Below are 144,179 nucleotides of genomic sequence, written 5' to 3'. Positions count from 1 at the left end.
GGAGAGCAGAGTGCCACCTGGACGCCCAATGAGAAGAGACGTGACATCTGAGACGGAGGGCTTGAGGTGAAGCTGAGCAAAGAGATGAAATGGGAGACACTTGAGGGTGGGATCGCCTCCATCGGGAACTTCCGCACCGATGTGGCCCTGCCACAAGCCCTCCTTGTGCCTTAAAGCAATTGGAGAGTGTATGAAGATTGTGCATCACGTGTAAATGCACGCTATGGAGAATCTTGTTGCAGCTCTTATTCTTGCCTGAGAATGACTAGGCCCAGAAAGACGCAAGAGACTCTTCGAATGTACATACGTGCAAGGTCTGTTTGTTAAGACTGAGTTTGGCTCCGGTAACTGATCTTCAGAGACGAACTACAAAACCATTTGCAGAGCATGAAAACACTTCTTTTGGTCAGAAGGCACCTTATGTTTGAGGTATCCAGCCTCCGTGAGTGTTGACTGAATTGTAAATCATGCCAAGTTCCATTTTCCAACAACTATTAATTATAAGAGAATTATGTCTGATAAGGCGCTGTCTTGTCATTTCTGTTTGGGTCGGTTTTTTTGTTTTGTTTTGTTTTGTTTTTTGTTTTTTACTTCTGGCCAGAGTGCATTTGTGAAAGTCTCTTGCAACTAGTTATGTTTTGTGAAAGCACACAACGACTTAAGCACGGGACCATTAGTCTACGTTTTTAATAAAGGTATGAATTTTTTGTACACTTGATTCATCAATTACTGACAAATATGACTAAGTGTCCCATCGTGCTTTGGGACGTTTGTCAATTTCTGTTGCGGATTGCCAGTCCCCAGGACCCTGGGATCATGAACAGAGCCAAAATCACCGGTCGGACCCTTAACCACTAAGCCACCCAGGCACCCCTTGTTTATCTTTAATCATGTTTTGGTTTTTTTGTTTTGTTTTGTTTTGTTTTGTTTTGTTTTGTTTTGCCTTACAGCTTTCTCTGTATGTTAATGTGAGTATGCTAATTTTCATTTTATTGGGAATATCTTTTTCTGCTCTTTGACCTTTAAATTTTCTTTGTATTGTACTAGTATAAGTACACCAGCTGTTGCTCGGTTAAGAATATCTTTTCCTATTTTATGCTTTTCAGAACTTCTGGATCATTATGTTTTAGATGTGCTTCTGACTGATAAGATGGAAAAAATTAACTGGTTCAATCTGCCAATTTTTCAACCAAAGCATTTATCTTTTTCTATCCATGATATTTATTGATAGCTTTGTATTTATTTCTGTGGTCTTATTTTTGCTTTTATTTTACTTTTTTTTTAATTTTTTTTTTATTTATTTATGATAGTCACAGAGAGAGAGAGAGAGAGGCAGAGACACAGGCAGAGGGAGAAGCAGGCTCCATGCACCGGGACCCCGACGTGGGATTCGACCCCGGGTCTCCAGGATCACGCCCTGGGCCAAAGGCAGGCGTCAAACCACTGCGCCACCCAGGGATCCCTTATTTTTGCTTTTAATGTTGCTTTCTTTTTTCTCCTTTCTTGCTTTTCCCCCACTTTGGATTATGGTATTTTATTCCTCCTCTTTCAACTACAAATTTGGAGAACATATACCACAATCCAATTTTGTTGGTAAGTTAAACTTTCTATGATGAGCTATTAGCTTCTTCAAGTCTGAAATCAATAAATTTCTTTATCATCCTCTCAAACAATGTAAAGACCTTAGAACTCCAAACCTGTCTGACCTGTGTGATTTTGTTATCGAGTATTTCAGTTTTCTGTGGCTTTCCTTTTATCCCACAGTATAGTATTATGGTTGTTGTTCCTGGCTTATATTAGGTGTTTGGTGATCATTTGGTAAATTAATGAGTAACAATGAAATGTGTGGTACACTTAGAGCAGCATAATGTCCATTGAATATGTTATAAATCTTGATATGAGTCCGCTTCTGGGTCACCCATGTCTGCTCATCTCCTCTGTTTCCCCGCTTTATTTTTTCTGGTTCTTTCTTTTATTATCTCTTCAATAACCATCCTGGTGTCTTCCCCCATCTTTTTCTATTCTCTGTCTCTCAGACAAAATCAATAAAACTTGGCAACATTTATGTAGCAATGCTGGAAAAAGGCAGGGCTGATTGATCCAGTTTGGCCCTGGAGCACCAGTGTTGTGCTGGCCTCTACGTCAGCACTGGGACTATTATACTTGGTTATTATTGCCTGTTGAAATCTTAATTTACAACCTTAATTTCAGCTCTTCAGAATGCTGTTACTTAAATGAAGTTCAGTACTTATAAAGTATTTAATAAAATTGCTCAATTCAAATGATACACACTGGTGACTCTATTTTAAAGGTAATACCCCTTGACAGTAGTAATGAAGCTTAATGTCTACATCTATCCATATTAAAGTATCTTTGAAGAGCATTTTGTCATACTTATATATACCATAACTGTGTCTGAAAGAAATCAAGTTCAAGACCAGGTAAATGAGATTGGAAACATTTAGAGTGGTTTGGTGGTAGAGCAATTTGCAAGGCCTAGAGTTAAAAATGATTTAAGGTCTATTATTCATTTTTTTTTTAAATTGCTTGCTGGCTAGAGCCAGTGTATTTTGTTTTAGGTATAACTGGATTTTATAAACACCCAAAGATGGGAATTTGTAATGTCAACCCTGACAGAACAATAGCTCTATTGGACCCAACTATTCAATCTTCCAACTGAATTTCTTGTTGTCCCTCTTATTTTATTGTACCTTGCAACAGTATAACTTACTAAATAAATAAATGCTCTCTTTTTTTTCCTTTACTGGACTTAGAAATATTATTTTATGTCATTTCTCTTTTTTCTAAAGAACAAAACCAAGAGCCCCGTGCCCTTCATCTTGTCAGAGTCCTAGATTCTTCAGGCAAGGTCTATCTTCACCCAAGCACAGCCAGCAGAAAGTAATCTGCATTTCTTATGGCAACTATCTTGCCCTGGTGGATTTGATATTGACTGTGGCAGATTTGACAGATTTAGAGTCGCTTCACTGAAAACACATCATACCTCATCAGTGTTTTAAAACAACGGAACTGCGTGAAATATTGAAGAGGGGCTTGAAGTATAGAGTAGCTATAGGGTGCAGATCAAGCAGAAACAAAAACATAGCGGCCAATGGTTAATTATGCTTGCTAACAATTTACGTTCATGGAGGCAGACCGAAGAGTTGACTGCATGAAGCCAATCTTAGATTCCCATGGTGCCTTTCCTGTCCCCAAAAATATTGCCCTCACATATTGCCATTTTACCAACACTCCTGTCTCCTACATAGCCTAAAATTCCTACTTTCTCTTTGGGGTTTATACAACTAACTAGTTCTTTTCCTAGAAGTATATGGAAGTTTATCAAAGAGTTGAATGAGATGGAAGAAAAGTTCTCCTCATTTATTAGCATGAATTATTATGTGAAATTACTTTATATCACCTTGAATACATCAGAGGCCTTGGGAAAAACGAGGGAATTAGGGTACTTGCACATTAACAAAAGATGGGGATTTGATAACCCCAAGAGCTGAAATTGCTAAAGACCTTTACTAGTATCTTATGTTTGTTTTTTTTTTCTATTAGTCATTTGTTCTTATTTCCTATAGGTTGGTAAATTCACAAATGAATGCTGCACATAGGGTATGAACAATTCTATTTTTTTTGGGGGGGTGGGGGTATGAACAATTCTAGAGACATTTGGCTTCTAGCAGGCCATTAGTATAAGGGAGATTCACCTAATCCAGTCTGAAATTGAAATTGAGCTAGTTTGAAGCAGACTTTAGCCTGTGCTAGAGCCAGTCTATTTCTGGTTTGTCATCACTATTAAAGAGTAATTCTTCAGGAGTCACAGTTGAAATCCTGGGTTCTTAACTAGGTCTGTCTCCTCCATAACGATCTCTGAATTCCATTTTTGTCTTAAAGCTCTGGTCAGCTTTCCAGCCTCTTAACTATTACATACAAATTGGCAGATGCCTTGAGGAGAAAAGCAGCACTGGATGTTGCACACACTTTCGTTTCCTTCTCTTCAGCTGTCTGCACCCCAAGTCCTTACTATCTTGGAATCTCTAATGTCTTCAGACAGATAGTGTGTGTGTGTGTGTGTGTGTGTGTGTGTGTGTGTGTGTATTTTAATCCAGCTTTTCACTTTTCTAGCTTTTCTTGGAAGAACAGTCTGCAACAAGTTAGTCTGCAATAGCTGGAAGCAGAGGTTGTGGTGGGTATTTGGAGTTAACACAGCTCACTAAGAAATGTGGAAAAGGAAAGACAGAACAAGTTTTGTGTGTGTGTGTGTGTGTGGTGTTTCTTTTCGCCTGTGGGAGTAACTTTTCTACCTGTTGAAATGACATTTTCTCAGATGCCTCCTCATAGTCTTACCACTCTCCTCTCTCTCAGGGCCAATCCTTCATAAACATTACAGCTGCTTTGACACATTGTCAGCTGTAGTGAATTATTGTTATGTTAATCTGTAATATGATTTAGAAAAAAATAGTGTTATCTTTTGGGTTATCTGTCATTCAACCCTGTTTTGTGGTCTCTGGAGTTCTTGCTGAAGACGTCTATAAAGAAGTAAATATTGTCCTAATAATTTTTTTTTTGTATCTTTGTTTTTTAGAGTAGGGGAGGACCAGAGGGAGAGAGAGAGAGAGAGAGAATCCCAAGCAGGCTCCATGCCCAGTGTGGAGCCCGACATGGAGCTCGATCTTACAACCCTGAGATCATGACCTGAGCCGAAATCAAGAGTCTGACACTTAATGGACTGAGCCACCGAAGTGTCCCTGTCCTAATAATCTTTAACAGCTAAATATAAGTAGCACTTCTTTCATACACTTGGGGAAAATCACAGATCTGTGTAATTGGAAGGGGCCTTAGAGAACACACTCAGGAAGAAGCCAACCTTGCCCACGGTCTCACACTGTTTGGAAGGATGAACCGTAAGCCTCTTCTTCCTGCCCTGCACTCTTTCCACAACACTCTGTTGTTTGCAGTAGATCAGTTATGTCACAGGAAGATTTCTGTTGACTAATTCTTGGATTCTACAGCTCTAGTGTACCCTGCCCCCCAGGAGAAAAAACTTTTGTGATTGTTGCCTATTAATGTCACTCTATCCTATACTCTCAACTTTCTCTTTGAAATACTGGTCTAGGGTGTCAAAAGATGACTGTCATTTTCAAACTTGCATGGTACTGTAGGTAAGAGTGTGTTGCATGCATGCAGGAAGTTGAGTAGGAAGGGGTGTAAGAAGACACGGTGGAGAGAATGTTCAACTGGATGAAGTCACAAATAAGGCTCGCCCAATCACATGGGTGCTCTGGAGCAGGGATGGTGCTCTGCCTTTGGGGAAGGGAGTGAGATACACAAACCCATACCTGGAGAAGTCAACTAGTCATTTGATGTAGCTGGCCTCAGGAAAAGGGTGTGGCCTTGAGTGGGTGGCTCTCAGGCTGAGGATAGTGCAGCCAAGAGCCATCAAAAGGTAAATCTCTCAAGTCTCATTCTTGGAATGGGAACCTGAGCAGCACCCTACAGAATCCACTACAGGTTCTTAATGAAACTGAAATCTATAGCAAGTAAAAATTTTTTAAAAAGTAATCAAAAACGAAATCCAAACAAACTAAAATGTATCTGTATTTTTCCCCCTGTTAGGTTGTCCTGAAACAGCAGATTGCAACAGTCTAGAAGTGAAATAACATAATGATTTTATTCATAAATGTTTGGTACTTGTTATTAAAAACAACACATTAAAGAGGCATGCACATTTCACATTCAACTGTCTGGATGAAGGTTATCAGGCCGCATGTAACTGCTTTCTAAAGCGTTCCTTCAAGGCTCTTGTGTTCCTTGTGCGAGTTTTACTGAGAAGCTTGGTACAATAATGATCCTGAAGTCAAAAGAACTAAGAAACAGACATCATCCTCCAGTCATGCACTTCATCATATTTAGAGCTGAATAAATGCTCATTTCTGGGAAACAAACTAGGGGTGGTGGAAGGGGAAGTGGGCAGGGGGTGTGGGTGACTGGGTGACGGGCACTGAAGGGGGCACTTGATGGGATGAGCACTGGGTGTTATGGTATATGTTGGCAAATTGAACACCAATAAAAAATAAATTTATAAAAAAAATAAGAACAGGCAATGAATAGTCAAAAGGGAATGTTTGTAGTTGACTTTAGCAACGACTGCCAGTATCCGCTAGTGGATTTAATGAAAGGAATTAATGTTCTTCAGTAGAAGAGCTATCATGTTAATATACTTGTTGAATTAGTTAAGGGGCATGAATCAAGCATGTGATCTCTAAAATTTTCAATTCCAAATATTTGAAGACATAACTTCAATGACAAATAAGGTAAATCATTTTTTATAATGGCTTATTTATACACATTTTCCATTTTTTCAGTTCCAGCTGAATTGAAAGTGAAAGTGTTTATTGCCACCTTCAAGTTCTAAGTCATATCTCCTATTAGTCCTTAAATTACCTCCAATTAGGTGTGAGCGTATGTGTGGTGATTCTTAGAAGTCAAGTTGAACAGGCTAAATATTTGAAGTCAGTATGTCCTTAGAATGGAGAACAAATATTTTATGTGAGAACATCAAATAAGAAATTAAGGAACAATTTGCAGGATGAAAAAATATCTTGTTAATCCATGACTCCTTTAACCTGCCTGAGAATCCAGATTTTTCACTCCGTATAATAAAAAAACCCAAAACACTAGTGATTGGAATACCGTAAAGCCATCTGATTTTTTGTGTGTATGCTCTCAAAGTCTAAGTCATAAAGTTACATCAAATTAGCAGATATATATATGAACAGTGTCATTCAAGGGAAGTCACAAGACTATACCTTTAGATATCTATTTCCTAAAAAAAAGATCCCAAAGTTTTGCCTTTTTAATCTGTCCAGAAATCCCTTCTAATGGAGGAACAAATGGGAATGCTAACACCATTAAACATGGTACCTAATTTTTATGTCCTTAGTTTCTTGTACATATTTGATGCTCAGGTATTTTTGTTGTTGGTAACAGAGCAATTGGACAAGTTATGTCCTGCAGGGCGCTGAGATGACAGAAGGTAGATGCTGTTGGGTTAGAAAGGGCTTCTAAAAGATGGGCCGGGAGGAGCATTTGAGGAGGAAGCCTGAGAGCACACGGCCAGGAGATGTCCAGAACAGAAAGACACATCCTAATTTCCCCTGCTGCCAACTCTGCTGGTGGTCTCCTGTTTTGTGATATTCTCTCAGTTAGTAATAACTTTCTCTGACTTACACTGCAGGTTCTTTGCCCCTTTTCATACTTTTATATTTGAGGATGTTAGCAGCTTCCAGTTGCTTTCTTGTCTTAATTCTGAAGACCTTTATTCCCAAGCACAATCGGGGACCACACTGAGAAGTAGAAAGTCAAAAAATAAAAATTTTTTAAAAAATTAAAAAAAAAGAAGTAGAAACTCACAGTATTACCACTTATGAGCAAAGTATTAGTTACTTACCTTGATATTACTTACCTTGTAATGTCAATGAAATAAGAAATAACATCAAGAAGAAAGGAACAGCCTGCTGTCTTCTATTTCCAAGCTAAGTATGTATTCTTTCCTGATTCATTCTGAACATGGTTCATTTGAGACAAAGCGGTACAATTGTACCCCATAACTACTACCATTTTTGTGGTGTAACAGTCTTTTGAAAATTTCTCTGATGATTCCCATAATTGCTCTTTTCATATTAAGATTCTCTGGTGCTAAGTATTTGATAAATACGGCATCAAAGCCTTTATTATTTTTGGTGAGGAAGTGGGAAAAACAGTTGGAGATTAACCAGTCTCAAACTCGAAGATAGATTCTAAAGGAAGCATGGCCTTAGTAAGGGTATTTTTGCAATGGAATCTATAATATACATTTCTTTCTAGCTATAGCGAGTGTCTCCTGTAGTTAGTAGCCTTCTTTTAGGTGAGGGTTGGCAGTTTGTTAGCTGGTTATACAGAAGTTAATCTGATTGTTGATTCTAACTCCTTGATAGATTTTATTTACAATATTCCATGTGCGTCATGTATATAGTAAAGGAAATAAAATTCTGGAAAAAAGGCTGTGTGTGTGTGTGTGTGTGTGTGTGTGTAAAATGAGCATATGTACGAGGGGGCACCTATTCGTGCAAATGCTGTAAAATATGAATTTTTAATGAGCATATCTCAAGAAAGTGAATACTAACCTACAGATGGCATCTAAACATGGATTCCTAGCATGCTTCTTCAAGGTCCATTACTGTTTAAATCCTAGAAGTAGGAAGCCTTTGCTTATATAGTATCACTTCCCGTTAGGCTTCAGGTATTTGAGACCACCTGAAGTTCTAAGAGCTAAACTTCAGAGGCACATTAGAACTTTGAGTGTTCTGAGATTTAGTATGAGCAATTTCCTTGCTCTTTTAGCTGGCTGGCAAATCATTTACTCCAGTGGGAAAATTTTTCTTTTAAAAATGCTCATCCCCCCCCCCAAAAAAAAATCTCAAAATGGAGTTGAAATAGGAGCGCTGTGTACTTGCTCCAGATACAAACCTACCGAAATAGAAAAGCGGAAGGTTTTTTAACTTACACCCCAGTGGGAAAATGGGGGGAATGAGTTTAAAGTAGGGAAGATAGATCTAAAGTTCTTTCCACTAAATAAAGGAACAGAAGAAATTACCAGACGAAGAGAGTTAAACTTTATTAGTGGAAGTGTATAAATACACGTTCTGTGCCAAAAGACCGGGAGGGCAAAGTAGCACTGTCCTGGAGCTGGATGTCCCTCCTTGTCCACCCCCAAGCCCAGGGCCCAGCAGCAGGATGGCGCCCTGGGGTCTGACAGTCCTGGGTCCGGGTTACAGGCGTCCAGTGACACCTGCGTGTATCCCTTACACAGGATGGAGATTTTTAGAACCAAAATCCTAACCAGAAGGACATGTTCCATAAACAAGAGGGAGCCAAACCGAGCCCAGAGCTAGAAAGGAAAAGTTAGTGGCGGGCAGCCCGGGTGGCCCAGTGGTTGAGCGTGGCCTTCAGCCCAGGCCGTGACCCCGGGGTCCTGGGATCGAGTCCCACATCGGGCTCCCTGCATGGAGCCTGCTTCTCCCTCTGCCTGTGTCTCTGCCTCTCACTGTGTGTCTCTTATGAATAAATAAAATCTTTAAAAAAAAAAAAGGAAAAGTTAGTGTCTATTTTACTTTTCATCCTGTCAACCTAAATAATGACATAAACAGAGGCAAACTCCAAGTCGTCAAAAAAGAGAAGTTTCTTGGGGAACAGAATAGGATTTGGAATTTGAGACACACCGACTGTAGCGAGCCACAGGCCGGTTCTTTGGGGGTTTGGTGCACGCTGTGTTCACAGGCAGGAACGCAAGACAGGAGAGCTCAGAGCTTATAATATTAGAATTTTCTTAAACGATAAAGAATTGATTAATGGTTCCCTGAAATCAGTCTCAGAAACAGTTTGAAATTTTCTTACGTTTTCCAGAGGCAGAGGCAACACTGACCCAGATCAAGTCAGTCTGGAAAACAGACTAAATTAAGCTTTGTTTGTTGGATGAAACTGGTTTTATCTGCTCCAGAGTTTTCCTAGGCCGGTTTCCATTTGTTTTTCATTTTAACCATTCTGCTAGGTCACACACCTCCGTGACTCTGTATAGAGTGTCGCAGGTTGCCCCAGTCCTGGGTCGGTGATACCACGGTCCTTCCTTGGCTTGTCGACTGTCACTGGCATCTCTGCCTCTGGCGTCCTGAGGCCCAAGCTGTTGCGCGGTGACACTCAGAGAGGCCGGGCCTGGGCCAGACCCTGTGTCCACAGATGCGCTGGCTCTGGTGGTGTCACTGGCCATCAGGACGGTGGGCACCTGGGGACCATTTCCAGGAGGCCTCCCCTCCAGGTCCGTGGAGGGGCCGCCGGGCCTCACCTGGGCCATCAACAGCATCATTATGTTTGGCGCCCGTTACCCAAACCCTCCGAACTCCTCAAGATGACCTGCCTGACCCACAGCAAGCAAGGGACCCAGGAGCACTGACCCCTCGGTGCATGCAAACAGATTTTACAATGCTGCCACTGAAGTTTTAAATCTTGAAATTTAAAAAACAAACAGAAACAAAAATTTAAAAAAAGAACTTTGAAATGTAATAGAAACATTGCCAGTGTCATACAGTTCTCAGGAGTTAAACATGGCCTTAAATTCTCGGCATTTAAGCCCACTTTATGTAATATCTTCATGCCTAATAAAATGAGGGATAATCCAATATTACAGCCTAATTTTTGTGACTGTCCGTGCTATTGTTAATAAGAGAAAAACTGCCTCTAGGGGTCCAGACTGAAGCGTTCCCAAAATTGAGAAGGAAACAAAGAAAAGGAAAATACAATAGGACAATTCATTATGTTGGTTATTGCAGCGAAATGCTGCTGGTTTGTGACTCCTCAATCACAGGCGAAGGATGTGACACCGCCAGAAATCACCCTTCTGCGGAGCCGTCAGTCACCGATGAGGTTTCATCATTTAGATGCTTGTCCGAAGTGGGGATTTAGAGCCACTGCTCCCGGCCCTGGCTGCCCCCGGAATGATAATCACGAATTAAGGGGCGAGCAGATGCCTGGAAATAAAAGTTTGCCCTGGGCTGCCAGGAGCCCGAGGACAAGGCCAACGGTCCCCATAAGGCCGTTGCAGTTTAAGCGCAGGATCGTCGATGCGGCCCCAGCCTACCAATCTGCTAATAAGCACCGCCGGATATCGGCCAGGACGTACACATGTGGGCGATCTTAGGAAAAGAAACTGTCTCTGAGACATATCCTTTTTTTTGCTTTTCTTTCTATGGACCTGTGCCTACTCCGCATACCTCAAAGCCGCAACTCAAAATTAATTCACCATAAAGAGAGAAACAGGCTGGTAAAGATTGTATTTATAAGCTCACAGCAAGAAATATGTGCCTAAAATGGGATTTATTCTTTCTTATTACTGTTGGAGTGGACACTTAATTTTCTCCCTAAAATGAAATGAAACTTTTAGAAAATTTATGGCTGCTGAGAGGACAGTTTCTCACGTGCCAGGCTATGTTGGCCAAGTCGAGAATAAATCATCAAAGCAATCTGACTAGTACCACAATGCTGTTCATGCAAAATAATATTTAACTTTCTACCCACATAAAGCACGTGTAGGACAAGCAATCTCATGGATAAGTTCACTGCATTCTGTGAAATAATTCCCTAGCATCACGGACAATTAGCATTCTTCCTCCTTCCTTCGTGCTTAGCCTTTTCGTACTTCCCCTCATTCCTCGTCCTCTCGCCACTGCTACTTCTCTAAAAATAAAAATGTCTTTATTATGGCACCGGAAGGTTGGCTTGGCTACCCTCCCGCCCTCAGATGTCTTCCTTCCCCATTTCCCCTCTATCACTGGGATGGACGCTGCCTCCTTGGAAGCCCCTCTGGGTGGGGGGACCAGGGTCATAGCCACAGCCTCCGTCTTCCCACCCTGTTGATAGGACACCCTCCCGTGGTGTCGTTCACTTAGATGACACCAATGATGACTGAAATTCCTTTACAAATATGCTTACATTCTTTCTACAAATACCCTTTTTGCTTGAACGCATACTGAGATTTTTTTTTTATACAAACAAATTGAACCTTATCTAACAATTACATGGCTTAAAAGCTTTGAGATGAAGGATTGTGTTTGTTGTTTTGTGCCTCCGAATAAATGCTGCACCACTGACTGGGGAAAGGGATCTCTGGTTAATGAATTATGAGTCCACATTATAATAATAATAATAAAATACCCTAAACACCCTTATGATGTAAAAACAAAAACTGTAGTACAGTATTTCTGAGTGCTTCCATGCACCGGACTGCATTCACCCTTGGACCCTGTGACCGCAGGACAGCTGGTGCCACTGCTGGGCCTTGGGGCCTCGGGCCTTGGATCTATTCCATTTGCTCCCTGTGACCTCATGACACATCAGTCTACTTTGAGGGACGTGACTTGATCATTGGAGAGGCAGATCCTGCGTCCACATCCAGTGTGCACCAGGCCTCTTCTACTCTCTCTTGATTCCTGTGACTCTCACCAGCAACTGCTCCGGGTCCGGGGCTCAGACTCTAATCACACGCCTGAAACCTACGGCTGCTGCTTCCTCTGTGCTGCTTAAGCCTCTGGTTGCAAAGCTTGCAGGTGTCAGGAAAGATGAGACTGCCACCTTAGTGGCAGATCTTGCTAAAAAATTATTTGCTGATTCACATTCTGTTTAATCCAAGGGACTTTTCCTTAGGCATCTGGGCAGCGACTCTGAGGGTGAGGAAGTCCTGCTATTAGGGGAAAAGTCTAACTGAGCACCTAATAGCTGCCCTTTGGAAGAAAAATGACACATGTTTTTATTTTAGGAATTCAACTTATCACGGGATAGTCATGTGAAAATGAAATCAAGTTAATCATCTCTCTCTATGAAAATGTGCTCCTGTTCATACTAGTTAAACATTAGGACTTACTAAAATCAATTTTCTAAACTGCCTACCTCAGAGAATTATAGCAGACGGGGAAAGTATATAGGAACCATTCCGAGGTGAAGCTGTGCAGAGGGAAACAGGGTCCTTGTGCTCACAGGAGGTGCATGGATCATTTGAGGGAATTTCCATCATCAATCTGATTCTTCATATTCATTGTCTACAAGGCTGAGAGAGGCAGTGATGATTCTGAGGGTTCGAATCAATCAAGAGAGGCACAAGGTGTTGTTTTCCTCAGTGGAACCCTGAACCCTTAACACTGCAGACCTCGTCTTATTAATCTTCACATCGCCCGAGTCCAGTAGAGAACTCAGCTGCTCAACTTATGTTTGTTGAGCTGAAACAAAGTGGGAACTAAATGAGTTACCCCAAAGTGCTTTTTTTAAGCATGGAATTATATATATGATATTTTAGAATATCTATATATAATTATATATAATACCTATTTTATAATACCTATATATAATTATGTATATGATATTATAGTTTGGAGTACCTAATTCTTTTTTTAAGATTTAGTCATTTGAAAAAAAATATTTAGTCACTTGAGAGAGAGAGAAAGTGTGTGAACAGGGGGTGGGGGGAGAGGGGCAGAGGAAGAGAGAGAAAGGGAAAGAAAATCCCAAGTAGACTCCACATTGAACCCCGAGCGAAGCTAGATCTCACGACCCTGAGATCATGATCTGAGCTGAAACCAAGAGTCAGATGCTTAATCAACTGAGCCACCCAGGTGCCCCTAGAATACGTAATTCTTTTTTTTTTTTTTTTAGAATACATAATTCTTATTGTAACTTTATATGCATTTAGTTATATAATTTCTACAACTCTGGAATGTGCACTATTTTTATCTTCCACTTTATATATGGGAAAACTAAGGCACAGTGAGTTTAAGTAATCTTCCCAAAGTCACATAGCTAGTAATGGACTCAACCAGGATCTGAACCCAGGATTCTCTTGTTCCAGGGTCCATGTTCTTAATCACTGAGTACTACTTGCCCTTCCTAAAGTCTCATAAGAGGTTGCTTTCCTAAGGCATTGTATACTTGGTCATGCATACAGTTGTCATTTCCCTAATTAATTATGCTGTTATTTCTTGAACTTTTTCAGGAAGCATCTGAGGACTACTCACTTTGAATCTGATCCAGCAAACCCTTGAATATCCTGGTCTGTGTATAGTTGAATAAGTACATCAAAAGAAAATCCTCACATCAGGGGAAAAGGTAACCACAGTGGGACTCTTCAGAGGGAGCACAGAAATATAGATTATGCTTGAGTTCTGGAGTTTCAGAGACAAAGGCATCATTCACGCACATATTTTATGACTAAAATCCCTTAAGAAAGGAAAAAGTAGGGGCAGTACCCAAACTAAAACCTAGATCAAAGCAAGGAACCCTGAGGTCTTTGGGTAGAGCTTGAAGCATAGGAAAGGAAAGCATAGTTTTCTAGGGTCAGGCTTGGTGTGTGGTAACAGTCCAAACAATGTGTGGAGAAAGGACAATGGTGGCCAGCTCCGAAATTTCTGCCAAGTGTTGTTAACATTACAGGAATATTCTCCAATTTGGGCCTTTCATCTTCTCTGTTAGCAGATTGATTACAAATTTATCAGATTAGTCAGTTGGCATCTGTGGAATAACGTACAGAATGGGAAGGCTTTAGAGGGAGGATGCAAGAAGGGATGGAAATGGTACAAGAATAATGGCTTTCAGATAGCAATGAGCCCAGTGGTGGAAGGCAGATTGCAGGGCTGAGCATGGAGATGGAGATGGGGAACCTGAAGGGACACCTGGCCATTATTTGTACTTGAAAGTGTGGGTTATGAAGGTATTTTTAGGGTAATGCGCATAGTGAATAAAATATCTTACTAGGTACAGAACAAGTAGCTATGCTCCTTGGGTCTTAGTTTTCTCACCTGTAGTGACTTCTGTGGCTCCTTCCAGCTCTAACATGTAGAATCTACCACAAAGTCATCAGGGCCAAAGTCAGCTTGAATCGCTCAGCAGTCAAAACCAACCAACCAACCAAAACAAACAAACATCTGCCAAGAGCTTACAGAGTCTGAGAAGTCTGAAGACCTAACCCAGCCACTCCCTGTCTCGTACCGCCTTTGCCCTTCAATAACCCCGAAGGTGCCTGTTTTATCTTCAAAAGCTACCCAGACCATAAAAAAAAAAAAAAAAAAAAAAAAAAAGCTACCCAGAGTCAGGGTACCCTAAGTATTCAAAATCATAAAATTAAATTCAAAATCAGTGAAAATCTCAAAATCTTCTCAAGGAATTTAAGAAGGATATGAATGCTTACACTCACTATAGAGATCCCTTCAATTACTAAAAAAACCAACGTTACAAAATCCAGAAACAGCTCTCCACCGTACCTATTCTGCTACACTGAGGTTCAGCACTGTGTCAAATAGGAAAACAAACACACCGAAAAATCATCTTACGAGTTTCCTAAGGGCACAAGTTGTCTGAAATCAAGTCCCTCTTCTCTTCCTAGAGAGTGATAAATCTGAGATGAAAACAAGTCACATACGCAGAAGGAATGTAGAATCATTGTCAATTTGTTTACAAATATGTACTGTTTCTACACCATATGGTTTGAACAAAGACATCAGAAAGTGAAAACAACAGCAGGTCTTGGGCAGAGCCGTCACAGAGACAGCTCAGTTCCCAGGTCTGCGCTGTTGTCCGTGAAACGTCCGCTCACAGTCTGTTTCATCACAGGCACTCTGTTTTAAAAATGCATTTACAGGGGTGCCTCGCTGGCTCGGTTGGTGGGGCATGCAACTCTTGATCTCAGAATCCTGCATTCAAGCCCCATTTTGGGTGAAGAGTTTATAAATTAATAAACTTTTAAAAATTTGATAAATAAAAATGCGTACAGAACTCACCTTTCTCTTTGCTCCTATGGATGAATTAAATCCATGCTTTGCACCCCGGGCTTAAAATTAGAGGACCCTTTTCTGTTCCAGTGGTTCTTCCTTTCAGGGATATTATTTAGCCTGGTTCCTCCAATACTGTCAAGAACAGCAGATGGTAAGGGCGTAGCAGATACACATGAACAGGCACGAGCTGTTTGTCTTCAGGTGCCACAGATTGCAACCATGATGCCTCTGCTCTTCATCTTAGTGACCCCACCTCAGCCCCTTCACCTCTCCCTGCCTCCCAGCTGTTCACAGCTGCCTGAGAGGTTAGGTCCCTTTTTGTTCTGTCCCCCTCCCCACTGCTACTGATGGTCCAGTATCTCCTTCCCTATCACACTGTAGTCCACACTCTTCTTTAAAAGATACCTATGTATTAAACATCTCACCTAAAATAATGAGTTAATGAATTCTAATGAAGGTACTGCTTTAAAAATACATATTTAGAGAGACAGCCTGAGATAGACAGTCGATATAAATTGCTTTTGGAATCAAAAGATATACACATTTAAGTGTATATGTTTCATGATATAGTGACTTTTCTTCTTTTGACTCTAAACTTTATAGTCTTCCCTTGTAAAATAACTATAATCTATAAGAGACTTACTGAGTGCTGACAATGCCAGCTATTGTGCAAAGCATTTATTTGCATGATCTCATTTTATCCTCACAACTGTCCTATGAGCTACGTACTACCCACTTCACTGTAACGTAAGATTGCGGCTTAGATTAGAAAACTCAACTAGATCTAGGGTACTGACCTACATTTTTCTGAATCCAGCACCAAAACTTACCTTACAAGGTTGTTATAAGGATCAAATAAGATGGTGCATAAGGGCCCTCTGTGGGCCATGAAATGCTAGGTAAATGTAAGGCACTGTCCCACCCAGGACATGAGATTTAAAAATCTAGAAAGTTTAAATACTGTGTTGAATTGGGAAGGAAGACAATGAAAGGGCAGAACGTAAGCCTACAGACTTCTTATTATGGAAGACAGGGATTTGGCATTCCAGGAGGGACAAAATATTGTACAAGAAATGCATAAGCAAAATACAGTTTGTGGCTCAGGTAAGAGAGAAAGAAGACTTTGGGGGAGGAAACTTAGGAATAGAAAAAGATACAGCAAGAAAACACTGAATTTACTAATCACTTACTTCTTCTTACTTCAGTTTTCTATGTCACTATCATGAGTTCCTCCCACACTATCCAATACAATGAATAAACACCTCTTCATACTATTTTTGGGACTATCAAAGAAAAATTGCACTGGATAGGTTAAACATGGAAGGAAGACTTAATTTAAGACTATTACAGGGGCGCTTGAGTGGCTCAGTCAGTTGGACATCCAACTCCTGATTTTGGCTCAGGTCTTGATCCCAGGGTTATGAGTTCAAGTCTTGCACTGGGGTCCATCCACCCTGGGTGTGGAGCCTACTTAGGGCTATTGCAGTAGGGGAGATAGGTTGAACTCAACTTCTCCAGAACAGAAAGTGGTGATTTTTAAGTACCACAAAAATACTGATGGGAAAATACTGATGGACATTAGCTGAGAGAGTGATCATTATGACCAGGACACCTGTTAACTGGCACCTAACAAAGTTAGGCTCCTACTCTTCCACAGACACCAGGAGACAGGCACTCTAACTTACTTGATGATTACATTTCAAAGGTCCCAAGTCATTGAGGAAGATGTTCCTGGACTGTACAACTGGCAAATCTAGGGGGCAGAGAAAGAATTTACAATGGCAAGTTTTCTAAAGTAAATGCTCTAAGAAAAGGTATGTAAGGGGCCCATAATAAGGAAAACTGTCTAGACTTTAGTCAAGCTGATGGAAATGTTAAGGCCATCTGAGTCACTATTAGGCACACCAGATAATTAAGTCCCTTTTTTTTTAGACACTCATCCTGGGAACGTCTCTCCTCTTCATTCAATCCAGGCTCCCTAGGCCTACGCTCCCTTCTAGGCCTAACAGCATAGTTGTCAATCTGGGATTTTACCTTTTCCTCTTTCTCCTTACCTGGAGACACCAATTTAGTAAAACATGTTAATTTGATAGCATACACATACATCCTTCATTAACAACTAAGATATAACACAAACAAATAAGTTTTTGAGACTTGTCTGAAAGTGTGGTCTCCTAGTGTTAATCTTGACAAATCACTTGGACGGGTATAGAATTCTAAGTTAAAAATCATTTTTCCTCATAATTTTGAAGATATCTTTTCCACTGTCATCTAATTTCCAATGTTGCTATTGAGAAGTCTAATGCCACTTCGCCCTCAGTTCCTTGAATATCAATTTGTTCGACCTCTAAAGGCTTTTAGCAAATTCCTGTTATCCCTGGTGGTGTGAAATTGTGTTCATTTCATTGGACTCTTAATGATCCTTTCCCTCTGAAGTCCTACATTCTTCAGTGATTCAGACGTTATTGGATAAATTCTTTGAAAATGTTCTCCCTTCTATTTTTCTTTGTTCACTCTTTTGGGAACTCTTATGAGTCAGATGTTAGAGATCATGGATTTAGCATCCAATGTCCTCTCCTCTTTTAAACTTCTTTGCCTTTTTGTTCTACTTCCTCAATTATTTCCTGACTTTATAATTCTTTTATTGATTTATTTTACTATATTTTTCATTTCCGAAAGCTTGCTGTTTCTGCTGCTGTTTAAAAATATTCTGGCTTTTGTTTTATGAATGAAATATAATCAATTCTCTGAGAATGCGGACTTAAATATACTTAAATATACTGTTTTTTCTTTTGTCCTCTGGAGTTTCTGATTTTTGACTAATTATATGGTTGGTTTGTCTTTCAACTGTCTTTTAAGTTGGAGGCCTTTTCGAACTGTTGGGTTATCCTTGGCTGACTGACCATATTTAAGAATGCAGTACTACAGTGCCACGAGGAAGTTCACTTTACCAGATTTATGGAGTGTTGAAATTGGAGCACAGAGGTTTCATTAGAAGACCTCCAAGTGTCATATCTTTGCTAGGTATTGTTTGTGCACTGAACCTCATCTTGTCTTTTCTCTATTTTTCTCTGTCCTTTTCTGTGTCCCCTGAGGTTGACCCTGAGAACTACACACCAGGGCTCCCTAAATAACTGGACTGAGGGCATTTTTCCCTGCTCTCCTCCCTGCTTCAGCAGTCTCTTGCAGTATCTGTAACTCTCCACACTTCGTTTCTGCTGAGAGGGCTCCACTGCACTGTTTTACTTTTCACCAGGGAAATAATTCCCTCCTTCAGGTTGTGCCTTCAACCCTGGGGATATAGTGACTTCTTACTGTTGCTAGTTGCTAGGTAACTCATCATCCCTCCTTCGTTCATGCACAGACTGTAAGTACTTCCTTCATTAATGTCTCTTTGTTTGAATTTGCCTAGAATGAGTCTGCTTTCCTGCTAGGGTAGTATCCACAGGTCTTTTCTTTGGAACACTTCAGTTTCTCCAGAGAAGAATTCTGTAAGATTTATCCAGGAAAAAGGGAAAGCCTATTCTTGACTTTGAATGCTCACAGAGCAAGGAGCACTGAGGTGGGAGTTCAAGTTTCCACATATAGTCTTTATTGTTAGTTTATCATTTACCATTTTATTGTAGCAGCTCTTCCCTATATTATGTTATTCAGGTGTTTTTGAGATTTACTCTCTACAAAATAAATGTACAGTTTCTTGGTAGGATTAAGCTACAGGAAATGGAAGAAAGGATCATCAGGCCTAATTGATGTTCACAGAGGCTTTTAACTAATTCTTTTTGTATTCAGCCCCATCTTGTGTAATCATGGGTGCCTCTAAGTCCGGAATCTTTGCCAAGTTCCATGGCATAGATTGAGCTGCTTCTTATTGATATATGCATTCAATGTTATAAATTTCCCTCTAAATGCTGCTTTCTCAGGATCTCCAAATTTTGATAAGTTATGTGTTCATTTTTATTTATTTCAACATATTTTTAAATTTCTTTTGAGTTTTTTTGGTTTGACCCATCCATTATTTAGAAGTATGTTGTTTAATTGCCAAGTATTTGGGGGATTTTCCAACTATCTTTCTGTTATTGATATCTGGTTTAATTCCATTATGATCTGAGAGTGGATAGACATTGTGTAATTTCTATTCTTTTAAATTTGCTAAGGTTCATTTTATGGCCTAGAATCTGGTCTACCTTGGTGAATGCTCCATGTGACTTTGAGAAGAATGTATATCCTGCTGTTGTTGATGAAGTACTCTGTAGATGTCCACTATGTCCAGTTGATTGATAGGGTTTTGAGTTTAGCTATGTCCTTATTGATTTTCTGCCTGCTGGATTTGTCCATTTCTGATAGAGCAGGGTTGAAACCTTCAACTCTCATAATGGGTTAATCTATTTTGCCTTGTAATTCTATCAGTTTTTGCCTCATATGTTTTGATGCTGTGTTTTATGTGCATGTATGTTAAGATTGCTATGTCTTCTTGGAGAAGAGGGGAAAAACAAAAAGGTCAAATAGGGACTTTTATGTTTACCAAGTGTTTTACGTTATGAAGTCTCTCCTTCATGTCTTCCAAAACTTTTCCAAACAACAGTATAAAACTTGTTTCATTCTCTTATGCTTTTTTGGCATGGTGGGCTTTAAGGGCAAAGTGCTGTATCCCACTATGAGTTCATGCAGCACATGAAAAAAGCAGCATTTGGGTTCTGTTTCTCTTTCATTTTCTTTCTTCATTTCTCTTTCCTTCTTGTCCATTCAATAGATACTAAGGACATTTTCTTAGGTATTATACTAGCCGCTACAAATTGTAAATCTGTATTTTTGATACATTTCCAATATGGTTGTAGATATTGAGAATTGCATTGATATTATAGAAAAGTGAGGAAAATGTGTAAAGTTTCACAGTAATGAACAGAGCACTTGGTGTGGAGATGAACAAATGATACAGTCTCCATCCACAAAGGGCCTACATTCCAGACAAGGGAGATTACAACATAAGGATTAATAAAAGAATAAAATAGATAATAACATTCAAGATAATGCAAAGATATGTGCAGGGACAGTGAACCTGAAGATGAGTGACCCATTTGGGGTAGATAAGCCAGTCAGTGTGGGTGCAGGGAAGGGTACAAGTGAAAAATTGTGGAAGGTGAGCCTAAGGGCAGATTGTGGAGAAACTAGTACATTTTGAACTCCATCCTGAAAACTGTGGAGAGATTTTCAAGAATTTTAAGATGAGGGATGGGATATAAACAGATTGACATTATTAGAAGACCACTTGGGTGCACTACTGGGGATAATGAAGTGGGGCACGATGGGAGGCAGGGAAACCAGAAAAGAAGTACTTGCAATCTGGTCATCATACATACTCCATGTTGAAGGAGCTCTCACAGTGGTAGGAGATCTAGAAATGAAGGCGGGGGTGGGAAAGATATTGCAGTGGGTGGTTAAAATCTATAGAGTCTGATGATGGTTTATTAGGCTGAAAGAGGAAGCAAAATAAAACCATGAAGAAAGGTCTAAAATGATTCTTGGATTTCTGGCTTTGGTAATGGATTTCAAGGGATTGGAAGATCTTGTGGAGATCTTAAATTGCACACAAATGATGTTTGGAGAAGCAAGATTTAACAACAAAGAGAAAAACCAGATAGAAGTAATGGGTCTAATGAATATTTGCTTGTGTGAGATTAGAGGCTAAACATTTCTAGTTAAGACTCAAATTTAATTGAGTTTCTAATGATTTTTCTAGTATCCACAACTCAAGGAGTCCAAAGGAAGCTTATAAACTCCAGGGGGAAATGTAATCCCTATGCTGAAACTGAGGCTGGGTACATTTGATGGGGTGTGGGGAAATTACACTGGGTCCTTCACTTTAACACCTGGGTAAACAGCCTACTGTACTGTCCAGTGCCCACATGGGAATAATATTAACAGTAACAGGAAATATCATCAAATGTGTGGCCTTCTATTTGCATATAAACTGTAGCTAGACAGGCAAATCTGTAGAGGCAGAAAGTAGAATTATGTTTGCAAAGAACTGGAGGGGGGAATAAGGAGTGATTGCTAACGAGTAATGAGATTTCTTCTTGAGGTTATGAAAATATTCTAGAATTCAAGAGTGATGATGACTGCACAACATTGTGAATATACAAAAAAAAACACTCAATAGCCTACTTTAAAAGGGTACATTTTATGGTATGTGAGCTATATCTCGATTTTTTAAAAAAGGAAATAGCTAAATCTCAGGGCCTACATGCCACTAACCAGACCAACCAAAGCATCCTCACTGGTCCTAGAATCTTTTAATTATAGCACTATCCTCTGAGCTAGGCTCAGCTGCTTTTACTGGAGACCTTCTGTCTTGGCCAGTAGAAGCTTTGTTTAAAGTAATGACCTTTATAACACCCCTGGTCATCTACAACTTCTCTTGTCCTTGGGTTGGAGATTATTATCCAAGAACCAAAATAGGAAGGACAGGGAGAGAATCATTCCAACCAGCCCAGATGAGATGTATCTGTAGCTTCTAGCTGATGAGGGCCTTTTTCTGTAGGACATAGAGACTTAGCTCATTGAAGAAATAAGCACGCACGTATGCACATACACACATACACACACACACTTACATGCACATCCAAACATACCTGCCAAGAAATTGCAATCTCTATTTCCTTTATTTTCATCATGTCTGAAACCTAATCAACTTTTCAATTAGGCTAGAAAGTAATGATGATATATTGAAATTTAATTTTAGTAAGACTGGAATGGATTTTCCTTACCAAAAACTAGATACCATGTGCCTTTTGCTAGCATTACCCAATGAAAAGATCATGGGCTTCAAAGTCAAAAAGATAAGTGGTTCACCTGGTAGTGTGTGGCCTTGGACAAGCTGTTTGGAGCACTGTAAGCCTTTGTAGTTTCTTTAACTCAAAACTGAAGATAAAACATACCTCAAAGGATTATACACCGTAAGATATGCCAAGTATCCAGCAGCGTTTGGTAAGATGTTTTCAATGAACATGGCATCATTCTCTGTTATGACAAAGTGTCTAGTTCTCTGTCTTTTTACCTAATCCCACTCTCTCCTTTTCCTTTTCTATCTACCTTTCTCTCTTTCATTCTCCTCTTCCCTCCTTTCCCCTTCTCCTCCCTTCCTCTCTTTTACATTCCTTAAGAAAATGCAGGCTGTATGATTCTTCTACCAACAAAGAGACACCAAAATCTAAGATTCTATAAGATTCTTTGGATGTCTTCTTTTTTAAAAAGTAGAAATCATCCACCATATTTTAATGTTGTTTCTATGAGTCATATAAGCACAAACTAGAGAAGGTGATGGTAGTTCAGTGATTTTCCACTGCTTAGGCATAATAATGCAGCTGATAGGTCTCTCTGGCCCTTCCATCATCACTTTCAGCCAAGCCATGTTCAGTTAGCATATCATTTGCTTGTTGGCAAGATGGGTACTTTAATATGCAGTAATAAAAAAAAACAGAACCCAAACAGGAAAATAGAACATCTTTTTAATAACTGATGCATTAAATGAGGAACCATTTTCTTTCATGAGAGTATATTATTTGACCTTCTACAGAGACAAGTTCATTGGATTTAATTTTGAGGAACCGATTACATTTTTTTTAATAGCCAGAAATGGTTTGATTTGACTGAAGTCTGGTTAGGATGCAAAGAGGCTATTAAAATGATTCTTAGTATTTTTTTTCCTAAAGAATGGTCCATTAATTGCCTGTGGATATTTATCCCTCAAACCTCCTACTCTATTAGGCTCAAACCAGAGTTATAAGATTATGATGTTTTTATTGATGTAATTAATAACAAATGTTACTCATTAGCTTGGTTATAACCAAATTGGACATATGACAAATGTACTCAGGGCCTTGCTCCAGTGAATTAATATAGATATGAGGCAACATATTGACCTCAAAAGATGAAATCAAGAGTACTACTGTGGAAAGAAAAAAAATAGAGGAAACACTTTTTTTTTTTTACCAAGTTTTGGAAAAGCAACAAATAGCGATTTTTAAAACTAATTGTTCTTAGGTTTCTCAGAACACCATGCTGAAATAATTCAAGACATCTGTTCAATATACAACATCAGTTGAAATATTAAAAGATAGTTTAAAATAGCAGAAGGAGGAAGAACACTACGAAAGAAATAATACCCAGCATGCAGAGATTAGATTATGGGCAAGATAAACAAATAACCCACCACATTGCTCCACTCTTCATTCTTCAACCAAGAAAACTCAGTTCCTGTTTAATCAGAAAAATCTAAGGAGTAACAGCAATGAAATGTTCTGCCCTATTGTAATTCTGTAAATTGTAACCTTGAAAATCATACTCAGCTGTGTACCAACGGATATCAAATGTGAAAAGGCACAGGGAACTGGTTTCCTACATGTAGTCTAAGGGCCCAGAAGAAGATTTCAGATCAGGCTACACTAACTTGGAATTTGTCTCTGGACTGAGTTGATATTGACCTTCATGTTATTTGAAATCAGAACATGGCAAGGATTTTTCTTTTATTTAAGTAAGTAATTTTCAAGCTTTAAGGAATAACTATTACTGTGCTGATCCCTGGCCCGCCTGACCAGGTATGTTGGGGATGGTAGGGAAATGAGGAGCAGTAAAAGAGGTGGACTCTAGTGTAGCAGACATTAGGTGGCTAGAGAAGACACTGGATCCCACAAGGCTAGGGTAGTTACCGTCGTATCCCATGTTATAGATCAGGAACTGAAGCTGAGAGGTGCTTGTTCAAAGTCCCACAGCCAGGAATCAATTCTGTTTTCTGCCTCCCGAGCCCACATTTTCCTCATTACGCCATCTTCTAAAGATGATGCAAGATTCTTATCAGTGCAAGGGCACTCGATCAACAAAACATCTTTATGAGAAATCTTCCTCCAACGAGAAAATTGAGACCAGGCCAGTGTGTGGCCCAATGTTCCTCATTCCTACTCTTACTAGTACCCCTCTATGGAGCCTGCACTTCTCTCTTCTCCGTGCCCCTCGGATAGCAAGGTGAGCGGAGGTTGCAACAGGTAGAAATGAAGACGCCCCACCTTCCTTCACATGAACAGGTCACCTGTTATGCACTGTGTGAGGGTTCAGAGAAATAGGATACAGATCCTTGTTAACAAGATGCTTATAGGCTGATTAGAAGAAAAGGGCAGGATCATCCTTGCTATTATCCCCCCAAAATAAATATGATGAGAATTTCAGGCAACTATGGAGGAATGTCAGAAGGGATATTTTGGAGTAAGAGGACTTTCAGAGGTCCTACATGTTAAACTGCATGGGTGGGAGTTGAACTCAAAATGCATGAGGATATGTAGACCCATATAGGCGTGAAAACATTACTCCATTACTTTTCTGTACTCCCTTTCTTGTTTTTAGTACTTTCACACCTAATATCCTGTTGTCCATCTAGGGTCTCCAGCTGCCCATACCTTACCTTGACTATGCAGGATAATTTATGCTCAACATGTTTTGTCTTATTCCTCATTCCTAAAACTCTACTCTCTTCTGAAAATTTGAACTTAAGTGTCGACTCTCCCAAATAAAAATTTTGTGTTAATAGGAACAGGGAGTCAGTGTTGCTGGCAATATTAGCCATCAAGTTAAGCTATATGGGTATTTTGAATAGATCACAAAAATCACTTCCAAAGGAGTGCTCATTATATATTTTTGCTCAGAACATATCCTGAGACAATGGTTCCTAAACCAAACTATCTTCAGAAGTTTATAATTTTATTTTAACTTTAAAAAACAGTGAATACAATCAATATTTTTAGCCAAGTAACTAACTTGAACTTTCTTCAGGTTTCCTTTTTTTAATAAAAAAAAGAGATCTAAATAACTTTGGTTAGTCAAAAAATTCATTTTAGATACTGTAAATGTTTCAATATTTTACCCATGATTCAATCTGCCTAGTAAAAAAGAAATTTACTTTGGCTTTATATTCAATTTTTTACTGTATTTTACAATTACTGACCCTTATTACATATTGAAAACTGAGAGTCACATGTAACAATGAGTTACATGAGACAAACAGAGCCTTGTCAATGAATTCTGTCTTGAAGAAAACTAAAAAAAATAAAATAAAATAGAAGTTTACAAATGCTTGCCATTTAGCAAAATTTTAGCAAATCCCTGAGAACCACTATGTAGGTAAGCTCTCTGCCTGGTAGAGCCAATCTCAGTCCACTCAGTAAGCTTGGATAAGGGTCGCAGATCCAAAATAAGGTACATTTATGAACATTGGTAAGAAACAAGTACTAGCTATAACCTGCATGAACATGATTGGCTTTGACATTTTCTTAAGAAATACCCCTCCAAGAAGAGTTATAAATAGGTTGCTCAGACAACTGTATTTCTGAAATCTCAATAAACAACTCCCTGTGCCTTATAAAATAAAGCATTTGAAATATAATTAAATTGGGAGAACTATAATCTTGGAAAATCTTTAATCAGAAAGATAGTATCATCAGAACTAAAGTTTATGGTGATTACAACATTCCAAGTACACAGATTCAATAGCAAAAATTTGCCAGTGTGGGGGGATCCCTGGGTGTCTCAATGGTTTAGCGCTGCCTTCAGCCCAGGGCGTGACCCCGGGGTCCTGGGATCGAGTCCCACATCGGGCTCCCTGCATGGAGCCTGCTTCTCCCTCTGCCTGGGTCTCTGTCTCTCTCTCTCTCTCTCTCTGTGTCTCTCATGAATAAATAAAAAAATAAAATCTTTTTAAAAAAATGGCCAGTGTGTTTCCATTACTGTCTAAGGGACTGGTTAATTCCCATCTAGAAATAAAGACTTATAATAGAGATTGGTGATGAGACTTCCTCAGTCTCCACTATTCTTTTAATTGTCCCCAGATTTGTGTGACTCCCCACCTTGTAACATTATCATTACTGAGGAACCTTCTAATAATGATTTAATTTCATAAATAAACTTTCTTATAAGAAAAAAAAAACACAATTTGCTGCCCACCTCCATGGGATGCTAGTCTACTTCTTAGTTTTGTTTTTTTTTTTTAGCATAAACTAACAGCTGGCATTACTGTAAACAAATCAATTCCTTCTAAATGACTCAATCATTTAGAACTTACCTGTAACTAGAGTAAGAAAATAGGGTTTTAGTACTGTAAATTGGAGGACATAGGATGATCTCATCCAGGAGCATTCTCTGAAGCACCGAGACCCAGCCTCTGAAAAGCAGCTCCGTCTTTTTGCTTGCACTTTCCTCATAACCACAGAAAATGTTAATTTTTAAGATCAAGCATCATTATTCTCATCTTTTTTGCATTCATGTTTTGGACTAATTTCTATTGTCTTGGTCTCATTTTTGGAAGAATAAATTACTTATTTACATTGATGTCTTAAGAAAGCAAATTTGTAATTCTCTTACTTTGAATAATAAATGCCAGGCATAATTTTAGAAGGGGACAGTGCCCTGAAATCAATCAGTAAATGAAAGAGAGTAACTCCAAAAACATGATGGAGCTGAAACGATAAGGACTGTTTGTGTGATGAAGAGATGCCAGCTGTCATAATGCCAGCATTTAGGGCGTTTAGGGTGACAGAGGCCTTTGGTCAAGCAGAACAGGCTCAGTTCATAACCTGTGTGGGGGCCAAGGGCAGCCCACCCCAAGATGGTTCATTTCACATGAACATTATTTCGCATGAAAAACAATCTAAACCAGCAGATTCAGGAAAAGCTTTTTACCTCCCCTTCAACTGCCAGTTTATACCAGGAAGAGAGTATTAACAAAGATTCCTCTTTTCCTAAGAAATTTATCTACAAAATTGGGTGGCCTTTGTTTTCTAAACATGTCCTCTCACCTTCCTGCTAATGGTCTCTCTCCCCCTTAGTGTCCTCAGACCCTTCCCCTCTCCTTACCTCATCTAAGTGTCATGGTGCTTCATTATCTTTGGAATTTCATGTTCGCGTGGATTCTAAATTTGACTTTCTCTTGTTAATCAGTCTCATCAATTTGATTCTTAATCCAACTAGAAGCACCTTAAAGGGCAGAAGAAAATTCTTCTTCCTCAACACCCGCTTTATCACAACTACGAAAAACTATGGAAACCCTTTTGAAGAATTGTAGAATTTTGGGGGACGCCTGGGTGGCTCAGCGGTTGAGGGTCTGCCTTTGATTCAGGGCGTGATTCTGGGGTCCTGGGATCGAGTCCCCATCAGGCTCCCTGCATGGAGCCTGCTTCTCCCTCTACCTGTGTCTCTGCCTCTCTCTCTGTGTCTGTCAGGAATAAATAAATAAAATCTTTAAAAAAATTGTAGAATTTTGGGGCTGGGTAATACTTTAGTGGTGAGCTAAGCCAAATGCTTAATCCTTCTGATGAAAAGAAGTTTCGCCAGAAGTCCAAGATTTGCCTGCCATCACACGGTCTCCTAGGAGAAAGCTGGGACCTTTGGACTGCTGGTTTAAAGCTTCCTATAGCTCCACCCTCATTTCCATCTTAACTTGCACTGGGGGACAGAACTTTAACATGCCCTTTAATCCTTGCTGTGGTTTCATCACTTAGAAGCACTACATTAAGTAAAGGTAAATAATTATTCTATGTAGAGCTACCATAGGCCTCCACCCTCACTCCTCTGAGTCAGTCTAATATGAACAATTGACTCTTGGGTTCAACATGTGTTTTGAGCGTATATGCATCTGCTTAGGGGAGGACAGAAGGAACCGCCGCTCTGCTGAGCAGAAAGTTTCAGCTGCCAGAAAGAAGTGCAAAGGAACCAAACCTTTTCCAATGAATAAGATAAAGGAATTGCTCACAGGAAAGATAGTTGGAAACCAGGTTGACATTTAAAAAAAAAGGGCTCTGAAGAATTACTATCCCGAGGGAAACTGAACATGTATTTCTTCATTTTAAATAATTCCAAATTGTATCTAAATAATCTTTTCCCACACTAGATAAACATTAAACGAAGAATGACTCTCATCCAGTATATATTCTTCCATATGTGATAATAATTCATGAGGAATAACAGCTTTCAAAATGTTTGAGATGTTTTAAATAATTAACTACAGGTTATTATTTTTTAATGGCATCATAGACTGTTTTCTTTGAGAAGTAGGTTTTCCCACTATCTGTTCTTCCACAAATCCAATTTAATTAACCCATTCTGTCCTTCAAAAATATACCAGGAAAGTGTTTGAGAGCAGATGGCCCAGGGCAATTTGGCTGCGGGGACAACTCAGGGTGTAGACCTTGTGGACTGTGTCCGTAGGATCGCCTCCTTTGTGGAGCAACACACTTGCCTCGAGCTAAACTAATGTCTAAGGCTAAATGGTGCCCGGCCATCCTGAAGTCACTACTAAGATTTCAAGATCTGTCCTGGAATTAATGCATAACTTTCCTTGACGTCTCATTCATTCACTCATAAAACACTTATTGGTCAACCAAATGCCAAGTACTGTGTTAGGTCCCAAGAACACCACGTTGTGCAGAAGTCCTGTACTTAATGAGCTCAGAAGCTAGTTCGGAGAGTTCTTATTTAGCCCCAATTACACCGGTGTAATTTCAAGCTGGTTTCCATTCTGACTGGTCAACATCTACACACTGCTGGGTTTTAAAGGTTTTGAATACCCTCTCTCACCTTGTTGTTCATGATGATAAACTTAAGGAATACAGAAGAACTTAAAACACAGCACTACATGAGTTTGAATCGAGACTTCTACAAGGTCCAGTGAAAGAACCCAGCAAGGAGCATGGAGTTCACGTGACGGCATCTGAGAAGCCTTCACAGAGAAGACACTGGAGCCTTAAAGAATACAGTTGAGAGTGAGGCAGGAGTGGGGGAAGGGGCTCAGTGGAGCAAGGGAAGCCTGGGCCTTGCTAGAATTACCAGGGTAGACTCTTCCCAACCGCGTAGTATTCGGAAGCAGCTCAAGTCATACAACCACAATATATATAATTAAATATAGCAACTCAGTTGGACTTTTAGATGTTTAAATGTTTTAAACATTTAGATGTTTAAAAGATAAGACTACCATTCATATTTTTCCAAAATATTTAAGGATATCTGGGAGCATTGTTTATACATAAATAAATAAAAATGGGAAGAAAGCAGAAAATAGCTAAAGAATAGGAAAGCATGTAGCTCCAAAAATTGTTAAAGAGCTTCTTCGATATAGAACCTTCTTCTAATTCTCCCTTTCTGGATGCCAGCCTTCACTAGTCATTGAATTGTGGAGTGAGGACGCACAGGAGGGACTGTGCGGAGGACAGATGTCTTTTGGCTGTCTGCCATTCTCTGAATTGGGGCTGATAAAACACTGAAGTACAATAATAATGGTAAATTATTCTGTCTTGTTCCAAATGATTTTTTTAAATTTTTGGAGAGCTTTCAAATGCTTTTGAATTAAAAGAATGATTGCAATCCTAAATTTTAGGAACATGAGAAAACTTGAAATGATCCTATTATTATAGACTTGAGTTACCTTCATTCTTGATACATATTATTTTACAAATCCTTCCATGTTTCAAGATCTAAATAGATTTTTAAATTTATTTTTATTTTTAATGATTTTTAAAGATTTTATTTATTTATTCCTGAGAGACCCAGAGAAAGGCAGAGACACAGGCAGAGGGAGAAGCAAGCTTCATGCAGGGAGCCTGATGTGGGACTCGATCCCAGGACTCGATCCCAGGACCTTGAGCCAAAGGCAGATGCTCAACCACTGAGCCCCTAAATAGATTTTTTAAAAAAAATTCTTTGAGCTTTAACTTCTTTATTTTAATAGAGAGACTAATATAAACTCTTACTTAAATGTATACATTAAAAGTATATGCAAATATCCAATAACACAGAATATTGCATATTAACTTGTTAGTTGAATTATCATTTATGAATAAATAAACTTAGAGCTTATGAATGATACCAGATGGAGAACCGAAAGCATCAATGTTTGCTGTATTTTGAACTGTATTTTGAACCTGGGAGCTTAGCGAGCACCATGCCTCAACCCTGACCCCCAGAGCCCGATCTGAGAATGACAGAGGGTTTCCAAGAGTGAACCTGCTTTGTCTGTGTGCTTCAGTTAATCTGTCCCAGGTCGCAGCAAATCAGAAAGCTGTCCCATCTTAATCCAGAAAGAATAATTCTGAATTTCTTTCATTTCCAAAGTAATCCTCAATAGTTTCCAAGTGGTTGAAATTTCGGACCCATAAAGTAATTAATACTTTATTCACTCTTCCTTCTATTATTTATGAAGAACAGTAACTTTTCTTTATGAACATTCTCCTTATTTTATTATCAGCAAACTGAAGATCATCAGTAAAAGAGTTCTCAGTTTTCCTGAATGAACTTTCAATATTTTCACAGAGGTCTCATTTTCTAATCTTTACTTATTTTTATGAGTCGACCCTAAGACCTTTATTAGATTGTTGACATTAAAGATCATGTGTCAATGATTAAAAAGATGAATTCATTTATCATACTTTAGGTGAATTCCATATTTCTATACCCACAAGCTACCAAAAGGCCATCTTGTAAAGTTATAGTTAATTGACTGAATTAGCTACTAATGATACTTAAATAAATAAGTTACTAATAAGGATTAAGTGACATGAAGAAATGCTAAAGTGTTACTCTGACATATAATATAAACAAGATAGTGTCAGATGCCATGTAGGATCTTATTTTCCAGGAATTGACAACAAAAGCTTATCCTGGGTGCACATGGCCTGTATTTTAAGAATAGAGAACTTACAAATATCAGGACCAACACTTTTCTTCAAGGCTTGTTCAGAGGCAACATTATGGCAAAACTCCATATATAAGTACCACCGCACCTCTACAATTACCCACCAAATTTTAGTTTTCCCATTCCCAAGATCTATAGGATATGAATTCCATAGATGATCAGATTTGAGAGCTGCAGAAGGTGGTATTATTAGAACCTACCACCTTGCAGAGTGTGATATTTATAAGAAATATATGTAGAACCAAAACAAAAACAGAGTCATTTATGTTGGGAACAAAATGGAGTTGACCAACACAGATGCACTAAATAAAAAGAAAACTTAACCTTACCTAACATAAATTGCAGAAATTTACAGCTTTTCTCAAAAAAAATCAGCAGAGGATGCCAACCAGTCCCCAAACACCAAGTCTGCTTGCATCATCTTTGGATTTCCTTGTTCCCCTGACTCAGTTACCCTAATGCAAATAAAGAAGACCACCAGGCAACCAATCAGCTGAAAAAGCCAAATAACTTCCATATTTACCCCATAAAAATCCTTTAAATTTGTGAGCAACTCAGAATTCACAGCTCCCATAGCTTTGAGTTTCCCAGCTTGCAGGTTAAAACCCTTGCAATAAATTCATCTTTCTGCTTTGTTTTACTCTGTGTGCAGTTTGCATTTTGACATATACCCAGTTGTCCAAAATATATTTCTTATGTATATTTACTTGATCTCCATCCATGGTTCCTAGCTCACTTCTCCCAAAACCTCTGGAATTTCCTGAGGGATAAGGGAAATGGAAGCATCTTTTGTTATAATATTTGGTCTCTTGTCATCAGTTTCTGAAATTGATTTAGAGCCATAAAGGTTAAATGGACACTTTATTATTCATAATAAGCCTCTTTCCAGCCAACTGGGTTTATGTTTATGAGGTGACTTTTGGAAAGTACGTAGGGATGGGAGTTGGTTGCCAGGGAACCCAACCATGTGATTAACGGCTGGAAATTTCAGTGTCACTCCCTGATTTCCAGGGAGTAGGGAAGGAGCTGGAGTTTGAATTAGTCAGCAATTGCCAATGATTTAACCAATAATGCCCATGTAATTAAGCATCTATAAAAAGCCAAAAGGAGAGGGTTCAGAGGACTTATGGGTTAGTGAACATGGGGAGATTCAGGGACAGTGGTGTGCTTGGCAAGGGGATGGACTCTGCCCTTGCCCTACTTTTCCATACCTTGCCCTACTATCTTTCCAATTGACCGTTGATTTGTATCCTTTAATATCCTATGTCATAAACTAGTAATCTAATGAGTTAATAGGCTCCCTGAGTTCTGAAAGCTGCTCTAGCAAATTAATCAAAACCAAGGAGAGGGTCGTGGGAACTTCTAATTTATAGGCAGTCAGTCAGAAGCACCGCCAACAACCTGGATTTGCAACTGGCATCTGAAGCAGAAAGCAGTCTTCCAGGACAGATCCTGTGGGATCTGATGCTATCTCTGAGTGAACAGCATCAGAACTGAGGTGAATTGTAGGATACACAGTTGGTGTCCAAAGCTTTGCTTGGTGGTGTGGACGTAAACCATCCCCAACATTAAAACTAGGTACAGAACCCCAAATACTGAAGTTCATTACCATAACCTGAGGTGAAGAGGCAGCTGCCTCAAGATGATGTGGAAAGAATCTTCTAAGAATTTTGGTGTCTAGGAGAGCTGACTGAATGTAAGCATCCTGTAATGGGATGGAGGTAAATGTTGGATTTACTACATGTCCACGGGAGCCTGTGTCTGAAAGTTGGAGCAGCAGTTCCAGCCAACCAAAGGACAAGAAATGACTTCTCAAGGCAACCAAGAGCACAGCTGTCTTTTGCAACTCTTTTCTCACTCTATTACTAAAGGGAGGAAAACATGGGCAATTTGTGTATGTCTCTCTCTCTCTCTCTCTCTTTCACTCACCTCTCTCCCTTCTCCTTCTCTCTCTTTCTCCCTTCTTCCCTCTCTCTCTCTCTCTTCCTCTCTGTTTTTCTCCAGCTTTGGTGAGATTTACTAGATAGATAGATAGATAGATAGATAGATAGATAGATAGATAGTAGAAGATAGATACGTATAGACATAAGTATACAGAGAGAGAGGCAGAAAGAGTTCTCCAGCCTTGCAAGGGTGCTTACACTGTTTTAGATAGATAGATGATAGATAGATAGATGATAGATAGATGATAGATAGATAGATAGATAGATAGATAGATAGATAGATAGATGATAGATAGATAGATATAGACAGATGATGATGATGATAGATAGATAGATAGATAGATAGATAGATAGATAGATAGATGATAGATAGATGATAGAATAAATATGAATCAGTGCTGCCTCCAAGCAGCTCACTCTCTGATAGAGTAAATTAATGTATATTTTCAAATAAAATACTGAAAAGTCACCTGTATAAATAATTATTTAGTAATTTGTTGAAATATATAGCCAATAGACCTGCTTATGTGTTACGCCCATGAAAACTACTTACATGCTAGTGTCTTGAAAAATGGCCATTTCAACTCTGTTTCTTCCCTTTGGTTTGACCCATGTGTGAGCTACCTACCTGCTGGCCCATGGTGACAAGATGCAAACACCAAAAGCTATTTGCAGTCCTCCTCACTAGTTCTTGAACTCCTGCTTTAATCCACGTCATCTTTTTACTTTGCTTCTTGGCTTTGGTCTCATTTTATTTTTAAACTTGCTTGCTACTGTGGACCTGGCATTTACGCATCTTATCTTTGACTCCTGACATGGCTGTGACTTGGATCCCCTGGCTAGTTCTCCCTGGCTACTTACCCTGGTGGGATACTAACAGGAATGAGCTCTTCTGTGCCTAAACCCCCAACTCCAACCATGCATCTACACTTAACCACCATGGAGGTGGCTCAGACCAATCAGCACTCACAAAACAATATTAATGACTTGTACTCCAGAAACGTGCCCATTTCATAGTTTTGGGGTTTTTTTTAACCCTTGAAGATCTCAATCTGATAAAAATGGCAGAAACCAAAGGTTATTGACAGTCTTCCAATCGCCATTTTTAATCTAAAAAACACATCGGATACTGAAATACAGGGTTAACGTAGAGAATAAGGAGTCATATTGACAGTCACAGTCTTTCCAGTGTTCGGAGTTGGGGTTCTCCTACTGTGATAGGAAGGCTCAGAATTCATAAGGAAGTCAATACTGAAGGTGAGGTACAAGTGAACAGAATAACAAAATTTTGCTTAAGAAATAAAAATCTGCAGCCAAATCATTTCTTGTGTCCTTATCAGTGTATTTTCTTGGTATCCATTATGTTCACAATAGGATAAAAAGGTAGGGACAGCATCAAGACCCACACAAATCAGCCTCCCAGCCCAAGCTGAGCTCAGGAGCCACAGTGGCTTGGGCTTCCAGGTCACAGATCTCGACAATGGGAGTAGAAAATAAGTTGGAGAAGAATTTTACTTGGCACATCAAGCACTCTATTTCTTTGTGGGGAAAATACCATACTTTGGACATAATAGCAAACGTTGGCAAATCTATCTTAAAGGATAAAGGTGTTTTATTTTACTATAGATATGCCTCTTAGTATAACTAAGGGAGTAAAATTTTAAATTTCCTCATAAATTCTTCTCACAAATAAGAACTAAGGAGACAAATTTTGTTGACTCCCTTCCTTCTGCACCCTGGAGAAGAGTCCCTTCCCATAAGAGATACAAAGGGCTTGAGGGGATGCTTCACATTGCCAAGCTACTGGATTAATTTCCCATTTCTTCTGTGTATTACAATGGCTTTCTCAAGCTGAGAGGAACATTTCAATTTTTGGTGAACATTTTTAAAAATCAGTTTGTATTAATGTTTTGCCAAGTTTGTATGGATAAGCCAATTAAAACTCAATATAATCATTATCTGGAATAGTCATTAATTAAATAAATTAGTTATTTTCCTTTAATAAAGACAAGAAAGACATTTTCCTTAGAATACCTTTTTTAATTAATATATTTGTTCTTCAAGTTGTAAGACATTAGCATTCACATCTTGCCTCTGCGTTATGGCTAGGCATCATTTTTATCATTAAGAGAAGGAAATTATGACTAGCACTCAACAAAAGAATATTGCCTGAAAAAATGAGTGCTTATCTCATTAAGGCTTTTAAAATGACTTCTGAGATGATGATATATTATTTTACATTCCAGGAAAAGAAGAGACAACTGTAACTATAGTTACCAAATGTATCAGGGGCCTCTGCTTTCCAGAATAGTCTCCAGACTAAGTATTTATTCAAGGAAGTTGTCATGTGAACACACTTAGGGGCAGGAGGTTAGAGAAGGCTTTAAATGCACCTGTCACAAACATTTTAATATGCAACATTTATTATCTTCATTTTTCCACAAAACATTATGTACTTCAAAAACAACTTTTGAGAAATGTCCTTCCTTGAGTTGTCCAGGACAAAAACCATTAGATGGCCTTACTCCTGGTACAACAGGTGTTTATCTTCTAGACCTTACGTGCCCAGTGTTTTATGCTTATAGGTGCCCTTAACTTGCTTAATATTTTTAACTGGAAGGAATTACTCCTGTTGTTTAGGCAGTCAGAAAATAGAATGCCCAGCTTACCTTGCCTACAAAAAATACTCCTTCTACTTACTTCATGAGGATATAAAATTCCAGTGTGTTAGGTCATTTCTGGAAGTAATGATGTCTATCCATGGGGCTATGCTACAAGCTGTATTATTTATTCTACATATTGGTACTCGATATATTTGGCTTCTTCAGGTTATATAAACAGATAGGGTCTAAAATCAGGTACCTGAATTTGAATGCTGATTATTTCATTAACTAGATTTGGGAGCAAGACCAAGTTTCTTAATCTCAACAAAACTCTACTACCTCCCCTGAGAAAATAGCAGTATCTTCCTCATAAAACAGTTTTGAGGATTAAATGAGAGAACTCAAGTATAACACCAAGTATAGAAATAGCAAGCACTCAGTAAATGTTATCTATTACTGTTGTTGTTAATGATGTTACATATGCATATCATAGCTCAGAAGTTAAAATTACATTAAAGAAGATACTCATGAACTTCTTTAAATTGTTATATAACCCAGTTGTTAGCCTTCTGTGAACCAAGTGTTGCCTTTCTTTGGTGTATTTGACAAATAGGTGATGGGTTGTCTTATGTCCTCCCCTAAACCCCCCTCTTAGTGCTCTGTGGCTTTTCTGGGCTTCCCTTGCTTCACTGAGACCTACTGTCCTTTGTTTAAAATAAAAAAAATAAAAAAAAAGATTTTATTTTTTATTCATGAGAGACCCAGAGAGAGAGGCAGAGACACAGGCAGAGGGAGAAGCAGGCTCCATTCAGGGAGCCCAACACGGGACTCGATCCCGGGACTCCAGGATCACACCTTGGGCCAAAGGCAGATGCTCAACCCCTGAGCCACCCAGGGATCCCATACCTACCATCCTTCTTGATCCAGTTTTAATGCCACAAGCTGGCAAGACTGCACTTTCCTTAATTCCTCATTATGTCACTGTTCACAGTGCTAATGCACAGGCTACAGAAGTATACCAGAAACGAGAAGGGTAAATTAAAGAAATTAAAATATTGGAGAAAAAATGTAAATTACATAGTAAATAAAAGGCTTCCCACAGTCCTAGGAAAAAGAAGGTCGGGATCCCTGGGTGGCGCAGAGGTTTGGCGCCTGCCTTTGGCCCAGGGCGCGATCCTGGAGGCCCCGGATCGAATCCCACATCGGGCTCCCTGCATGGAGCCTGCTTCTCCCTCTGCCTGTGTCTCTGCCTCTCTCTCTCTCTCTCTCTCTATCATAAATAAATAAAAAAAAATTTAAAAAAAAAGAAAAAGAAGGTCACTTTTTTAATAGATCACCTCTCTGTTAGTGACCATCCAGTTGTTATCCTTGCTTCTCTGAGTTGACAGCTGCCTTTCTTCCTTCTCCTTAAAGAGCGTCTCTTCTTTATACTCAACAGAGCCAGTATCTACCACCTTTTAGAAAAACATTACCCTTTCTTGTTCACAGATGTTTCTTCTTAGGATCCTTTTCCCTCCTCTCACTAATGTGATCCATAGGATATAATATACTCTGACACTTTTTCCCAAAGATGTAGTTATTCAATTTAAAATTACATCTTAAAAAAATATAAAAAATAATAAATAAAATAAAATAAAATTACATCTTGAGGGATAGCTAGTAGTTATGCACACAGACAATAGAACAATCCCAGTTAATTGCGTTAATCCCAGTTAACCGCTCCATGGCTTAGTATCTTCCAAGATATCTTTACCAGTGTTAAGAGAAGATAATCTTTCTTGTCCTTCCAAGATAATCAACAGGAAACTATTTTTTAAACACATACACACACCTCCAAAGGGGAGCTGGAGGGATCAGAGGCAATGTAATATTGAAGAAAGCATTTTCCACAAAGATGACAGCCTGTTATGTTGTTATGCACAGCAGCAGTTCCCTTTTGTTCATCTATTTGAGATACCTGGATTAGAATCCTAACCTCCGGCTACTCATCCTGGTGGGATTTCAACTCCCTTTGGAGAACTTCAATTATCCTAACTGCATTAGCCAGAGTTGAGGGGAACCAAGGGAGTCAACCTTGGGCTGTTTGTCACTTCTCTGCTCAGGGCCAATACATAAGGCTTAGTACACAGAAGGGCTCTTGATTTTGTGGCCAAATTATTAAGCTATCTTATTAGATGTAATAAATTTCAATTTATTATTTTAGATTTTCTAGGTATAAATAACAGCATTTGAAATTATAACTCAGAACTTCCTTATCTAATATTTATGCTTCAATTTTCATGACCACATTCTTAGAGGGAGCAATCTTAAACATAGTCCTTAATTATTGATTTTGTTACAAAATAAAGGTTCAAATATCAGTCATATATATTTGTTTTTTTTAATGGCCATTAATTTAATAGAAATAGAGTCTTGATATCAAATCACACCAAAAAGAGAATGGAATATATATATATATAAATATATATATATATATATATATATTTATATATATATAAATTGAATATATATATATTCAATCAAAATAAATAAAATGTATTCAGTCAGGACAAAAAAAAAAGAAGAAAATGGTGAAGAAGGCATAATAAACATTAAATAAGCCTACTATTTTGGACTTGAAGGAGCAAATGGTATAAGCAGGGTTGTCACTTGTGCTGTAAAAACTACACAACTGGCCAAAACATATGAGGTTATTGTTTTCAGGTAGTGAACAACAGGCAGTACAGGACTATGATTCTTCAGAGAAGAAAAACACATAACATGAGCCTCAAAATAGCCCTGGGCTTCTGCCTGGAGGTATTTTTCTACTCTGACTCAAGGAGTGGACACTAAGAGGAGTAACAGAAGAAAAGGCAGCAAAGATGGGGATTTCCAAGTTGCTAAAGAATTTAGAATTGAGAGGGAAACTACCAGAGTTATAAGGATAGTGGACAAGCAGTAGTCTGCATAGAGATTGAACTTGTATCATTAGGCTTGGCTGAAGATGCATTAAATAAGACTTTGGGAAATTTAACAGATTGTCTGCTACAGGACAGAGAACTTTGGGTTCAACAAGTTCTGAAAAGGCATTTTCCAAGTGGTTTATATTCGTTTCAAGTTGTTCACAAGGGAAATATTAACAATTACCTTAATCCAGCCTAATCAGAAAATGTAAACAAACACAGAGGCTACTAGATGGAGAAACTAAATGAGACTGCAGTTAAATTAGCAGAGTAGCAAATTAACCCAGAGTGCACAACAATGAGGTCTAAGAGTAATATTACACATAAAGAGCTTCGATGAGTTTCTCTAAACTTGTTTTAAGAATTATTTTCTAATTTCCAGGGAAAATGTCAGAGTAGGAGGACCTTAAACTCATCTCATCCTATGGGTACTAGATAACACTTGCATCAGAGCAAATAACCCAGAAAAGGACCCAAAGACTGGCTGAACAAACTCCACAACTAAACGTAGGGAAGCAGCCACATCAAAGAGGTGAGGACATGGTGGGAACCTAAACCCCTCGTATCTGACAGCCACAAGGAGGGATCCGCAGGTGTGGAGAGGAGTAAGAAACAAACTAGCATACTGAGGAGCCTTAAAAAAGGGAGGAGAAATCTGTGTGATATTTGGCTTTGAGATCAAAGGGCCGAATTTATGGGTGCTTCCAATCATCAGGACTTGGAGCCTGGAACTTTGAAGGTCAGTGGGCTTGGCTCTGGGAGAGTGGGGGGGAGGGGGTCAACGAGGGCTCAGCGCTTGCCCTTGAAGGGACAGCACAGCAAATGACTGTGGAGATGCAGCTTGGAAGCAGGAGTTTGGGGGGTGCCTGGGGCTTGCATGAGGGAGAATTGGTTGCTGATCTCAGTTCACTAAGGGACTACAGAAACAGGAGAGCTGGCCAGTGCCATGTTCCTCCCCTGCCCTTCATCATAAACACATAGCCTCCTGCAGGAAGCAGCAGGCACCAGAGTTTATGACCACTAAAGCAGCCCTACAAGAAATATTAAAGGGACCTCTGAAGGGAAAAGAAAGACCATAAATGGAAGTATGAAAAGTAGGAAACACAAAAGCAGTAAAAATAAGTCTTTCTGTAAAAAAATAATAATAATAATAAGTCAAGGGATTCACAAAATAAAAGGACGCAAAATGTGACACCATATATCTAAAATGTCTATATATATATCTATATATATATATGTCTATATATATATCTAAAATGTGACACCATATATCTAAAATGGAGGAGAGAAGTAAAGAATGAGTTTCAACTTAAGCAATCAAACTTAATAAAGACTGCCATATGCAGATGTTATATACAAACCCAATGCTAACCACAAATCAAAACACTTATGCAAAGAATAAAAAGAAAGGAATCCAAGTATATCACTAGAGAAAACCAGCATATCATGAAAGAGGAGAAAAAGGATCAGAGAAAAACAACAAAAAACAAGTAACAAACAGGCAATGCATACTTATCAATAAATACTTTGAATGTAAATGGACCAAACACTCTAATCGAAAGACAGATGAGAAAACAAGACCCATCTATATGCTGCCCACAAAAGACTCATTTCATACCTAAAGACACCTGGAGATTGTAAGTGAGGGGACAGAGAAACATTTACCATGCAAATGGATGTCAAAAGAAAGCCAGAATAGCAATACTTGTATCAGACAAATAGGCTAAAACAAAGACTATAACAAGAGACAAAGAAGGGTACTATATAATAATAAAGGGAACAATCTACCAAAAAGATACAATTGTAAATATTTATGCACCTAACACATGAGGAGCCCACTTACATCAATGGACAGATCATTCAAACAAAATCAACAAGGAAAAAATGACTTTCAATGACACACTGGACCAGATGGATTTAACAGATATATTCAGAATATTGCATCCCTAGAACAGCAGAATACACATTCTTTTTAAGTGCACACAGAACATTCTCCAGAAGAGATCACATATTAGGCCACAGAACAAGATTCAACACATTCAAAAGATCTAAATCATAATATGCATCTTCTTTGACTACAAAGCTATGAAACTAGAAATCAACCACAAGAAAGTAATCTGGAAAGACCACAAATACATGGAGGTTAAATAACATGTTACTAAGCAATGAATGGGGCAACCAAGAAACCAAAAAGGACATGAAAATAAACAAAAATGGAAACACAATGGTCCAAAACCATTAGGATGCAGCAAAAGTGTTCTAAGATGGAATTTATAACAATACAGGTCTACCTGAAGAAGCAAGAAAATTTTCAAATAAACAGCCTAACTTTACATCTGAAAAAAGAAAAAGAACAAATGAAACCAGCAGAAGGAAGGAAATAATGAAGTTTAGAGCCAATATAAGTGATATGAGAACCTAAAAATGAAATCAGGAGTTAGTTCTTTGAAAAGAGCAACAAAATTAATAAATCTCTAGCCAGACTCATTGAGAAAGAGAGAGAGAGTGAGAGAGAGAGAGAGAAAGGACTCAAATAAACAAAATCACAGAGAGAGGAGAAATAGCAACCAACACCACAGAAATAGCAATTATATAAGAATATTATGGAAAACTATAGGCCAACAAATTACACAACCTATAAGAAATGGATAAATTTCTAGAAATACATAACCTCCCAAAACTGAAGCAGAAAAAAACAGAAAATTGGAACATATCAATTATTAGTAAGGAGATTGAATCAGCAATCAGAAAACTCCCAACAAGCAGAAGTCCAGGACCAGATGGCTTCGCAGGTGAATTCTACCAAACATTTAAGGAAGAGTTGATATCTATTTCTTGAAAACTATTCCAAAAATATAGGAGAACGAAAACTTCCAAATTTTTTTCTATGAAGCCAGTATCACCTTGATACCAAAACCAGATTAAGACACCACAAAAAAAGAGAACTACAGGCGAATATCTCTGGTGAACACAGGAGCAAATATCTTCAACAAAATACTAACAAACCATATCCAATAACAATATATTTTTAAAAATCATTTACCATTATCAAGTGGGGTTTATTCCTAGGATGCAAGAGTGGTTCAATATTCACAAACCAATGTGATGTAACATATCAATAAGAAAGGATAAAAACCATATGATTATTTCAATAGATGAACAAAAACCATTTGACAAAACACAACATCCATTTATGATAAAAGCCTTCTACAAAGTAGGGGGAACATACCTCAATATAATAAAGGTCATTTGTGAAAACTCCACAGATAACATCATACTCATTGGTTAAAACTGAGAACTTCCCCCTTAAAGTCAGGGACAAAATAAGGATGTCCATCTTAACACTTTCAATATTTTACTGGAAGTCCTAGCCACAGCAATCAGACAACAAAAGAGAAATAAAAGGCATCCAAATTGGTAAGGAAGAAGTAAAACTTTCACTATTTGCAGATGACATGATACTATATATAGAAAACCCAAAAGACTCCACCAAAAACTACTAGAAGTGATAAATGAATTCACTGAAGTCACAGGATACAAAATCAATGCATGAAAGTCCATTGCATTTCTATACACTAAAAATGAAACAGCAGAAGGAAAAATTAAGAAAACAATATGTTGGCAAATTGAACACCAATAAAAAAATAAATTTACAAAAAAAAAAAAAGAAAGAAAACAATCTCATTTACAATTGCAACACACATAATTTCATACCTGGGAATAAACCTACCCAAAATGACAAAACACTGAGAAAAGAAATTGAAGATAACACAAAGAAATGAAAAGACATTCCATGCTCATGGATTGGAATATTATTAAAATGGCTATAGCACCCAAAACAATCTGCAGATTAAATGGAATTCCTATCAAATACTAGTAGTATTTTTCACAGAACCAGAATAAACTATCCTAAAATGTATATGGAACCACAAAATACCCAGAATAGCCAAAGAAATTTTGGAAAAGAAAAGGAAAGCTGGAGGTATCACAATTCAAGTTACATTACAAAGCTGCAGTGATTAAAACAGTATGGTACTGGCACAAAAATAGACACATAGATTAATGGCACAGAATAGAAAAATCAGAAAGAAACCCACAATTATATGGTCAACTAATCTTCAATAAAGCAGGAAAGAACATCCAATGGGAAAAAGTCTCTTCAACAAATGGTTTTGGGTTGGCATGTTAGCTCTATGCAAAAGAATGAAAATGGACCACTTTCTTACACAATAAACTCAAAGTGGTTTAAAGGCCTAAATGTTAGATCTGAAACCATAAAAATCCTACAAGAGGGGATCCCTGGGTGGCTCAGTGGTTTAGTGCCTGCGTTTGGCCCAAGGTGTGATCCTGGAGTCCCGTGATTGAGTCCCACGTCAGACTCCCTGCATGGAGTCTGCTTCTCCCCCTGCCTGTGTCTCTGCCTCTCTCTGTGTGTGTCTCTCATGAATAAATAAATAAAATCTTTAAAGAAAAATCCTACAAGAGAACTCAGGCCATAATGTCTCTGACATTAGCTATAGCAACATTTTCTAGATGTGTCTCCTGAGGCAAGGAAAATAAAAGCAAAAATAAACTAGTGGGACTACATCAAAATAAAAAGCTTCTGTAAAGCAAAGGAAACAATTAACAAAACTAAAAAAGCAACCCACTGAATGGAGAAGATGTTTGCAAATGACACATCTGATAAGGGGTTAGTATCCAAACTATTTAAAGAACTTGTACAACTTCATACCCAAAAAGCAAATATTCCAATTTAAAAACTGGCAGAAGACAATGAGCAGGCATTTCTCCAAAGAAGACGAGCAGATGACCAACAGACACAGGAAAAGATGCTCAACATCACTCATCATCAGGGAGATACAAATCAATAATATGATGAGATATCCCCTGACACCTGTCAGAATGGCTACAATTAGAAACACAAGAAACAAGAAGTGTTGGCAAGGATGTGGAGAAAGGGGAACCCTCTCGCATTGTTAGTGGGAATGCAAACTGGTGAAGTCACTGTGGAAAATGGTATAGTGGGTCCTGAAAACATTAAAAATAAAACTACCCTAAGATCCAGTAATCACGCTACTGGGTAGCACTCCCAAAATACAAAAACACTAGTTCAAAGGATAAAAAAAAATGAGCAAAAGAGAAAGAGAGAGAGAGAAAGAATGAGACAAACCAAGGAGTTGACTCTTGACTATAGAGAACAAATTGGTGGGTCCCAGAGGGGAGGTGGGTGAGGGGTGGGTGACGTAGGTGATGGGGACTGAGGAGGGCACTCGTCATGTGGCGCTGGGTGATGTATGAAACTGTTGAATCACTGTATTGTACGCCTGAGACTAATATAACACTGTAGGTTAACTACACTAGAATTAACATTTTTAAAAAAGAGAACGATTTTCTAGTAAGTTATGTATAAAATATAGATCTCAATTTTAGATAGCCGCTAATAAATATTGTAGTAGATTCGTGCCTCATTTCTCTGTGTGTAGACCAGTTCTTAATTTTGCTGAACTATTAGAGCAAGAAAAACCAAACAGACCAATATGGGCTGTGGTTTCCTCATATGTAAGGTAGAGGCAAATATCTGTGGGCTCCAAACACAAAAGTACTGAATGAATACATTTCAATTATTTAGGTTTATACTGCCAAAAGGGGCTATAAACTGCCTATAAACCACAATTTTATTATATTTCCTTGATTAATTCATTCAACAAATGATTGTTTTGTTTTGTTTTGTTTTTTGGCCAAAGACAAATGATTTTTAATATTGATATATGACAAGTACTGTTTTGGGCATAAGAATTAAGCAATGAAAGAAACTAACAAAAATCTCTGTCCTCATGGAGCCTGAACATAATCACAATGTAATTAACATCACCCAGAGGACTGAGTTGGCTTATTTTATTTTTTCCTAGTTAATACTTTTAGGAATGTTTTACTTCTCATTCTTTTTTAAGTTTGTTTGGATCTGTGCTTTATCTTAATATTTAGACTGCTTCTTAAAGAAAAACTACATTTGATTTATTAATAATAATCAAGTATCAGTATGTAGTTCAAACATGCATATTATAGTTGAAAATTGTACACACTGAAAATTTGTTCTGGAAATAATTAAAAAATGGATACAAATATTTCACCAAAAGGACATCATCACAGTTTCATTAGGGCATGCTTTATTTTTTTAATTCACATTTAAGTTTTTCTACAATGACTGTGCAGTACTTTTGTTAGAAAAAAATATTTTAAGATTTTAAGTGTATTTCCTTATATGTCTATAGAAAATTAGGTCACAAATAAATAAATACAAAACTTGCTTTTAACATATATTTTATTGAACCTAGAAGTCTACAGGTAGAGCTATAACCTAGGTCAATTGTGCAGTTTGTTGAGACCTCTTTGGCTGAAAAATGTGGACATTTCTTAAAGCAATGGACTGGAGAAAAATCTTTTTTGTGAAATATTCATTGGGTAATCAAGCTTTAACTCAGCCCTCTCTGATGTGCATTATAATATATTTTTATATGAAAGAACAATAATCTGTAGAAAGCAAGTTTTCTGTTGCTTAAATTGAAATGCCATTACATCAGTGACAACTTTGCTAAGTTTAGGAATTGGCCCTGGATGAAGAGTTAAATCCTTCACTGTTGACACTCCCATGAAAGGGGCTGGCTGCTAAGAAACTCTTTAACAAAAAGTCACGTTAGGTACAAAGAAATAGATTTCACATATCCTATCTGACTGACTTCAGAAATTTAAAATTAACTAGAACTACGAATGAAAGGCAGACTAATATTTTTAGGTATAGATCACTTTTAAAACACACACACACACACACACACACCAGAAAGGCTTAGCCATTGAAATCTGTCAGTGAATTGGGCCCAAAGTCAGTCTTACCTGAGCCTCCTTTTTTGTGAGTACACAGCTCTGTGAGTTGCTGTGCATGAGATTTGAGTTTGGTTGATGCATGTTTTAGAGAAAACAGGGAGCTAAGCAGAGAAAAATAGGGAAGAAGAGAACGTACTTGAGATGGGAGAGTCAAAGAGATGAAACGTAAGCCAAGACCTGAAGTCTGAGAAGGTGTCCAGGGGAGTGAGGATGGGTGGAAGGAGGGCAGGAAGAGAAGGGAACGTATCCCCACATATTACAAAAGTCCTAAATGAAACAAAATTCAATGTGTTCAGTCAACTCAAAGGAGATTGGGAAGAGGTTCCTCCATGTCGTGAAGGCCGCCTGTTGAAAGTTATGGACCTTCATCCTCAGAGAATACATGAAAATTGACATGAAATTTTGCATACACTTTTAGGGCTTTTCAAAGTATAACGTTCATACCTGATTTGTCCTTGATAGAACAAACCCAGACCACCTCATTTGAGTGGAACCTTCCCTGGCTCAAAGTCTCCCCCCAGACACCCGGGGACAATCTCTCCACTGGAGAACCCAGCAAGCTGCCCTCAATTCCCGAACATACAGGCACATGTGCCAATGTACAGCAGAAGGAGGTTTTAGGTGACAATATAGGAAAATTCAAAGCTGTTTCTCTTCACCAAGCAAGTTCTGCTTTCTCAGTAACTTCACAATGTCTGACCATGAGCATTCCCACTTGACACATGGGGTCCTGGCTCAAGATATTTTCATCTTTCCTCAGTGAGTTCCCTGCAGGGAATCCTCTGCTCTGCCTTTTATTGGCCCAGCCCTCGTGTCAGTGGGGGCCTCCCATCCTATTCTTCTTGCCCTGTTATTCAGAGGCAGAACCTAACATGCAGGCCTCCGTTCTTGTAGACCTCTCCACAGTCCCCTGGGCACCTAAACGTATGTTGGCTGAGGCTGTATAGAAGTCCTCATCCAGGCACATGAGCACGTCACTGAACGTAGCGATGAGACTCCAGAGTGAGGCTGCCCATGCCCAAGAGTGAAGTCACCCAACACGTTCGGTGCCAAGTCTGCCCCCACCCCAAGCTGTTTCTCCTGCTTGCTCTGGGGACTAGCCTTTAATTTCATCAAGCAATTTGAGGAGTGGGAAGTGCTAAGTTCAAAATCCTTCCTCTGGCCACAGACTGTTACACACACATCCTGACTCACTTTTTTTAATGCATACAAACTACCGAGACCACTAAAATCACCAGTTTTTAAATCTTATTATAGCAAATATCAATAATATGAAACCAATATGAGATTTTCATACACTAATCTATAGCTGAGTCATTTCAAGTCAATGTTCTAGGAAAATAAAATGTTCTGAACAGTCCTTTAAGATTTACAATGATGGAATTAATGAGTAAATAACATTTCATTGACTATTCACTCAAGCATGGACTCTGTCTTCTAAGACCAGACTTCTACTTCTAACATATCATAGTGGAGCCAGTGTGGGCTGAATGGATCTCCCAAAAAGATATGTTGATGTCCTGACCCCAGTGCCTGTGAGTGTGACTTTATGTGGAAATTAGTGTCTTTGTAGATATAATCTAGTTAAAATGAGGCCACCCTAGATTATAGAGAACTTTAACCCAATGACTGGTATCCTTTTAAGAAGAGGGAAATTTGGGATTCCTGGGTGGCTCAGCAGTTTGGCACCCGCCTTTGGCCCAGGCCGTGATCCTGGAGTCCTGGGATCGAGTCCCACGTCAGGCTCCCTGCATGGAGCCTGCTTCTCCCTCTGCCTGTGTCTCTGCCTCTCTCTGTGTGTCTCTCATGAATAAATAAATAAAATCTTTAAAAAAAAAAGAAGAGGGAAAATTTGGACAAAAACTCACAGGAGAGAATGTCAGGAAAGACAGAGGCATAGATTGGAGCTATGTGTCCACAAGGCAAGAACACCAAGGATTGCTAGCAATCACCAGAGGCACATGGAAGAGATACCTCCATCTCAGAACATCTAGAAGAAACCGAGCTAGCTGACAACTTGACTTGGACTTTGGCTTCCTAAACTGTGACAGAAAAAAATCTCTGTTGTTTGAGGCCATCCTTTTTGTGGCACCTTGTTATGGCAGGTCTAGGAAGCTAAAAGAGGTGTCAATGGCTTTATACAAGGAGGGGAGGGGGGACAAACAGGATATTTTCTTTATTATAATATGTATAATGTTATTTTTAAAAAGAGAACAAAAAAATCTAACAAAATAGGAAGGCTAAAGCCAGCTGATAGTCATTTTAATTCTTAAACATACATTCTATAATTCTGACTCTTAAACCAGAAAAATTGTGTAGTCAAGCAATTATCTACATAAATGGTCCTCATTAGGACCAACTTACTAATGTAAGAACTCCCAAAATGTGGCATGCTAGCCTTACAGTCTGAGCTGGGAAGCCTTCACTTGGGTTCCCTGATGAAATGGCATGTTGATATTTCTTTATACCAAAGGAGAGTTTGGGCCTAAATTATTCACTCTGCCTACCAAAATCAAGTTCAATAAAATTGCATGTATTGTATAAACATGGCTTTAGTGTTCATATAATTGTGGTCTTTTTTTTCTCTCTCTTTTTCAGAAACTAAATATTTAAAATCCTTTAAACCAGAGAAATGTTCATTTATTTCTAGTGTAAATTTTTTAAACACAGGAAAATAACATAGATCTTTTCAATAAATGTGTTTTAACCTTGAACCAAATAAAAGCAGTTTAGTATTTTCTTGGAAAGGCATGCCCCTACAAAGCAGAAAAGGAAAAGAAATGGAAATGGCTTAAAACAAAGACCTTGATTGGTTTAAGGCAAATATAAATAAAGCAAAACAGAAAAGGTCTCACCCCCTACCAAACACCACAGAAAAATGTCAACATAGCAGAAAATGTCAAAAGAGAAAAAAAAAGTAACCTTCTTTAATCCCATTCATTTCCCACAGACTTCAAGAATCTTTCCTTTTTAAATAAAAATTGTTTTCTTTTTTTCATCCCAAGAAAGAACATAAGTCAATCTGGCACTGCCCTAAAACCCAGGCAAACACTAAACAGAAGCAACAAAAAAATGATCTTCCCTTTCCTAGTGCTGCCTTTCCTTCAAGAGCCTTAGAGCATCAAAAATAGAGACTACCTGCAACCTGAGGCTGTTTGATAGAGAATAAAATGAGGGGGATTTAAGTCCACCCTTCTCTTTGCCCAGGGCAATGGAGGCGGTGAAAGGACTCTTTGCACAGCCCCAGGGGTGCCCTTCCCATCACCTAATCTCTGTAGCATCTCCACTGACCTCTGGAACGAGTAGGTAGAGCCAATAGGGCTTCAGTACTTACTCGCTGGGTCACCTGGGCGAGTTCTTTATTTAACCTCTGAAGCCTCAGATTTCTCACCTATTGAACAAGATAATAATATTCCCTATTTCATAGGCCTACGAAGGGTCATAAAATAATGGCAAGTACTTGGCATATAATAAGAAGGGACTCAACAAATCATATATATATATATATATATATATATATATATGCATATATATATATATATGCATATATATATAGAGAGAGTCAATTTATATAAGTTTAGGGTATGGAAAGTTAGAAGTTTAAACCTTCCTCCTGGGTCTCTCCTCTACAAATATGTTCATATATTTATTCCTCACACCACCTCCTGACATTCTTATCTATTTTGTTATTATATTAAATAGCTAAAACTCCAGTTATGAGGTCATATGTCCTTGAGAGAAGAGTTACTTCTTAGGTCGATAGAGATTTTCCTTCCAATTTCCAACAATGAGATATTCAGGCTTCTACACTGATGCTCTGTCAGTGGTCTAGAGGAGGCTAACATGAATGAGGACAGACCAAGTTAGAGACACAACTGGAGGCTTCATTATGCTCATCAATAGATAAACACCTGGGGAGTTATTGGCTAGATGAGTATCCTTTCTGCCAAAACACTGATGCTTTTTTAAAAATTGATTGATGATTGATTGATGAGAGAGAGAAGACAGAGACAGCTCTCGAGTGGGGGCAGAGGCAGAGGGAGAGGGAGAAAATCTCAAGCAGACTTCCCATTGAGTGCAGAGCCAGACTCGGAGCTCGATCTCATAACCCTGAGATCATGACCTAAGCTGAAACCAAGAGTCAGACACCCAACCGACTGAGCCACCCAGGTGCCCCAACACTGGTGCTTTTTGACCAAAGAGCCAAAAATCTCAGGCAATCTGCTAGTCCTCAACCACTAAGCCTAGAGTTTGCATTGAATTGAAGCTATAAGGTCACCCATGTCCAACTCAAGGGAAGCAAGTTGATTCTGGTTACCTATCTCAAATGCCAACTGGTTAACAATCCTGCAATGAAGTTGTTGGGCCAAATATGGGTTTTCCTCAGTACAAGTAGTCCTCTGAGTATTTGACCCATTATGCAAAGGCTTCAACTGTATAAGAGTTTCTTACATTAAGTCACAGTATTATAGAGCTGGTTACAGCCATGGCAACTAGGGCTTAACCTTACAGAGATCCCTTGATAAGCCATGTAGAGGGCACCTCAGGATTAGTATTTAAAATCATAGTCTAGCTGACACCATCCGGAGAGATGGAGATGGGAAAACGAGATGAGGAATAGTAGGTTCTACTATGAAGCCAGGGTATCAAAGCGAGTGTGCTGGGCAGAGAGGAGGTAGTGGTCTCAGAAGGATACTTGAAATTGAGATTATAGACAGTTACGTTAAAGCTCTTACATTGGCTCTCTTACTGTAGGATGGTTTCCCCTTGCCTGATGAGAAAAGAAAGCCCAGTTAAAGTAACTATTGGCTCCTCTCTGTGCCTCAACTCACTTTACCCCTGTGCAGATTAAATGGTTTATATGAATTACAAATTTGGGAGAGCAACCCATGCTTGACTCAGCTCCATCCTTCCTTCTTCCAGAAGCACCTCCTTCCAGAGAGCCCAAGTTCTCCTCTGCCCTCTGTGCTGTAAGGTATGCAGGGCCACGCCAGGGGAGGAGGAAGGGGAGGAAGAGAGTGTCGCTCAGGACAAGGTGAGAAATCTGCCTGGTTCTTGGGTTCAAATTTGGAAGTTCACGGCTTACGAACCTAAAACTCCCTCAGGGAGGGTGAGAATTGCTGCTGAGAATTTGAAGCCCTAAGCTGACCCTATTCTGGAATATATGCTTCTTTCAAGCGGTAAAATCATCAGTTTTTTTTTTTTAAAGTTCTTTAAGGAGAACAAATAAATGAGTCAAATGTGAGTGAAACTAAAGCCCATATAGGAAAGAGGCTTCTTCTCCTACTGATTGATCCAAAGGGATAAACAGGACTGAGCTGGAGCCAAAAGGTGGAAAAGAGTGTACCACTGAAGCAATCATCCGCTCATCACCAAGGATCTAGTCTGCCGGCTCAGAATTCAGGAAGGAACACAGAGCCAGAGAGAAGCAAAGATTTGAGTTGCACCTTTGCCACGTGCTTGTGAGCTTCTTTAAACCTCATTTTCTTATCTATAAAATAGGTCAGTAGCACCAAAACTGCCAGGATAGGACGGAGATTGGAAATGTGTATATAGACGTATCGTAGCACCTTACGTTGACAAGGTTCTCATAGAGAGGTAGAAGCTGGAAAGAGATGCCTGCTTATAAAATGGGGAAAATGATAGGGAGGGACTGAAAACGGTCACATCATGATTTAAATCTATACCACACACACAAAAAAAAAAAAGAGAAAAAAAAAAAGAAACTTGTTTCAGTTGTGTATCATTTGCTTCCTCCGTTATTCACAACACAGAGAAGTTTAGTTCCGTCCTGGAGACACACACCAGCCTCCTGTGGGCCATGCAGGGAAAGCCAGGCCTCCTGAGAGAAGAGGGAACTGGGGTTTGTGGAGCTCGATGGATAAGCACCAAGGAGTTAACTGCAAGTCCTCAGGTTAGAGCAGATCTGAGAATATACCTAACAATTTAAAACCCAAATGTAAAAAAAAAAAAAAAAAAAAGTAAAACCTAAATGTGACAAAATGTGGACTTTATCTGAACACTTTTATATCTGAGTCATTATTAACAGATATCCTTCACTTAGTCTTCACTGAAGAACACTCATGAGCCTTACAGAGATCTTTTCAAATGCGTTCAGCTAAACAGAAGCATGTTTAAGTTTAGTTAAGCTAAACTATTCCAACCTTTGATAATCTCCACATCCTACTACGTCTCTATTTTGAACTCAAATTTGAAATTTCAGTAATGTACTGAGATAAAATGTTAAATAATATGGTAACCATGTATAACATGAATATTGTCATAAAACAAGGAGAATATTGATTAATTCAATAAATATGGATTGCATGCCAAATAAGTACACTGATCTTGGTATACGTGATAGAACATGCAGGCCCTTCTTCTGGTTTCTCCTTGATCCTAGAGGAGAATTCCACAGCAATTTGTTCAAGACTCAACGACTGCTTGGAGAGCTGTGGCAAGCTCTGGAGTCCTACCAAGTAGTGAGCCTGCTGTAGCAAACACAGAATGAACTCTCCTTTTACTTGGGCTTAGTCATAGTTCTACTCTTAGGTTTTTGGTAAGTTGTCTACTAACTCTGTACCTCAGTACCTTGCTCTGAGAGATGGGTAGATTAAACATCACAGACAGAATATTTGTACAAAGAATAATTTTTAATTAGATTGTAAAAGCAACCAACTATGAAAAAAGCAAACTATTAAAAGCGTTCACCTCATGCCTTAAAGGAGATTTATATTACGTAGAGAATGGGTTTCATTCATGTTATTCCCCTCTGCCTTTTAACAATTTAAAAAAACTCCTTCAACGTTTGATATATTGTTAAAGCTTCATTCCTGTTTGTTTTCTACTCTACTGATATTCTTTGGGTGGCAGATATTTCTTTTCTGCCACACTAGAGAAGAAAATTCACTATGCACATTTTGTTTTTCTCTGGGCATGGCTCTAAAGTTTATTTCAGTAAACTTTATCTCCACATTTACTTTAATGAATCTCTTTTCAAGGATCTTCTCTGAGAAGGTGACCACAGCTTTTCCTAAGACCATCGCTGGCTGGCTGTCAGCTACAAAGCAAACCCTTTTGAGTTGGCTCAGGTTGTACAAGTATCTAACAGAGGATCTCTGAGATCTTGGCTGACGTACACAACCACCGAGCAAATACAACATGTGAAGATTCAGATTGACCTAAAAGATTAAAATGAGAATATTTCATCTTTATGAAAGGAATTGCTATAGGTTTTCTCCTGCCAACCCTGATGCATATCACCAAACACATCTTTAAAAAATTATTAAATACTACGTATAAGTTCACTCTGTGAGGTCCAACGGAGAATGGCTGACTATTCCCCAAAAATGTACCATTGAGTTGGGGTACAACTACATAAACAACTACCTGTAACTCAGAAACTTTAAACCGATTAGAAACAGGGGTTTACTGGGTGGCACAGCGGTTTAGCAACCGCCTTTGGCCCAGGGCGCGATCCTGGAGACCCGGGTTCGAGTTCCACGTCGGGCTCTCGGTGCATGGAGCCTGCTTCTCCCTCTGCCTGTGTCTCTGCCTCTCTCTCTCTGTGACTATCATAAATAAATAAAAATTAAAAAAAAAAGAAAATGCTTATCTTTAAAAAAAAAAAAGAAAGAAAAGAAACAGGGATTTAGGCGACATGTCGTAAACATGGAGAGAAGAGAACAATATGTTCTGGCTGAGATACTTGTAATACTCTTCCTGAAACTACCAGGGATCTACTCTTCCATATCTCCTTTCTCTTCCCTATACTGTTTCTTTTACTCAGATTTTACTCAAAGTTGCTCTGGGCTTTGGCTTTACCAGCTAAAACCAGGAAGGTGTACTTAGGAAGGGCACTAATGATGCCGGATGAAATAATTAGTGGCAAAATGCAAAACTGAATTAAACAAAACTTATCAATATGGAGGTACTCTCCTGTGAAACAAAATCTAGTGTGTTGGCACGAGTGCCAGTCCTGAAGCACAGCTGATAAGGTTCTTAGACACTTGGAAAAGTGTTGGCTCCCATCAAATGACTAACACTACCAGAACTGCCCTGACAAAGCATGGAAAGGGACCAAAGGCTCAGGGGAGCGGGCTTGCTAGAATGAATATATTATGTAAATCCCCAAACTCGAAACAGTCTACTTCTTGGAAGGCGCAGAGGACTTTCCTTGACTTAGTGGACCTACCAACTGGTCTGTTGGCCAGGAGGGAAGGTGAGGCAGGTCCTGAGGGCAGCAAGCCTTGTTCTGCAAGGTACACCTCTCCAGGGTGCATTACAAAGGGACACCTCGTGAGTGTAGCCGGATGCACGAAGTCTGAAATACAGTATAGATCGCCTTTCCCTTAAAAACATTTACAATATATGGAAAATTAGTAGAAAAAGATAAGGGAATTTAAATCCTTCCAAGACTCAGTGAGACTAAAGAAATGAATCTGAATTAATCAGAGCTGCCCTCTCATCCTTAGAGAAGGGCAGCAACGATGGACAATAATCCAATTCAGGGCCAATTGTGTCAGGGCCAATTCAAGACCTACATCACGCAGGGCCGCCCCTGTTCCGCCCAGTAATCCTGAAGTGGGAGACCAGGGACTCAGCACATATACACAAGATTTTGGAAGCAGCACAGAACAGAACCTCCACGTGGCTGTGAATGCTCTTACCCATCAGGAAGGAAAACACTAGATGGTACGAAGCGTACGGTAACAAGAGCAATTACAGCGACAGTGATTACAGCCTCAAGGATCAGTGCTTCTGTTATTCTGTGGCAGAAGGAGCATTTGGAGTCATTGACACATGGTGTGTTGGGAAGGAACATAATGTTGGCCCCAGAGAAAGGTGCTCTGTATCCATGAAAAATATGGCCCTTCTCCTAACAACATCTGTCACCTTTGCTTATGCCCAAAGTGTTGTCACTGTTGCTTTTTGCAGAATATATTTTAGGCTTTCATTTTAGCCAAGATATCACACACACATCGCCCATCATCCCTATTATAGCACTTGCTGAGACATATGGCAAGAGTGAGGAGCAAGATAGCACTGAAAAAAGCCAAAAAAAGAGCAGAGTCAACCAAGACTGGCTCTCACTATTAACCCAGAGTTCACTCAGAATGGAATCCTGGGAGCAAGAATATTTGCGAAAGATAGTTGTTAGTCGTCCTCATAACGTAATGCTCTTAAAGTAAACTCTATGCATCTGCTGCCAAAACTGTGTTTGGAGATAATCTAAATCAGTACAATATATACAAAACAAAGTGCTCACTGTATTGCACACACTAGCAGCTCCACTCCAAACACCATCCAAGGTCTATATGCCTGTGACTATCATTAAAACTTTCATGCTAATAATAATAATATCTGTGGATATGCACAGATATCCACTGTGCACATTGTCCTTAAAATTTTTTTAAAAGAAATACGGTTTGATTTGACCTCATTTCTAGATTTTCTTGTTATAGCAAAGTAGCCACAAGATAGCACCGCAATCCGTTGTGATTATATGCTCACCATCGAATCTCTCTGAGCTACAAATTTGTCATCTGAAAGATGATTTTCTCTACTATTCAGCTACCCTATAATCTGACCTTTACCTTCTCCCAGTAATCCATGCCAGCACGATGCTGTTAGCAATGTTTGCAGCCGCAGATCCTAAAGATGGACCACATCTCAGATTGTGGGTAATTCATTTTTTCCTTAAGAAAATACCAATATTTTTCTTAGAACTTCATTTGCATACCTATCCTTTTGGATCAGAATCCGTGTTTTTCTCCTGGAACGTTCTCGGTACAGCTGAATAGTCAGAACCTGCTATAATAATAATAATAATAATAATAAGCCTTAACGTCAAGATAGTTTCAAATCTCTATCAATGTCTTTTAGAATTTATTTCCTTTAATGCCTCCTTTTCAGAACTCATGACTCAGTTCAAATTAGCTTAAAACTAAAACATTTCCTCATAACAATAAAAGACCAAATATCCAGAAAAAAAAACACCTTCCCTTTTAAGTACCCTTTCAATGCCTACCTGGTCAATGAGAAAGCTAAGAAAATTCAGAAGCTCAAAACCACACCCCAAAAAAGCAGAAATCTTGAGAGCTGAGCATGTGTTAATGCTACAGTTCCTCTAAGGACATGGGTCCGTCCCTGAAGTCTTTGGTTTAATGGAACATAACAAGGTGAAAAGACAAAACCAAGCCCTCTCATCATGCGGGAAGTTGTAGCCAGATAAACGTACCTCCAAAAGCCAACACCCTCAGTGGGTAACACTCTCAGTGGGTAAAGTCAAAAATCAAGCAAACATAAACACAAAGGGAGCTGGTAAGAAAATGCTCTATCTCAGCCTTGCTAGTAAAAGGGAGTGGGCAGAGGAAGTGCCTCCTGAGAAGTCAAAACCACAAGCTCACACTCATGTGGAGCTCCAATGAGGTCCCAACACCCCAAACTGAAGACTCAGTTTACGCTGCTTGTGACTGGCAGTTCCTTCAGGCATCTGATAGAACCATCTAAGTCCTCTATGAAGAGAAGCATTCTCAACCTTAGGCCACTTAAAATTCTCAAGATTAAATTCAGCCAAATGGGAACTAAAGATCTGAGGTCCTAGGGTTTGAGGCATTAAATGGCAGTCTGTGAGGCAGCCAGTGACACTGGCCTTTGGTTTTGAAAGAATGAGATGAAAGGGAAATAAACCTGAGATCCCCACAAAGAACCACACTTAACCATCAAAGTGTAGGATAGAAGAAAATATGCCTACTTGAGGCAAAATTTCAAAGGGAACTTAAAATCTGTGTCCACCATGGTTCATAATGGGGGGAAATGTAATCATGGTAGTCTCCTCTTGGGACTTCTAACCACAGTTCTTCCTGCATTTGGGCCTGGGATTCATATCTAAGTTAATTGCAAGGTCATGAAAAATCTTTGCCAATATATTGACTTAAAATGATCTTTTGCAAGTTGGATTCTTTAGGAGCACGGCTGAGGTTAAGAGATTGAGAGACTTTTATATTAGGGACCAATGCCTGTAAAGGAAAGGAAGAGGGGGCAGGATAGTCAGGGGTAAAAATGAGTAGACATGACTGCCTCCCAAAGGCTAGCCAACCCAGCGGGGTGAGCTGGAGTGAGTATTGCCTGTCAGAGGATCAAGAGTTGTGCTACAATAGCCAGGCCACTTTACCTGCTTTGTGATCTCAGGTGTGGTAGCTTCTTACAGCTGAGCAGGACTAAAGTGGCCAGGAGCTAGAGGTTGTCTGCTTAGCACACTCTCTGTAGGGGGGCAACAAGACCTTTCTTAAAGGGTCCACATTGTCTCAGTTGATGGTACCCTCTGGGTCCCAGTAGTGGAAAATATTTGCTGGGAGGACTTAATTCATGCCTCTTAGGTTAAGTTCAGCAAACTATGAGTTCAAAATAATAATAAAATGTTAACCATGTAATCAAGTAAGCCAGTGTGAGATTCAGGGGGGAAAAAAACATTTGAACACTACACATGACTTTAATACAGACTATAAAATGTCAGCTTATTATGAATTTTAAAAGTAAAGATATATTGAAAATATGACCTAGAAACAAAAAGCTATCAAATTGATTGGTTAACTTCACTTATTCTATAAAATTAAGTTTAAAATTCTAATAGAAATTCATAATCTTCCAGGACAATGAAATTTAGCAAAATTGGTCCCAATCGAGATATAAAGTCCAAATAGATGATTTATCATAAACAGATTAAGAAAATTATAAAATAACTCCCAAGCTACAATGTACCAGGCCCAACCAGCTTCACAAGGGAATTTTATTGGATTTTTCTGATGAGTAATTCTCAAAGCTACTTAAGTTATTCTAGACCCAAGAAAAAAGGAACAGTTACAAGTTCTTTTTGTGAAACAGATTAACACTTATGTCAAAACATATTAAAAATTCCACAAAAATTATAGACATTTCCCTTTAGAAAATTGGCACAAAAAATTTAAATAAATGATTAGCAAGAAGAGTTTAAAAACATATTAATAAACAACATATCATGACCAATTAAAGTTTATTGCAAAAATATAAGGTGAAACCATTAATACATTCATCATATTAATTAAAAGAGGTAGGGAGAAATCATATGATTTTAATGAAAATTTGACAAAATTCAACTTCCATTTAAAAAACTCAATAAAACAAGAATTGATGTACTTTCTTTAACAACACACATACACACATACACACACACACACACATGCACAGATATACACACTCACATACCTCAACCCAAGGCCAGCATCTTCACATAACGGAAAATCTCTAGAGGTTTTCATGATAAAATTTGAGAAAAAACATGATCTGCTATCTTTACAATCATTTAATGATGGATTGGGGTATTAGTTAACACAGATTAGAGGTAGTAAATATAAACATAAAATTAGGAAAGAAGAAGCAAAAACACCTCTATTTGCAGATGATACAGCTAAATATCTGGAAATCCCAAAAGAATCCATGATTAAAACTACTAAAAGTTATTAAAGAACTTAATAAAATAAAGTAGCAGAATATAAAACCAAAATATAGAAACTCATAGATTTTATGCATACAAACAAAATTTAGTTAGAAGAAATAAAGGAAGAGCAGATTATATTTTACTCTACAAAAAATAATATATCTAAACATCAACTAAAAAAGAGAAGTGCAAGACTCATATGAGTAAAATTTTATAGCATTCTTGGAAAAACACAAAAGTAAACCAGAATGAATGGAAAGACACTGATGAGTTCTTAGAGTATTCAACATCATAAAGATGTCAATTTTCCTGAAATTTATAAATCTGAAACAATCTTAATAAAATACCATCATGTTGTTCTTAGGTTACAAGTTCATTAGTTAACCTAATTGTTAAAATGAGTGAAAAGGAAAGCCCTGTGAAAGAAAAACAATGTGGGAGAGGTAACCAGACCAAATCATAAAACATGTTATAAAGTCTATAAATAAAACTGTACAGTATTGATACATAAATAGGCAGATGAGTGAAACAATTTAGTATATGAGGATATAAACCAAAACGAATATGAAATCTCAATATATAATAAAGGCATCATATGAAATCAGAAAGAGAAAGAACTTCTAATAAGTGTGAGACAACCAAATAGAAAATGGTAAAAAGATAAAATTGACTTCTCCACACCATACACCAGGATAAATTATAAACTGATCAATTTCTAGATATGAATAGCACTTCTAAAGTGGATATATATAAAAATATATATATTCTATAAAATATGGGTATTTACACACACATATCACATTTCGCCGACAGCTTCTTTGGTAAGTGAATTGGTCCAGATGAACCACTACAAAATGTTAAAATTCACCACCTACTGGAATACTTGTGACAGTTTGATGATAGAGTACATAAAGTATTACTAATTCACAGTAATAAACAAGGAACCCTCAAAAAATAAATGATGAGGTGAAGAGAATGATGAAGATGAAAACTGTATCTTAGCACAATTCATAGTGTTTAGTTGATGATGGCTAGAATGTAGGATGCTTTTCCAAAATCTGGTTGTAGGATCCTGGGAATGCATATATTAATGGTGTAAGAAATTAGCACTTTATCTACTAAAGGGAACAAGCATTTTCAGGCTCATTAGAAGTCATGACTTACACACAAAACATACGGCTGGCATGCGCTAGTCACACAAAGGAGGTAATAAATCTAATTGCAATTCATTGTTGACTACTAATTAGCGGAATTCCCAAAGTAGCTCTCTTTAAATATTTAGATGTAAATACCATTACATATGGAAGAGAACTGCAACTACACTGGTAAAAATCTTTTCTAGCTAAGCTTTTATTATAAAAGAAACTTCTTTACATTCCCTTCCTTGCCTGAGAAAAATCAATCCCCATTACTAACATTTTATAAATTCTACTGCCACTCAGAATACATCCTAGGTTGAAATGATCACTTTCTTGTGGCTTAAACAAAGCTTCACATTAATTCAAAAGTGAATTAGAGAGATTGACTAGAGTGCTCCAAAGAAGCTTTCACGAGAAAAATAAATTCAAATAGAATCCTGCCATGATCTTAACCAAATAAGGCCCCAAAAAGAACAAGATGAGACTCAAGGAGGTGAAAAAAGGATAAGCCACCTTTTCTCACAGAGTCCGCAGTAATTAGATCTAGATAGAATGCAGATCTGGATACTTGGGTGTCAACAAAAAGACGTAGCAAGCAGCCACTAGCTCATTTGCTGGGATTCTGAATAGCTTTCCACATCAAGATAAAAGATTCATGTTTAAATGTTTCAGTGCTCATCTTGTCATTACTAGCAATGCCTTCATCTTGAAACCAAATTTTCCACTAGTACAGCCTGCTGTTGTCTCCCTACTTAGAACTGTGATTTGTTAACATTAGAATTACTAACCCTTGAAATTAGAGGTTATAGGCAGCTCATATACCAGGAGAAATCTCTGTGTTTCAGCAGACTTTTCTAGTCTTTTAAAGTAATCCTCCTTATTATGCCTCTCTGAATTTCATAAAAATCTATTGTCCTTGCTTGGAGCTTTGGCAGGTGGAAAACCTCCCTGAAACTGTGCAGCAGACTCGAGAAGAAACAAAGGAGGCTGAGCTTGAATAAAGCATAGAAAACTGTGACAAACCAACCCAGTAAGAGAGGGCTCCATTCTGCTAGAGAGCTGTCAAAACCCATTACAGGCTTGTAGGATAGCAAGGCATTGAAAGCACTTAGGCCAAGTCCTCCTTCCTATACCCTCAGAACCCTATAAATCCCACTCCCTTTAACAATCCTAGACTCTCAGGTTGAGATCTTTAGGCTCTTCCTCCACTCTCCCCATTGCTCTTTCCACAACATGTGGATCGACTTGTCTTTTTTATTCTTTTCTCATGCTGTCTCTTTTATCCATCTTTCCATTTCTGTTTAGCACTGTTCTAATCCCAGTCTGAGATTCTGTACTCCTCCCAAATGTCCCACAAATTACAGCTAGTTAAGATATGAAGAAAAATTGCAGCGATGATCACTGTTTCTATCAAATCAGATGGTGACTCCCATTTGCAAAATTCATAGTACATGTCCTTCAGATAATGAGGCAAAGGAAATTGAACATACCAATTTTTAAAATCTGAAAGCCTTGGTTGAATTCAGAAATCCTGGCTCTACAACTTTTTTTGAAATGGCCCCTTTTTTGGCACATGAATTCAATTTTTTAATATCATACTCCTCAAATTTATTACTAGTAACTGGCTATGTCTACCTGGTGGATACACGTTATCTTTTGGATTATTTACTTTAAAAGAAAAGAAAAATACCCAGGTGGATAGTACTAAGGGTCAGTAGGGCACATTTTAAACTCCCCTTTTCAGCCATATAGCTAACACTTCACAGTAAGATCAAGTCCAAATTCCTTTTCATTATATTGAAGACTTTTTACACCCCCACCCCCACCCCACCCTTAACCCTGCACCCCATTACATCTACAATCTGCTTGGCCTGGAAAAATGCCTGTTTTGCTGACGCTTGCTAATTAGACAATTAGCTTTTGCACATTTCCAAAGTAGTTGAATATTTCTCAAAGAACCCAAATGCTCCTTACATTCTACAACCACCCACTCACCCCCTGCCAGAGAGTTATCAGCAGAGCTGCACTCACTGAAGAGGTGGTGGGTCACTTCAAACTCCATGGCTGAGTAAGACACTCACCTACTAAACTGGCGTATTTATGTGAATGAGACAAGTAAAGTCTGCACATCATCTTAGTCCTCCCACAGACAACAGATAACACGAAAGCTGGCAAAGTCAAGGTTATCACACCCTTTCTTAGGCCCCCAATACAGATTGATCATGACATACATCCGAGTATTTATCCATATTTTTTAGCTTTATGGATTATAGTTTCTTTTTTTTTTTTTTTTTTTTTTTTTTTTTTTTTTTTTAATTTTTATTTATTTATGATAGTCACAGAGAGAGAGAGAGAGAGAGAGAGAGAGAGAGAGAGAGAGGCAGTGACACAGGCAGAGGGAGAAGCAGGCTCCATGCACTGGGAGCCCGATGTGGGATTCGATCCTGGGTCTCCAGGATCGCGCCCTAGGCCAAAGGCAGGCGCCAAACCGCTGCGCCACCCAGGGATCCCTGGATTATAGTTTCTTTTGTATGAACCTACCTTCAGTTCAATAGGTATATTTTTGTACATGTGATTCTGAGTCAGCACCATGCTGGGTTCTGTGGGGTAACAGAAGATTTTGTCGTCTCCTAATTAAGTAAAAACAAACCAAAAAAAAAAAAAAAAAAAACTGTCAAAAACCTGGAAATGACAAGAATTCTGTTGAGCCTAAAAGCACTTAGGCACTAAGTGCATCATTAGTGCATCATTTTGAATGACATTGGACAGCATATGTATTTAGGAACTAGGGTAGGGAGAATGACTTCCGGCCTACGTTTTGGTCAACACCTGTGAATGTAGAAATGCAGTCTCCTCCTTCCTTTATCAGTCAGCATCCAGTGAGGAACACAGAACCTATTTCAAGTATCTCCAACAAAAGGGGATTTAATGCAGGGAATTTATAAGGAACCCGTTGGAAGAGCAGAGATGAGATGTTACCCCAAAACTAGGAAGCCACCTCCATCACCGTGGAGCCAGAGCCAGGAACTTGGACTCATCGCTAAGCCTGGTGGAGATTCAGGCACTGCAGCTGAGAAGGGGGTGCCCTGCTCCCTCACCCGGGCTACAGATGAAGCTGGCTCTGTGCTGTACCAACTCTTGGAGCAGCTCTTCCTGGCTGCTGGATCCAAGGCCATCGTGGAGGAACCTGAAGTTATCTCCCACTACCAGAGCCAGAAGCAGAAGGCTGTCTCTCTTCCTGCGGCCTTCTAATTTTGCTCTAGTGCCTCCCCGCCCCCCGCAGCACCTGTCGGAAACCTAACCCTCAAGGGGTTCTGGGAAACTGCTTCTGGTCTCTCTGGAAACAGTAGAGCATGTGAAAGAGAGGGGTTGTGGTCCAGTACTAACCCACAATGTCTGGCACACCCACAGATTTTAACAAGAAAAAACAAGGTAGGAATGATACCATTTAAGCAGGCTCCTATTTTAACAGCACTGGGTTGATAGAAGTCTATAGAGTGTCAAGAAAAAAAATTTTAGAAAACAAAACATAGTAAAACAGGCTGTTGACTCTAGTTAGCTTTTAAAGACTTTTTAGAAAAATACATAAAAGCCAAGTTCATGCTACATATTATTAAACCAATCTTCAGAGTTAAAGGTATTTTTTAATGTGGAACTGTCTTAGTCAAACAAGAATCTGAAGTGTTTATTATTTATTTATCCACTCCATATCATTGATGTATCCACTCAACGCTCTGATAAGGGCAGGGCTACATGCATTGTTCTAACTTCGGGGGACAATGCCTGAGGATATCATCTGCAGCTACACAATCAAAAGAGATAGTCTTCTAAAAAAGATTAGAGCATTTTATAAGGAATGTGGCATAAGCACTGTGGCATAAGAACACAATGGGGGCAGGGAGATGGGTTGAGAGAGAACATTTGAGGGCAGACAAAACAGTATGTGCAAAGCCACAGGTGCATGGAAACAACCGGTATGTTTGGGAAGTCCTACTGAAGTGTCTCACAATAGCAGTTTTACCTTGTTATTTTCCTGCATCTAAAACCCTACAGAGTCGTCCTTCACTCCAAAAGGAGTTCCAAATGAACTAGGGGGGTGGAAGGGGAGGTGGGGGGTGGGGGTTACTGGGTGACAGGCACTGAAGGGGGTACTTGATGGGATGAGCACTGGGCATTATTATATATGTTGGCAAATTGAACACCAATAAAAAATAAATTTATATATATATATATATATATAAAAGGAGTCCCAAAGTCCTTAAAGACCTGTATGACCTGGCCCCTGGCTACCACTGGGATCTCACCTGCTCCCACACTGGCTTTCTTGCTCTTCCCTCTGCCCAGAACTCTCCACCCCAGTTATCTGCCTGGCTTATTCCTTCATTTTAATTAGGTTGCTACTTAAATATCATCCTATCAAAGAGGCCTTTCATGACAGCATAACTAATAGAACCTCTCTCTTCTTACTTTGATTGACTTTTCTTAATGGTATCTATCTCCAGCTAACATTATATACTTATGTTTTATATTTAAATATTTATATATATTTATATACATACACATTATATTACTTATGCATTATTTGTCTCCCACCCCCACGTACACATGGGGGCAAGGACATTCACTGCAGCACTTCAGCACCCAGGAGAGCCAAGTGCATGATGGATGATAATTACTTGCAAGATGAACTAATATATAACTGAATGAACAAATGAATTGACAGGTAGGAGAAAAAGGTGAAGAGCTGGACAGAGTACCCTGGTGGGAAGACAGAATGCAATATGAGGGAATCAGGCTCCGGTATTTGAGGTCAGGGAAGGGCCAGCCAAATGAGTAAATACGTGGGAGGGTAAAGAGAGCCCCAATCATTTTTTTCCAGAGCCCGGATTTTGCCTATCATTGGCGCTTTGGCAGATCATTTTGGCTTTTAAGCCCAATAGGAAATGTTTTTGATATACTTACAAAAAAGAAACTATATCATCACACATCAAACTTAAGCCTTAAAAATAAAATTGAAGATATTTGCTTCCAAATACTGTAGCCAGAATAAATTATGCTAGAGATAAAAATATCACAGAACTCTGGTTGAACGGCTGCCCTGTGAAATCCCATGCCCATCCTCCCTTGGCAATCACTGTCTCCCCCAGTGATCACAGAGAAATCTAGATCTGTGTGTGGTGAACAAGTGATCAGTTCCAAAGGGGGGGAAAGAAAGGTAGGACAAAGATTAGAATGAGAAGGAGGCAAGTAAAATTAACATCAGAAAGACAAAAGAATTTGGAACCCACGTTAGCCTGGGAGCCCAAACAACGGCCCCACTTACACAGCTGCTCCCTGGCGTGTATCCAGGGCCATAGAGAGCCTGGCCTTTCTCCTTCCTGAAGAACCTCTCCCAAATGACACGCTTGCTTGCTTCGGCTCCTCCCAGCCCTCACCCAGCACTGTCTCATTCCCTCCCTCCGTCTCCCCGACCTTCACCCAGGCTTTTCCCCCTTGGTTCCTGATGCAAATTTCACATAAATACAAAACCGGATGCTGAAGCTCCTCCTTGACCTGAAGAGTTGGCTTCCCTGGCTTAGTTAACAGGAGCACTAATACGTAGATTTCTAAATTTATTTAAAAACATAAGACATTTAACAGAGAATGTCCAAGAATCTAGATTGGGAGGCAGGACACCTTCTGCTGCCCTAGTAAGGCTTTGTAAATAGGCTGAACAGCTTGTCTTGCTAAAATCATTATAATAATGTACATTATTTATATAGATAAGCACAGACAAAAGTGAAATTAAAACACCATTAATGAATTTCACCATGTTCTGTTTGGTTTGGTTTTGCTGCACTTTATAGCTATTGAGGATGAAAGGCCTAGGGAGGAAATGAAGAAAATTTATTGAAAATAGAGGTATAATAAATAAATTTTCTGGTTCTAGTGAAAGTCTCCAGTTCTCTACCTGCTGCCAAATGAAATGAGGCACATAAGAAAAAAGAATTACCACTATAATAGAGTTGATAGATTTAGCAAAAAATATATAGCAAATAAACATTTAAACTTAACTGGATGTTCTACACCTATAAGTGCCAAAATCACCTTTGTAGTGTTACTGCCATGCCATGTGGGAGACAGGATGCAACTACAATAAAAAGATTACTTTTGCAGATCATGGCCACTGTTTGCAATTTATCCATTTAATATTGTTTTCCCAGATGGTCAAATGACATAGTCGTATAACTTTTGGGGGCAGGTACTTGGCTTCAAGTTTTTGGATCACCAAACATGTCTTTCTCCTGTGGAAATGTAGTTTTGGCTCCTGGGTATATTAAAATGTATAAAATCATCTTTAAAAATAAACTGAGATAAAAATAAGTGATCTTTCCTTATCCAAGCTTATTATAGGATCTCTGGGATCCATATGTTGATTCTAAAGATACTTTTCAGACGCCATATCTATACATAAATTTACACTGGCAACATTTCTTTCTTCCTGCTGTAGTACTTTAAAATTCAAATGCAAAGAGACCATCTTTAAATTATCTTGCCTTGTGAGTGACATCCTCTATTAAGGCCTAAATTTACCTCCAACCCACATGGATCCAATGTTCACAGAGTTTGCTGCTATGAATTTTAATAACTGGAATGAAGAATAGTGGCATAAAGCTTTGAGAAATCACTTGTGCTGAGGCAAACAGCCTCAGATCAATTTAGGTATCTTTTCTGAACGTTTAGTTTCCGAAGAGGGAGACTTACTGAGGAAGCAATTGCAGACCTGGATTCACGAAGAAGTAACAGGTGTGAGTCAATATACCCACAGCAGGTAGCCTGTGTTTTGTCACCTGAAATCAAGAATGGCCTTGGGGAAAACTGCTGTGTGGCACTTCCCATGTAGACAGTAAAGCTGGAGTTAAAGGAGTATGGGGTGGCATGACCCTTTGTGAAGAAATTTCAAAATTTATGCTAGAATCTGTAGAAATAATAAACATCTAAGGAAAAAGTTAACTGCAATTTCTAGGTATCAAATGAGAGGTTATTATACCAAAAAAAAAAAAAGGTACAAATATTTTCCATCCTCATTTATAGTGGAACAGTGAGGATAGGCCTGGTCTGTGACATGAGAGAAGTTGGCTAAATAACAGGAATTTCCCAGCACTTGTAGATTGTGGTAGAGGTTAAGAAGTGAAGGTGTCAGAGTTTCATTAGTGAAAGTATTTCGGAATCTATATTCACTCAGGTATTGATTACTTCTATTTTTTAGAGTGATAAACGGGAAAATGTACTTGCTCGCTTATCTCAGTGCTTATTGCCAATGCTCTTCCCAGTGAGAAATGCATTCTCCAATTAAGGGATCTTTGTAGATTATGAAAAAAACAAGACTCATCATGCAAATAGAAAGCTTAGCAGACAGACATGGATGGGGATTAAAACTGGGAAGAAGTCTGAAAAGAGAGAAGGAAAATTATGAGAAGATAGGTGGTATCTGGGAGTGAGAGGTGGATAGAATGGAGAAAAATATGAGAAGCAGTGACTTTAGGTGGGAAAAAGGGAGGGCTGGATCCAGGTGACCTCTCTACACTGAGACTTAGAAAGATGAGACGTAGACTCTTGAGAGCCACCTAGGTTGGGGCCTGTTTATGAAATGGACAAAATCTGCTGTTAGCACAGCTTATCTCACACTTTCCTCCTGATTTTGACTACTATGCTTCCAGACCCTTGTGCACTGTTCCCTGCTCACCCCCTCATTCCAGCACCCTAGCATACACATTCAGCCTTTCTCTTCTCTGTTCCTCAAAAATCAGAAATCGGGGGAGGCCTTGGTCCCTTCTTGAGTCCTCTTCTTGGTTTCTTCTTCTAAAATATGCCCCCAAACACAAGTTCTATTATTTATTCATTTTCTAACTCCTGGGGATTAAAAAAAATTTTTTTTTCCTCTTCTTTGTCATCTTCCCTCAGTGTCCCTACATGGTGTTTCCTATTTCCTGGACCTGGAAGGTGTCCTGTGATGATATAATAATACATACAAATCGGACATTCAAGTGCCTCCTGAATTCTATCCCAGAAATTCTGTTTCACTACGTCTAGAAAAGGATTGGACTCCATTTTTTAAACTTCCTTTGTGAATTCCAATGAAACCTCTCTTTGGAAACAACTGAATCAATGGATATTTCAAAGAGAAGTTATAACTCACCCTAATATTTACACCAAAATATAAAAGAGTTATCTCAGGGGCACCTCGGTGGCAGTTGGTTAAGCATCCCACTCTTGACTTCAGCTCAGGTCATGATCTCAGGGTTGTGAGATCAAGACCTGGGTTGGGTCTGCAATCAGCATGGAGTCTGCTTGAGATTCTCTTTCTCTGTCCTTCTGCCTCTTCCCTTGCTCTCTCTTAACAAATAAATATCTTTTAAAAAATGCAAAACTGTTATCTTAACCAAGTACTTATTTTATTTTTTAGAGGAGAGAGAGAATCTTAAGCAAGCTTCAAGCCCAGCACAAAGTCCAATGCAGAGCCCAACATGGGGTTTATCTCATGACCCTGGGATCATGACCTGAGCTGAAATTAAGAGTCAGATGCTTAGCCAATGGAGTCACCTAGGACCCCCTTAACCAAATACTTTTAAAAACTACCATCATATCTATTTTCTTAGTTGATGCACCCTCTTCATCCTTGTGTGTATGTGTGTATGATCTCTTTCCCTCTATAGAGATTTGTATCTTTCCTTTTTCTTGTTTCCTCCTAATTTTTTTTCTCTTTTTTTCCTCCTGCCTCCTCTGACTGCACTATGGATTTACAGGCTCAAATGTTTACAGCAATTAGGCCAGTGATAGCTCCAGAATTTTTATACAAGAAGAGTTAAGGGCCAGCAATACTTGCGAAAGGAATGCAAAGTCAGCAATCTTCAGCCTGAAGAATGCACAGCCTTGGGATGAGAGAGGCACACGAGGATTTTTAAGGGGTGTAAGGAAACCAAGTTTTGAAGGAATTAATTTCTCATACTCCCAACATGCAGTTGCATTCTTAACATCAAGTCGATTCTATTTTTCATCTCCTTCTTCACAATATCCCACTTCCCACCATAAATCATACCCTTGGCCATTAGGAATCTCTCTATGGTACATTGTTCCAAAGGATAACAACTTCCAAGGCAACAAACTATGGGGCAATTACAAATAATGTTATTGGGGAACCTCATTTAATGAGTAATCAAAGCACATCAGATTTACCTTAAAGTGTCCTGTCTTCCTGTGTCTTATATTAATTGTAGGCAAATATGGAGAAATTGGGTATTTTGGTACTTGTCAGGATAATACAAAATCAAGTATGTTGTAGAACATGGTTAATTAGAATGATGATTTTTCTTTATAAACTTTAATCATGGCATTCTTAAATTATTATTAAAGACTTAATTACTAAAGAATATATAAGCAAAGCAAATAGGTCATATGAAAGAAAACAAAGGCTGAATATGGATTATTTTTTATATAAGCATGAACATTTCTTTCCATTTCTCTCAATATTCATCCACAGAATGAGTGATTAGGAGGAATGAAAGGTACCTCCAAACAACCAAAGAACAAGTACTGTACCCTCTAATTATAACAAATAAAACCTACAGATGCAAATTTAATGTGATACCATTTAAACTTGGTATAATTACACAGAAGGCAATATAATTAAGAACCTATCTTGTCAAATTATATGATGAAATGTATATACATTTCATGTATACATATTTTGTATGTGTATTTTGTGTATTGCATGTACATTTGTATATGTATATATTTTGTCAAATTATATGATGAAAATATACATTTTCACATATGTATTTATATTATTTGTATATGTAATTAAATCTTCAAGTACATTCATTTAGTTTATTTTATAAATTATGTAATATTTATCATATTCTATTAGTAATACAAAACAATAAAAATAGTAGCTGCTGGATCAATCCGTTTTTAGCAGTATATGGTTCTTTCTTTTGTTAATACATAGGAAAAACTTAATCTTACTATTTTAAAAAATTACTGGAATTATTTCTGACTTCACATTCTTTTTAAATTTTTTCTTAAAGCTTAATATCATAGTCTACTTATGCATGTATACTGATTTACTCAAGGAATGCTATGCACATTAGCATCCTCTGCATCATAAATAAATTATAATATTAGCTATTCATATAATGCATTATTAAAATTAAGTAATGCGTAATAATATATAAATTTATTATTGCTTTTATAATCTTCCAAAAGCTTTATTACATTAGTTACATTAGTATTAATTATATTAGTTTTTATATAATTTTAATCTTGAATTGACCACTTTCAGTAATCTTTTATGAGGTATAGTCCATAGTTTATCTTATATTCTGAAAATTCATATTACCATGTTCATGTAAATTGGAAAAGAGAGCCATGCTTTCCAACAAAAATGAAGTCTAATTTGGCTGATTGTATTGACTCTGAGGATTGGCTTTGTTGATTATACTAGAGGGCTGACTTATACAAAAATTTATGTCACTTCTGTTCCTTCAAGATGTTCTTGCCAAGACAAGATTAAACATGCAAGACATTTATTGGGCGGGGGGGGGGGAAGGAAACCTTTTAGAGAAAAACAGTAGAAGGAGCAGGAACTGTCAGTATAGCCTTCAGAACACAAGGTAGTCCTGACACCTTGGAAAGGAGAAGAGGAAGGAAGAACCTCAGTGCAATGCAGTTCAGAGAACATAGAGGCCCAACTTGTGCGTTAGAGGAACCCCGTATTCACAGGAATGGGCTGGCACCATTAGTGGGGAGCTGCCCAAGGAAAGCACACCTCAATGCAAACTCAGTGGTAAATCTGAAGAGCAACTGGAGCTGCCAGTCCGTGGTGCTCCCCACAGCAAGGCAGTTGCATATTTTCGTAGCCATCACAACTGAGTGAGGTAAATCTATAATCTGTAGTCTCACATTTTGAAAAGAGTATATTTATAGTATGTAATATAATAAAAAGCATTATTAACCAAAACATTGTATTGTCAAAGGTCTTTTGAAATCAATAGTATTTATTTAATTTTCAGAAACTTCTCTTGGCCTTTTGGGTTAAAAGTGAAAAAAGTCTTTAAAAGTCTATATGAAAAAAATATAGTTGATAATCACTTGAGAAGTCTTATTAATCTCTGAATTTGGAAACCAAATGATTATAATGACTAACAAATCTTAGCACAAGGCAAGTGTAGGCTAGTTTGACAGTATGAAGCTCCTGGGAAACCAAATATCCAGATATATGAGATCCAAATCTCTTGTATGCCTTTCTTCCATAAACCCCATAACGCATTCACTGAAATGATTATGAACAGCAATTTCCCTTGATGCTGTTTGGGAAGGGGATTAGCAACCACTGCTGAAGAACACTAACAAAATATTTCAGATGTGGGATCCCTGGGTGGCGCAGCGGTTTGGCGCCTGCCTTTGGCCCAGGGTGCGATCCTGGAGACCCGGGATCGAATCCCACGTCGGGCTCCCGGTGCATGGAGCCTGCTTCTCCCTCTGCCTATGTCTCTGCCTCTCTCTCTCTCTCTGTGACTATCATAAATAAATTAAAAATAAATAAATAAATAAATAAATAAATAAATAAATAAATAAATAAATAAAAATAAAAAAAAAAACAAAATATTTCAGATGTTACCTTTCTGCTAAGCCTATCCAAATTCTGATATGGTTTTGTATGTATCACAGACCTAAAATTCTGGAGATGGAAGGCAGCATAGAGATTTATGGGGCCAGAATGGTTCATTGCAAAGATGGAGAGATAGTTTACTCATCCAAAACCAAATACCTACACAAATGCAGCATCAAGATGAAAACCCAAGTCTCTTTCAATGTATCTCAGTACCTTTCTATAACACCTTCTAATTCCTTAACTGTGGTATATGTATACATTCTAGCCTAAAAAACATATATGGACACCCTATAAAACTGTAAGTTTGATTTCCTGTTCAACCTACGGGCTTAGCCACATTACTCTTAGATAAGGTGCATGTATATGAGACAAATATATTGTGGGTAATAAATATTGAAGTCAGAAATGCTATTTGGCATTTCTGCTCTGGAGAGGTGAAATGTGGCTACATTACTCTGAGCAATACTGGCAAATAAAAATACAGACCATTGCACAGAATGCATTATTTTGTTTCTTGACTAGTACTCCTTCCTGGGGATATAGTCAATCTTTTTCAAAAAAGGTGAACTTTTCTGAGGCATATTTAGCCTCCCTCATAATGCATCACCAGAACATTCAGAGAACAAAATAAGAGAGAAGGAGAGAAATAAAAGATGCAATTTTAGTGATTTGATATTAAAAGTTGAGAATATTCATCATTTGGATTTTATAGATGAGTAAACTACTAAAAAAATTTCACTTTGAATACTCTTACTTCTTATATTGAATTGTTTAAAAAAATCTAATAAATTCAGTTGATGTAATATACTCATATATTATTCTAAAGGAAATCATTTTTATGCCCGAAGTCAAATTATGCATTTATGTATATAATTGCATATGAATAGAGACTTGCCTCATACTTTTCTTCTCTGAAATGTGCCATTAGATTATATGTGAATATAACAAGTCACAGATCAAATATCTAAAAAAACAAACAAATATGCGACTGAATATTTACCTTGGAAAATAACTTATTCAAAGAATAGTATTTGACTATTTTGCATTTTTATAAAATAAATTGATGCTGAAAATACAACATTAGATTTCTTGAATTATAGCTAAAGCGTTGCTTGGAGGGAAACTTACAGCATGAAATAAATGCTTATATGAGAAAAAGGTTTCAAATCGATTGTCTACATTTCCACTTGAAGAAATTGGGAAAGACAAGCATATTAACCCAAAAGAAATAGAAACAATAATTAATAAAAGTAAGAGCAGATATCAATGAAGTAGATAGCAAAGGATACAGAAAAACCAATGAAAGTATGAATAAAAGAAAGGAGAAAGGAAATTCCTTTCAACAAATGGTGCTAGCACAATAGATATTCATAATTTTAAAAAACTTTAATCAATCCCAATCTCACTTAATATGCAGAAATTAATTCAGGTAAATCAAGGATCTAAATATAAAGCTAAAATTCAAAGCAAATAGAAAGAAACAATATATGATAGATGTTAGGGACGGCAAACTATTTTTAGGACACAAAACCACTGACCACCAAAGAAATAACTGATCAATTGGATTTTCATAATTTCATAGTAAAAACTGTTATTCATGAAAGGACACAATTAATTGAATTAAAGAGAGCCATAGACCTGAAGAAAATATCCACCATGTATGTATCTGACAAAGGACTTGTATCCAGAATGTATAAAGAACACAACTAAATAACAAGAAAAGAAATTCAATTAAAAAAATGGGTGAAGCACTTGAAGAAACACACTCAAACAGAATGTATAAGAATGACACAATAAAAACATGCAAAATTGTTCTTTATTAGTCAACAGGATAATGAAAATTAAAACTACAATAAGATGCCATTTCACATCCATTAAGATGACAAAAAGACCTACACCACCAACTGCTAGTGAGGATTCAGAGAAAATACAGTTCTTATACATTGTTGGTAGGAATGCAAAATAATATAACCAATTATGGAAAACCTTTGAGCAGTTTGTGCTAAAGTTGCAGATACACCTACCCTATGACCCAACAATTTCAATTCTAGGTATTTGCTCAATAGAAATGAAAGTATATATCCAGAAAATGGCTTGGTAAAAGAAAGTTCATGGTGGTTTATTTATACTAGCCCCCCAAACCTGGCAATAAACCAGATAAAATGCCATTCAATAATTAATATTAACAAATTGCTGATGAATTGAACAACATTAGTGAATCTTGAAAATATTATATTGCAAAAAAGAAGCCAGGTACAAGAGTTCTTCATAAAACTTTGATGACTCAAGTCAGAGTGGTGATTGTCTATGACCATAAACTGTAGGAACTGACCATATGGGACCACAAAACTACTTTCAGAGGTAATGTAAATGTTCTCTAACATTATTGGTTATATAGGTATACACATTTTTCAAAACCCGTTAAATTATACATACAAGGTCTATGGATTTCACGGTTTACAAATTTTACCTCAACAATAAAATGATGCAATAAAAATAAATTATTTATGTACACTTCAATCATGGCAAATAAAAATTGCAACTACAGGTATATTTGGGGACTTAAGATTCTTTTTATGAGCCATAGGTTGTCAAATTTATGTCTTGTGTAATATGGATTTTATTAAGAGAATAACATCACCATTTTTGCTATTTATCATAGCATTTTATTAGCATATTGATGTTTTTAAAACAAAGTATTGGTATGATTTATCAAATACTCATGGCTGCTTTCTTTTTCCATACTTGCATACCTGGAGGGAGCCTGACCAACATTGTGACATTTTGGCCTACACAGTAAATTTTTCCTTAACAGGTATTTACAAGGAAAAGATGGTTTATTTTATTTATTTATTTATTTATTTATTTATTTATTTATTTATTTATTTATTTAAAAGATGGTTTAAAAGGCAGATCAAGATAAGTTTAGTCAAATAATAATGTAATTTAAAAGCTGGAAAAAACAGCAGACATTAAGTTCATTCCAAAATAGTTAACATCTCTGGAGTTTTCTCCAAAGAAAACAATTACAAAAATATATTGTTACTATAAATCAGCTGGGGTTTTTGTTTAGCAGATAAGAATTCTTTATTTTTTCAAAAGCAACTTAAAAATTTTTTTTCAACTCAAGAGTCTTTTCTGCTACTTGCTGTGCATAATACAAATTAAATGGTTTCTTACAATGTGAGGCCAACTCCAGTTGGTTTTATTCATATCAACTTAAACATAGGTAAGGAAAATAGAGCTATAACAATATATAATATTTTTTATTCTAATAACAGATATTTTAAAACCTTTTACATTAAGAGGATATTTGCAAATTACAAAGCCTAAAAAATTTAAGACCATATACGGTTCTTTGTATCAAAGCCAAAGCAGTCTCCTACAAAAGTTTGGGAGAATTCCTGGTTCTACAAATTAGATAAGAGAGAATTGGTGGGTTGTTGTCTTCCTAAGATTGCCTAGCTGCTTCTAATTCAGGAAAGATAAACGCAGGTTAGGAAGACCACTGGACGGTGCCGAACACAAGCATGAGTAAGGAGCCAACAACCCCAGGGGAGGAGAGAACCCAGCAAACAATTTGCAGGTAAAGCCCTTGGGAAAATGGGCTTTTTCTGAGGAAGTGCCATAGCGCGTTCATAACATGTGTGAAGCTCATAGCTGCCAAGTATCACAGTAGTTCACATTTTATAGACCTGGAACATTCACCTCTAGAAAGCAGAATCCTGGGGCTTCTGGGGGGCTCAGTGGTTGAGCGTCTGCCTTAGGCTCAGGGTGTGACCCTGAGGTCCAGGGATCGAGTCCCACATCGGGCGCCCTGCAGGGAGCCTGCCTCTCCCTCTGCCTCTGCCTCTCTCTCTCTCTCTCTCTCATGAATAGATAAATAAAATCTTAATTAAAAAAAAAAAAAAAGAAAAAGGAAGCAGAATTCTGTCTCTTTTGAATAAAAGGAAACCGTAAAAATAAGGGATGCCTCATGGATCAAATTAGCATACACTGGCTGTTGGGCAAATTCCCAGAGAGCCATATCACTATTTTATAGTTAACAAGACTGTAGGCCACAAAAAAAAAAAAAAAAAACAGTCATTAAAGGGCAGGCCTAATTCTGCGTGTCCCCCAACAACGTATTGCATATGAAATCATAAAAGAAAAAATTACACTGTCTTGAAAAACACTTATAGGAAGCAAACTTTAATCCTTCATTTAACAAATATTTAATATTTTCTGTTCCCATATATTTTACAGATACAGCCTAATTTTTAACAGTCCTGAAGCTGAAGTATTGCCAACTTTATAGATGAAGAAGCATAGCAAGATTGCCAATTATTTGTCTATTTATCTACATGGATTCCTCTAGAGCATGGATGGTATTTTACTTAATATTGTGGCCCCAAGGTATAATAACTAGTCCATATTAAACTTGAGAAATATGTGTTGAATATATGAGTAAAGAAGTATGAATGAAGTACAGTTGGTCTGGCCAACAAATAAAATAAGATTAGAACAAATAGAGGCATGGGAGAGAAGGTAGAAAAAACAAAACAAGGGGAATATCCAGCAGGTGAAAATGCATGTCCGTAAGTGCAGATAACAATCTAGAGAGCTATTAGGAAAAAATTATCCAGTCTCCTTCTTTCATTACTGGTTCTTGCACCTGATTCAATTCACAGACCCAATACTAGCATGAAATGTTAAACTCTAGTATATTATGTTATTGCAGAGTCAGAAAAACATAGACTTCTGACCTGTACAAACCTTTTATACTCTGTTCAGTATCAATTTGCTTCTGTAACCCTACACTTATCTTCACACCAGGTCACTTGAATCAGCAATGATTAAACAGTGCTCAGTTCAGTTTTTGATAAGTTCTCAATTTCATTTTTGACACACTACAAATAGATCAGGTCTCTAGAATCTGAGATCACTTTTAGCATGTATTTGCTGAGATCATGATTTAATTCTACATTGTATGTGGGAAAGGAGAAGTTCAAATCCAGTTCAGATTTCACAAACATCTTGCAACAGCTGCCCATAAAATGCTATGGAAAGTAGACACTGTCGTTGTCACCAACTGTTTATATTTGAGGTTCATAATTTAGTATATATTTTCCTTTCCTGATCACATAAATGCATAATATTCATGTAGACTATAGTAAAAGTATATGATTTTTGTTTTTTAAATTTTTCTTACATAAAGTCAATGAACCAACATAAAGTACTTCATTAGCTTCAGACGTAGTTTTCAATAATTCATCAGTTGTGTATAACACTCAGTCTTCTTCACATCACATGCCCTCTAACTGCCCATCACCCAGTTACCCCATCCCGCACCTACCTCCCCTTCAGCGACCCTGTATTTGTTTCCCAGAGTTAAGAGTCTCTCATGTTTGTTTGTTTTTTTTAAGAATTTATTTATTTTTTTAATGAGAGACACAGAAAGAGAGGCAGAGACACAGGCAGAGGGAGAAGCAGGCTTCTCATAGGGAGCCTGATGCGGGACTCGATCCTGGGACCCCAGGACCACACCCTGAGCTGAAGGAAGACACTCAACCACTGAGTCACCCAGGTGTCCCAAGAGTCTCTCCTGGTTTGTCTCCTTCTCTGATTTTTTCCCATTCAGTCCCCCTCCTTCCTTTATGGTCTTCTGTACTATTTCTTATATTCCACAAATTAGTGAAACCATATGATAATTGTCCTTCTCCTATCGACTTACTTCACTCAGCATAATACCCTCCAGTTCCATCCACATCAAAGTAAATGGTGGGTATTCATCTTTTTTGATGGCTGAGTAATATTCCATTGTATCTATAGACCACATCTTCTTTACCCATCATCTGTGGAAGGACATCGTGGCTCCTCCCACAGTTTGGCTACTGTGAACATTGCTGCTGTGAACATTGGGGTGCAGGTGTCCCGGCGTTTCACTACATCTGTATCTTTGGGATAAATATCTAGTAGCGCAATTGCTGGGTCATAGGGTAGCTCTATTTCTAACGTCTTGAGGACCCTCTATACTGTTCTCCACAGTAGTTGCACCAGTTTGCATTCCCACCAACATTGCAAGAGGGTTCCCCCTTCTCCACATCCTCTCTGACATTTGTTGTTTCCTGTGTTGTTAATTTTAGCCATTCTCACTGGTGTGAGGTGGGATCTCACTGTGGTTTTGATTTGTATTTCCCTGATGGCAAGGGATGTGGAGCATTTTTTTCATGTGTCTGTTGGCCATTTGTGTGTCTTTGCAGAAATGTCTGCTCATATCTTCTGCCCATTTCTTTTTTTTTTAAGATTTTATTTATCTATTCATGGGAGACACAGAGAAAGGCAGAGACACAGGCAGAGGGAGAAGCAGCCTCCTCACAGGGATCCTGATGCGAGACTTGATCCCTGAACTGGGATCACGCCCTGAGCCAAAGGCAGACACTCAACCACTGAGCCACCCAGGCATCTCTCTTCTGCCCATTTCTTGACTGGATTATTTGTTTCTTGGTGTTGAGTTTAATAAATTCTTTTTAGATCTTGGATACTAGCCCTTTATCTGATACATCATTTACAAATATCAAGATTTACTTTTCCAATCCATGAGCATGGAATCTTTTTCCACCTTTTTGTATCTTCCTCAGTTTCTTTCAGAAGTGTTCTGTGGTTTTTAGAGTATAGATCCTTTACCTCTTTGGTTAGGTTTATTCCTGGATATCTCATGGTTTTGGATGCAGTTGTAAATGGGATTGACTCCTTAATTTCTCTTTCTTCAGCCTCATTGTCAGTGTATAGAAATGCAGCTGATTTCTGTGCATTGATTTTATATCCTGCCACATTGCTGAATTGTTGTATGAGTTATAGCAATTTTGTGGTGGAATCTTTTGGGTTTTCCATGTACAGTCTCATGTCACCTACAGAGAGTGAGAATTTGACTTCTTCTTTGCCAATTTGAAGGCCTTTTGTTTCTTTTTGTTGTCTGGCTGCTGAGGCTGGGTCATCTAGTACTATGTTGAGCAAAAGTGGTGAGAATGGGCATCCCTGTCGTGTTCCTGACAAATTAGATTTTAAACCAAAGTAAGAGATGAAGAAGGACACTATGTCATACTATCCAACAAGAAGATCTAACAATTATATATATTTATGCTACTAATTTGGGAGCAGCCAATTAATTATATCAACCAATTAATAACCAAAGTAAAGAAACAAATAGATGATAGATTAATACTAGTGGACTCCAACACCCCACTTATAGCAATGGACAGATCATCTAAGCACATCAATAAAGAAACGAAGGCTTTGAATGACACACTGGACCAGATGGACTTTACAGATATATACAGGATAATCCATCCTAAAACAACAGAATACACATGATTCTTGACTGCACATGGAACTTTCTCCAGGATAGATCACACACTGAGTCACAAATCAAGTCTCAATGATACCAAAATATTTGTATTATCCCCTGCATATTTTCAGACCACAATGCTTTAAAACTTAAACTAAATCATAAGAGGAAACTTGGAAGAAACTCAAACACATGGAGGTTAAAGAGTACCCTACTAAAGAATGAATGGGGGATCCCTGGGTGGCGCAGTGGTTTGGCGCCTGCCTTTGCCCCAGGGCGTGATCCTGGAGACTCGGGATCGAATCCCACATCGGGCTCCCGGTGCATGGAGCCTGCTTCTCCCTCTGCCTGTGTCTCTGCCTCTCTCTCTCTGTATCTGTCATAAATAAAAAAAAAAAAAAAAAAAAGAATGAATGGGTCAACAGGAAATTAAAGAATTAAAAAGATTCATGCAAACTAATGAAAATGAAAGCACAACTGTTCAAAATCTTTGGGATACAGCAAAGGTGGTCCTAAGAGGGAAGTACATTTCAATACAAGCCTTGGAAAAAAATCTCAAATACATGAGCTAAACTTACACCTAAAGGCGCTGGAAAAAGAAGAGCAAATAAAGCCTAAACCAAGCAGAAAAGAAATAATAGAACAGAAATCAATGAAATAGAAACCACAAGAACAGCAGAATAGATCAATGAAACTAGGAGTTGGTTCTTTGAAAGAGTTAGTAAGATAGATAAACCCCTAGTCAGAAGACTTAGCCAAAAGAAAAAAAAAAAAAACCAAAGTAATAAAATCATGAATAAAAGAGAAAAAATAATGACCAACACCAAGAAAATACAAATGATTTTAAGAACATATTATGAGCAACTATGCCAATAAGTTAGGCAATCTGGAAGAAATAGATGCATTTCTGGAAACTTATAAACTACCAAAACTGAAACAGGAAGAAATAGAAAACCTGAACAGACCAATAACTAGCAAGGAAATTGAAGCAGTAATCAAAACTCTCCCAAGAAACCAGAGTCCATGGCCAGATGTCTTCCCAGGGGAATTATACCAAACATTTAAAGAATAAATAACACCTATTCTACTGTTTCAAAAAATAGGAATGGAAGGAAAACTTTCAAACTCATTCTATGAGGCCAACGTTACCTTGATCCCCAAACCAGACAAAGTCTCCATCAAAAAGGAGAATTACAGACCAATATCTCTGATGAACATGAATGCCAAAATACTCACCAAGACACTAGCCAATAGGACCCAACAGTGTGTTAAGAGGATTATTCACCACGACCAAGTGGGATTTTTTTCCTGGGATACAGGGGTGGTTCAACATTCACAAATCAATCAATGTGATCACATCAATAAAAGACAAGAACCATATGATCCTCTCAACTGATGCAGAATAAGCATTTGACAAAACACAGCCTCCATTCCTGATTAAAACTTTCCACAGTGTAGGGATGGAGGGAACATTCCTCAATATCATAAAAGCCATCTATGAAAAGACCACAGCCAGTAACACTCTTAATGGGATATTTTTTTAAATTGACTTTTACTTATTTCATGTGTATTAGATGTGTAATATAAGAAATGTTTTTTAAAATCTGCAGTGCATTAAATTTACGTTTGTAAAAGGATTATAAGAAGTCTTTCCAAGCCAAGAGCATCCAGGGGCTTCTGGTACAGCATGTGAAGGCTTAGAAGTCCCCACTCTGCCCTAACAAATAAAAAGCTGAGCTAATTGAAAAATCAACAATACTTCTTAGATCTATAATAGAAGTAAGGTCACAGGACAAACCCCTGCCCCCAACACTGGAGAGAATGACAGGCAAATAGAGAAGCACAACCTACTGGAACAGTATTCCTAATTGATCTAACATAACATTTTGTTCAAAATAATAGCAACAATACATTCGTGTGTGTTTGTATATATCATATATATGCTTATATATGTGAGTGGAATGAATGACAACAATGATACAAGGGATGGAAGGGAGGAATTAGGACTATTTTGTTATCACTGGGGACTTCAACATACCTCTGTCGGAAATGTACAGATCCCAGCAGCCAGAAAGTCAGTAAGGACACAGTTGAGCTCAACGCTACCACCAATTAGCTGCATATAATGGACATCTACAGACTACATCATCCTACAGGATATACCTTCTTCTCAAGCAAAGAGCATCCAGTATATTACTCTTTTGGCTAAACCTTTTCAGTTCTCCCTCTGGAAGTCTCACCTCTAAATATATATTACTGTTCTATAAAATTTTGTGCGTGAGTTTTGAGAGTGCAGAATGATGTCTTAAAATGCCCATTGGCCTCTAACAAGGCACATTGCATACTATCTAGAATATCATTGGAATTGCTAGGGTATTTTGTGAGATTTTTTTTTAAGATTTTATTTATTTATTCATGAGAGACACAGAGAGAGAGAGAGAGGCAGAACACAGGCAGAGGGAGAATTAGGCTCCATGCAGGGCCTGTTGTGGGACTCGATCCTGGGACTCCAGGATCACACCCTGGTCCAAAGGCAGGTGCTCAACCGCTGAGCCACCCAGGCGTCCCTCTTTTGTGAGATCTGATGATAATAAAATAAACTTAAAACAGAAGTCAAAATGTTCTTTCTCAACCAGGTATTGGTAACTCTCAACTTGTAAAAGATAGAAATTATGACCTGTTCACTTAGACACACTTACTGGACAATTTGTGCTCTCTAAAGAATTGCATGATGAGTCTCAAATTCTAATTTAATGGTGACATTACTGTTTTCCCTGGAGGAATTTCTTCTTTATGCATTAAGACCTACAAATCTATCGAGTCCAAGGTCGAAGGGAAGAAAAGTAATAAGTTTATGTAGATTATGTGGCATAATAATGAAAGGGGCCACATTCAGCTTTATCCTTTTATTCCCAGGTCTATGTATGTATTTTTAGGATAGGAGACAGCAACACCCGCTAGTCAGCTCTGCCCATTTTTCTCCAGTCTATGCATTCTGCCTGTGAAGGAGACAACACATACTGACCAATGATCTAAGGCGTATACCATAACCTGTAAGACAGCACTCCAATACTCCAATACTCAGGGTCCTGTCACTCAGATGATGCCATAACTGACCTATCAGTGGGTCATTCTAGAATTATAACAAGCCAGACATTTCTAGGTAGTAAAGACATGGTAAGACCAGTGAACTCTGTGAACATGAACACAAGGCTTCACTTCCTCCTCTGTGAAGTGAGTTCTTGGTTGAAGGTAATGTAAAACATGACACCACGGTGATAAGTAGGTCCATGAATGATTGTGTGGACAGAAATATTCTAAGCAGGGAAGACAAATCCATATGCATTTTAAATATCTATATTCATGAGAATGCCCTCTCCCTGATAACAACAACAACAAAAAAATCAAATACACTCAACTATCCATCAGATCGCCAGTTGATTTCCCTGGGGGAGTATTATCAGTTTGTGGCTAATTAGTGTCCTCTGTTGTTGGTAAATTAGACACCCGGCTATGATGATAGCCAAAAGAGCCTTGGTGAAGCTCTGTTGTTAAACCCATAGATAAGTTCCATCCATACTATTTTTTTAAATTTTTATTTATTTATTTATTTATGATAGTCACAGAGAGAGAGAGAGAGAGGCAGAGACACAGGCAGAGGGAGAAGCAGGCTCCATGCACCGGGAGCCCGATGTGGGACTCGTTCCCGGGTCTCCAGGATCGCGCCCTGGGCCAAAGGCAGGCGCTAAACTGCTGCGCCACCCAGGGATCCCCTCCATCTGTACTATTGAGGTTAGTTTGTAAATGAATCCATTGAGCAAACACCAAAAATCTAATAAAAGAAGTTTATTGAGATACACAGGAGAATAACCTTGAACACTTGATTTTTGACAGAATCCTCTGCAGTGGATGCCATCTGGAATGCTCTAAATAGGATAGGCTTACCCACACACATCTCCCCCAAAGTCCTTATCACCGATTTTTAAATATTATTCTAAGTCTCCTTCCAGTAGATTAACCTTAGGCAGTGCCCATGGATCTCCATAGATCCATACCAACAGCTATGTCCCATTGCATGAAAAGTGGATAATGAGATGCACCACGTGAAATTCTTCCCTCTGAGAGAATTCCTTATCAGTGTCTTCCTTGGCCTTCCAAGTGGAGCTGTAACACAGTGGAAGCATATGGACAGGCCTTTCCCTAAACCAGACCATCAACTGAAATTGACACTATGGTGTATGGATCCTTCTGTAAACCAGATCTTTTCTTTTCTTCAAGTGACCTTGGGGAACTCTCCATGAGTCCATAGTTGTTTGTGGAGGGGTAAGTGGGAAAGCAATAGGATCCTATACGATGGGAGTCTGAAGTATCTACTTCATGTGGTTTACTTGTAACTTCCAAACCTGGGAGGCTATTCTTGGATGTACAATTTCTACTTTACAATGGAATGATGCTGGGTACATTCAACTTTATGACTTGTTGTTTTAAGCCACCCAGTTTGTTGTAATTTGTTATAGGAGCCCTAGGAAGTGAATACAGCTATCTATTTCATTCCCGTGGATCTGATTATCATTTAATCGTTGTTCTAAATCCTTGCAGGGTCAAATCACTTGGCTCCTAGGGATTTTTATTATAACTCTGCTCTCTTTTTCTCTAATGGTTAAACTTCACCCCTTGGCTCTTAGCATTCGGGATCACATTATTTCTATCAAATCGGGTTATCAAATTCCATTACAGCATGCCCTCTGTCATCTCCAGCCTGTAGGGAACCACCACCAAGAACTTTTCAAGGATGCTGATAATCCAGTCATGATTGCATTTCTTAATGCCTTGGTGAAGATCCTCTTGTGGAACACTGCCACCTCCAAGAGGTATCTGAGAAAGTCATATATAATATCCCTTCCACCTCAATCCATTTTCCTGAGTAATGTTTTCTAGGGAAGTTCTTGGATTTTGAGCTCATTGATAAACGTCACTTTTGAGTCCAGGCTTCAGTTAACATATCTAGCAATTCACGGGGCCTCAAACTAACAGATTAAATCTGAATTCTAGGCAAGCACATGAATTTGGCTTGATACAATCTTTTGTTTTGTCCTTTTTGGCCTAATAGTCTTAGAATACATGTCCCCCTGACTCTTGATAAAAATTGACAACTCTTTCAGTATATAGGCCAACTCCTACCAGACCCTACCTTGCTGTTCTTCCCCACCACATCCTCACCTTAGCATAAGATTTAGCCTGGGTGCACACTTAACTGACAGTATCAGTTAAGCCTTACACGCTCCAGACTTAATCCTCAGCCACATCTGCCATGTAAACACAGGAGAAAAGTAATTTCTATAGGGTTGTCATAAAGGTTTTCTGAATTTCTTTTTTTTAAAAGATTTTATTTATTTATTCATGAGACACACATGAGAGGCATGTGAGAGAGGCAGAGAGAGAAGCAGGCTCCCTGCAGGGAGCCCAATGCAGGACTTGATCCCAGGACCCTGGGGTCACGCCCTGAGCCGAAGGCAGACGCCCAACCACTGAGCCACCCAGGCATCCCAGGTTTTCTGAATTTCTGTCTGGGCCTCCTGTTGGACCTTCAAGGCTTTCAATTTATCCTTTTCCTTAGGAACCCTTCCTGATGTAACAAATAACATCCTATGACACAATCTGTGTCATCAAAGTGACTAACTGGCTCAGCCATTTGATCTCACTATGCTTATCCTCCACATATACCTCGTTCTATGCCACCACTTGTGATATTTTGAGCAATCAGGATGCTACCACATACTGCATATTACCAGTGTCCTAATTCCCCCTGGCAAGGAGGTTATCCATATGTTCTTCAAATATGTGAGCAACCCAAGCCTAGTATCCATTTTAAAGTCTGTTTGCTCGGATCATTCCTGGTACCAATTACTGTTTTTGTCAGGGTCCATCAGGCACACTCAAAGTGGTTAATTTGAGAAGTATTTAGAAAAGGGTTGTTTACAAAGCAAAGGGCACTGTTTAAGGAAATCAAAATGAAAAAATGAAGCACCTTGAACCTGGCTATAAAAGAAAGCAATTCACCCATAAGCTGAAGGAGACAAGAGAAGGAATGACCTCAGAATTCAAAGAGAGCTACAGAGTAGAAGGCCTGACCATACAACCAGACATACGGTCTTAGGCAGATACATGCAGTCACTGACAATAATAGATCAAAAACATCTACGTGAAGCAGAAAGCATATCATTTATTCCCCTGGAGAAGGCAGGGGAATAAACACCCAACCTCGGTCTTTCAGACCTCAATGGCCTGCTGATGCTTCCCAATGACCGAATGCAACTGGAGGACGTTATTCATTGATGCTCTGCCTAAAGAGCAGACTCTCAGGGCGCAAAGCAGAGAAGGGTGGAAGGCAGATCTGAAGAAGCAAATGAAGACTATCTAGCAAAAGCCATTTTTTAATCTTTTAATATAGCTTAAAATTTTATTTGCTAATATTTTGTTTAGGATTTTTGCATCTATAATCATTGTGAAGTCGGCCTCTTTCTCAAACTGTCCTTGTCAAATTTTGATGTCAAGGATGTCTTGACTTCAAGAATTGGGGAGTACTCACTCTTTTTCTATTCCTTAGAAGACTATCTATAGAACTAGAAATCTTTGTACTTTCAATGCTCAATTGTGACACAAGACAATTGTACTAGCATTATCCACTGGGCAAAGCATGTCACATAATCCTGCCTCATTCAAGAGGGTGAAGAATTGCAATCAGTCACCCAGTGCTCCTGGAAGGAGAAAAGAAACATTTTCTACCTCTTGAGTCACTTCTCTTTTTCTCATTTTTAAAGTTATCTAGGTCAACAACTATGAAGGGTCCAAGATGCTACCCAATTACAAGTTAACAAATTTGCCTGTCAGAATTTCATAGAGGACAGAGGAAGACATGAGACTCCTGGGTCAGAGATGAAGCACAATTTATTGTTCACAGAAAGAGCAGCAGGCAAAATATCAGTATTTTGCCCTAATTCCCCCGGGGTGATACAAAGTCTGGATGACACATACACATGCAGTGAGATCCTTTGCAGGGTGGAAATCCTGGGCTTAGAGACTCTGAATTATTTATAGTGAACACTAAATACCATCCCTATCTTCCAAGACTGCTTGCTATACAAAAAACCTTCAAAATAAGTCTGAAAAAAAGAACTACCATTTCTGCTCAAAAGACATGTAGAAGTTCAAGAAACCTAAGGAGAACCGTTTTTCAAGTGACTTTTTTAAACTTATTTTTGTATCTAACAGAGATGACTTATTCATTTATATTGTGAATAATAATTTATCAATATAAAGTAACTCCCTTGAAATTAATATCACCAACACTTTTTGTTATCTGCTTATATTTGACTATTACAATTTTATAAATTATCATACTTTTAACACTCTATAGGTCATTTCATTTGGGGTATATATCTGGTACACAGCATTTAGTTCACTCTTGATACAACATGAAAATAACTATCCTTTGCTAGAGAACTATCTGAATTGATGCACTGTGATATTTTTAACCTGGTTTTTCTCTTACATGTGCTTCTTCCTTCTGCTAACCTTAGAAAACAAAAACCCAAACCCTTTATCTCACAATAGTTCTCATTTGTTGTTGTTCCCCTTTTCTCTCTGAAATGCATTTATAATTCCATCTTCATTCTACTAGCAGTTGCCTCTAAATTTTTAAACTATATATTTAGATACCCATTTTCCTGCCTACCTGTTGTCCCTTCTTCCATTAAAAAGACTTGGAATACTTCTATCCCTCTGAACCTTCCTATAGTAGACATTTTATTGGAATAGCTAGGGTATTATTTTTGTAGATTGATTTTTTTTTTTGCAGTGTAGATTTTCATTTGAGGAATTATTTTTTTTCATTACATTGTTTCATAACCGTACAAATGATCATTTGCAAAGGATCTTGAGGCTGTAGTGCTGTTATTTCTCCTATATTAACCCCTTACCTATTTCCACAGTTTTAAGATTGGCTGGAGGACAGAATGGGTACACAGAAATTCATGATATGCTTTCTGCTTAATAACGTCTTTATGATGTTGTCACAAATATTTGCCTCACAGTAAAATTCTTAGGTCATTTTTTTACCCGCAAAATTCAAAATCCTTCAATAGAAATGTTCCTCCCTTCTGACATTTAGTGTTGGGGAAGATAAATCTATGATGTTGCTATTGATTTTATTTCTTATGGCTAACTTTTCCTCTCCAACTTGAATGCTTATAGAATTTGTCCAATATTCTTGAGTATTGAACAGACTAATTTCTGTAACTACATTTAACCAGAAATAGCATGAAATTGTGTCTATGTGTGTCTCTGTATCAATTTCCCAGCACTTGGTAGATTCTTTACACAACTGTTATATATCTTTCTAGCTTAGGAAAACTGGCTTTAAATCTCTCTTTAACAATCGTTTCTCCTTTTCTACTCCATTCCAGGCTCATGTTATTTCTAGTGTAGACAGATTAAAATTATTAAACATCATTTTTGGTCACCTACTTCATTAATTTGTCCTTTTCCTCTAAGTTCCAGGGAGCAATACTGGGCTAATCCATCAAATCTCTGTATTAGGATCATCTTTAAAGCCCCAAATCCTCTGTTTGTTGCTATCTATGTGTTGCTTTTGGTAGTTTAGCAATTGTTTATCTTGTATAATAGCAATTTTTCCCAGTATTATTTTTTTCCAAAGGATGAAAAGTGCTATCAAATATCCTTAACATGAATCAAGAAATTTGATAATTGACTATTTGTTCTCATTCCTCAGAAGGGTCCTTTTTTATTTCTGAACCTCTATCATCTATCAACTATTTATCAGCTTATTTTTATAATTTGAAGATATAAAATTTTGTCCTATTATATATATTGCTTAGGTGTCTATCTGTATAATACAGTCCTCATAAAGATGAAAGAAGGAAACACGTTTTTGTTTTTAAAGATTTTACTTATCTATTCATGAGAGACACACAGAGAGACAGAGACACAGGCAGAGGGAGAAGCAGGCTCCCTCCTTGCAGGGAGCCCAACGTGGGACTCGATCTCGGGTCTCCAGGATCACGCCCTGGGCTGCAGGCGACACTAAACTGCTGAGCCACAGGGCCTGCCCTGGAAACACTTTCTATAGCTTCATTTGTTAGTGGGCCAAGGGAAGTATGGTCATCAGGTTATAAACTCGAGGAACGAGGATACTACAGAGGCAGGAGAACCAACTGCTAAACAAGCTGTTGCTCACCAGTATGCTAGAGTTAGGACTTTAGTGAGTAGCAACCTGACTTTTCCCCCACTGATGTCCCTGTAGCCAGATACATCTTCTAGCCCCTTCTGCTGTGGATTTTTAGATAGTTGTGTAAAATGAGAACTGTAGTTCCAGAAGGACTGAAAGGCATTTCCCAGAATATGGGGGAAAGTCTGTGTGCTGTTGAGCTGTTTGCCCCTTAGTGGTTATTCTCCTAGTCTTGAAGGTACCTTTCCATACGTGAATTCAGTTGCTCTAGCTGGTCCACCCCCCTCAGCTGCATTCCACAATCTTCCATACTAGGAGCAAATGCTATCTAGTCAGTTGCTTCATCCCTAGGGTACATAGAGGAATTCTCACAGACCATTATTTGTCCCTATCTGAATATTTCTACCTTGAAGCTTGCCTCCCCAGCTCTTCCTTCTCCAAGGACATTCTCCTAAAGTGTTTTGTGAAAATCACTTACATTCCAGGGCAAACCCACTGTTGTCTGTGTTAAATTGTTACCTGTTTATTAGTGATTGGAATGCTCCCCAATGTAACCCTATTGGTAAGTTACTATTTATTAGGGTGCCAGAAGGTCTAAATTGTCTATGAAAACCTGAAAATAACAGCACCATACCACTTCCCTCCTTTATGTTTATTTCCTTAAAAATAACCACCAAGTGCCATGCTTTTGCTAAATAAAAAATAATTGTAGATATCCTAGAAAATATGTTGTTGAAATACTGGCAAATATTGATATAGAACCAATATTAGTACTGAGATTGAATTCCTTGAACCCGAAACTGAAGAGAACAGCTCATTAATTACTGATTGGAATTAGGAGAAAAATTACCTCACCTCCCTCTCTCTCTCTCTCGCTCTCTCTCTCAAATTATGTTGCGTGGGTGAGAAATACTACCTCTTGAGTTATAGAGCTTCACTTTAAATTCTTTCTTTCTAGCAAAATATCTTCTATTTAGCCATCCAGATCCACTATCACCACTGTCTACTCCACTTTTTGCCCTGAAACTGCATGAATTATGAAAACAGAATTCTATTTCTCCTACTTTCCTTCTGGGTTCTATCAATGGAAAATGCAAGCAGGAGACTGGAGGAAGGGAGAAGTGTAAAATTAGAGTATTTATTTCTCCAGTTCATGAGACCACCTAGGGTTGACTATCCCTTGACAGTTGGTTTCTGATCCTCAGTTATCTCCCTTACACTGAGCATTCTCAGACCTCTCCCACCCAGGTTTATTTGAGACTAGGGGTAGAAACAGCTTATCTCATATTGGCCCTGCGTTGCTGTATTATTCCTTTAGTTTCCCTAAACACTGTCCTCACTTTATAGTAAGTCCTTTTGTAAATATACTGTTCTTGAATTTTCCTAATTTGAGTGTGCCATCAATTCCCTGTTCAGATGGACTCACACACTGTGCTCATCACTGTAGGTCTCTGACATGCATGTGGTCAAGGTTATTCCTTCAGCTTATTGGGGAAAGGGACTGTTACAGTGATGCCTAACCAAGTTTATCCTTCCTACAGAATGTCATCATTGCCCCACTGAGAGTTTTTCCTCCTAGAAGATAGAAGATAATTCTACTGTTTACCCTGTTTTCCAGCATAGAATGCATTTGTTTGTTTGTTTATAAATAACCCTAGTTGTTTTACCAGGATTTTAGGAAGGATTGAAGGTAAAAGTAGAAAATAAAAAGTGAGGATTCAAATTGCTATATTAAAACATAGCATCTTAAAAAAAAAAAAACATAGCATCTTTTATCCTACCTGTATAGATTTTTAAAAAAGAAAATTTTATGTTTCCTCTCATCCACATACGGACTATTCTTCTATAACTACCTTTAACCTAAAATAAATTACTTGAGCCAAAAGCTAAACCAGCTTTTGTTTGCTGGGTTTTGTTTGCTTTTATAAAAAAGAAAATTTTATGTTTCCTCTCATCCACATACTGACTATTCTTCTATAACTACCTTTAACCTAAAATAAATTACTTGAGCCGAAAGCTAAACCAGCTTTTGTTTGCTGGTTTTATAGGGCACTTGAAATTTTTAAAAATTTTAATGTGAAAATATGGAAAATAAAATATTCTCTTTACCTTAAAATATAATTCAGGAACAAAACGGTATTTCAATTTTCACTAATTATCTAACAATAAAGCATTACATATGGATGCTTTGTCTTCATACCACTTATGATACCATGAGAAACAAAAAACAATTAAAATCAATTAAAAGATAAAATTCTATTTCCATAATGTATAGCCTCTGTATTCCTCTGTTAGCAGTGGATAAAAATGCTGATCATCAAATACTCCCGGATCTTCTAGGGACTGGGCCTCTGGGCCACTATCATCTTAGGAGTTGTTTCTGAGTGATATTTTTTTCTGATCTCATCTATTTCACCATCATCAAGTATAAATGAAGCCAGCACTGGAATGTGAGAAAAGTAGTTCTTAGCCAGGATATGTTTGTGTTTGATCTTGTGAATAAACAAGGGTTCATATCCCTGAAAAGAAAAGAAAAATCAAATTCTATTAAATGTCATAGATCTACTTTAGCAGGTTAACACACACACACACACACACACACACACACACACACACACACTTTCTTATCCCAGAAAGCCTTTGCTTACCCATTCTTTCAGCCCAGAGAACACTGCTGCTACTCTACCATCTTTCAGGGCTCTGCTCCTAGGATACTACAAACCGGAGGCCTTTCCTGACTTTCTTTATGACCTCTGAATCCAAATTAATTCCTCCTTCCTTACTTACTTGCAAGTACTTTTATGTATTTTAATTGTAATATTTAGTTCGTTCAGCCTACAATTTCACTATCTGCTTGAAAGTGTCTCCATTATAAGGAATACTCCTTTGAAGGTTCAAACTGAGCCTTTTTCTATTATTATTATTCATGAGAGACACAGAGAGAAAGAGAGAGGCAGAGACACAGGCAGAGGGAGCAGCAGGCTCCATGCAGGGAGCGACGTGGGACTCCATCCCAGGACCCCGGGGTCACACCCTGGGCTGAAGGCGGTGCTCAACCACTGAGCCACCCCCCTGCCCCCCCCGCGCCCCACCCCCGCTACCCTCAAACTGAGTCTTTTTCATGTAAGCATCTGTCAACACCATCAAAAACCAAAATTTTAAAAAAATTTTTTTTTAATTTTTATTTATTTATGATAGTCACACAGAGAGAGAGAGAGAGAGAGGCAGAGACACAGGCAGAGGGAGAAGCAGGCTCCATGCACCGGGAGCCCGACGTGGGATTCGATCCTGGATCTCCAGGATCGCGCCCTGGGCCAAAGGCAGGCGCTAAACCGCTGCGCCACCCAGGGATCCCCAAAAACCAAAATTTTTGAATGAATGATCTTGTCACCTTGGTTCCCTCTTTAAATCTACTTTAACACTGATACAATTACCAACTTTTGACTGAGTTATTTTTTCTATAATGAGTACTATCTCCAAGGTCCAAAACAAAGATCATGACGGCATTCTGACTGTATAAACCTTCCTTTGCTCCTCCTCCTACCACCCTAGATTCCCACTTCAGGAGTTCATTCTAGTCTTCTAAATAGAAAATAACCTTTCTGCCTTTATCAAGACTCTGTACCTTTCCATTTTTATTCTTTATTTTTAAAGATTTTATTTATTTATTCAGGAGAGACACAGAGAGAGAGAGAGGCAGAGACCCAGGCAGAGGGAGAAGCAGGCTCCGTGCAGGGATCCCGACCTGGGACTTGATCCAGGACCCCGGGGTCACACCCTGGGCTGAAGGCAGATGCTCAACCACTGGACCACCCAGGTGTCCCTCCAATTCTATTCTTAATGTTTAGGCTTCTTGTCCCTACACAGCTAGAACAGTACTTGATCTTTTTCTGTTATGTAGCATTGCCACGGTATAAGACCACGCGTTTTCTAATGAGAGTGGCGGACTGCTGGCTGCCAGCCCAATACTCATTCTCTCTACCATTGGTATGTAGAGGCCTGATTTTGCACAAGGGCCTGATTTTGTATTTTGTGATGTGCTCAGCTTTCCCAGCCTTTATTCTAGCTAGGGGTAGCATGTGACAAGTTTCAGGCCATTATACACACATGCATATATAACAGAAGGCATTGGACAAAGCTTACAAGGGATCCCTGGGTGGCGCAGCAGTTTAGCACCTGCCTTTGGCCCAGGGCGCGATCCTGGAGACCCGGGATCGAATCCCACATCGGGTTCCTGGTGCATGGAGCCTGCTTCTCCCTCTGCCTGTGTCTCTGCCTCTCTCTCTCTCTCTCTCTCTCTCTCTGTGACTATCATAAATAAATAAAAATTAAAAAAAAATGTTTGGACAAAGCTTACAAGAAAGCTTTTTAAGAGAATATAGGAGTTGATGCAGCTATTTTATCTCTAAGAGTCCACAAGCATGAGAATGAAAGTCAAAAGTTAAATACAGATGAAGAAAAAGTCGGAGGGCCTGGGTTTCTGGGAGCACTGTGGAACTACCATCCAGACCCCAGACTGCCACCATCTGGACTTCCTGCTTGATATGGAAACTATCTTCACGTTTGATTAAGTCATTATAAGTTGTTTAGTCTGTTATTTGCAACCAAACTTGAATACAACTGAAACTGAAGAATTGTGTCCATTACACGTCCTTGTTTTTCTCCAAGCACTTAGCACAGTATGTGGCACATTAAAAAAAAAAAAAAAATTCTGGTTGAATTAATAAATACCATCTATTTCCTTTATTAATCTTAATTGACCCTTCTTTTCAACCAAATCACAAACATGACTCGTACCTCCTCCTAAAATTAGTTTTCTAAAGGGAAGGCACCCCTCACTAAAGATCCCTCCACAGTGTCAAAACAAAGGTAAACAAGAGAAAAGGAGAAAAGGAGCCAAAGCAAACGATACTCTGGCAGAGAGTATTAGGTAGGAGTATCCAGGCTTATCTTAAGTTTCCTTTCTACAGACATATTTACTAAGTCAAAATACTCATCCTTTGCACTATCTATGTCCTACCACTCCTTAGGCCTCATTTCACTTAAAAAAAAAAAAAAAAGACATATTTCTACGTATTTCTGTTATGCAACAGTAAATTCTACATGTACAGAACTTTATAGGTTTTCAAAGCACCTTTATAGAATAGCAAACTAATCATTAAAGGTAAGACAAGCACATTATGGTACATACGGCAAAGGAACAATGCTCAACTTTTAAAGAATAATATGGAAAGATATCCAATACGTATTATCCCCTTTTCCTATTATCCTCTTTTTACAGATGAGAAAATCAGAGCACTGAGACACTTGCGAATTTGCTCAACTTATCCCAGCTCATAAGTGACAGAGCCAGAATTAAACCAGGGCTGCTCCGATCCTCTGTATTGATTCCATGATTTTAGCTAACCGTTATACAAATTTATGAAGCCAAGAAGGCAGGTCTTAACGTCCTGTAGATGGTTAGTGACAGAGATGGGGACATACTGGGTCGGGTCTTTACTTTAAATCCACTGTTTTCCTACTGTGACCAGTATGCACACCACGGGAAACTGCTCTGCCTCATTTACAGTTCAGAGAACAGCAGTCTTTTCCCATGCTTTTCCTATAACTTGTGTCATGATTGCAGGGAGCCAAGATTATTTTAAAATTTGAATATTTTTTTACTTACTGAGAAAGCAAATATTTCTGTGCATTAAGGAAACTCTAGAAATGTTTTAACTTGTGGCAAGACATAACCTATTCTTTAACGAGGCTGAATATTGATACTTAAGGGATTATACTAGTCCAAAATCATAAAAAGGCAATATTTTTTTAGATTATCTGGTTGAGAACCTTAGCTCTATTTATAGAAATTCAGTAAGATCGGCATCCTGAAATTAGAAATGCATGTGAATAGAACATTTAATTTGATACTGCAGTAATTTGATTAAATACACAAAGGGAGTGTGTGGATTAATTGAAGCAGTAGAGTATCAGCTTTGGGAATGAACTGCAATCCCACTATGGGTCCTGGATGAAATAATAGTGTAGTGTTGGCTATGCTTCCAGTGATTAAATATTTATGAAGCAGCTTAGTTTACTAAATATAATATTTAACACAGTTTCAATTTCATGCTGCTTTCTTTCGATCCCTAGAGTGAAATTTTTCTAAGCCTGGCTTCTACTGGAAAATTACTTTAAAAAGCTAAAAATTTAACTAGTTTCTCCTCTTTTAAACCTTCTCCTTCCCCAATAAAAAGACAAGCAGGAAACAGCAACATTCAAAATGACTATTATATTTGAAGTCATTTCTTTATTTTCTCTTAAATGACATTTTGCATGAAATTAATAGTTGAGAAATTTAATCAGTAGAAGGCAGAGAATCAGCTTCAGCTTTTGGGATCCCAAGCTTGCTCAGTGTAAGTGAAACTCTCTGATGAACTCAATTCTGCTCATCAAAATGTTTTACAGATTTCATCTTGTAAGTTACTAAAATTAAATGGTATTGAATTTTTATAGTCCTTTCCCCACTTCTAGTCAGTTGAGAGAAAATGAAAAATGGAGCCTCAGGCCTCAGAATCATACTCCATCAGTATGATTGCCATTTAACGTACACGATTCTCAACAAAATTTGAGAATTTAGTGTGCTAGGCAGACTCATGATGGCTAATCAAAGAAGGGCAGATTCTAGGTTATTAATATATATCTGGTATTTCATTTATTCATTCAACAAATACTTATTAAACCCCTAGTCTGTGACATGCACTGATGTGGTGTATTAGAGATTCAGACAGGTATAAGCTAAATAAAATCCTCGCCTTCGTGGAATTTGCCGTGGAATGACATGCTTGAACTTGCTGTTATTAGCAGAGGGTGGTATCAAGTTTAGATACCTGTAAGATGTTCAGATCTCTTATCTTGTCCTTTTCTGTGCTTTAGCTTCTTTTTAATCTTAATCTCAGCCACACATACCATCTACATATTTTGTTACTGTTATTCATGTTGTTTCTTAATCCAATGGAAGTATTTAAGTTATGCATGGAATGCAGTAAAAGGCAATAAAGTTACCCTCTAATATTTTCAAGGATTAAATTATTTCCTCAGGTAAAGTCCCACTCTCTTACCTCCTCAATACTTGTTAGCTTGAGATGAGCAACACCTTCGTCTTTGGTAAGAAGAATGCAGTTCCAGGGGGACCATTCCAAAGACCGATCCCACCTGACCAGGACCAGATCATTGAGATCATTCCCGGCGCTGAGCACTGACTGGGAAGCCCAGATGTTCTCTACCAGGTACTGAATGTCTTGTAGCTACATGTCAAAACAAGTTTGAAAAAAAAAAATCTTTTTTTTCTAAATATAATATTTCTTTAAGATTATTATTTGGGGAGATAATTTAGTTTGTTTTTTAAAAGAGGAACATTATTCGTGAAGTTTTCAATGCTTCTTATAGCTTATTTTTCACCAAATCTCTGCTCACTGCGCCCAAGCTGCACGAGCAGTTTCGCAGTCAGGACTGCATCTTCAGCTCCGAGGACCGGAGGGTTCTTCCCATTTGCTAATTTTACCTTTCCTGTATGGTATTCAGTGCTTTTCAAATGTATTTACACTGTCTTTATCTTCATCCTAACCCTCAATCTCAGGGTGACTGTAGGTCATTTATATCTGTTTACAAATGAAGAAATTGGTATTTGATAAAGATTAAGCAATTTGCTTAGTGTTATTAAAAAAGAAAGCAAATGGGGAAAATGAAGTAGCCGCTTAAAAACTTTTTAAATTTAAATCACAGTAGCTAAAACTCTAGAAGTGACTTTTTAGCATGAGGTCTGCATACACAAACCTAAAATCGCTGGAGGGGCAAGCTTCGCAAGGTATAGGCATAAACAAAAGCAGCCTTATTTTAAAAGGTTTCTGTGGAAAAGCAGGAACCTTCCTGTAAACTCTGCCCCGACTGGCACCCCGACTGCTCCTACCTGCATCAGGAAAGCAATTTTGGGGTCATCTTCGTAATGGGCTTCTGCAGAGTGCAGCCGCTGGAGTAAGCACTTGAGCTTCAGGAAGGACTGTCGCTGCCAGGCCTCCTGGCCCAGGGCAGAGCAGCGGCGACACGGGCGCCCGTGGGGAGGAGGCCCGGGCCCGGCCGAGGCCGCGAACTCTGTGCGGGGCAGGTAGAGCCGGCAGCTGCGGCAGAAGTCCACCTTCTTAGAAAACATCAGCGGGTCTTGAGGGACCTAAAGAGTAGAAAACAACAACAAAAGTTAAGAAAACCATAAAAGTCAGGCCAAATATACCAACCACGGGAAGCACTAGGGCTAACTTACCTTAGAATGAGATAAAAAGTTGGTTCATTTGTAAAGTCCTGTTTTCCCTTAACTTCCTATTCTACACAAAATTTAAATTCAAGCAGTATTCATTTACCCTGCCACAATGTTAAGAAATCTGTCTTATTTTTTAAAAGAATTGAGATCTTTGGTGTTTTGCTACATTCATGTCACAGGCAATAGCTAGATTCACATGGAAGTAAAAGCCCACTGAACTAAGTGTTTTCCTCATTTCATTTATCTTAACACTAAATTTGGATTGGCTCAATGATCAATGGCAAAACTTGAAACTGCATCATATAGTAGTTCTATTTTTAATTTTTTGAGGAACTTCCACACTGTTTTCTATAACGACTGTACCAATTTAAATTTCAGGGAAGAGCACAAGGGTTCCCTCTTCTCCGCATCCTTGCCGACACTTGTTATTTCTTGTCTTTTTGATACTAGTCATTCTGACGGGTGTAAGAGGATATCTCACCGTGGTATTGATTTGCATTTCCCCGATGATTAGTGATGTGGAGCATTTTTTCATGTACATGTTGGCCATTTGTATGTCTTCTTTGAGAAAACGTCTATTTTGGTCTTTTTTCCATTTTTAAATTGGGTTAAAATTATTTTGCTATGGTTTAAGTTCCTTTTTTTTTGGATATTAACTCACCAGATGTATGATTTGCAAATATTTTTTTCCCATTCTGTAGGTTGCCTTTCATTTTGTTGATTGTTTCTTCTCTGTGCAGAAGGTTTTCAGTTTGATACAATCCCATTTGTCTATTTTTGCTTCTGTCACCTTTGCTTTTGATATCATAACCAAAAAATTATTGCTAAGGTCAATGTCAATAAGATTTTCCCTATATTTCCTTCTAATAGTATTAAGGCCTTATAGTTACATCTTTAACCTATTTTGAGTTGATTTTTGTATGTGGTGTGAGATAAAGGTTGATTTTATTTTATTTTATTTTATTTTTTGCATGTGGCTATCCAATTTTCAACCCGTTTAGTAAAGAAACTATCCTTTCCCCATTGCATGTTCTTAGCTCCTTTGTGAGTTTATTTCTGGGCTTTCTATTTTGTGGCATTGATCTATGTGTTTGTTTTTATGCTAGTGCCATACTGTTCAAGCTTTGGAATATAGTTTGAAATCAGGAAGCATGATGCCTCCAGCTTTGTTCTTTCTCTTGATTACTTTGGTTATACGGGATCTTTTATGGTTCCATACAAATTTTAGGATTTTTTTTTCTATTTCTGTGAAAAATGCCATTGGAATTTGATAGGGATTGTCTTAAATGTATAGATAAGTTTGGGTAGTATGAACATTTTAACAATATTAATTCTTCCAAAAAGATTTCTTAAGTACAAAATAAATGCCAAAAGCATGATCCATTTTAAAAATGGATAAATTTACCTTCATTGAAATAAAAAACAAACAAACATCTGCTCTGTTAAAGATACCATTAAGAGAATGAGAAGACAAGCTACAGACTGAGTGAAAATATTTGCAAATCACATATCTTACAAAATTCAGTAATGAGAAAATAAGTCAATTTTAAGAAGGGGGGTGGTGGTAAAAGATATGTGCAGATACTTCATCAAAAAGTCATAAGGCTGGCAGAAAAGATGCAGGAAAAGATGCTTAAAATTATATTCATTAGGAAATCACAGATTAAAATATAATGGGATGCTACTGCACATTCATTAGAATTCCAAAATTAAAGACTGGCAATACCAGCTGCTCTCAAGGATGCAGAACTATGGGAAGTGTCACACAGTACAGATGGGGATGAAACATGGTACAGCCAGTGCGGAAAAAAAGTTTGGCCATGTCTTATAATGGTAAATATGCATTTACCAAATGACTCAAAAATCCTTATTTCTAGTTATTTAACCCCAAACAATAAATTTACACAAAAATTCACAATTAATACAGTGCTTTTACTCACAAAAGCCCAAAACTAACAAACAATCCAATGTCCTGTAACTACAAATGGATAAACAAGCTCTGGTATATCCAGACAACAAAAATATTACTCAGTTATAACAAATTAATGATACATTCAAAAACATGGGTGAACATCAAATACAATATGCTAAATGAAGGAAGCCAGTCTCAAAAAGCTACATATAGTAGGATTCCAATTACATGACACACTGGGTTAGGTATAATCATATGACCAGTGACTGCCAAGGGTTAGGGAGCCAGAAGTGCTGATTACAAAGTGGCAGCTTGAGGGAACTTGGAGGAAGGAGGCAAGATTATTCTTTATCTTGATTGTGCTATTGATCACATGACTGCATTTGTCAAACCTGACCCCAAATGGTGAATTTTACCAAAGGTAAATTTAAAAACTGAATAAAATGACACATTATGTGAACATGTAAAATATTAGATTCTATTACTGTAAACATATAAAAGTTGAGTTAAATCTATAGAGGACCAGAAGGTAGCTTGGGCAAATAAAACACCAATTTGAATAAGCAATAATATAATGGGCAACTTTTCTCTTGGACTTTTGTTATATTTATTTTTTTAAGATTTTATTTTTAAGTAATCTCTACATCCAACGTGGAGCTCGTACTTACAACCTTGAGATCAAGAGTCACATGTTCTACCGACTGAGACAGCCAGGCACCGCTGACTTTGTTATATTCTCTTGCAATACAATTAAGTTTTAAAAATCCATTAGAGGACACCTGGGTGGCTCTGTCAGTTGAGCATCTGACTCCTGGTTTCTGCTCAGGTTATGATCTCAGGATCATAAGATGAAGCCCCACATCAGGCTCTAGGCTCAGTGGGGAGTCTGCTTGGGATTCTCTCTCTCCCTCTTCTCTGTCCCTTCCCTCGCTTGCACACGTGCACTCTCTCTCTTTCTCTCTCTCTAAAAGTAAGCAAATCTTTAAGAAATAATAAGAAAAAAGAAAAATCTATTAAAAAGAAAACATAAAAATTATATTTTTCTAAAAGTTTTGGCTAAATACTGAGATTAAAAAAAAAGATTTTATTTATCTATTTGAGAGAAAGAGAGATAGCAAGAGAGAGAAAGTGAGAGAAAGCATGAGCAGGCGGCAGATGGAGAAGCAGGCTCCTGCTGAGCAGGGAGTCTGATGCGTGGCTCGATCCCAGGACCCCAGGATCATGACCTGAGCCAAAGGCAGACGCTTAACCAATTGGTCCACTCAGGTGCCCCAATATTGAGACTTTATACCAAAAAAGCAAAATAGACGTTTAACCAGCTTCTTAACAAATTATAACTCTAAATACAATCATTTATAATAAAACACTATTTAGAATTCTTTAGTAAACTACTCCCTTCCAAACTTTACTAAAAGTGTTTTAAATAGTTCTGCATAATAAAAAGACAGTAAGATACTTATTTTGACTCTAGACAGCCAAATCCTCATAGAAGCCTAAACATGTTGGATTTGGAAAAGGTAGTTTAATTCAAATACATGTTACATCTGAAGTTCTCTCAGGATATCTACATAGATCTGTTCAGTAATAACCATGACTAAACAATAAGTATTGTCAGGGAATACAGACTAGGTACATTCAGAATGTCAGAAATGAAGAGTTTAACTCTCTCTGAGGCCTTATGAAGGAGGGGACTCATGAATCAAATGTCAGAAAATGACCAGGAATTAGCTGAGGAGTTAGGGGACAGCATTGCAGGTGGAAGTAACAACATTCAAGAGCACGGAGGTGTGAGAGATCATCATGCGCTCAACACAGTGCAATATTCAGTTTGGTTCAGAGAAGTTAAATGACCAAGTTTAATTTATTGACATAATAATCATTCAGAAGAGATTTCACCAATAAGATGGTCCTCCACATGAACCCCAAGGAAAGCATTAAAGCAAAATTTGAATGTTCTTCAATTGACCATTGCAAATCTTAGAATTCTGAGAAAGAAATACAAGAAAAAATATGTCGATTACCTTAAGATGTCTTGCAACTTCTGGATTAAACAGAGGTGTTTTGATATAATGAAAAAAGAGTGTTGCAATTCTTTTTCTGAGTCCTTCAAGATTATGATGTTTGACCCCTCTCATCATAAGGTCAACTTCTCTGTCAATCAATTCTAGAATTTCCTGAGTCAGTTTACATTCATGTTCCTATATAAAACACAAACATATTCAGTATAGAATTTTTAACATCACTAAGTTAGTTTTCAAAATTATCACCAAACAACCTGAAAACTAGACTCCAAAAGAAATTGGTAGGAATACAAATTGGTACAACGAATTTGGAAAAAACTTTGACATTATCTAGTAGAGCTTCAGATATGGGTAATCTAAAACCCACCAATTCCAACCATAAAGTGCTTTAGAGAAATGTGCATGTAGAATCATTTTTCACAGTAGTTCAAGATTAGAAACAACGAAATACCCATAAATAAATTGATGACATAAATAAGTGATGGCTTATTCATACAACATATATATTGATAGAATATTATCAAATGTATAGAAATAAATAAACTATAGCTATAAACAGTAAAAGCTTAAATCTAACACATTAATGTTGCTGAGCAAAAGCAGCAAGGCATGAAATAATACTGTATATTCCATTTAAATAAAATCTAAAAATAAACAACACTAAACCATATTAAATATATTTATATATATATATTGGTAAAACTATAAAGAAAATCAAGGAAATGACTACTGTGAAAGTCAACATGGTAGTTCTTTCTAGGGGATGAGAGGGTGAACTGGCATTACAAAGAGAAAGGCAGATACTGGCAATGTTGGCAATGTCCTGATTTTGGGTCAGAGACAGGTTACGTGGTTGATGATTTCATATCTGTTAAATTGTACATATATGTATATTTTATATACTTTTTCTGCACATTTGTATAATTCATAATACTTTTTAAATAAACTCACAAAAATGAGTGTGGTTGAGTAAGAAAGCCCCAATTAGGAATTAAGTGATTAAGGTAGGATTTATGAATAGTAAAATAGAAGTAAGTTGCTCCAACTGCTCAAGAGAGGGTGAAAAGAAACACAGTTTGAATGAAGGAGTCAGAATGCAAAGTCAATGTGACCGTAAAATAATGTTCTCCTGTACTTTTTAATATGTATTTGGTATAGCTTATGCAAGAATCTCTATCAGGGGTCCCTGACCCTGAAGGCATATTAGAATGACCTGGGGGAGATTTTTAAAGGTTTTAACATAGCCCTCACACTTGGGGATCTAATTTAATTTCTCTGAAATGGGGGCTATCATCCTTATTCATTTATTCTCATACTCTCTCTTTCGCTCTGTCTCTGTGAATCTCACTCTCTTTCAAACTCTACAGACAATTCTAATGTGTACTGAGGTTTAAGGTTCACTGGTGTCTCTTAGTAATTGTCATCAAAGTAATACCTATTATTCATTAAGGGCTGAGATATATAAATTATACTTACTTGTATTTTATATATATATAATATATATATATATATATACACACACACACAACTATATCCCCCAACTAATTTTACAAATAATGAAACTGATTTTCAGAAATATTAAATAACTTATCTAAGATTATGCAGCCATAGTGAATAGATCCAGAATTTGAGTCATGCTTAAAGGCCTTAATCCTCCATCAAAATATTATTAAATAAATGTACATGTAAATATACTTGGTTAAACATATTAAGATATGCACAATTTATTTTTATAAGCCTATCCTTTGTTTATTATTATTATTATTATTATTATTATTATTAACCAGCTAATGTTCCTAAATATGTCAATTAGGAAGATTTCTACTGAATTTCCTACCTGCACTCTCTTTTTTTCCAATCCGGCCTTTTTACTGCCCATCATGGATATCATGCTTATTTCTGACCTCTGGACTTACTGCTTCTCCCTTTCATCCTAACTATCTCTATCTTCCAGGGTTAGTCACTGCACAATTATCTTTAAAACGGCAATTTAAAACAAAGGCAGTCAATGCCTAATTGGGTCAATGCCTCTGTTCTCAAGATGGGGAGAAACGCAAGAGATCTATGGAGACTTACCTCTCAACAAGAATCATTTACTCAACTAAAAGTATCTTAAATCAAAAAATAAAGAAAAAATTAAAATACTCTAATGCTGCTCTAAAACTGCTAAAAATAAAATTTTCACTGAAAAGTGTCAAAATATATAGACAATTGCTGTTTTACCAAACTAAGTATTAATTCCATGCTATATATTTGCATCCATTGCATAGATATGGGTATATTTATGTTTAGAATATTCATTATGCTATATTTATATTTACTATGTATCATAATATATAGTTTTGAGAACTTTTAGATAATTAATGCATAAACCACATTGTCCCCAAATTATACCAAAATAATATAGCTGTTGACAAAATAAGTTCATATATGTAAACATTGATTAATCATCTTTATAATTAATACAGCTTATTTTAGTATTCATTTTTTTATTAATAGTGATATCTCAAATGACGAGAAAATTAATGTACCTTCACTGTATGTTTAAGCGTTAGTAGTACATCCAGCCTTTCATCTTGAGAGATATTTTTCAGCATAATGCATTTATAGATGTTCTGCAACTCTCTGGCTCTGATGGTGAACTGTGTATCCATCTCAATTATTTTGCCACTAAATGTTCTCCATACCTTTGGAGCTGAACACTTAAAAATAATATTATGTTAATGATTATCAGTTAATTAAAGGTTAAAAAATAACTTTGCTACTTCTACTAAAGACTAACTTAATATCATGTGCATTACAAATGAAAGTATCACTAAAACATGAGGAAATTAATTGAAGAACTTGTAGACCTTGGGAAAGCAAAACAGTATAGGAAAAAAATATGGAAGAGCTATTTAGTCTGTGGAAGTGTAAACATTTCTACAGGACTCAGAAATCGCTACTAATCTGGACTAACTAGGATGCTGAATGACTTAATGAGCATACGGATGAGTCCTTTGGGGGAAGGCATGCTGTGTGCAGTCTTTAAAAACATGATCTGCTGGTTCCATTACACTGATTTATAGAAATGTGCCTGGATCATGCTTTGCCACTTGAAGACATTTGCGAAACAACTGTTCTAATCCTCAGTGCACTAGACCTGCACACAGAGCAAAATGAGACTCTGCCAGTTAGGGTTTTGTTTCCGATCAACATAATCTCTAACAGGCTCACAGTTGCTCACAAAGCAGATGCCCGTAGTCGAACGGCTTTCCTTGGCTCTTAGCAGCGCCGTGATCCCCATCTAAGCTAGACACGCCAAGACTCTCACTCCTTACTTTCAAATCTGGCGTGGCACCCCCCCAACCTAGCCCACCCCACGGACTGAAGGTTAACCCTGGCGCGCACTGGCCCTGCAGCTCCTCCGTGGGCTCCTGGGCTAAGAGTCCAGGAGACAAAGCTCGAGCGACACTCCGGAGATGCCACTGCAATCTTTAATGAAGATTAAGCCTGTGTTTGACAGGGCTCCTCTTCCTTACCGAGATTTTAAGAAAAGATGCATTCACCTAGAAATTTCCCAGTGAAAACTCACTATTTTCTCTTCTCCTTTATGGTATAAAGCTGCTTGATGTCTTTCTCTGTTTTTAATCTATTAGAACAAGGCTATTTTGATCACAACTATTAACTGTCCAAATGCTGGATTTTTTTAATAAGCTGAATGGTAACTGCTTTGGAGACCTGTAGTCCCAATTTATGTCATACTTGCAGCCACTTAAATCTTAGATTTGATATAATTAAATGTTTAAACAGAAGCCCATGTATGGGAACAAATCATCAGAAATGCAGACTAGCCAAAGAGAAATAATATAAGGCTGTATTTAGACTGACAGTATTTATGAGGAGCTTTTAGTTGCAGCCTTAAATTCATTTTTTTTTTACATTTCATATTAGCTAATTACACTAAAAACTGAAAAGTACCACCTAAAAACAACTATACTTGATATGCTTTCAAAGTAATGGTAGCATTTTTCTGATCAAAGACAAAATAAGTGCTGTTCAGAGCTAGGAGTTTTTATCAGAAACTTTAGATTCTCAGTTCTAGCTTTAATACAGCAAATGAGAGGCTGCAATCCTATAATTAATTTATATTCTTAAGACATAAATCTAATATTAAATAATGCACTGCTAATGAGCACACCGGTAGAATTAACTCAAATTTATTAAGGATTATAAAAGGGAAATAGCTCAATGAAAATATCTTGTCGGGGTGCCTAGGTGGCTCAGACAGTTAAGCAGCTCAGGTCCTGATCCCAGGGTCCTTGGATCTTGGATCTAGCCCCTCCTCAGCAAGGAGTCTGTTTCTCCCTCTCCCTCTGCCTCTTCCCTTGCTCCTGCACGTGCTTGCTCTTTCTCTCTCTCTCTTGCACTCTTCTCAACTAAATAAATAAAATCCTTAAAAAAAAGGAAAATATTATGTCATTTAATTATTATCACTTAGAAATAAAAATATATGTATTGTTTTAAATCGATATAGCTTCCTTTGGGATGGGCCTCTGAGTGTACTAAAGTTCAATATTTGTTTCCAAGCTCCTTTTAAAAGTTTTAAGGAATAAGCAATGTTAGGCTAAGTTTCATATTGTGATATTTTAAAGTCTAACTAATATCTTAATCTTCCCATGCAATTTTCTTCAGGGTGGTTCTACCAAATGCAATTTCCTTTCTTTCAGTAATATGGACAATACCTTTTGCTCTGCAGGCGGTAACCTTATTTGTAGTAATCTAAGTATAATTATCTTTTAATGAAATGCCTAGTTCATCTACTAAATTGTACTTTAGCTGACAGACTGATTTAACTCCACCTCCCCTCCAAGTTTTTAACCCCATCTAATATACTATGATATAGTAATCTCTTGGGTTTTTTCCAAATATATTCAACAGTCAAATCCTCCCCACCCTCCAATTTTTAACTCAAACCCTACCTTTTCCACAAAAATTCCTAACCACTATGTTTTGAACCACTGAAATTGCTAGTACCTGAAGTCCTATTGTACTTGTAACACAAACACACACGAGTATGCAGTGTCTCTATTTCAATCACTCAGGGCAATGAAATTTAAATACAAATTGTTATATAGTTATTTTGTTTGTTAATTTTATTTCTCCTGAAAGATTATAAGAAATAAATTGCTCATATAGTTCTGTATATCTGATAGGGCCTAGGGTATGCACTCATTCATTCAACAAATATTTGTTATGTTTACTATATATTAGTCAGTGTACCAGGCACAGAGTAAATATATATACTGATTTCAAGAATTCTCAAATCTAATAACATGTAAAGAAAAGAAAATAAGTAACTAAAATAAAGGGTGATTATGCTTGATGACTGCAGGTAAATGAAAAGGTTGCTATGAAAAGAAAATCGTATCTAAGGTGAAACCTGAAGAATAACCAGGAATTACCCAGACTAAAGTGAACTGAGTGATATAATCAAATAATTCTGGATTTGAAGTTTGAGTTTCCCTAGTTAGCACTCAAATATATATTTTAAAATCTGTTTGACAAAGCTGTTTTTAATACTTGGATATATTTCTGCCAACACTGATAACTTGGTCTTCAAGTTTAAGCTGCTTTGATTTCAGGCTTTAAGGTATTTTTATTTTATTTTATTTTATTTATTTTTTACTCTGGCACAGGAAAATGTGTCAACTTTGCTTATTTCTCTTTCCTATCTCCTTTTTTCTTTGAATGCTTTGGCTGTAATAAGAGATGTACAACAATCATGTTCTTAAATTGCTTCAGAAAACGGGAGCGTAATAAATTCCATTAAGCTGCCAACAAATGAGACAGGGCAGCCTCCGGAGGAGAGAAACAGAAGAACAGCAGGAAGACATGTTTCAAGGAGGGGAAGGTGCAGAGATAACAAAAACCTGGAGAGCAGCAGGCTTCCACAAAAGAGAAGAAATGACTACATTGGGAGAAGAGGGCTTTCTTCCTCCTAAATTAATACTCAGGTCCCCAAGGGCACAAATTAAGAATAACCCCAACCCCCCAAAAGCTACTGTGTAGTGATCAAGTTTTCTTTTACACAGAAAAGAGGTTTTGTTCATATACAGAGGACACCCCTGTGCACTATGGTGCTCAGAGAGAAGCAAAAATCGGTTGCATTTTTCTATCCCATTAGGTGTTGGCCACCAGAGTATGGGGGAGAAAATAACATTTAAATGACACAGCTAACAAGGACTGTGAGAAGTGGTATGTGAATCAAAGAAATAAATGGTCTTGAATCTAGGGAAAATCTCTTGCAGAAATTCAAATTGTCTCTTGAACACAGCTTGGGTGAAGAGAACTCAAGATGCATTAGAAACTGGCTGACAGTTTTTTATTCGAATTTCTTGACCTGCTTTTTTCACCTCAGTCAGCTTGTGGGTTTTTAACATTTGATAACCTGCCGAGGGCAACGTTTGATGTGTTAAAATTACAAACTATTTAACTAATACTTCAAAAAATATTTAGGTTAAGCCTTTTATGGAGAATGAAGGTTTAGTATAGAATCCATAATAGCTGATTAGTTTAATGCCTTGATTGGACTAACTGGAAATAATATCATTTATTACTCAGGAAAATATTATGATCAGGAATAAGATTAAAAAATAAAATATTAGTTCAATAAACCACATAATAAACCAGCAGCTCTGGTTGCTAGTTTTGACATTTGAAAAAAAAAAAAAACTCTGACCTCGTCTAGCTTCAGGGATTAATTATAAGCTACTTTTTCTTAGTAATCAAAAACAAAACAAAACAAAGTTACTTAAAGTTTTATGAAATCAGCACTGTCTCCTCCTGAATATTAGAGACAATGCTGGTATGGGGGAGCAGAGAGGTAGGTAGGCCTAAATGAATAGATATTGTGGAAGCATTTGCAAAGAAAGACTATACAATCTATCTCAGTTGTTTTCTATGATGCTTCATATGGCATCCTAAACAAAAAGGTGATTTAAATGAATCTGCATTAAAATAACAAAGATTTGATCATTTAGTATAACAGATTATTTTTTTTTAGACTTGCTTCTCCATTCAGGATTCTTTCTTTCTTTCTTTCTTTCTTTCTTTCTTTCTTTCTTTCTTTCTTTCTTTCTCTCTTTCTCTCTTTCTTTCTTTTTTTTTTTAAAGATTTCATTTATTCATGAGAGATACACAGAGAGAGAGGCAGAGACACAGGCAGAGGGAGAAGCAGGCTCCCTGCAGGAATTCCGGCTCAGGACAGGACTCCAGGATCACGGCCTCAGCCAAAGGCAGACGCTTAACCACTGAGCCACCCAGGCATCCTTACTATAACATATTAAAAGTAGGCCAGAGTCACTGTTAGTCGATATTTTTAAAGACTAGACTAATTAGGCTATGTAATAGATTAGGATCAACTAAGGTGACTGTGGATTTAGAACTCAAATTCTAAAACCTATGACCCACAAAAAGCCTTTCCCTTGATTTCTATAAGTTCTTGTGGCTAATTTTTCCCTCTTTCCTTCAGTCTTCTGGTCTTGTATCCTTGTGTGCTGTCCTAAATCAGTGTGGACACTAAGGCCCAATCATTTCTTGTGTTCCCTCTCCTCTTGCCAAACAAATAATAATCTTGCCCTTAATACTTCGGTTATTTAGGAATTTAAGTAAAAAGTCACAAGGAGCCACACTGTGCCCCATTGCCTTCCAACTGTCTCCTCATTCTACTTTATCTTTTTCTCTCCTGGCAACGAAATCAAAAGATTTCCATCTTCCTGGCAATTCTTCCTACATCCAGGATCCTTCGGGTCCTCAGTTTCTACCTAAACAACTTAACAATTTTTACAAAAACAAAAACAAAAACAGACCTCATCTTTCTTCTTCATGAAAATTTTTGTGAACAAAATTTCTCCATCTTATCTTTTCTTGATGAGATTTCAAGACCTTTGTAGAGTGCTACAGTTCATGAGAAAGAGCAATGGTCATCAGCTGGGTTCAGAGTCAGTATTATATGTTGGGACTTTATCTACTTTTGAACTCTATAATTCATAACAGGTTTAGATACAATGTTAGATAAACATGAGGCCTGGCGGTGGTAGGGCAGGAGGGGGGCATAAAGGCATAAAAAGAATAGACACCATATATTTACAACAAGAATTTAAAATAGTTTATAGGAAACAAAGCATCAGAGAAAGCATAAGTAGGAATTCCTGTAGAAGTTCCAGCCTCAGGGATCCCTGGGTGGCTCAGCGGTTTAGCGCCTGCCTTTGGCCCAGGATGCGATCCTGGAGTCCCGGGATCGAGTCCCGCGTCAGGCTCCTGGCATGGAGCCTGCTTCTCCCTCCTCCTGTGTCTCTGCCTCTCTCTCTCTCTCTCTCTCTCTCTCTCTCTCTCTCTCTCTCATAAATAAAAAAATAAATAAATCTTTAAAAAAAAAAAAAAAAAAAGAAGTTCCAGCCTCAAATAAGAAAGGTGCCACTCATCTTGCTTGTCCCCTGCACCTCAGAGGCCCTCAGCTACTTCACCCTGGGTCCCTGCTGCCCTGAGTCCATGCCGTCCTCCTTGGTAAGTTTAACTATCCAACACATAAGGAATACAGTTCCCAGTGGTGAAGCTGGATTCAAGATAAAGAAACTTGCTAACAGATTAAGTTTAGTTTGAAATAGGACTCTGGAGAAGTATGAATATTATGCCTTCATCTTTCCTAGAATGAAGATATTCAGGAATTTGAAATGACAATATCTACATTGTCTAATTTCTTGATAACACCTGAAATATGAAATTACATACCATTATCTCTGTCCCTTAGTTTTCCTCCCTGCCTTCCTCCATAGGCATTTAGTAACACTCTGTGATAAGCACTGTGCTAGCATATGAGGATACAGAGATAAAAGATAGCTCTTGCTTAAGAAGCTCAGTATCTAGGAATGATTCACATATGTAAATAGATATAATAAAAACTGACCACTATGTACTAAGGCAGAAGTGAAATAAGGTCTCATGAAAGTATATAGTATAGGCTAAAGTAGGATGATCAGCAGATCTTTTCTGGAAGAAGGGGCATCTGAGCTTGTATCGAAGGGTACATTGTTAGCTAGTAAGGAAACAGGGAGAGGATGCTCCATGTATAAGCAACACTGGATACAAAGGCATGGAAAGCACGTGGTATTTCTGAGGACATGCAAGTAACCAAGCATAGCCGGCATAGTGTGGCTACAGTATGCAAGAGGAGATGGCAGTGAGACATCAGCAGGACAGGTGAGGTGTGTGGAGAATTGATTATGGAAATCAGAAATCCCTACTCCCTCACTGAGGGCAGTAAGGAGGGGCAAGAGTAGAGCTGTGCGTAGGGAGGTCACTATGGCCGTGGTATGGATGACAGAGGAGGGAACTGTGAAGTGAGACTGGAGGCTGAGAGCCTAATCTGGAGATGTAAAGTCATCCAAATGAGAAGGAAATCCACATTCAACTAAATCACTGTCAAGCTCACACACACAAGACAAGAGCCGTCTCATGACAGCCTCCCAGGGGACAGGGAAGCAAAAGAAAGGAACTGCTCCATAACACCTCTTCAGAAGCCTCTCAGCCTTTCATTTTCCAGTAGGATCATAAGGCATTCTACCAAGATTCAGATAAGCTGTGGTTGAAGTCTTTGCCTTCCTGGCCTGTTTGGATACGTGCAAGTGTGCTATGGCAGAGCCATTTCCCTAATATGCAGTAGTAGTGGGCTTGAAAAGGAAGAAATAAAGAATTGAGACGATTAGTAAAGCAAGAACAAACTGGTGGCTGGAATGGAATGTCAAGAATAATGCCCAGGTGTCTGCCTGAAGCAACTAGATAGATGATAAAAACATTCATAAAGATAAATTACGCTGGGATCCCTGGGTGGCACAGCGGTTTAGCACCTGCCTTTGGCCCAGGGCGCGATCCTGGAGACCCGGGATCGAGTCCCACGTCGGGCTCCCAGTGCATGGAACCTGCTTCTCCCTCTGCCTGTGTCTCTGCCTCTCTCTCTCTCTCTCTTTCTCTGTGTGACTATCATAAATAAATTTAAAAAAAAAAAAAGGATAAATTACGTGAGTGCTACAAAACAGGATCAGTTTGGAGATGAGGGGGCAGAGAATGGTGAGATGATGTAATTTCAATGTTTACATGTCGATTTAAGGTGTACTCTTGGGACACCCAAAGAGCAATAACAATAGGCAAGTGGATATGTGATCTGGAAGCTCCTAAGACAGGCCTGACTTGGACCTGCAGGAAGTTCCAGGCTGTAGGTAGTAGTTAAAGCCACAAGAAAATCTGAGATCAAACAGGAAGGTGTATTAGTAAAATGAAAGTAGGGCACTTATGGTACCAAAAAATATGGTTTTTAAGAATGAATGTTCTCAAGTAACAAGAACCATACAACTAGAATCACTAAAGGCAAAGATCTTGAAGAACTCTTCGTCTTGTGTCTGGATTGGCTTTTGTTTGGAAAGATCAGGTTTACAGGAGATTGGTCACTATGGAAACAGGCTATGCAGTCAGTATCAAACAGGCAGTTTCAACATGAAAAGATAATTAGTTTTTCCATTAATTGTATGTTTTCATGGTTTTCAATAATCATATATGCTTTTGGTCAGAAAGTCCCAGTCAGTTAATGACCTGATGAGCAAAAGCAAAAACACTAGTCGATAGCTCTTTTCCCCAGGTTGCTTACTATGAGGCATCCCAAACCCAGACATTTTGTGACTTCAATAGCTGTCCATTTCATCAGGATTTGCAAGTCATCGAACTTCCATAGCCAACCTAAAGCTAAATGAACAGTCAAAGGTATCTTTATTTTTTCCTTCATGGCCTGAAACCTTGTAGCTAAGAACATATTAATTTCATGTTAATTGTTAACTGTTAGTCTATGCCACAGTTAAAAGTTTAACACTGTATTAGAAAAAATTTAAACATGCAAATTCGTACAATGTAAGTCTCTTCTTTAGCTCATTATTCTACATTTTTAAACTCAGGGTACATTCTTATTTAAATAATTGTTACTTTACTAACCTTATCCAAAAAAGTTTGTATCAATGCTTCCCGGTTTGCCATATTTGCAATATATCTATGTCTCCCAATGGAAGCAATTATCTGGGTCTCTTTTTCCAGAAGTTCACACAAAGCAGCTTTCCTTTCAGCTCCAGTGAAAGACTGGTTAATGCGTGCAAATTCTTCTTGCCTCCAGACTAGAGGAATAACATGAAAGACTTGAGTTTTTAAAATCCCACATCTTTCCAGAAAATTTTTTACCATCATATCCCAACAAATAGTGTTTTTATGTCAATTTAAATAAAATTAAACATGAATATAAGCATTCATATTGTACACCTGACATATGAAAAAATAGGATAAAATGGAAGCTGAGAAACTTAAAGCAATAAAATTAGAGTCAAACAAAGAGAAACCAAAGGAAATCAGCCAAAATGATGATAAATTAAGCCTCCAAGTAAGCACACTCTCTCCCCAGTATTAAAAAATATATGGTTTGGGTTTGTAGCAGCCATGAACACATACTATTCAGATCTCCTATCAAGAGAATAACTGCTTTTGCCACCTAAGCAAAAGAAGTCAGAGAAAGATAAATACCATATAATCTTACTCCTGTGGAGTTTAAGAAACAAACAAACAAAAAAAAAAAAACGTGGGGGGGGCGGGGGGACACAAACCAGGAAACAGATTCTTAACTATAGAGAACAAACTGATGGTTACCAGAGGGGAGGTGGGTGGGGGCATGAGGGGAACAGGTGATGGGGATTAAAGCATACACTTATTGGGGTGCCTGGCTGGCTCATTTGGTGGAGCCTGCAACTCTTGATCTTGGGGTTGTGAATTTGAGCCCTATCTTGGGTGTAGAGCTTACTTTAAAAAAAAAATGATGAAAAACAAACTGATAAAAAAAAAAAAGAATTACTTCCTTCAGGAAGATATCCCCCCCAAACACAAAATGATACACAGAAGAAAACATGTTAGGGTAACATGCTATTTCCTTTATATATATATATATATATATATATATATATATATATATATATATGCAAATGTTTAATATTTTGATATATATATTTCCCATTTATATGTGTATATATATATATACGCATATAAATGTGTTTATTATTTTGATATATGTGAAAATACCTATCTCTGAATTGTTTCTCACCTTTCCAGCTAAATTCCTCCATCAGATGACTCAGATTTCTTAGTTTTAAAAATAATGATTAGGGGCGCCTGAATGGCTCTGTCTGCCTTTGGCCTAGGTCTTGATCCCGGGGTCCTAGAATTGAGTCCTGCATCAGGCTCCCTGGCAGGGAGTCTGCTTCTCCCTCTGCCTATGTCTCTGCATCTCTCTCAATATCTCTCATGAATAAATAAATAAAATCTTTAAAAATTAATAATATTTATTTTAGGGGCACCTGGGTGGCTCAGTCAGTTGAGTGGCTGACTCTTGATTTCAGCTCAGTTCACGATCTCAGGGTCCTGCGATCCAGCCCTGTGTGGGGCTCCACGCTCAGTGGGAAGTCAGCTTGAGATTCTCTCTCTCCCTCTCCTTCCGCCCTTTCCCCTTGCTCGTGTTCTCTCTGTTGTTTCTGGCCTTCTTCTGCTATAACCACTGACTTTTATGATATTTAGTTTTACAGTTTTATCAAACTACTTCTCCCTCCTCTCAACTTGAATCAATTTGAAATCATCTTGATCAGGCCAAGGACAGGTCAGTGATATTCTTTACAAGAATCCACTCTGTCCCTTACCGGGAATACATTATTCAGGCACTGTACAGCTTGGTCTATTCGAAAAGAAGATTTTTAAATTTAAAAGCTAAATTGTCTCCAGCAAAGGGGTTGTAAATTTAAGGGCTAAATTATGTTATGAAAGTCCAGGAAATCTATGATTGATGAGTTCATCCTTTAGTTTTATCAACCCAAAGAACTTTTAAAAATTGGACAAAATCCACATATCCAAAGGCACTATATGAAAGAAGAGAAAAATTGCTTGCTTCTGGAAATAATAACTGAGAATATTTATCTCATGGGATTATATAGATGTTCCCAGAAAGCAAATAAAAATTGAATGATATAAGTAAGTAAACCTATTTTACTTCCAGTTTTACATTAGAAACCTTTGGGACCAGTAATAAATTTAGGCCACTAGGATATTACTTAAGCTATCCTGCCAAACTCAAATAGCAATATACTGCTCTCCTAGATTAATACTTAAGTCCTGGGTGAATCTGGAGATATATGCACTCAAATTCACTTATATTCATGTATATTCAGACTGTACATTTTGCTTAAGTTAATAGCATGGTTTTTAAAAAGGGAAAAATCCAGCAAAGCTAATTAGAAATGAAAACAATGGGCTTCAAGTCTAATAAAATTCTCCATTAGATGAACAACCTCCCTGTAAATCTATGGTAAGGAATGGAATGCGGTATCGGAGAAATACCATGTTCCAACTATGGATAAGGAATGGAAACACACAGGAATCAGGAGTAGAAGGACAAAACTTATTTTTTATCTGAATTAACACTTTCCAGGCCTATACAGAAAAGACATTGAAGAAAACAAGAGACTCTGCCCCCTTTCATAAAACATGGATGATGTTAATAAAAAACCAACAAAACCCTGGAATACTGAATTAGTTTTCTAGGACTGCCATGACAAAGTGCCACAGACTGGGAGGCTTAAACAACAGGAATCTATTTCCTCACACTTCTGGAAGAGAGAAGTTCCAGATGAAGGTGATGGCAGGGTCAGGTTCTTCTGAGGGCCTCTCTCCCGGTGCCTAAAGGGCCACCATCCTCCAGGGTCTTTACGTGACCTTCTGTGTGTATGTGTCCTAATCTCCTCTCCTTCTAAGGACATCAGCTATGTCGGTTAGGGCTCATACGTAGGACCTTATTTTTTTTCTGAATTACTTTTTCACAGGTCCTGTCTCCAAACTCAGTCATATTTTGAGATACTGGGGTTAGGACTTCAATATATGAATTTTGGAGGAGCCATCAGCCCATTACAGATGTCAATAGCCACCAATATTTTTAAAGAAAAAGATCTTAAAAGGGATTAGTGCATTTGAAAGAATATATTTATTCTGTCTCCTTAACTTATCTTCTTGGACAAATCATCCAATTTCCAGGGTCTGAAGTTCAACTATAAAATGAAAGGATAGCACTAGTCCTAAAGTCTATATACATTCTAAAATTTCTGAGATATAAACTTGCAATTTCCAAAAGAGAAAGAGCAGAACATACAAGATTTTGTCCACCACTATAGTTTATATGCATATGCTTTTTAAAATTCTCGTTCATGGACTGAAAGCCTGAATGGAGAGAACCAAGGAAGATTCGGGCCGAATCCCCAGAGCCAGATTATGACAGTGGACTCCCTTGAGATCACGAAGTAATAATTAGAGAAAAGTCAGAAGCTGCCATCAGCACAAGTCAAAACAAGGCAGAGGGTTAGCAGATTCAATTCAACAGATACTCACTAGATATAATGAGCAGGGCTCTTATCAGGGATCCTTGGCACAAATGTAGACAGTTAAAGAAGTAATGTTTCTTTTTAAAGATTTTATTTATTTATCCATGAGACACACAGAGAGAGAGGCAGAGACACAGGCAGAGGGAGAAGCAGGCTCCCTGCGGGGAGCCCGACGTGGGACTCGATCCCGGGACCCGGGTCACGACCTGGGCCCAAGGCAGGCGCTAACCCACTGAGCCACCCGGGATCACAAGAAGCAATGTTTACAGAGAATCAAAGACAAGAAAAAGAGGCTCTGGGCCCAATTCGTGCTGTCAAGAGAAGTTTCCTAAAGACCATGACTCCTACGCTGAATCTAAGTGAGAGTGACAATTCGGATCAATGGAAGGAGTCACCTTCAACATACTGCTCTCATAAGGAAAGGAAAAAAAAAAAACACATGAAAATAAAATAGTGTTCCTGGAAACGGCTTTGACTTTGATACATTATATTATCTTACATAGTTAAATTCATTTTCCTAAAGTGATATATTTTGCCTTTATTACTGAGGGACAGAACCCAGAGGAAAAGCTAAACTTCCTGTTAGGAGTTAGAATTCAAACTATGCAATTGTCACCATGAGCCAAAGGAGGGCAGCAGTTTTAAAGACTACAACAAAACAACCTAAAAATTATTATTCTAAAATAAAGTTTTAATTTAGAATTTTAGGGCTGGAAGAAAACTTAAAAAATGCTTCTTTTATGTAAGAAGTTTCATTTTCTTCCACATAAATCATGTCTATACAAACTATGTGTGTTCTATTTTAATATAGAAAATCTGTATAAAATTATTTATCACATAAACAGTAACATATATGCACAAGTCTTTGCACTTTTAAAGTACATTCAAAAAAATAAATAAAGTACATTCATAGGGGCGCCCGGGGGGCTTGGTGGTTGAGCGTCTGCCTTCGGCTCAGGTTGTGGCCCCAGGTCCCGGGATCGAGTCCCACAACGGGCTCCCTGCATGGAGCCTGCTTCTCCCTCTGCCTGTATCTCTGCCTCTCTCCCAGTGTCTCTCATGAATAAATAAATAAAATCTTTTAAAAAAAAACTTATAAAAAAGTACTTTCATAAATGCAGTACTTATTTTCTTTTTATAAAGTCTTGTGAGGTAAATGTGCCAGAGATCATTAAGTCTTTTTGTAGATGAAGAACCTGGAGCTTAGAAGTGAGTGACTTGTCCAAGTTAACAGCCACCAATAAGTAGGAAAGGTGGGACCTCATTCAGCAAACTTTCTGTTGTTTTGCACAACTACCTGTCAACCGAACAAAGTAACAATACCCTTTAGTTTGTTCATATGTGAATTTGAAATATTATCTGAGTAGAGTTCGGCTATAACAGACATAACATAGACACCTTGCCAACAGTTCTAACTCTTCACACTTAGAAACAAATTTTGTTTTCATCTGAGAGAAAATGAAAATAGAAGTGAAGTTTAAAGTAAAACAAAGTATCTGCAGAGGCCAACAACTAGGAGAAAGTGGAGGCAAAGCCAAGGGAGCGGGCTGTCACCTCCAGCTGTGCCACATTCCTAAAGCCACTCGATTTTGCATGTTACAAAGAGATAAATTTATTAGTATTGCTTGTTAGACCTAGTGTTTGACTGAATCATCTTTTGGTAAATAGCATGTTACCGTATAGCTATATAAACAGACCCAGTATCGGACACCTAAAATTATATTCAATGATATGTTCTGTTACTCAAGCTAGAGATGCTGCATTACAACATCTTTGGGTTTCCACTTCATCGACAATCATTCATTCTATCAGTATTTGTTGAGCATGTAAGCTGAGCACAGAAAAAGAGAGATCATCCAAAAAAAGAAAAAGTTATTGTGTCATGGAGCTTACAGTCCAGTGGGGAAAATTAATATTAAAAAGATGTATTACAAATTATGGTGATGACATAAATGAAAACTTTGGGGAGAATCCAAGTTCTCCTGTTAGTCACAGAAGCCTCTGAGTAAGTGACATTTAAGCTGAGATTGGAAGGGGGCAATGGGAAAAGGCTGCAAGAAAAGTGTTATCTACTGCCCTGAGTAGGGAGTGCTTGATCGGTCAAGTAACTGAAGCTTTTAATTGTGCCAATGACTAGCACACATCTCGTGGAAGAAACAAAGCATAAAAGTCACTTGCGTCAAGAATGTACATTTATATTGATCATTAATGGGTGGTAATTAAAAGATATTACCCGTACCCTCTCTAAAGAGCAGAATCAGAGACAGGATGCTGAACTGAGGGATTCCAAATGGTTCAACTCTGAATTCACAATTTCCCAAGACCATCAGAGACCCAGATTGGACAATACTTTTTCTTTTTACCTCACAGGGATGATCAAATGAGATAACACACTAAAACCACAGAATTTACAGAGCAGTATGCACATTTTATTTATCCATTGTTAATATAAAGGCATTCCCAATTTCATTCCTGCCTTAATTCCTGTCCCGAATATAAAACATTATTCATCTCTTTAAATTCTCTAATCCAAAATGACATCATCCTGAAATATCTTCCTTTTGTCTTTAGTAAACCTGTTTTTTTCTACTAGTGAAAAATTATAAAATTATTATTGTACACAAAGGCTGTTTCAAACTTACGTTCCAGTGCATTATAAAGAACTTCAAAATCTTCTTTTGTTTGAGGATTATGCCTCCGGTAATAGTCCAATTTAATCCATTCTTCTTTTTCTCTTATCTTTCTTAGTTCTTCCTCTGCTTCCCACTTCAACCTTAACATTTTCTGTCTTTTTAAATCCTTTACTACGACTTTAGCATGCCATTGTCTATAGTAAGTCTGTAACACTATTACCTATAGTTCAATTAAAAGGAAATCAAAAGTGTTTATCATCAACCATATCAGATAATAACAAAAAGCAATGGTGATTATTTCTATTCCAATGTAGTAACTTCTGTAAAGTACCGAGTCTAGGTTTAGCTCTATGCCAGAGATTCTCAAACCCATTAGAACATATAAGCTGTGGATAATGCACATCAGCAATTTGACTTTGAAATCTAGCAAATATGCCTTCCTAGGAGGCAGTAGGTACAATGCTTAAAAGCATAGTCTCTGGAGTAAAATTTAGTCTAGATTTTGCCTCTGTTACTCATTTGTTTTTTGATTTTGGTTTATTTTGCATATAAAGTTTAGCTTCACCCTTACAAATCCTCAATAAATATATTATTGTTATGAATACTGTCTTTAACCATCATTAGCTTAGGCTCACATTTAAAACTTTCATTATCTAAACACAAAGTAGATAGGTTATATGTAGAAACCATCAAAGGCAGGCTGGATAAAAGAGAGACTCAAGCAGACAAGTATGTATTAAGTTGTGAGAAATATAAATATGTCTGAGGTTATAGTATAGTATTAGGTCCTCAAGAAACTTGCAATGTAGCTGAGTTTACATTTTTATTTACTAAACACAAAAATAAATTAAAATATGGAGAGGCTAGATCAAAACTGAGGACAGGGAATACACGGACACATCTCTGTACTGTATCCTAATCCCTGGTAATTATATAAAATCATATAAGCAGAAATCAATAATGACACTGGATCATACTAAAGGAGTCCTCCAAAGAACAGACACTATGAAGAATTCCCTCAAGAAAGGAGGCAGGAAGAATATATTGGAGAAGGAATCTATGCCTATCCTGCATGGGAAAGGTAAGCTAGAAAACACACAAGGGTCTGTGAGACTGCTTCAAGCCCCAAACCAGTGCATCCTGTGAGAAATACAAAAGGGACAGACATCTCTAAAACAATTCAGGTAAACAGTAACAGAAGTATTTGCCTCTGGGCAAGAACAGTTAGTGTCCCGGGCAACCCCCTGGATGAATAGAAGCTCCTTCTTCAGAAAACTAGCTCTCTTTCAGAATCAAGGCTTGGCCATTCCTAAAACCACTGACGTAAGGCTATAGTAAATAAATATGGGTAGCACACTGGACATCAGGGATCTCAATACCCTGCCTACACACCCAAGAATAACCAAACATTTGGGAAGAGCCCACAAAATATAAGGCTCCTCATTCAACAAAGAAAAGTTTACTTTTGTGTGAAACAGAATTACTAGAATAGTGGTTCTCAAAGAGTGATGGTCAACTCAGCACTATTAGTATCATCTGGAGAACTGTTAGAAATGCAAATTTTCAAGCTCCACCCCAGAGTTACTGAATCAGAAATCCTGGGTGGGGCACAGATTCTGTATCTTACAAGTTTCTGATGTCTGCTAAAGTTTAGAACCACTGTACTAGAGTAAAACAAAACAAAACAAAAGCCAAGACCAGACTAGAATTAACATTTTCAGATGGAGGGAAAAAAAAGGATATTGAATCACTATTTAAAAAACAATTTTTTGATTTTAAAAAATCAATTAGAATGCATTTAACTTGGGTGCTATTAAACTTGTTAAACTTATTAAATAATGACACCAAATCACAGTCTTTTAAATAATAATGTAAGCTTTACCCTTTTACATCATAATCCAGGGATTAGCAAGCAGTTTAGGGCTGGTAGGAAGCTCTATTATATTCAACAAATGGCTTCCCACTCTTCTGCTCTAGTGGCTGATCTATTTCTCATCATCTTCTGAAAAGTAGACAGGGAGAAAAAAGACAAAAGAATTGCAACCCAGTGACTTTAAAAAGTGGCATACATCATTTCCCTTTACATTTCATTTTCAGGCCTTAGTTATTTGGCATTACCAATATACGAAAGAGATTTTGAAACGTAGTCTGCAATGGGGCAGCCAGGTGTCCAGCTAAAGCTTTATCACAACGAGAAGAATAGATATTGGTGGACAGCAAGTAGTTGACTATAAAATGACCTGCATGAATGTGCAGAGCCTAAGAGGAAATTAGTAAGCAAGAAACTTAGGTGAGAAAGTCTTTTAGAATGAAGAGTAAAAAGTCATAAAAATGAGAATGAATGAAAGAAAATTAAGAGACATGGAAGATAAATGCAGACATTCCAAAATATGTCTGATATAATTTCTAAACAGAATGAAGAAAATTGGTTAGAGAAATTATTCAAAATATAATAAAAGAGCATGTCCTCAAACTAAAGAAAGACATGAGCACTCAGAAAGGGTTCATGAACAAATCCCAAGCATATCACAATAAGATTACTAAGGGTAAAGTAAAAATCCTAAAAGCTTCCAGAAAGAGAAAACAAAGAAATGAGAAATTGGCATCAGACTTTTAAACAAATAGAGCTTCAAAGTTATAAAGAAAAATAATTTTGAAAATAAGTTTAAATCTGTCTACACACACTCAAATTAAACTTCAAGAATGAGGTTGATTCAACAGGACTAAGATAGTTTATCTCCCATGCATAATCTCTAAAAGAATTATTAGACAATGTATTCTAGCAAGAAAAATAAGTTAAGGGATGCCTGGGTGGCTCAGCAGTTGAGCATCTGCCTTTGGCTCAGGGCCTGATTCCGGAATCAGGGATCGAGTCCTGCATCAGGCTCCTTCCGTGGAGCCTGCTTCTCCCTCGGCCTGTGTCTCTGCCTCTCTCTGTCTCTCATGAATAAATAAATAAAATCTTTATTAAAAAAGTTAAAAGGGAAAAATTTAAAGATTGAGCAAAAATTTCCAAGAGAGTTACCAAGCTAAATATATCTTATTTGTAAAAAAAAATCATATATATCAATATAAACACATATAACAGTAAGCAGTTATAATTATGTAGAAAATGATAAGTATATAGCAAATTATATATATATAATTGTAATTGCAGATCATCACTGGATAGGAGGAATGAGGGAGGAGGACAAAGAAATGAAAAACAGAAAAGCCTGCTAAAGTCCTTGATTTATTCATGGAAAAGACAGAACCTGAATAAATATGCTTTAGGTATTAAAAAAATTAGGAAATAAAAAAAATTTAAAACTTTTTATGAGGCACCATTAGAAAAAGAGAAATATAGTACCTGCTTCTGGATTATGAAAGAACAAAAAAAGAAAGAAAAAGTTTAGTCAAACTAACAAAGATAAAGAAAGGTTAGTAAAAGAATAAATAAACAAGATATGAAGAACAAATAAAAACCAAAATGAGATGGTAGGAATGAGTACAAAAATATCAATAGTCATACATAATACAACCTTGTTAAAACAAAAAAGATTTAAAGTAAGTACTAAGTACTGAAATCAAGAAGCTCAAGAGGGGTGCCTGGGTGGCACAGCTGGTTGAGCAACCAACTCTTGATTTCCACTCAGGTTGTGATCTCGGGATCCTGGGATCAAACCTTGCATTGGGCTCAGTGCTCCACACAGAGTCTGCTTAAGATTCTCTCTCTCCCTCTCCCTGTGCCCCTCCCTCCACTCATGCTGTCTCTCTCTCTCTCTCTTCTTCTGTCCCTCTGAATAAATAAAATGTTTATAAAAAGCCCAAGAATAAAATAAATATAATACAAGTAGAAAGGGATCAGTGAGCAAAAGAAGAACTTATGGAAAATTTACTCCTTATACTGGCTTTTAATCAATCACTCTGTTTACACCTCACATCCCACTTCAACCCCCTCTGAACCTCCTATTCATGTTCCAGGATTCCATGGGGCAAATCTATTTGGTTCCTGATGCCATCCCCCTTGGCAGGCATTTAGATTTCCGCTTCCTCAGTTTAAGTAAATCAAGCTAACATTTCTCTTGTCTTCTTTACAACTTTAAAATAATAGACTGGCATTTACTCTTCTCTTTTCTCATGTATTCTTTGTTCCTGTATATTTTTTTATTCCTCTAAAATCATTGTATTGGAGTTTGGAAAGTGTTGTAGAGATTTCCACCTCCTCACCTAATCCATTTTCCCTACTTCCTTATTAAAAAATTATATGACATCACAGAGCCACCATCCAAACCCTGTACGGTAAAAAAGCAAAAATTAGTTTGGACTGAGAACATAAAAACCTATCAGGATGGAATAACAGGCCCTAATAAAGTCAGTTATGAAGTTAATGGGAAACAATATTTCTTTCAAGGACATTCTGCAGCTATAAAATATCCTGACAATCCCCTCCTTGGAGTCACTACTATTTTCTTACTTACTGAGAAATCTAGTTCTCTAAAATCATAATCTACCAGAAACTTTGTTATTTCAAATTAGATAACTAAGAATGAAACATACCATTCTTGCAAGGGGGACGTATGTCACGTTGATAGAGAAAAGCAGCCTTGATTTACAACCAACATGCTAAATTTCAAAGAGACATTCCACATCCCTCTTAACTTTGTTACCAAAGGGACAAAGCTGGAGGTACCATGCTCCCTGATTTCAAACTACATTACAAATCTAGAGTAATCAAAACAGTATGCTATTGGCATAAAAACAGACATATAGATCAATGGACAGAACAGAGAACCAGAAATAAACCCATACATATATGGTCAATTAATTTATGACAGAGAAGGCAAGAATATACAATGGGGAAAACTGAAATGCAAAAGAATGAAACTAGGTATTATCTCATACCACACACACAAATTAACTCAAAATGGATTAAAGACTTGAATGTAAGACCCAAAACAAACAAAACTCCTAGGAGGAAACATAGGTGGTAAGCTACTTGACATCAGTCTTGGCAATGATTTTTTTTTTAATCTGACTCTAAATGCAAAGGTAACAAAACCAAAAATAAACAAGTGGGACTATATCAAACTAAAAAGCTTCTGCAAAAAATAAAAATAAAAATAAAAAAAATAAGAAATAAAAAAAAATAAAAAGCTTCTGCACAGCAAAGGAAACCATCAACAAAATGAAAAGACAACCTCCTGAATGGGAGAAAATATTTGCAATCGTATATCTGAGAAGCAGTTAATATCCAAAATATATAAACAACTCCTAAAACTCAAAAGCAAGAAAACAATCTAATTTAAAAATGGACAGAGGATTCAAATAGACATTTCCCCAGATGCATATAGATGGCCAACAGACACATGACAAGATGCTGAACATCACTCATCATCTAGAAAATGCAAATCAAAACTACAGTAAGATATCACCTCACACCTGTTAGAATGGCTATTATCAAGAAGATAAGAAATAACAAGTGTTGACGAGAATGTGGAGGAAAGGGAACCCTTGTGCCCTGTAGTGAGAATGTAAATTGGTACAGTCACAATGGAAAACAGTATAGAGGTTTCTCAAAAAATTAAAAACAAAACTACCATTTGTTTTGTTTTTGTTTTTGTTTTTGTTTTTCAAAACTACCATTTGACCCAGCAACCCCACCTCTGGGTATTTAGCCAAAAAAAAAAAAAAAAAAAGAAAAAGAAAGAAAGAAACACTAATTCAAAAAGATACATGAACCCCTATGTTCACTGCAACATTATTTAGAATAGCCAAACTATGGAAACAACCTAAGTGTCTATTGGTGGATGAATGGATAAAAAGGATGTGAGATATACATCTATACATCTAGAAATATATCTATACACACAATGGAATACTACTCAGCCATAATAAAGAATGAAATCTTGCCATTTATAAAAATATAGATGGACCTTATAGGGAATTTTGATAAGTAAAATAAGTCAAAGACAAATACCATATGATTTCAGTTAATATGTGCAATCTAAAAACAAAGCAAATGAGCAAACAAAAATCATAGATGTCAAGAACAGAATGGTGGTTGCCGGAGGGGAAGAAGGTTAGGGCACAGGTGAAATGAATGAGGTAAAAACTTCCAGTTATAAAATAAATAAGTGTTGGGTATGTAACGTGCAGCATGGTGACTATAGTTAATAATATTATGAAGCATGCCTGTAAGTTGTCATGAGAATAAATCCTAAAAGTTAACCTTGTATGGGAACAGATGGTAACTAGATTTACTGTGATGATCATTTCACATGTACTACAAATATCAAATTGTATTCCTGAAAAAAAAAAATACTGTTATGTATCAATTATAGCTCAATAAAAATTGTTTAATTTTGAAAAAAAATAAATAACATGAAATATATGGTGTACTGGACAATTTTGAGTTGGAAAGACAGTAATTCAAAGAATTTTAGTATCTTGAATATTAGTCAAACTTTGGCCCTAATAATCAGATGCTTCTTCAGAGTCTCAAAAAGAAAGTAGTAAAAGAGCAATGGACATCTTCTGATTTAACAGCCATCACCACTAGAGAGACATCGAGTGGGGAGGAATCTGTCTAAAAGTCTCATAGTGGTGGGGTGCCTGGGTGGCTCGCTCAGTCAGCTAAGCATCTGCCTTCTGCTCAGGTCCTGATCCTGGGATCTTTAGATGGAGCCCCATGTTGGGCTCCCTGCTTGGCGGGGAGTCTGCTTCTCCCTCTCCTCCTGTTCTTCTGCTCGTGCTGTCTCTCAAATAAATAAAATCTTTTTAAAAAACTAAATTCTCACAGTGGTACTCATAAATGGCCTACGATTCTACTGCTGGCCCGTAGACTGCTTCTTACCTTTTTAACAGGATACAACTGTCCTCAGGAACCCTGCACCACAATGAAAATGAAGCACATTATTTAATCTGGTTACTTTTTTTCTCACAGGAAAACTTTTCAATGAGAGAAGCACTGCATTGACATAGTCTGGCACAGATTCTGTAACTTTTCATACACTTGTATTTGTGTTGCACTAGCCTAAAAGGCTTGAGTCTTTGTCATCATCAAGGGCTGCTTCTGTTCAAATGATGCCCTGAGCTAGAGACCCAGCAAAGCTGAGTCATAATCCAAGAGGACCCTTAACACTGAGTCTGAATCAGCCAGAAACACCCAGCATGGAAGAAGGAGGATTGCTAGTCAGCACTATTTCTTTCTTCACTAATAAATGGTCTTTTCCATTTCAACTGCCAAGTGTTAAAACTACGCAATTCAGTTGAGCACCTTCGGGTAGGAAGAAACTAAGTAGGTATTCTTTAAGCTTAACCCAATCCAGAAGCTATTCAGTAAAGAATTCAAGACACACAATTTGACACATGGCATGCTCTCAATTGTGCTCTATACATGTGGGAAAATGAGAGGAAATACGCCAGCCAGTCCAATAATATGAGAGCATTACTTTTTATCAAATTTCTGTTTCAACTTCACCCTTAATAAAAGCCAAGCAGATTGTCCTGGTTGGTTTCCCCTCCTTCAAGTTAATGAGTCCTGTTGTATGGGTTGTGGTTTCTCTGGCTTCCTCACAGAGGCAGGTTCCTCAGGACACAATCAAGTCAAAGCACAGGGCTGCTAAGAGTGATCTTGCAGGTGGTGAAAGTACGGTAGTTGTTATATGCGTGATCTCATAACAAATGAACTGGGGCATGGAGGGAAGCCTTCGTGTTCTTGGGCTCCTTGACCTCCAAAGTACCAGCCCAGCCTACCTCCTCCAGACCCTTAACACCTGCACTAGCTGCGGTGTTCAGCTGACTTTCCAAGCACCACACACGAAATGGACAGGGAATGCCTGTAAATCTTATTCCAATTGTAAAAATCCTATCATGTCCTGTCAAAATAAGTCCTTGAAAATTCTATCTGGGCCTGGGGACAGGACTACCAGATCAGAAAAGTCAAAGTCTCAGCAAATACTCTGCCCAGAATGATAAAACTGGACAAAATTGTATTTAAAAAATAGCCATTTCAGGATTCTGGAAATTGACCAAAGCCACACATCAAATAAATGTTTATTGAAAAAAAATTACTAAACTTCAAGTAGGAACACTGACAGTCTGTGGCATTTCAACTTAGGGCTGCTCTCATAGCCTCCTTCCCCTAATCCCTGGCTTCATCTGTGTCTACTTTCAGGCCACTAAATTGATTTAAAGTGAGGCAAGGAAAAAACTCCATATTCCCTGAGCAATGTCACAAACAACAGTAAACTCAATGCAAAAAAAAACAAAAAGAAACAAAAGAAACAACAACAACAAAAAAATGGCCAGCAACTCAGCTGCAACGGTCTTCCAGAGCAAGCAACAGCCAGGTGAGTGGCCAGAAATTAATCAGGGAGATCAGGAAAGTGAGACAGCCGTAGTGAGCCACCATAACCTCCCCAGCATGCCTGGTAGCCTGAAGGCGGAACACAGGTACAGGGTAAACACATACTAGGAGCGAGCAGAAAAGGCCCCCCCTTCAATATCCCAGGCTAACCGTGAGGCCTTGTGCAGAACAAATACAAGAAAACCCAGCAGAAAGTAAAAGCCAAGATGAACAGAAACTCAACTTGTCTGAACTTTGAATGCATCCTCCAATCCACACATGAGTCCATTAGCAAAAGTGGAAGCTTTACTAGATCAAGGGACTTGAACACAGCCTCTGATCAGTCACTACCTAACCATTATGCTATGCTAAACCAGGGACAACCCTTAGGAAGCCAGACTTACAAATAGGAAAACCACCACCAAAAAAAAAAAAAAATTGAGTGGAGACATCAATGGCTACCTTCTGTGCTAGAGACAGACTCTCTAAAGCAGATTTCAGCAATGACACTGTTGATACTTTGGACCAGATAATCATCTGTTGCAGTGGGGCTGGAGTTTTTATGCTTACGGGATGTTTGGCAGCATCCTTGTCCTCTACTCATTAAAGTACAGTAGCACCTCCCCCAAGTCATCATAATCAAAAATGTCTGCACCAATGTAAATGTTGCTATTAAGCACATGAAAAGATATTCAATATCATTAGCCATCAGGGTATAGAAATCAAAACCACAATGAGACAACACTTCACACTCACTAGGAGAGCTATAATGAAAAACAGAAATAACAAGTATTGATGAGGATGTGAAGATACTGGAATCCTCATATACTGCTCCTGGGACATAAAATGGTGCAGCTGCTCTGGAAAACAGTCTGGTAGTTCTTCAAAATGGTTAAACCTATACTTACCATATGATCTAGCAATTACATCCCAAGAGAAATGAAAACATATGTCCACATTAAAATGTCCATCAGCCCATAAACAGACAAAATACAGTATATACATTGGCATGGATACTATACCTAATTGAGTATATTCAATGGAATATTATTCTGCAATATAATAGAATGAAGTATTAATACATGTCACAAGACGGATGAGTCTTGAAAACATTATGCTATGTTTAAAAATATTTATTTTTATTTTTATTTATTATTTTTTAAAAATTTTTATTTATTTATGATAGACATAGAGAGAGGCAGAGGCACAGGCAGAGGGAGAGGGAGAGGCAGGCTCCATGCCGGGAGCCCGACATGGGACTCGATCCCGGGACTCCAGGATCACGCCCTGGGCCAAAGGCAGGCGCTAAACCACTGAGCCACCCAGAGATCCCCCAAAATATATATTTTTAAAAGCCAATCACAAAAAACTACATATTGTATGATTCCACGTATATGAAATATCCAGAATAGTTAAACTGATAGAGGCAGAAAGTGGATTAGTGGTCTCCCAAGGCAGAAAACATTGGATGGAAATAGAGACTGACTGCTAGTGGGTCCAGGAATTTTTTCTGGGATGATGACAATGTTCTAAAATGTTGTGTAACTGTTTCTATAGTAAATAAATTAATTAATTAATTAAAAATAAATCATTAAATTGTATACTTTTTAAAAAAGTATATATTACGTTGAAAATAAAAGTTTTAAATGGAATAAAAACAAAAGAAATAAAATGGTACATTAGAAAATACCTATGTAACATAAAAGAAGACAGTAAAGGAAAAAGAGGATGAGAGAGACATCTGACATAGAGAAAACAAGTAGCAAGTGTTTGATACCATCCAATCTTATCAATAACATTAAAATAAATGTATTAGACATTCCAATCACAAAGTAGAGATTATTAGACTGCATAAAAAGATAAGATCCAATTATACGCTGTCTATAAAACATACATTCTAGATTAAGACTCAAAATAGGTTGAAAGTAAAAGGATAGAAAAAGACCATGCAAACAATAACATAAAGGAGTTGGAGGAGCTATATATTAATATATATCAAAGAAAGCAGACTTTAGTATCCTGTTGCTCTCAATTACTCTGGAAAGCTCCGTAGGTGACTCTACTATATGAAGGATTAAGGCCAAGGTAAAGAGAAGATGAAGCTAATAATGGCCAGAGGTAACACACAAATCCCTGGGGCTCTGCAAGCATAAGGAAAGGACTAGGAGCATTTAGCGTTCTGGTTCCTTTTACTGAGGGGAAAATGGAGATAAAACCTGCCTTTAATACCAGTGAAACAGAACTCACACTGATAAAGACTCTCTTCTTGACCAAACTCTGATTAAGCTCCTCTGAGCAGTTTCTCAATTAGGCTTCAACTCTTGGCTTCTGTGATTATCTCCGCATTGTTCGATTTTCCCCAAGTCCTGCTAAGTCAAGCTTAAGGAGAATCCCTCCCTCATTTGATCAGGTTCCTCATCTTAAAACATATCCCCCCCAGATGATGCCTAATCACTCAGTGAAAAACCCTGTTAGAATGCTTTACTCTCCCCTTACTCCTGATGTTTTAGTAATTTTCCACCATTGACCCCTACCCTACCCCTTGGCTATAAATTCCCACTTTTCCTTATATTTAGAGTGAACCCAATCTCTCTTCCCTTCCACAAAACTCCACTGTACTAGCCCCTCTTAAATAAAGTCTTCCTTATCATCTTTAACATGTGTTATGAATAATTTTTTCTTTAAGAACACTCATGTGGGTTGTTTTATAAGCTGGTGTGGCTTAAGAAAACACAAGTAGACACGCATAGAACAACTGGCTTATTTATTTCATTTTTAGTATTTACTCATAATAAACATTCTCTTACCGCCTGTAATCTTTGAGCATGGTATTCTGCTGCTGAAAAATATTTTCCTGGTGTCACCAGTTTATCAGTCATATTTGATACATACACACCAATTTTAGTCATCTGTGTGGATGTTGTATTTGTAGTTTGTTGGAGCTTTTTTCTCAGAAAAACTGTCTAAAATAAAAACATAAACATTTATTTAAATATCCACAATATAGACATATCAGTGAGTAAAGAGCACATTTTCCTGTGTTCTTAATTTTCTGTTATTATATGAATTACCATATAATTCCTTGGAAGATTTTAATTTATTTTTTAAGTTTTTATCTGAATTCCAGTTATTTAACATACAGTATAATATTAGTTTCAGGTGTACAATATAGTGAATGAACACTTTTATACATGACCCGGTGCTCATCATGACAAGTGTACTCCGTAATCTCAATCACCTACTTACCTATTCCCTTCACTCCCTTCCCAAACTGTCAATTTGTTCTTTATAGTTAAGTCTGTTTTTTTTATTTGCCTCTTTCTCTGTCTCTCTCTTTTTTTTGTTTCTTAAATTCTACATAGGAATGAAATCTACATAAGAATGAATGGTATTGGGCAGCCCCGGTGGCGCAGTGGTTTAGCCGCCTGCAGCCTGGGGTGTGATCCTGGAGACCCCAATCCCGAGTCCCACGTCGGGCTTCCTGCAGGGAGCCTGCTTCTCCCTCCTCCTGTGTCTCTGCCTCTCTCTCTCTCTGAATAAATAAATAAATTTTTTTTAAAAAGAATGAATGGTATTTGTCTTTCTCTGACTGGCTTATTTTGCTTAGCTAATATGCTCTAGCACCATCCAAATCATTGCAAATGGGGAAAATTTCCATTTTAGAGAGGTACACAGAACATTTGTTGATTTGCAGTTTGAAAAACCTACATAGAAAAATAAAAATATTACCTGGGTATCTCTACAAAATACATTGTCTTTTTCAGGAATCTTTTTAGGTACAGTTTGTGTTCCAGCATTATGATATTCTATTCCTGTTATTTTATGTCTGAATCCACCAAGAAATGGTTTGTGAAAGTCAGATTTAATAATCTCAACAGGTACCTCCTGGTACTGAGCAATGCCTAAGGAGGTAAAACCAAGATTGAATGAAAGTTCACCTACAAAGGGACTCTAAAATACTTTATCTAAAAGACATCAAATAACTAACCAGTTTGTACTTTGACAGTTATGATTTGAGAGGCATCAGTTAATCCATGTATTCTTTTGATTGGAAATAGATCTGGATCTGTAGAAAAGATTTCCACCTGTACAATATCCTGTGGCTTAACTCCATATTGCAGTAGAGTCTCATTATTTTTAAGAATCCTTCCTAAAAATGACATGAAATTAGAAGAAGAAGCATTCGTAGAAGTATGGCAAAGAAATAACTACACATACTAATTTCAAGGGGATGGAAAATGTCAAAGATGATTATATAATAAACACATATAGTTTAAGTACTGAATAGAATATTGATGATGTTCATTCCTTGCTGTAATGTTAGTACAGAAAACTCCACAATGGGAAAAGTTAAGATGCAAGAATTCAGCATTACAAGTAAAGCTACAACTCTCATAGGATTTCTCATCAGAAATACAAATACATAATAACCCTGAAACTCCGTAACTATTTAAAAAAAAAAACAACCATATTCTATGAGCAAAATCATATTCTAGACATTGACTTTCTAAAAAATCAGTGTGTTATATGTAAACACAGGACATATCTTTATCAGGGAAAATTTGATTATTTTCATACCCATTCCTCTCTCCAGTACAGAAAAGCATAAACTCAGAGTTGCATCTTTCCCCTTCTGTTCCTATAGTCAGAAACTCATATAAAGAAATTCATGAAAAAGTGAGGTTAAGCCTCAGGTCTGTGCTGGAAAAAGTGTACATTACTCTATTTTTATGTTATTTTTCGTATTTTTTTAGTTCTATCTCCTTTTATTGGTTTATTCTATAAATTGACCCAAATTTTACTTCTCTATTTTAAGGAATAAAAACTATGCATAATGTTAATGGCTGCTGTTTTGATAGAATCTATATCACTCTTCCAATGCATGGTCTTCCTAAATTACAATTAAGAATTTAAACATAGCAAAGGTTTTGTTACCCTCCTTCTTAGAAATAATATCAGATACCACAGCCTACTTTAGCTATGTTTAAGAAAGCACAAAGTTCCTTGAGTTTCAATTTCACATCCCAAATTCTTAACTTAAAAAATTAACATGAATATTATATGGACTTTGTGATAGGCTGAATCATGGCTCCAGAATATATCCATGTCCTAATCCCCAGAACTTATTCCAAATGCCCTTAGATAGGATGGAAGGGAGATTTGACTACAGAGGAGAAGATGATAAACCAGAAGCAGAGAGAGATTTGAAGATGCTCTGCTGCTTGCTTTACAGATGGGGGAAGGGGCCATGCAAGGTGTACAACTCTAGAAGCTGGAGAAGACAAGGAGCAGATTCTCCCCAGGACCTCCAGAGGAGGAACAGCCCTGCCCACAGGTTGGCTTCATTTGAGTGAAACTGGTCTATAATTGCCGGCACTCGGGACTCTAAGAGGAATCACGTGTTACTAAACTTGTGGTTAATTTTTACAACAGCCACGGGAAACTAATACAGACGCCCAGAGCCCTCTTCACTCCTCTGGTTTGTGTAGTAGGCTTAGTCCCACCAAATTCGAACTCCAATTCACGGACGAGAAGAAAGCACCTATGTTAGAGGGAAGCTGACACAGAATCCGCTCTTTTACTGTCGTGGCTCACGTAAGCCCGGTACCCAGTGGAGATGCCGCCACTTAAAATACAGCGAATTAAGGTCATAAAGTACAAAGAACAGTCTCAGATACCACTGGCTAGTTACTCCATTCTCAAAGTGCTCTTTCTTCTCCAATTTGGAACTTCATCTTATAGTTAATGCCAAGCAGTTTCAAATATCCTTTTTGGAGTCATACCTATATTTAAGTTCAGATCCTGTCACTCATTAGCTGTGTGAATTTGTACAACTTTCTCAAGCTTTAGTTTCCTTCCTCCAAAAAAAAGTTAATAAAATACCTACCTCAAAGGGTTATTGTGTGGACTGAATGATAATGTGATAATGACGCAAAATATCTTGTAGATGGACTAGCACATGGTAAGTCTTAATAAATTAACCATCGTGATTGTTATTACTAGTAATTATTTAAATTTTCGTGTTATTTCCCTATCCAAGCTTTAATAGTCAGTTGTTTGAATGCATGAGCATCTTAATTTATAGCACATTCATTATAATAGTTTTTTAAAAATAATTTTGAAATCGAACTTATTGTTTTCTTTGATTTGATGAGGAATTTAATAGGTAAGGCTTACCCTCTTTTTAGTGTTTAGGATTTTCCCACAAAAAAAGTATTCTTATCTCCATGGAAACCTTTTTTGTATGTGGCATTTTATAAGTTAAGAGCAAAACTTTTTAAACTAAAATATTAGCCTCTGTGCAGACATATTCTACAGAAACATTTATTTAGCCATGTTGTTCTCACTCCCTCTATCACAGTTACAAAGACCAAGTCCTCTCATGACATAAGGCTACAATAAAGTGGGTTACTCAGTATTGCCCACAAAATATAAATAAACTTGAACATCATAGGATTGTGAATTGGCCTTAGTGTATAAAGTCTGACAGATAAACCATTTTTAGTCCTCTTCTTATTCTCATTCCTCATCTACTTCTCTCAACCTCATTGCCTCCCACTCCTCACAGAGAATCTACTTCTAGCCACTCTAAACTTATCACTTCCCCAAAGTCCCAGATTTTCTCACCCCTTTGGGACTAAGCACAAGTATTATCACTTTTATTAAATGAAGCTTTTTAGAATCTCCCACTTTCCTTCCTCTCTGTTCTCAGAGTGTTTTGTGCTTATCTCCATTAAAAAACATTTACACATTATGTGTTAACTATTGCACACATTGTCTTTCTGACTAGTCTATAAACAATTTGAGAACAAAGATTTTGTTTCATGTTTCTTTACATCTTCAGTTCTTAGCTAAGTATTTAGAACAAATATATACTCAATAGGGGGCAGCCCGGGTGGTTCAGTGGTTTGGCACTGCCTTCAGCCCAGGGCGTGACCCCGGGGTCCCGGGAATGAGTCCCATGTCAGGCCCTGCATGGAGCCTGCTTCTCCCTCTGCCTGTGTCTCTGCTTCTCTCTCTGTCTCTCATAAATAAATAAATAAAATATTTAAATATATATATATATATATATATATATATATATATATATATATATATGGCCTCAATAAAAATGTGTCAAATGAATGCAGAATCACAATATAATGTTCCAACAGAAGATAACAATATATTTTAACAAATCAAAGATTTTGATTATTTACATGGTAAAGCTAAAGAAGTCTTGGTAGGTTTTGTTAGCTTCCAAACTTACCTGCATATCTTATCTGCAGTGTATCGGATGGAATAAGTAATTGGTATGAAAAATGATCCTTGAGGTATTTTACAATGGTGTCTATTTTAAAAGGCATTATAATTTCCTGGCCCATAGGAAAAAGTACAACTTTTACTGTAGATAAAAAGAGAAAAGAATCATAGTCAAAAGCAAGGGTCAGCAACCTACAGTCCATAAACAGAGAATTATGGGACAATTTTTAATAATACTGAAGGCAGACTGCCCCTGCCGTGTTCCCCCACTGCACTTCCATGATAAGAGTTACATTTTAATATCTACGGGAAATGACATTCAGATTTTATTTTGCAGATTAATCCAGAATCTCAATAATTAGCATCAGGGGTCAACACCTGCACCCCAACTCCAGCTTAAAGTTCAGATCCTTTTTCCATTCTCTGCAATGGGCATCAGTGCACATTTAGAATTAACTCTTCAGTCAGAATAGCACAAGAAATAGGAAAACTAAACTGCTTTTAAAGATTCCCAATATTTGGTATTAATTGGTACTAATCTGGTATTGGCATCTAGTATTATATTACTCAGATATAAATACGGGAACAGCTCAGAAAATCAAGCATTTTTGTGTACTGAGTACTGGAACAGGAGACCCTGAGACCTACAAGGTGTCCCTGAACTTATGATGTGCACACTTTGGTTACATATTGATAGCATGCATCAGTAAATCAGTGCATACTCATCAAGTTAAGAAAATCCAATAGAGGGGGATTCCTGGGTGGCTCAGTGGTTTAGTGCCTGCCTTCAGCCTGGGGTATGATCCTGGGGTCCTGGGATCGAGTCCCACATCAGGCTCCCTGCAGGGAGCCTGCTTCTCCCTCTGCCTGTCTCTCTCTCTCTCTCTCTCTCTCTCTCATGAATAAATAAATACAATCTTTAAAAAAAAAAAAAAAAAGAAAATCCAATAGAGAAATTTTCAAAGTAAAAGATCTCTAAATCCATTCTTCTTTCCATAATTGATTTATGTCTACAGTTACTAAAATGAGAAACAGAAAAAACACTCTTAATTACAAATATTTAGAATAACTACACACTAATCTAATTTTCACAAAAATAGGCATTACGTGGCTCACTAGCCATTCTATAAAATAGCAATTCAAGACACTTACATATTAATAATAAAACTTTTCAAAAGTTTAATATAATGGGGTAAACTTTCTTCTTTTACATCTACTGACTTTAAGTTTTAATGGAGAAGATCAATAAGTAAGATGGAGGGCAGAGTACAAACTGTAGGCTGAAAAAGTTTTATATATTTCTAGAGGCCTGACACATAACAATCTTCATAAAGCTAAATGAGACTTTTATCAATAATCTCAGAATGAAATTTAACCAGGCACTGTTGATGCTAAGGTTCTTTGAGATTGTTAAAATTTACTTTCCTAGCTATCAACAAAGAAAACACTTTCATAGATGTTAAGTCATCAGAAGGCTATTCTAGTTGTTTTATGGATTCAAAATTCTATGGTTAATATATTTTAACATTTTCATAACAGTGACTTCCTAAGCTTTGGGAAAGGGAGGTGTATGAATTTGTGAGCCTCAGAAAGTACAGGACTAAGACAACTTTATTCTAATCCCTAAGTATTTGTTATAAACTACTATCCGGCAATCACAGAAATACCAAAAAACGGAGCTCACAGGCTGGCTCAGTCAGTACAGCATGTGATTCTTGATCTCGGGATTGTGAGTTTGAGCCCCATGTTGGGTACAGAGGTTACTTTAAAAAACAAACAAATGGAGACCAAATTTATAGTGAATAGTGAAAACGAGGGATAACAGCTTCAGTTAGGTATAATAGGGCTTAATTAATTTCTTCTCCTTCCTTCTCATTCTTCTCTTGTATGGATACACCACACAAGGGTAAACTACTCCACTGGATTCAAAAGCTACATTTCATCAGCCAAACAAGCTGCTGTTATTATTGTTAAAAGATGGTCCCATATTCACCACCCTATGGATGAACAATTTCAAAACTTATGGACAAGAGAGAGAAGTAGCAGTCAGTTAATCAGCCAACTAAGCTGGTTCTAGATGTAACCACTTTCTTGCTGCTCCACTTTGGCTTTGTTACCAACAATGTAGTGGTAACTCCTACACACCATGAATCTTATGCCTTTAAAATTAAACAATATAAAAATAAAATAAAATAAAATAAACAGTAATTCAAGACAACAATTTTTCTGAAGCTAAATATAAAGTTAACACTAAGAAAAAGTGTGGAAATATATATAAGTAACAAGGTATGAGGAATGAACTCTGGATATGAAACTAAGAAATCTGGAGTCAAGTTCCCTTCCAACTCTATCTAGCTACGAACAAGTAATTCCAAAGAGGTATGCAAAAGAACGACAATTGTACTCAAGAATTTCCCATTTTACCAGGTCCCTAAACATTTTAAAAACCTACTTTATTTAGGAAAGATGGATCAATATCAACTTAAAATGTAATGGTGTTCATCTATTCAGGGAAAACAGATACTATAGAATAGAGTACCTTCACACTTAATTAAGAGATTAAGTGGTAGTGGCTACAGAGGTTTTGGTGGGTAAAGGGAAGGAAAAGTATGCAATATCAAATATAAAACAAATCTTCAAGCAAAATAAATTTGAAAAAGCAACCATTCTTCAAAACGAGGAAAAGAGATTCCTGTCTTCCCCAAGTAATACCTGTTGCTAAAGGATCTTTCATCGATGCTTTCAGAGATTCCTTTATCGCCTTTATCTTATCCAGAAATGCCAGAGATCCAGCATGTGAAAACTGTTTGGCTGACTGCACTGCATTATCATGTTTAGTGAACTTGTGCTTTACAGAATTTCTTCGAGAGTATGAAACTCGTTTGGGGAACAAAACTTCTTCCATGAATTGTTCTTCATCTTCTGGCTCCTCGTTCAAGAAGCTCTGGTCATTTTCCTCTTTCACATGTGTCGTGTGGCCTTCACTGGATGGTGTGACTTCAGATTCACTGCCTTCTGCTTGACCTGACTCTGGAAGCTCCTCCGAGGAAATTGGAACATTGATGGTCTCAAAAGCATCATCATTTTCTTCTGACGCAGTAACAGCATTCTGAGCACCAAATTCTTCTTCCCGATCAGACATTTTTCTGAACCAAAAAAATATATGAAAAATAAATATATATATATATGTATTTATTACACATAAAAAATTCTTACACCAAATATCAAATTCAGTGCTGGTATACAGTGATGTTCATAACATACTGCAATGTTGCTCACTATTTTCTTTTAAATACTGATTATTTTAGTAACGGCATTAGGTAAAAGCACCGGGGAATTTTTAATAAAAACACCATGAAAAGTAAAAATATCACTAAACGAGAACCTCAAAACACAATAAATTTGAGAAAAATCTACTGTCAAGAATATATTGAAAAATATTTTAAAATATATTGTCAACGCTTCCCTATCCAATGAACAATGCCTTGTGAAAGGGTTTATTTGAAAAGCTTTCTTTCTGAATACAAACTAACACAGGACTTTTATTTCTGGGATTACAACGGATCAGAAGCTGTAAGGGATCTGCCAGCGACCCAGCAACCACACCCTGTATAGTAAGCACTCTTTGTAGTAGCTTTGTTCTCACAAACTGTAGCAAGTCTCCAATGACTTTTGTTCCCCACAACAAACAAGTGTGGGTTGATTTTGGAGCTGACTAGTGCCCGAGGTACAGCAATCCAGAGCTCTGGCTTGGGAGACTGTGACAGCACCCAGGACCTGGGGCCAGAGTGGGCTCGGGCAGCCAAGGGCCAGGCTGCAGGGGCAGCAGCGGGATCAGAGCTCTGAGGAGCCAGTACATCAGGGAGCCTACCTGTAGAAACTGGCAGCCATCAAGGGAGGATAGAAGTGACCTGGAGGTGTATTTCTGTGGCAAGAGCAGGGGCGGATTAAAATATGGAACAAGTAGTGAAGTGGGAAAGCTGTGTTTGGGGCTAACACATTAAGCACAAATCCTTACATAGAAAAAAAAAAAAAAACCTTAGTGAAGTTCTCTAGCCTTCCTCAAATATGGAATATCTGGAATAAAAATATATATTTGTTGAATTCAATGAATATAGCATTATAATTGAAGAGAGAATTGGGAAACTAAAAGATAAATAAAATGATTTGATATAGAATGCAGCAAACAGATAAGGATATGAAAAATATGAGAGATTAAGGGCCATGCAAAAGAGAAAAAGTCTAGCATATCTATTGCTAAGTATATCTTTCTGTGAGCTCAGAATGGTTTTATACTTTTAAAATAAAAAAATAGCAATGAATATGCAGCAGAGACTGTATGTGGCCTGAGAAGCCCTTTCCAGAAAAAGTCTGTCAGCCCCTGATCTAATTAACAGATGTCAAATCTGAATCACAGAGGAAACAAAAAGATAAATGAGAGAAAATATTTTTAAAGTAACGGTTGAGAATTTTACAAAACTCTTTTTTAGTATATGTGCTGCCAAAGCAAGCATGAGAATTTTACAAAACTGATGAAAAGTATGGATCCAAAGATCCAAGAAGCATAACATAAACATACACCCAATGGGATAAGTATAAATAAATCAAACCCATATGCACTGTAATTACATTACAGAATAACAAAGAGAAGGTCTGGAAAGCACACAGTGAAAAAGGACATATCACCTACTGCTTTGGATTAATTTGCTAATATTAATACAAAGGAAAGAAAAGCAAAATCACTGCGGATTTCTCGTCAGAAATATAGAAGCCAAGGTAACAATGAACTAATTAAAAGATAGCTATCAACCTAGAATTGTGCATAGAGCAAAATTCTCTTTCAAGATAGAAAATAGGGATCCCTGGGTGGCGCAGCGGTTTGGCGCCTGCCTTTGGCCCAGGGCGCGATCCTGGAGACCCGGGATCGAATCCCATATCGGGCTCCCAGTGCATGGAGCCTGCTTCTCCCTCTGCCTGTGTCTCTGCCTCTCTCTCTCTCTGTGTGACCATCATATATAAAGAAAAAATTTAAAAAAAAAAAAAAAAAGAAAATAGAAATATTTATACATAGTTACCACAAAGATATCTGCTCTAAAGAAAGTTCTAAAGGATATACTTGAAGGAAGAGGAAAATGGGGTCAACAGAACTTTGAAGTGCAAAAGAAAAGGTAAACAAATAAATTATAAGCATACGGGTAAACCCGAACATATACTGTCAACAGAATAGTAGTAGAAAATTGAAATATTAGACAATAAGAATATATGACTGGGAAGGGAAAGATCAGAGTGAACTGTTCTCAAATTCTTATACTTCTTACGAAATTGAGGGATAGGATACTTAACCCTAGACTTTGTTAAATTAAAAGCATAGCGGAATTTCTAGTATGGCCAATTGAAAAACTGAAATAAAGTTTTACACTTCCAAAACAATAAAAAAAAATGTGAAATGAGAAAAAAAACTGAATAAAAACTCAATTTTTAAAAAGTTCAAGAAATTTCTTTAGGTTCTCACACACCCAAAATTTTCCTTTTGGTTATTTTCTCCCATTAAGAGGCCTGATTAGAGAGAGAGTATCATAAAGAAGCCCTGACTCCCAGCAACATACTCCTCCCACCCCTGGAGAGGCTGAGGTAATGCTTTTGTTTCTATCTGTTGGGTCACCTTCCCTGCACAATGTCCAAGATGTCATCTTCTAAAACAGCAACAAAATCAAGAATGTCTGCTCTTCAAACAACATAAGTAGAAGAATAAAAAGACAAACCACAGCCTAGTAGACAATTTTTTGCAAAGCTTGTATCTGATCAAGGACTTGTACCTGGAATATATAGAAAACTCTCAAATTTCAGTGAGAAAATAATAACAGTTTAAAAATGAGTAAAATAGGGGCACCTGGGTGGCTCAGTGGTTGAGCGTCTGCCTTGGGCCCAGGGCGTGATCCCAGGAGTCCTGGCATCAAGTCCTGCATCGGGCCTACTTCTCCCTCTGCCTGTGTCTCTGCCTCTCTCTCTCTCTGCCTCTCATGAATAAATAAACAAAATCTGAAAAAAAATAAAAATGAGTAGAATATTTAAACAAGTCAACAAGGAACATATACAGAAGGCAAATAAGTGGAGCCAGGACTAGAGAGGCACAAGTGCGATGCGGCACCTGCGCTGTGCTAGGCTCACAGGTGCACCTAAAAATAAATGCGTCCTGAAAATCCGGGTGAGTTGCCTCAACCGCCTCCGTCTAGCCCTGACCCCGAGAACAAGCACATGAAAAGGTGCTCAGTATCAGGAGCTATTAAAGAAACGCAACTATGGCGATATATCCATATAGATTAGAATCTCCCAACCGTATCAGGTGCTAGTGAATGGAAGACACGTGGAACTCCTACCTTGAAGGCGGAAACGGCGATTGGTACAGCATTTGAAATAACTGTCAGTTTTCTTATAAAATTAAACACACATCACCTAGCAATCTGTGTTCTTTACCCTGATGGGAGTGAAAAACTACATTCATACCAAATTTGCTTACAAAAGTACATGAAGCCTTTATGCTTAATCTCGAACCCTGGAAGCAAACGTTCCTCGGTTGAGGCACGGACCCACATACTAGGAGACGTTCATAAAATAGACTACTACTCATCAACACGAAGGAGTAAACTATTGACCCAGCGGGGGTGGGTCTCTAGGAGGCCTGCTCGGCCAGCTGCACGTGAGGGTTCAGTGAAGTGAGAGGCCCGGCTGCGGGCTCCCCGCCGGAGCGTGCCCGGGGTCAGGGCCCAGGGCAGCCCGGTCGCCGCCAACGCGGCCCTCGTCCAGGGAGCACCTGGGCGCCGGCGCTGCGGGACGGCTGGGGCGGGGCGGGGCGCGGCGCGGGAGGACGGGCTGAGCCGGGGCTTCGCTGGTCACTCCGCCCGCCGCGTGAACTGGCATCGTCTTTACGTTGACGGTTCAGACGTAGACGTTTTAGACTTTAAAAACTGCTCAACAAGGAAGAAAGCAGCCCCTGTGATGATCACGCGGACCTGCCCCTTTCACCTCCCAAGCACGGTCCCCGACGGGCCTACGATGCCGGCGTCACTGCTCCGGGGGACCCAGTCCTGCGGGGCCAAACAAACCTGTTGCATCTTTAAGTCTTTTAAGAGGCTCGGACACGAGCGTGGGGGAGCGGAGGGTGCCACGGAGGACGCTGTTCTGAAGCCGCCCATTGGCCACCCGGGACCGTCGCCGTGGGCGCCCGCGGTGTCCTGCGGCCCGACCGGGTCCGCACGCGTCCGGCTTCTTAACCACCACCGGGCAGACTCGCGGCGCGGAGAGACGAGGCGCCCCGCCCGCCGCCACGGCCCCGCCCGGCCCCGCCCACAGCCCAGCCCACACCCCTCCCGCCGCCAAGGCCCCGCCCGGCCCCGCCCACAACCCCTCCCGCCGCCACGGCCCCGCCCGGCCCCGCCCACAACCCCTCCCGCCGTCACGGCCCCGCCCACAACCCTCCCCGGCCCCGCCCATCCCGGAGCATCTCGGGGCTCCAGGTCTGAGCCCCCGTGAGGAGAGCAGGGAACGTCGTGCAGGTGTGACCCGGATACAGGCTGCGAACCCCTGGGGTCACTATCTGAGCACGGGGTGGGGTACGGGGTGCGACCCCCTCAGCGCTGCCAGGAGCCGCCCGATGCCCCCCACACGGCGGCCTGAGACTGCGCCCCGGCTCCGCCCCCCGCCCACGGCCCCGCCCACGGCCCCGCCCACGGCCCCGCCCACAACCCTCCCCGGCCCCGCCCACCGCACGCTGCCGCTCCGAGCCCCGCATCGCAGAAACAGCCAGAAAAGGACAACAGGATGCTTTGCACGGACCGAAGCGAAGGTGGAGCTTCGTCCCGCGGCCAGGCAGCCCCGACCCCGCGGGACAGCGCCCGCACACAGCTCCGCGCCCCGCGCCCGGGCTCCCGGCTCCAGGCCGGTCTGCGGAGGGGCCAGGAGAGGCCGCCAGAACCTGTCCTCCCACCTGACCGACGGACGCAGCCACCGGGTCGCTGAGGTTTCGAGGGAGCCGCGTCCGCACCCGCCCCGCCGCTTTCTCTTATGCCCGCCGCATCCTAGCAACGGCCCTGCCGCCGTCGTCGGTCCCGCGAGAAGAGGCGGCGCTCCCGCGGGAAGAAGGGCTGTGGAGAGGGGCGGGGCCGGGGCCCAGGGGGCGGGGCCGGGGCCCGGAGGCGGAGCTGGGGCTAGGGGCGGGGCCAGGGCGGAGCTAGGGCTAGGGGCGGGGCCGACCTAGGGGCGGGGCCGGGCCGGGGGCGGGGCCGAGAGGGAAAGCTGGGGGTGTTGCCTGGTGCGGGGCACCTAGATCCCAGAGTGAATGCGGCGCTGCTGTCCAAACTCCCTCATACACTTGTGCAAGGGCACAGTTCTCAGAACCAAACGCTGACAGCGGTTTGGTTTATAGATCTAAAAAATCAGGATTGGTAAAAACACAGAGTGAGAGTGAAAACCTTGACAGAGGAGAACATGGTCCAAGGCATTAGGTGCCACTTGGCTTATGTTCAAATTAGAACTTGGCTCTTAGCTTCCTGGCAGCCTAAGAGAAAGGGGAGACAGGAGCTATTTCCTCTTCTAAATCAGGAGAAGCAAAGGTTTTGTTAATCACGGAATCATAGGTATTTTTCCATTACTATAAATTCTGCAAATTAGGGTTTTTAAAGAAGCACGTTTATTGGGGGAAAGGATGAATTCTGCTTCTCTTGCAAATATATTGGTAACTATCATATATTTTCATTTTCATTAGTTTCCATGAATCTTTTTTAATTTTCTAATTTCCTGGTTGACCCTCTTCCTTTAGTGGGATGCCCAAACGCTGAGTTTCTTCTAAATTTCTTCATCTGATTGAGTTGTAGTTTCAAAGCATTATGGTCTGAAAATATGCAGGGCACAATCCCAATCTTATGGTATCAGTTGAGACCTGATTTGTGACCCAGTATGTGGACTATTCTGGAGAAAGTTCGATGTGCCCTTGGGAAGAATGTGTATTCAGTTGGGTTCGGATGGAACCTTCTGTATATATCTGTGAAATTCATCTGGCCCAGTGTATCATTTAAAGCCCTGGTTTCCGTGTTGATGTTCTGCTTAGAATATCCCTCATTGGCTCAGAGTGCCATGTGGAAGTCTACTATTAGTGTATTATTATAGGGATCCCTGGGTGGCGCTAAACCACTGAGCCACCCGGGCTCCCCCATACAAATCTTAAGATGATTTGTTCCAGCTCTGAAGTCCACGGTAGGGATCCCTGGGTGGCTCAGCGGCTTAGCGCCTGCCTTTGGCCCAGGGCGTGATCCTGGAGTCCCAGGATCGAGTCCTGTGTCGGGCTCCCTGCATGGAGCCTGCTTCTCCCTCTGCCTGTGTCTCTGCCTCTCTCTCTCTCTATGTTTATCATGAATAAATAAATAAAATCTTTAAAAAAAAAGAAAGAAAATTGTGGGCGACTGCGGACTACCTGGAGTAACTGAACCAAACCAGGCCCGGACTTGCGTCCCTCATTCACTCAAAAGTCTTGGGAGCCTAAAGGGTAAATAGTTGGTAGACGCTTGAGAAAGGGCTTGAGAAATGGTTCTCAGGGCTCGCTTGTACGTGATCGCCCACATTACACAATAGATACAACTTATTCTGACCTGGTCATAAATGTAAATAAGGGTCTGTCTGTCCTTGCTGGTCTGTTTATCATACCTAATATTCCTTTGAAGTATGCACATCCTGAGCAACAAGCTTATCTATTTACCAAGGTCTTCTGGCACCTGTGAGTCTGTCTTGCATGCTGAGAAAGGGGAACTTTGGAGGGTTTCACAAACCTTCTAAAAATAAACACCTTCTTGGCTTTGTTTTGTTCATGCTATAAAATGTTGTAAAACCTTGAATAAAGCTGGAACTGCTTGGACATCATCCACTGTGTCCTTCCTGTCCCCATCTCTTTACTTTTATTTTCCTCATCCCCTTATCCTCAGGACCCTGATCGTGTTGCCACAGTGCATGCAACATAAAATCCATGGTATTTTGCTAGGGATTGAATTAAATGTGTAAATTGCTGGGGTAGCATTGACATTTTCACAATATTAATTTTGTCCAATCCATGAGCACGGAATGTTTTTCCATCTCTTTGTGTCTTCCTCAATTTCTTTCAGAAGTGTTCTGTAGTTTTTAGGGTACAGATCCTTTACCTCTTTGGTTAGGTTTATTCCTAGGTATCTGATGCTTTTGGGTGCAATTGTACATGGGATTGACTCCTTAATTTCCCTTTCTTCACTCTCATTGTCAGGGTAGAGAAATGCCACTGACTTCTGGGCATTGACTGTGTATCCTGCCACACTGCCGAATTGCTGTATGAGTTTTAGCAATCCTGGGGTGGAGGCTTTTGGGTTTTCTATGTACGGTATCATGTCATCTGCAAAGAGGGAGAGTTTGACTTCTTTGCCAATTTGAATGCCTTTTATTTCTTTCTGTTGCCTGATTGCTGAGGCTAGGACTTCTAGCACTATGTTGAATAGCAGTGGTGAGAGTGGACATCCCTGTCGTGTTCCTGATCTTAGGGGAAAGGCTCCCAGTGCTCCCCCATTGAGAATGATATTTGCTGTGGGCTTTTCGTAGATGGCTTTTAAGATGCTGAGGAATGTTCCCTCGATCCCTACACTCTGAAGAGTTTTGATCAGGAATGGAGGCTGTATTTTGTCAAACGCTTTCTCTGCATCCCTTAAGAGGATCATAAGGTTTTGTTTTGTTTTAGGATCATAAGGTTCTTGTTTCTTCTCTTATTGCTGTGATCTATCACGTTGATTGTTTTATCAATGTTGAACCAACCATGCATCCTCAGGATAAATCCCACTTGGTTGTGGTGAATAATCCACTCAATATACTGTTGACCCTATTGACTACTATCTTGGTAAGAATTTTTGCATCCGGGTTCATCAGGGATCCTGGTCTGTAATTCTCCTTTATGGTGGGGTCTTTGTCTAATTTTGAGATAAGGTAATGCCGGCCTCTTAAAACAAGATTGGAGGTGTTTGTGCACTTTATACCTTCAAAACAGCTTCACTAGAATAGGTATTATTTCTTTTTTAAACTTTTGATAGAATTCGCCTGAGAAGCCAGTTGTCCCTGTCTTTTATGTCTCCAGAGTTTGATGATGACGGCATCATGTTCTAACTTGGATATTGGTCCGTTAAGGTTCTCTGTCATCTCATATCACAGTTTTGGAAATTTGTGGTGAGGGTAAGGGTGGTGGTTAGGCTTAGAGTAAGGGGTTAGGGGTTCGGGGTTAGGGTTCGGGTTCAGGTTCGGATTGGGGCTCGGGTTAGGGTTCTGGTTCGGGTTTGGGATTAGGGTTCAGGATTGGGTTCGGGTTCGGGCTTGGTTTAGGGTTCGGGTTAGGGTTCAGGTTCGGATTCAGGGTTGGGGTTAGGGGTTTGAGTTTGAGTTTGGGTTCAGGTTTAGGATTTGGGTTAGGGGTTCGAGTTTGGGTTAGAGTTCGGGTTTGGGTTCCAGTTCAGTTTAGAGTTTGGGTTCGGGTTCGGGTTCAGGGTTTGGGATTAGGGTTAGGGTTACGGTTAGGGTTCGATATACGGTTCGGCATAGGGTTCGAGTTCGGGATAGGGTTTAGGGTTTAGGGTTCGGTTTCCGGATAGGGCTCGGGTTCAGGTTCGGGATAGGGTTAGGGTTAGGGTTAGGGTTAGGGTTAGGGGTTAGGGTTAGGGTTAGGGTTAGGGTTAGGGTTAGGGGTTAGGGTTAGGGTTAGGGTTAGGGTTAGGGGTTAGGGTTAGGGTTAGGGTTAGGGTTAGGGTTAGGGTTAGGGTTAGGGGTTAGGGGTTAGGGTTAGGGTTAGGGTTAGGGTTAGGGTTAGGGTTAGGGTTAGGGGTTAGGGGTTAGGGTTAGGGTTAGGGTTAGGGTTAGGGTTAGGGTTAGGGTTAGGGGTTAGGGTTAGGGTTAGGGTTAGGGTTAGGGTTAGGGTT

The 144,179-nt window shown here is 38.3% G+C and overlaps 1 protein-coding gene and 1 long non-coding RNA gene across 12 annotated transcripts; both read right to left on the bottom strand.

The window, feature by feature from the left end:
* Positions 1 to 5,713: 5,713 nt before the first annotated feature.
* Positions 5,714 to 27,245, bottom strand: LOC144288474 (uncharacterized). 6 transcript variants are annotated; one of them, XR_013356331.1, is made up of 7 exons: positions 27,194 to 27,245; positions 26,461 to 26,589; positions 17,042 to 17,109; positions 15,363 to 15,488; positions 12,487 to 12,664; positions 6,454 to 7,355; positions 5,729 to 5,875 (listed from the first exon to the last, which is right to left on the bottom strand). It is a non-coding gene; the product is annotated as an uncharacterized LOC144288474 (long non-coding RNA). The 6 variants fall into 6 exon arrangements; XR_013356329.1 differs by having other exon boundaries at positions 5,714 to 7,355; XR_013356332.1 differs by lacking the exons at positions 5,729 to 5,875; positions 6,454 to 7,355 and adding an exon at positions 8,641 to 9,122.
* Positions 27,246 to 89,531: 62,286 nt separating this feature from the next.
* Positions 89,532 to 140,343, bottom strand: IQUB (IQ motif and ubiquitin domain containing). Of its 6 annotated transcripts, none has more exons than XM_077855949.1 (15): positions 140,195 to 140,338; positions 138,101 to 138,249; positions 136,082 to 136,135; positions 134,923 to 135,356; positions 132,218 to 132,352; positions 128,957 to 129,118; positions 128,698 to 128,870; positions 127,776 to 127,931; positions 116,649 to 116,859; positions 110,543 to 110,718; positions 102,055 to 102,225; positions 99,524 to 99,700; positions 95,246 to 95,503; positions 94,398 to 94,583; positions 89,532 to 89,813 (listed from the first exon to the last, which is right to left on the bottom strand). In XM_077855949.1, exons 3-15 carry the CDS (start codon positions 136,099 to 136,101, stop codon positions 89,631 to 89,633), a joined length of 2,442 nt encoding a protein of 813 aa, XP_077712075.1. In that variant the 5' UTR covers positions 136,102 to 136,135; positions 138,101 to 138,249; positions 140,195 to 140,338; the 3' UTR covers positions 89,532 to 89,630. The 6 variants fall into 6 exon arrangements, with proteins under 6 accessions (XP_077712075.1, XP_077712076.1, XP_077712080.1 ...); XM_077855950.1 differs by lacking the exon at positions 140,195 to 140,338 and adding an exon at positions 139,314 to 139,502; XM_077855954.1 differs by lacking the exon at positions 94,398 to 94,583 and having other exon boundaries at positions 140,195 to 140,339.
* Between the last annotated feature and the right edge of the window lie 3,836 nt (positions 140,344 to 144,179).

This window comes from Canis aureus, chromosome 18 (assembly GCF_053574225.1).
Source record: "Canis aureus isolate CA01 chromosome 18, VMU_Caureus_v.1.0, whole genome shotgun sequence".
NCBI lineage: Eukaryota > Metazoa > Chordata > Mammalia > Carnivora > Canidae > Canis > Canis aureus.
Note: the sequence above shows the minus strand (reverse complement) of the source record. Positions and strands in the feature narration are given on the sequence as shown.

Excerpts from the sequence above, each read along its gene's own strand:
- IQUB (XM_077855949.1), bottom strand. The coding sequence starts at position 136,101 with ATGGCTGCCAGTTTCTACAG. Across the intron at positions 129,119-132,217 it reads ACTGCAGATAAGATATGCAG|GAAGGATTCTTAAAAATAAT; the intron begins GTAAGTTTGGAA and ends TGTCATTTTTAG. Across the intron at positions 89,814-94,397 it reads AGCTAACAAGTATTGAGGAG|GGATATGAACCCTTGTTTAT; the intron begins GTAAGAGAGTGG and ends TTTTCTTTTCAG.